Below are 144,179 nucleotides of genomic sequence, written 5' to 3' on the forward strand. Positions count from 1 at the left end.
GCGCTGGTCTAGGCAGGAAGGTGTCTGTGACTCGAAAAGTGATATGCAGGACTCGATTGGCTTCTGGGGCTGAGCCTCTTCGCACTGTGTGCCGAACTCGAAGGGTGAGATGTCTGCAGATGAAAGAATATATGGGGTTAAAGATCTGGGCAATTGAGTGTCCTTCTCTCTCTCTCTCTCTCTCTTCTAAGCTTCTCCGTAGAGCCCCCAGGTCAACGTGCTCACCTTAGATAGGTGAATGCTGGGCTCTCCATCTGCGTCTGGTGCAGGGTGCCGTTGCCAGTTCCTTCACTGGGTGAAACGTATGCCTCTTAACATCAGAGGATCGCAACCGCCGTTAACAGCACGAGCGGTGAGTTTCCGGACACCTTTTAGTCCATATAGTCTTTAGGTGCGTGGACACGTAAGTATTGAACAGGGCTCGGAATAATGCTTTGTTCTATTTGTTTTGCAGGGCTCTTGCGTTAGAAGATGGAATGAAGAGAGCCAAAGCTGGAGCCAGAGCCTTGGAAAGAAGCGCTTGGAAATGCGTAAGTAAATGCAAGCGCTTTAACTGTCTCTTTCCTTCACAGCTGTGAGTTCTTGCTGAAGAGGTGCTGGAAAACGCCGGAGTAGTTGCAGGCGCTCTATTGTGGCGAGCGCGATGGGCGTAAGTAAATACCTGTCTAATGTCTCTTCTTTTGTCTTTCAGATGCTGGGTTGCAGCGTTGAAAACATCCGGAATTCGCGGATTGCCGGTAAGTAATAACTATGCTTTTGTCTCCACAGGCGGAGGTGCAGCGTGAAGAAATGGTCGCTGCCGATGGGCCAGGTAAGGAATGCGTTGCATGTGCAGTCGCCGTGCTAACCTGTTGTTTCTTGTCTTTTACAGGCGCTGCTGAAGACTGGATACTGGAATGGTAAGTATTGTTCTTGCAGGTACAGGATCGGAAGAAGAAAAGCTGGAACAGACTCGGTGAGCGTTCTGCTGCAGATGCAGAATAACGCGAAGCACGCTTCATCAATCGGGTGTGGTTTAAATAGCCTAGGAGTGATGAGGCGTCTTCCTCCACGGCCCCGCCTAGGTAAGGAAAGAGTTCCTGTTCCAGAAGAGTTCCAGTGTTGTATCCAGGGCGTGGAGCTTGCCCCACCCAGGTAAGAAAATAGTTCCGGCTTACAGAGGATTCCTATGTAGCTGGTAAGTAAGCAGCATGGTCTGCTGCAGGTAAGTCCACCCAAGCATCTTCACACATATTATGAGCCCGGCGCTTCCAGTGCCGGGACCGATGGCTTTGATGAGCCTGGTGCCACCGGCGCCAGGACAAGGTCCAAAAGGTCCCAGTGGGGACTGGCTGGTGCCTAGGCTTAGGATTAGGGGCCTGGTTCCAAGGACGTTGGGCTGGTCCTGGCTCCTTGGAAGCAGTGATCATGACAGCACCCCCCCTCAAGGCCCCTCCTAAGCGTGTCTTCTCCGGGGGTTTTGGCTTGTCGGGGTGATTCAGATGGAATTTCTTGACCAGACGAGGTGCGTGGACATATTCTGAGGGTTCCCAAGACCTTTCCTGGGGGCCGTATCCTTTCCAATCAATCAGGTAAAATAATTTAGATTTGGAGATTTTGGAGTCTAGGATGTTCTTTACTTCGAATTCAAGTTCTCCTTCTACCAAAACAGGTTCTGGGAGTTTAGTCAATCGGGTTTCTGGTTGTACTGGTTTTAATAAGGAGACATGAAATACTGGATGTATTTTCATATGCGCAGGTAATTCCAATTTGACAGCCACCGGATTAACTATGGCAGAGATGAGATAGGGTCCAAGGTATCTTGGGATGAAGGTGCGGGGTCCTTTTAGAGGCAGGTGCTTAGTGGATAACCAGACCTGGTCTCCTACTGCGTAGTAAGGGGCCTCTTTACGGTGTCGATCTGCTCCTTTTTTGAATTGAGCTTTAGCTCTTTGCAGATGGGCAGTGGCTTCCTTAAAAGCACGAGTGATCTCCGAGTGCAAGTGATCCACAGCAGGTGTTTCGAATTCTTGGGGAGGATCCAGGTTAGAGGTTCTAGGATGGTGTCCGTATAATAGGAAGAAGGGAGTCTTCCCGGTTCCAGAATGAGTCAAATTGTTGTAAGCGTATTCAGCGATCCAAAGAATATCCTTCCAAGGGTTTTCAGTTTGTTGGAGCATGCAACGTAGATATTGCTCTAGAGTCTGATTTGTCCTCTCGGTTTGTCCGTCAGTTTGGGGATGGTGACTGGTTGAAAGTCTTACATCAATTTGGGCTAGACGACAGCAACTTCGCCAAAAGTGGGAGATGAATTGACTTCCCCTATCGGAGACCAAAACCGAGGGAAAACCGTGTAACCGAACGATGTTTTCTATGAATTCTCGGGCCAATACTGAAGCTGAAGGTAGGCCCTTCAGGGGAATGAAGTGAGCCATCTTGGAGAATAGATCCACGACTACTAAAATGGTATTATACCCTGAGCATGGAGGTAAGTCCGTGATGAAATCCATGGACAGGGAGGGATGTCTAATGGGTGTAATAGGCCGGCTGGTTTCTCCTTCTGACTTTTATTCTGGGCACACACACCGCAGGAGATTACAAAGTCTCTAATATCCTTCTTCCATGATGGCCACCAGAAATGTCTTTTGATCTTTTCCATGGTTTTGGTAATGCCAGGGTGACCCTCCATTAGAGAGTCGTGATAACAGGAGATTACTTGTTTTTGTATTTTCTCACAGGGCAAGTACAATCGTCCTCGGAAATATGGTAGGTCTTGATCCACTGAGAATTCTTTTCCCTTTAATTGCCAGTCCTGCAAATCGGCCGGGTTTAGGAGTGATTTGACTGTAGTCTTGATGTCTTCAAAGGATTGAGCGCTGACCAAACCCAAAATCCTTTGTTCTGGGATTATGGGTATTGGTTCTGGATTGGTCAAATGTTCATCTACTCCCATCCGGGAGAGAGCATCTGCCTTTCCGTTTTTACTGCCTGGTCGATAAGTAATTATAAAGTCAAACTCAGCCAGAAACAGAGCCCAGCGAAGCTGTCTGGAAGACTCAGCTTTGGCCGTCTTCAGATATTGTAAATTGCGGTGATCAGTCATTACGGTGACTGTGTCTGGCTCCCAAAAGATAATGCCGCCAGGCTTTAAAGGCCGATCTGATAGCTAAAAGTTCCTTGTCTGCAATTGAATAGTTGATCTCGGGAGCCGAGAATTTGCGGGACCAAAAGGCTACAGGATGTAATTGGTGTGTGACCGGATCTCTTTGTGATAAAACTGCCCCCATAGCAAGACTAGAAGCATCCGTTTCCACGATGTAGGGGAGTTCTGGGCGAGGATGTTTTAGAACAGGTGCAGAAATGAATTTAGCTTTTAAGTCCTGAAAAGCTTGTTCTGCTTCAGTAGACCACTCAAAACGTTTGTTCTTCTTTAACAGAGCGGTGATGGGCTGGACTATCCGAGAGAATTCAGGAATGAATCTGCGGTAAAAGTTAGCGAAGCCTAACATGCTTTGAACTCCTTTTACAGAGGTTGGTGATGGCCACTTAATGATTGCATCGACTTTCTTTGAATCCATATGGACTCCGTCAGGTGACAATATGAATCCCAGGAACTCAACTTCAGTTACGTTGAAAACGCATTTTTCAAGCTTAGCAAAAAGGTTATGTTGACGCAATCTCTCGAGAACCTCTTTGACGTGTCTCTGGTGTTCCTCTTCAGATGATGAATAGACGAGGATGTCATCAATGTAGACAACAACACACACATCTATGAGTTCTCTAAGGACATCGTTCATAAAATACTGGAAAGCGGCAGGAGCGTTACAAAGTCCAAAGGGCATCACTTGATATTCGAACAGCCCATACTTGGTGCGGAATGCCGTCTTCCATTCATCGCCCTCTTTTATTCGTACCAAGTGGTAGGCTCCTCTGAGATCCAACTTTGTATAAATACATGCGTCTTTGACTTGGTCCAGGAGTTCAGGGATCAAAGGTAACGGGTATCTGTTTTTAACGGTGATTTGATTCAGGGCGCGGTAATCTATGCAAGTCCTAAGGTCTCCTTCCTTTTTCGGAACGAAGAACAAAGCCGAGGAAGCTGGAGATTTTGAAGGACGGATAAACCCGTTAGCTAGGTATTGGTCCAGATATTGTCTGAGGTGAAGATTCTCTGGCTCGGTGAGGGCATAAATCCTACTGCAAGGAGGAGTTGTTCCGGGTATCAGGTCTATTTGACAGTCGTAGGACCTATGAGGAGGCAGGGTGTTAGCTTGGTCCTTCCGAAAGACGTCTTGGAATTCCTGGTATTCGGGAGGTAATTTGGGAACCTCGGAAGAGATCGCTGCCAGTGAAACATCAGGCCGAGGATAACAAGTGGTAAAACATTCTGGAAACTGAACCGTCTTTGCTCGCCAATCGATCTGAGGATTGTGCTTCTCTAACCAAGGAATTCCCAGAATGATCTGGAACTGAGGGGCCTTGATCACATCGAACACGATTTTCTCCCGGTGTCCATCTTGCCTCACTAACGTCACTTCTTGGGTGGCATGCGTTACTGGTCCGGAGGCTATCTCCGTGCCATCCACTGTAGTAATGACGTCTTTTACTGCCTTAGGGACAAGAGGTAGATTCATCCTTGATACCATTTCACGGTCCACATAATTACCGATTGCTCCGCTGTCGATGTAAGCTTCAATTGCATGCAAACGATCCGGACATTCTGGGCTAATGAGGACCATAGGCACCACGAAATGCGAGGTCACGGGACAGATTTTAACGCTCGGCAAGAGGACCTCTACACTTGTCGGGCTAGGTCGTTTCCCTGCTCAGAATTTTGGGTACAGGTATCTGCGGCTCCTACAGCCTTCTTAGCTGGTTTCACTGGGCAGTCTCGAAGAAAGTGCCCCGAGTTTCCGCAATAGAGGCATAATTGCAGCTGTCTTCTTCTTTCCCGCTCCTTTTGAGTTAAAGGTCCTTTCATGCCCCCTAGTTGCATGGGTTCCACGGTGTCAGCTCCCCTAGTAGAGGTCTGTGGTTTAGAAAATACTCGGGTATCAAATTTGGAACGATCAGCCTTCCTGTTCTGTAATCTGTGGTCCAATTGGACAACTAAGTCAATATAGTCTGAGCATTCTTGTGGAGGATTCACAATTTGAGCTAACACATCCTTGAGCTCTCCACGCAGGCCTCTGTAGAAAAGCGTTATTCTTTTATCCTCCGGCCATTGAGTTTCCACTATAAGTCTGTTGAATGAGGCAATATAAGTCAAGAGGTCTTGATTACCCTGTCGTAACGAAAGGAGTTCATTGTCCAAGGCCTGCCCTTGGGCATGTCTTGCGAACAGTTTCTCCATGCTGGACTGGAAGGCCTGAAAATCGTGAAGGACCGGATCATCCTGAGTGACCAAAGGGATCGACCAATCTGCGGCACTGCCACTGAGATAAGAAAGCACGAAAGCCACCTTGGTCTGGTCTGTTGGAAAGGCAGCTGGGCGACATAAGAAGTGTAGGCGGCACTGGTTGATAAACACTGCAAATTTCTTTGGGTCACCAGAAAAGCGTTCGGGTGGAGCCAAAGGCACTTTACCGGGTAGATTGATTTGCACTGGATTTGAGGATGCTGAAGGGTAACTTACTCCTGGAGCGGGCAAAGGAGTCTGTCCTGCCTGCGTTTGTAGTAATTGCCTAGCGAGGTCCTCCGTTCGCTCCTTGGATATTATCAGCTCTCTTCTCAAAGAGTTTGTTTCCTGACGAGCTGCATGTACCTCTGCTCTTAGTTCCCCAAGCAATCGGGCAAGTTGGTCTGTGTCCGAGGTTTCCATTGCGCCTGGGTAGGAGTTTTGTGGTGGGCTTCGCGTTCTGTAACGCTCACCTGATTCCCACGGAGGCGCTGGTCTAGGCAGGAAGGTGTCTGTGACTCGAAAAGTGATATGCAGGACTCGATTGGCTTCTGGGGCTGAGCTTTTTCGCACTGTGTGTCGAACTCGAAGGGTGAGATGTCTGCAGATGAAAGAATATATGGGGTTAAAGATCTGGGCAATTGAGTGTCCTTCTCTCTCTCTCTCTCTCTCTCTTCTAAGCTTCTCCGTAGAGCCCCCAGGTCAAAGTGCTCACCTTAGATAGGTGAATGCTGGGCTCTCCATCTGCGTCTGGTGCAGGGTGCCGTTGCCAGTTCCTTCACTGGGTGAAACGTAGGCCTCTTAACATCAGAGGATCGCAACCGCCGTTAACAGCACGAGCGGTGAGTTTCCGGACACCTTTTAGTCCATATAGTCTTTAAGTGCGTGGACACGTAAGTATTGAACAGGGCTCGGAATAATGCTTTCTTCTATTTGTTTTGCAGGGCTCTTGCGTTAGAAGATGGAATGAAGAGAGCCAAAGCTGGAGCCAGAGCCTTGGAAAGAAGCGCTTGGAAATGCGTAAGTAAATGCAAGCGCTTTAACTGTCTCTTTCCTTCACAGCTGTGAGTTCTTGCTGAAGAGGTGCTGGAAAACGCCGGAGTAGTTGCAGGCGCTCTATTGTGGCGAGCGCGATGGGCGTAAGTAAATACCTGTCTAATGTCTCTTCTTTTGTCTTTCAGATGCTGGGTTGCAGCGTTGAAAACATCCGGAATTCGCGGATTGCCGGTAAGTAATAACTATGCTTTTGTCTCCACAGGCGGAGGTGCAGCGTGAAGAAATGGTCGCTGCCGATGGGCCAGGTAAGGAATGCGTTGCATGTGAAGTCGCCGTGCTAACCTGTTGTTTCTTGTCTTTTACAGGCGCTGCTGAAGACTGGATACTGGAATGGTAAGTATTGTTCTTGCAGGTACAGGATCGGACGAAGAAAAGCTGGAACAGACTCGGTGAGCGTTCTGCTGCAGATGCAGAATAACGCGAAGCACGCTTCATCAATCGGGTGTGGTTTAAATAGCCTAGGAGTGATGAGGCGTCTTCCTCCACGGCCCCGCCTAGGTAAGAAAAGAGTTCCTGTTCCAGAAGAGTTCCAGTGTTGTATCCAGGGCGTGGAGCTTGCCCCACCCAGGTAAGAAAATAGTTCCGGCTTACAGAGGATTCCTATGTAGCTGGTAAGTAAGCAGCATGGTCTGCTGCAGGTAAGTCCACACAAGCATCTTCACACATATTATGAGCCCGGCGCTTCCAGTGCCGGGACCGATGGCTTTGATGAGCCTGGTGCCACCGGCGCCAGGACAAGGTCCAAAAGGTCCCAGTGGGGACCGGCTGGTGCCTAGGCTTAGGATTAGGGGCCAGCTTCCAAGGATGTTGGGCTGGTCCTGGCTCCTTGGAAGCAGTGATCATGACACCGCCTTAATCGTCGTTGCTGCCGACGTGATGGCTCGTCGTCCCATCGCGTCGAGCTTCTTTCCGTCGCTGTCCGGCGGTGAAGTCGATGTCGATGCCCCCGCCTTCTTCCTGGCCGCCGCCGAGACGACGGAATCTGGGGTCGGCTGTGCTCTAAGGCATAGAGGGGCCGCGTCGGGGACCCGGTACTTCTTTTCGTATCGGTCCCTTTTTGCCGGCGTCATGGACGGGTTCTTGAGGAGGGAGAGCCCCTCGTCCCAGATGTCATCCAGTAGAGGTACCGTGAGGACCATCTTCCTCTTGGTCCCTCGATGTTGATAGAGGAACCCCTCCTTCTTCTTTTCTTCGGGGCAGAGCTGGAAAAGCTCAGATGCCCTGGAGATTATCGCATGGAAGGATCCAGTCTCATCGGGCGGGGAAGCCCGGGGAGGGGGTGACGATGGGAGGTCCACCCCACCGTCGCCGCCATCATCGTGGCCATGTCCGTGCCTGTGTCATCCCCGCGGACCGTGGACGGGGAGGAGGGTTGAGCAGGCCTCGAGGGCTGGAAGGGTACAGGAGGATGTGTTCTTCTCCTCTTGGGTGGTGGACTTTCCGACGGCCCTGCCCCTGGCTCCTCTGTCGGGCCTGGCTCCGGCTCCTCCGTCAGGGGTAAAGGAAATCTAGTCCTTATTTCAGAGCATAAGGATTGAATTGCCATCAAAATGGCCGCCGAGTTGTCCTGCGGCACTGGCTGCGACGGGTGCGACGGTTGGTCTGGGGTCCCATCGGCGCCGCCGTCGCTTCCGTCGTCCCCCTCGTTGGGGTGCCTCTCGACGGGCTGGCCCTCCTCCATGCCCGCGTCGTGGCTCTCAGGGACTTCAACAACTTCCTCCTCGGAGGTTGTGTGTGAATCCACGACGGCCACTGCCCCCCCCCCTCTTTCTCCGCCGGGGGCTTCGTGGGGGTTCTTTCGATGGGCTTGAAAGATGCCTCCCTCTGAGGTGGCAGGGAGACACTGGGCCCTGAGGCCGCTACCACAGGTGTAAACTCCACAGGCTGCACCAGGGTTGCTGCGACCTCCTCGATAGAGGCCTTGGCTGCGTGAATCAAGGCCTTAGTCACCGATTGCGTGCTCGTGGCCTTCACCTTGGGGGAGGGCTCCCCGCCTCACTCCCCCTCAGCCGAAATCTTCGAGATCGACCGGGGCCTCTCCAGAAGCTTGGCCGGGTTCTCGGATTTCCTCTTACCTGAGCCAGAGCATTGACTCGTGGTCGATGGCGCCGGGGAGGATGCGCCCTGCCTGGCAGCCGAGGAACCTGAACGTTCGGCGCTCCCGGTGCCCACGGACTCGCGGTGCTTAGCCTTCTGTTGGGCCCCCGTCGCCAGGGCGCCCTCACAGGACTTAGAAGACCGCTCGGATTTCTTCTTTTTCTTCTCACCTGACGGGCTCTTTCCCTCCAGCCAGTTGGCGAGACGAAGATGGCGGTCCCTCATGGTCCGCTCCGACATGTTCCTGCAAAACGCACACTCCTCCTCCACGTGCGTTTTGTCCTTGAACACGTTCTGCAGCTGGCATCCAGGGCAGGCCCTGAACAGCTTCCCGGGCGTCGAGCTCCCTTTCTCCTGGGCCATTTCCGGGGTAGGCCTCAGAAACTTCTAGAAACCTACAAAAGCGTTGTTCGATGAAATCTTCACCCTTGAGGGGCGTAGAAACTTCCGAAACGGGTCCCCGTTGATCGGATGTAAAGACGGTGGAGCTTGAGGCTCAATTTAACAGAAAAATGAGAAATTCTCCTTGAAAAAGAGCGAAAACGCAGCAAAAGCTTGAGAGCTATAGCACGAGGACTCCCAACACTTGAACGTGCAGTAAAAATCTGAGGATGGCTGCCGGAGGCGGGGCTTAGGGAGAGGGCAGTCATTGGCTGTGGGCAGTATGACCCAGAGATCAGTGATTGGTTACTACTAGGAAAGACAGATCAGAAACAAAACTGACACTGATTTTTTTCTGTACCGAGGATTCCCAGCCTGACGACGGGGAATATTCATGAGCATGTGAATCCATGCCAGACCCCATGCTGGAGAAAAAGAAAGGATACAAAAGAGGAGAACCAAGCTCCTTGAGTGGAGTAGAACTTTATTTTTGGAGCTTTGCTTTTTAATTAAATGGCTAGCCTACAGGAGGCCAGCCAAGAGACATTTTCCCTTTTTTTTCTTTCCTATTTTTGAGATTCGAGTCTGAGGATCAGATTAGGTTTTGGACAGAGGACGGAAAATCTTATTTTGAACATTCTGACAAAGACATTAGTTTGTTTTGTTGATGCAGGGAAATCCCTCCTAGTGTTAGGGATAGCAAGGCATTTCCCCTAAACCCCCCTTTTCTTTATTTTTACTTTAAAAGTGAACCAAGTAAACCAACATTCCTGTGTCTGTCTCCTACTTCTGCACCCTTACAGTACGTATCCACAAAGATGAATGTGGAAGCGAATTGGGGTCAAAGGGGATGCCAATGATACACCATGCACATATAGCACTCTGTATCCTGGGGCATGATCCACATGCATGGCCTCGCAAACACCCCATGCCATGTCCCTTCCACACTAAAGCAGTTGGGCTGAAGGACCACAAGTCCCATAACTAAAAATGCATTTCCGTCATAGAGCAGCCCCTCTCCTGCCCCTCAGATTTGATGAAGGCCCCAGGTGTCCACCCATGGAAGCAGAAAGGAAAGCACCCCACCATTCGCAGTAGCACACAACTGTCCGGAGACATACGATATGCTAATCAAACACACTGCCATAAGCACATATCAAATAAACCACAATGACCAGGAAAAAGGCAAAAGAAATTGCAATATGCCAAGCACCTATTGGGATGTGCAGGGTTGATTGGGGAATACAGACTATGGGGGTACAACTATATGCCTCAGAGCAGGAATGGCACGAGTCATTGTGCATTTACAAATGAAAGAGAAACGCACCCTAATGGCACTAGAGTGTACTTAAATGACTGCAAGGAAGTGATAAGCATGCACCACTTAGTCAAGATGGGGTAGTGCAACCATTATCTTATATGCAAGTGGCCCAGTCGCATTCCATTTGCAGGTGACTCTGGCAATTACCATGGCTCATGACCACAATAAGGAAACCTGGGGTACCACAGGGGATTGCCTAAAACAAGGCACACACAATGACCACGGTGTGCACAGAATGCACATTTGGACTCTTGAAAGGAAGGCTCCAGTTTCCCCACCAGACTAGAGGGGCACTTTTGTACAGTCCGGAGAAGGTTGGCAATATAGTCCTTGTGTTTGTGATGCGTATAATATATGAATCAAGAGGGATGTTCCATTGACTGCTGAGGTGGACGTGGCACTGGCAGACTCGGAGAAGGAGGATGACGAGACATGGGCTGGCAGAGAAGCATAAAATGACAGAAGGAAGGGATGGGCACTTGCGGCATCAGTTTTATGATATATAATATACACAGTGCACAATGTAAATAGACAAATCACTGTAGTAGGATCTATGACCCAAAAGACTAACAGATCTTTACTTCTAATGAAAACTCAATTCATTTATTTCCCATGTGGCCATCAAGGCATCTTGTGGCAGTTTCCGGTGGGTGGATAGGGGAGGGTGTGTCATCTAGGGAGTGCATTTGACTTATGACATACCCATCAGCTGCAGATTCGATGTCCTCTGTATACTCTCTGCCTATATGGAGCTGCCACAGTGGACCCCGAACAACAGGGGAACATAGAGCAGCAGATGCAGGGGGTTCAGTGTTGTGCAAGGGGTTCAGTGTTGTGAAGGGGGTCAGGTGCAGGGAGGCCGCCCTTCGGGGATGCATCCACCAGAGTGTTGGCAGGGACACTGGTGACCAGGGCATTATGATGAGCACCTGTGGCCTAATTGGCAGTGGAAGTGCTAGCTGATGTTGTGGGAACAAGAGTCATGGAGGATGCAGGTTTCTTGGCAGGTGTTTTTGTGCGGGTTGACAAACTTTACGCAGCATGGGTTGAGGAGCCATTATTCCTTGCAGTTGTTTGCTGAGCCTCAGTTGTGGCCTCAGCCTGTAAAGGTCCCGTTTCACTGCTGCTGATGTTATTTGCCTGGCTGCTTTGAGAGCCTGTTGTGGGAAAAGGAGCATTGCGTATTGACATGCTTGGTAGTGGTTATGGATGTGAATTTTATCACCCCCTACCTCCAGAGACTTCCCTCCACCCCCAGGGGAGTGTCCTAGAGCCCACAGCAGGGGCTGTGGTAGGAGTAGAGGTGGGGAAAATCATGTACCTGTTACTGTGCATAAATAAAGAGAGCAGGAAACAACCCCTGCAGCAGGCAGCTGCTCTCATTCGTCAACACAGGAGAGGCTTACCAATGTCACATTATATGTTATTGGTAGTCCACTGCTCACACCTTCCAGTAACCCTTCATATGTGTATTAAAGACATGTACCATATATAACACATCAATGCACAAAACTTTAAATAGATGCCCCACAATTAAAGTTTTTTATTTTATTGTATATTTGTAAGGAGCATATACAACAAATGGTGTTTCAATGCGTCACAGGGCCAAAAAAGGGTGGTGGGGGGACAGGGGAGAAAGATAACAATAACAGCCCTACTAGGCCTTGTGACAATCAGATTGTGCAAGTGCAGTAACAAGAAGTGCGAGGGAGAGGGGGGGAAGGGAAGTGCAGGTTAAAGAGGAGAGCGTGCAAGTGTAAGGGGATGGGGCATCAGGGGCTAGGCGAGTGCTAAGGGGAGGGAAGGAGGGCAAGTGCCAGGGAATGGCATGGGGTGCAGGTGGTGAGGGTCAACATGATAAGAGCAAGGAGGGGGGTGCCCTGTAGAACTTAGAGGGGACCAGGCAGCCATTTAGAGCGGCAGACAGGGGTAAGGGAAGGAAGAAGAGAAAAGGAGGGTTTTGAGGTGCTTCCAGAACTTAAGGAGATCCGTCTCAACCCTGAGAGTGGCAGGTAGACCATTCTAGAGGGAGGCTCCTGCAGAGGAGAGAGATCTACCCCCACTCTCTGCTTAGTGAAGCATCTGACCTGCAGAGAGTTGGAGCTAGAAGACAGAAGGTCTCTAGCAGGTAGGTATTTAGGGAGAGTTGGATGTAGCGAGATCACAGGCCCCAGAAAGTCTTGTAGATGATGCAGAGTCTTGAATTTGATCCTAGCAGCAACCAGGAGCCAGTGGAGAGATTTTAGGGCTAGAGAGATGCAGACCCTGGGCTTCAGGCCAAGGATAATAGTTGAAGGGGGCTAAAGGTGGATAAAGGAAGATTGAGGAAGAGGCTGTTGCAGTAGTCCTGCCTAGAGAGGACCAGCGCTCTGGAGATATTGAGTTTCCGGGGGAAGGCGAGGAAAGGAGAATGCCTCTGAGGAGGTGCAGCTGAGAGTGGGCCTTCTTTGCAAGGTCCACAATGAGAGGAGAGAAGGAGAGGAGTCCAAGATGACACCAAGGTTTTTTGCCTCACAAGAGGGTAGGGGGCATAAAGGGTGGCCAGAGGGTAGAAGGGAGCAGGGGTTCCAATGAGCAGGTTCTCACATTAAGGTAGAGATCATTGGCAGCCACACCATGCTGAAAAGCAGTCAGACAGTCCGGGATGAGAGAGGAGGAAGAGGAAGCAATAGAGGGAAGCTTGGAGGAGAGCTGTGTGTCATCGGCATAATGCTGGATGTGAGGTGAGAAGGAGGAGATCAGATGGGCGAGGTAGATGTTGAAGAGCCACGGCGAGAGGATGGAGCCTTGAGGGATGCTGCAGGTGGAGAGTGTGATAGGGGAGAGAAAAGGACCCAGTTGAACCTGGGAAGGATGGTCAGAGAGGAAGGAGGTCAACCAGTCAAGTGCCAGACCTGTGATGCCAAGGGTGTCAGAGAGCCGATTAGTCAGGGTGGCAAGATTGACTATGTCAAAGCCAGAGGAAAGATCCAGAAGGATAGGAACGGATGGAGAGTTGTAGTCGAGATGTGACAGCAAGTGTTCATGGGTGTTTATTTATTTTTTTTGCATTAACAAAGCGATAGGCAAGCCTGGGTTAGAGACAGGAGACCTTTCTTGAACTTTTTCCTTCCAGGCATTGAAAGAGGGATAGGATAGGTGATGGAGTAACAGTTACAGTAGATAGGTGAAATGGAGAGCACCATGGAGGGAGAGGACAGGGAGATGGGAGGGGGAGAGAGAGAGAGAGAGAGAGTGAAAGGAGACTGCACCAAGCACAATGAACTCACCAGATGGTCTAGCTGCAAGACAGGCAGCAGAATACTTCAAGCGTGTCCCAACTGCTGGAACCGTACTTCCATCAGAGTATTGTTCATTTGCAAACATCCAAAGCGGGATGTCTGGTACTGCTGCATCTGCTTCTGATTGTAGAGACCATTCCAGTTCATACATTTATAGTAGTTCTGGTTTATAGTGATATTTTAGGTCTTGTGCTGTCTGAGTTGTGGCCCACTAAACCCATCTGGAGTGTAGTACATTCACATTTACAATGCTATAGCGTGTAGCTGTCTTCAACTGCACTAACAGTGTTTTTATGTGGATGATTTTGTTTGCAGCTAGGGTGCGTTCCTTCTGCACTATCATTCGTACTCCAGCCAGAATCTTTTCTTCTGGAGCAAATGTTTGTTCTGGAATTGAATAGACATGTGGGTGGTATGCTATGGGTTCTGTTTCCCCATGGTTACACATACTACATATGTAAAAGCTTTTGGACCAGGAAATGGTGTCACCTCTAAATCCTTGTCTGTGTTTCTGTTCTGGAGAGGACTACTTTGAGTCATCTGTTGGTAGACATATTGCAGGATGCGTGTGTACTCTCGCTTGAAGTCTCTTGAAAGGAAGTTGGGTTTCACCAAGTCATATAGTGTTTTCACTAATGCTTCATAGTCTGCCACATATGATCGCCCAAAGTTTAAGAGGCCAAGTATGGCCTATAACTGCTTAAGTGTACGTGGGATTTGCAAATGTGCAAATTTCTCTAGGAATTGTGGAGCAGGTCCCCTTCCCTCCTCAGATAATGAAAACCGTGGAAATGTGATTTCTCTATGGTCTTTTTAGGTATCTTGAAATTGAAAATGTAGCCTTTAGCTGTTAGTGTCCTAATGATTAAGCCCACCTTCTCTAAGTGTTCACTCAAGTCATCATCTGTACAATATATGTCATCCACATGTGTCCAGCATATCTGTATGCCTTCTAAGAGGAATTGTATTCTACTAGAGAATACCAAGATGAAATTAAATTACGCAAAACGAGGACATTTTTCTGCAATGACCGTGATTGCAGAAAAACCTGTGACATGGTCTACACTTTCCAAACTAAATATGATCAAAAACCAACCTATGGCTCAAGGGAGCTCAACAGGAAGTTTGGACATAGAATCTGAACAAGAAGGACAGAGTAGTGAAGGAGGAGGTACGACGGCAGCAAACAGAGGCTATATGAATCAGACTTGTAGATTCAAAAAGTGAAACAAAAGCATTACTACAAAACAGGTCCGTTTTCAATTACTACAGCCTACAACCACGACAATTTTAACACTATAAGAAGAGGAAGGAGGGGGGAGGGGCAACAAGTCAACAGATCCAGACACCGTTCAAGATTGAAGCAAAAGTCTAACAAGGGCCAGCGCCAAAGTGGTGACCAACAAGCACACCTGAATGATCTAGTGATTCATCTATCCAATAGAAATCTAACTACAGAGGAACGCAATGTTTTGAACGGAGGGCTATCATTTGCACCATCTACAATTTTTGATCCAATTGACCTTCAAATAGATTTGTTTAAATTTATCTGTAAATTAAAACTAAAAACCAGTTACTAAGGACATCAATGAAGGACAATATACCTTAGGATCAAACAGCTCGCAATACAAGACGGGGGCAAACCTAACAGAAAAGAGCACTAGATAGTTTAAGAAAAGATGAAACAATCAAGGAAGCCGACAAAGGGGAGAGAAGTGACTACATAGATATGGATATGTGGCATCTGAATACCCCTGGAGGCTACATTACATTGAAAGAGAATCCTACAAAGAAAGTTTCAGACCAACTTAATGAATTAGGTTAAGGAACCAAGACTTCTGACAATGTATTTTCTTTTCTGAAAATACACAGAGAATTTGTAAGGGTACCACAAGCAAAACCCATCCTTAGTGGAATAGGGTGGGTCACGGAACATATATCTGAATTCATTGATGTCATGATAAGACCCTTTGTAGGATAAGACCCTTTGTAGATCAACTAGCATTGTACCTCAAGGACTCACGAGTGTACTCTCAATATTTTGAAAACAATACATACGATTACCTATTGGTCACACTAGACGTTTGGTCCTTATATACATCTAACAGACATTAGTTACACATTATATGGTTGCTCAAAGTATCGCTACTACTGAGGGAGATGCGGCACTGTTAACAGAATATAAGACCTGTTGTAAGCACCACGCAGGCAAATAGTATGCAGCATGGAAATCGGTAAAGGCCTAGAGACTGGTAACCAAGCAACGCTAATAGTGGCTTGAAGGTAAACCTTGCAGAATGCATTTTTTTTACATATTCTATGGGCGCACAAGGTATTGCTACTATTGAGGGAGATTGACATTCTTAATAGAACAATGGACTTGCAAGTACTACACAGGCAATTATCAGCAATAATGATTCAGTGAAACATGGCATTATTTATCTACATTAGGCAACAAGTAGGGAAATCATTTTGTCGATCTGTTATACATGAAAATGAAATAGACATTCTTGTTCATATTATAGAATAAAGCAGGGATTAACCCATGACTGGGAGCTGTGCAGAAGAGAGTTATGACCAAATGAAATACGTTAGCAAACCAACGGGGTGAGTCAATAATTACAATTCGATTTAAACTTTATGACTGAACTGATATGACATTATTATAGTATTGTTACTATAACTGAGTAATGACTTATATGATTTTCAATTTGTCCCACCCTTGAACCCTATCCTTCATCAATCCCCTTTTGTCTGTGTTCCCCACATACTTACATATGGGTGTTTTTTCTTTATTTAAAGAATGAGAAAACGAATGCCCCGTTTTGACAAAGGCCAGGGGCCGAAACACGTGTTAACCCAGAGGACACGTGTTACTTATTTAATTGATTGTATAGGTCTTACTTATCTAAAGACAATTAATAAACAACTATGTTCACTGTCCTGCTCACTAGTGGAAACACTGAATAACTTTCCATAATCTCATATTAGTTCCTGTCATTTAAAGGGGACCTCAATATTTCCCACTGCCAATTTGGTTTCTCTCTATTGGGCAATTTTCTGTTTTCAGTCAGAAGATTTCTCCTTGCAGCTAGTTGTTCCCATGTCAATCCCTTTCTCTTTCTGTTGGCTAATTAAACTCTCATACCTACCCTGTGCTGGGGTAACCATTGCAGCCTCCTTTTATTCACATAGCAAAACTCACTTCCTCTGGGTCAGTAAATTCTCTTGTGCGGTTGCCCTTACTAACATTCTTGCGGTTTCCAATAAGCCGTAATGCATTTGCCATTTCCGCAACTCTGGCCACAGCACTACAAATACTTTTCTGACATTTGTGGTTTTTCTGGAAGATTCTATAAACCTTTTTTTTGTCCTTTCCACATTATCAGATTGTAATTTTTGGCTGAGACCATGATCTGTTGGGCATGTTGATGTGGCAGAAACAATCCATTGTTGATCCACAGAGTCTTCGTATTGCTCTCTTCCTTCCTCTGAACTCTATGTGCCTGCGGAATTTCTAGAGGTTTATCAAAGAATATTTGTAATGCTTCCAGGATCCAGGTTTCCAAGAATGAGAGCAGATAATTTCCTTCTACGGTCAAGCCGATAACAAAGAATATTAGCATGGCTACTGCAGTCTCCTAAATCAATTCGGGCAGATTTAAAGTTTAACTTTAAGGAATAAACGTTATCTGCTGTTTCTTTGTCTTTCTTAATCCTGTGCTCCATTTCAACTAGGCAGTCTGTGAACGTATGCATTTCTGACTTTAATGTGATTATTTCCGCATGGGTTTCTTTTGTCCAGGCATCTATACCATTTATTGTAAGAGGTAAAGTAGCAATTGTTTTATTAACAGATCTATAGTAGAATTGTCCCCTTCCAAGGCCGGGTCTGTGGCTCAGTGGACTAATGCATCCACTACAGAGACCTGTGTTTGACCTCATGGTCACAGGTTCGAATCCTGGCAGGTCCATTCAACCCTTCATCCTTCCGAGGTCGATAAAATGAGTACCATTAAGTTGGGTAATAATAAACATCTGTTATTATTAGCACCAAGATGCCGCTTCGGGGGTGAACGTGCGTTTCACATGTGGCATCAAAGTGTTCAATTGCAGTATTCACACAAGATAAATATGTTAAGCAACTTAGAATCGCCTACATCAGAATACAAGCAAAGACAGACTGTGGGCCTCATTACAAGTATGTAAGTGGATAAAGTGGCGGTAACGGAATTACCATCAATTTTACTGCTTCACTGAAGAAATTACTGCTGGCGATATTACTGCTGTAGCCCAGCAGAAATTCTACCAGCTCCAATTCCAAAAGCAAAATAAGCACCAGAAATAAAAATACAAGTGGAAATACCATTGAAATAACAACAAAAATGAGCTGCAATTCCACCAAAAACAGTGCGCTTAACTCCACCTAAAAGGTGGAGCTAAATGCATACAGGTAATGGAAACAACGCCACTGGTGCACCCAATGGACTCAGAACGGGTATGTAAGGGCAACACCTTCCCCAAACACACTTCCCAACACCATGCTGCTCTAGCAGTTAAAAAATTGGAGTGCCACCACTTCCTGTTCTACTTTGATCTGCAGAGGCATACACAGCAGCATCCCACAGCACAATTAGCAGAAAGGCGGAGGAGACGCCATGCAAGGACAGCACCCACTCACTGGGTCAGGCCATCACTGTCAAGAAGGTATGAATATGCTCCTGAGAGGAGGCAGACTTCACAGCCTACAGAGAAGAGGAAGGCAGAAGAGCAGAGGCAGTCCTTGGAGGATCACTTCGAAGCTGCAAGAAAAACAAAAAAAAGAAAACATGAATGAAGGGTACAGAAAGCATTAATGGATGCACCACACTGCCACCTTCAGATCCACTCTCATCCATCTTTGTGATATCATGGGCCAGGGGACGGAAAACGAATCGAAACAGAAACAGGGAAGTAGTAAGAATCCATAAGGGCAGAGTACCAGGATACCAAAGAACAGGACCTCCTTAGAAATCCCACAAAAGAAAAGTCCACACAGGCGAAGGTCCAAATCCCAAGGGAAGTTCAAAAGGAACAGCCAAAACACCAAGAGCAAAAAGGTTCATCCAAAACCAATCCAGGAAGAAAAATCTGGGTCCAAAAGCCAGAGGAATGAACCTTTACCAGAAACACCAGAAACCAATGAAGGGGAAATCTGAGATGAAAGCCAGTAAACACCAGGGTTCCAAAAACCAAGGAAGAAGAGCAGGGATCTAAATGCAGAAGAAATGCTGCTCACAGGAGACAAGCTGCATTGAGTAGCAGCATCAGTAGCTGAACCACGCATATTTACTTCCGCAATGGGAGCGTGACGTTGCGATGTGAGAGTCGCAATAGTTTCTGGGGATTGAAGTACCGAGGCAGATCCCCGTATTCACCACGGAGTCTCCAGCTGCTCTTGCATTGCGGGAAGTGGCGCCATCCGAACCATAACAATCACCATGAGCATCGGCTGTGTATTCAATAACACCATACTGTCTCAACAGGGAGACCATAGCAGAGCTACACACCCTGATACAGGATGATCTACAAAGCAGGATCAACATCCGAACAGCAATACAACCACTGCTAAAGCCAAGCACACTTTGGGCATGTAGAATGGCATGTTGCAGCCCACATTGCCGATTTTGCTCACCCAGGTGCTGAATGCACTCATGCAACATACACCTCAGCACATCTCCTTCCCCACTACCCTGCTACAAGGAAACACAGGGCTTGCTTTGACGCAGCTTCCCATTTCCCTAACGTCATCGCAAATCTAGACTGCATGCATGTGATATTGGTGGCCTCCCCACACCCCAGCATTGGAAGAGGTTTTCAGGAAACACCATTCCCTTAATGAACATGTGACCCAGACCTCACCCTGACACACTGCTGCACCCACTTCCCAGTTTCCATTTATGATATTTGTATTTATTGTTTTATATAGCGCCATGGTCCTGTGAAACAATACACTGCCTGCATTTAGGAGACACACAGGAGGGCAACAGACCTGGATCCTTTGTAAGTACAATTGCCAGCATACAACACACATGATCCACAAGTTACAATGGTCCCGACAACAGGGGCACCGATTTGCAGTCAATGCAGTGTATGCCCTGGGCATTGAGGACCTGCTCTCCGACACAACAGATTAGAAGCCACAGCACAAGGCCCTGCTGGACAACGCCCCAACATGACAGCAATGCTAGATCCCCAATTCACTAAGAAATGCACTAAGAGTAAACTACAAGTACAACAATGCAAAGGAAACTGTACCTAGACGGCCAAAGCAGTATTTCCCTGTGCATGATGATAGCGCAACACTGACATGCTGTGATGGTATGAATGCTGCAAACCTTGAAGGTAAGTTCCAAAGAGCAGGAACGATAACAGAAAGTGCACAAGATTATCAGTACACTCATCAGAGGTCATGCATGAGAACAAAGTACAGGAGTCTGCAGACATTTTCATTGCAAATCCTGTTACAGTGTAGGACTGTCAAGCCTGGTGGTTCAGTGATGTGTGAAGTGGGGGATTCACAAAGTGACATTACCCATCCTCCCACCCCGTAGTACATGAGGCATCATGTAATGAGGCAAATGGAAGGACCAGGCTCTGCATAGAGAGTACCGTTGGCCTACTGAAGGGACAGGTCTGGTATCTCCAGCAGACAGGAGGCGCCCTAAAATACAAGCGAGACAAGGTGGGCAAAATAGTTCTGTGTGGGCTATGCTGCACATGTCCCCAGATGTCGACATGCCCTAGAGGATGACAACACACATGCCGGGTACAACTCACCGCTATGCAGCGACTGTGAAGGCAGGGAAGGACATCTTGTTTACCTAGGACCGATTAACAAATTCTTCCGAGTACATTTCATTACACATACCTCACAGAACTGTTTATACTCCCATATTAAATTTGTTGCACCCACTCAAATAAGACTATCCTCACATTGGTTCAAGTTTAAATGTGATTTAATATGTATAAAAAAGAAAAAAAAAACATTCCAACCCACCTCCCTCAATCGCCAACACCCTTACACTCCCAAGTATCTCAATCCCGACTCCCACGCACTCCTTCAATCCCCATGTTGATCATCAGTCTTCATTTCCATGGGTGTTTGCCACGTCCATGCGGAGCTGTTGGGGACTGCACAGTGCTCGCGGAGAATGCCTTAAAGGAGTGCTGGAGCCTGATCCCTCTGCAGAAGTGGTTGATAAAAAGCTGGCCAAGTCCACTCCCCGGATGTGCCTGCATATGAGCGTGGTGGCTCTCATCGCAGTCTCATTGGATGCAGACATGGCCTCTGCCAACTCACAAACCCTCTGTGCAACAAGAGTAACGCCATTTGTCCCATCGCCAATCCTCCTGCTCATACTATCCATGGCATTGGAGACCTGCCTTGATGCCCCCTAAAAAGCTTCCCTCATTGGCTGAGAGTGTGCTAGGTTCTCCTGTTTAATTCTTATGTGCTCCTGGCGTGCCTCAATCAGATTAAGCCTTTCCCAAATGACAGTAAAACCTAGTTGCAATACAGGGGATGCTTGCTCACCGGGCCGATTCCTCCCTGATGGACACTGCTGTGTCATATTAGCTTGTGCCATTGGTATCCTGCAGATGACGATCCTGCTGTACATGGCCAGTGGATAAGTGGAAGGGAGTAGTTGGGAAATGGTGGGAAGGGGAGAGGAGTCCAGCAGGTGAATATCCAGACTTGGACGTACTAGAGTGCGTACACTGGAGAGGTAAACAGGTGCAAGCAGGGGAAGTGATGAGGTGACAATCTACTAAGCAGTGATTGGAGCTGTCTCCTCATGACTGCTAGAAGGTTAATGGTGGTGGTAATGATGATGGAAGGGGGTGGAGCCTTGGTGCCTCTGATGGTTATGGTGGGCATGACAGCGGTGGTTGGTGTAGCCACAGACTCTGTGGCAGCTGATGTGGTGGCTACAGGCAAGGAGGGGCCAGTACCCGACTTTCCTCTTTTTTTGCAGCTGTATATCCCTTGCATCTCCGTATTGTTCGGTTCTGTGGGGTTGTTATGGCAGATCTGGTGCAGATGCGCTGGCATGTTTTGCATCTCCTGATGTTGCAGGTAGCGGAAGAAACACTGAATAATATGAAAAATAATGTTGAGAACTGCCAAAAGATGTTGGCACATATTTTGTCAGTACTTGGTCAGTCTAAAAAGACGGCATGGCTGATATGCTCGTATGCATTAATACCATACAGGTGAATCCATTATTCGCACATGCCATCATGAAATCCTGAACAAAAAGCATGCTTGTGTCAAAGCACCCCTGCACTGGTTATTGAATTTGACTGCAACCTTAAGTCATTAACATGCAGGAATTGAGGCCCATTTTCCTAGATTTCCATGTGTTGCCATCTGCATGCCACTCCCTCCTATGTGTGGGCATAACTTACACTTGAAATCAGTATTTATAAAGAGATCCGGTAGAACTTGAAATCCTTGCAAGTTACATCTAATTCACAAAGAAAATGAGCACTTCTTCCCAAAACAAGTTGTCCAAAATTGCACTCAAAATATTTTCTATTACATCGCTTGTTACTCCTCAGATCCTATACAAGATACACTTTCACACCTTCAAACCTCACATTCAACACGTACTCCTAAAATGTTTCGATGCAAGTGAAGCGTGTTCATGAAGGTGTCAGACACAGTAAACGTGTTGTCTACATTACACAAAATCACACTGCGCATGGGCGTGTACATCTTCCCCACTGAGACATGCCATTATTACTCTTCGGAATGCTCCCTGGTTTTATTTATTTTTTTTTTTTGGTAAGGTGCACAGGTGCACGTCACCCAACCCTGAGGCACTTACGTCAACACAAATCACAAATACCAGTTACCCTTATGAGAATCACTTGATAGTCCTTTTGTGAATTAGTCTCAAGTACTCATAAGAAGGTCAAACATATTGCTAGAAAAGACTTAGTGAGCCAGCATCGGCTGTTTTAATTTATTTTTTTACTTCACGAATGTGCGAGGAATTAAACTAAAGAGAATACATTTAAAAATATTTTATTGCTCTGCTACATTTAAAGTATATGAATTGTTCATAAATACTAAAAAAAACGAATACATTAAAAATAATTATATATGCATTTCAAAAGGTATATAGGCACAATTTAAAAATATTCCACATCTTTTAATATATAAAATAATTATGCATGTCATGTATAAGAAACACTATGTTCATAATAGGAACCCAGACATCATGGCGTCGGTGCTCATAACAGTGCCAGGACTCCATTGGAACAGAACATTCAAGTTAGGATGTGGAGAGTTCACATACAAGTAATTCATTTCTTAGTGAATAACCGGGGTTCTTAATAACCCGATTCAGGGGCCAATTCACTGGAACTCTGACATACTCCAGACTTATTCTCCTCTTTGCAGGAGTAGGTCAGTTACCACTGTTGACTTTTGTGAATCAAACAGTCAGACCTGATGCCCACTCCCTAAAAACTACGTTTCTTTATTTAAGTAACGAGCTAAATTGAAGTGTATCTTCATCTCATGACAGCAGTAAAGAAAAAAGAAAAAGAAACACAAAAAAAAGCACAGTGCAAAACACCCGATTTACCATCACACTTGAAATACAGCATGGGGACCACATACTCGAGGACTTGCCAAGACTATTATTAAGACATATGTAAAATAGGTTACACGTTTTGCATTAACTCCTGCCAATATACAAGAGATAAACAGAATACAGAGATTTTAAAATAATAGGTTCTTCGATATGACTCATGAACTAATCAGGTGAATGTTGTCTTTTGTTTTCTTCAGAACGTCACATTTACATTAAGCAGTCATGCAAGGGGTGAAAAGAACGCACTGGAGTACCGGATTCCAGAACGTGGCTGTGTTGGCATCACTTCCTGCCAGGACAAGAGACAGTAGACACGGGCCATTTTGATTTTTGTATATCCATACACATTCTTCACAATGATTGAACACCATAGAACCTTTTTTTCAATTTCTTTGGAGTGTAAAGAGTCTTCCTATTTAATAAAATTTCACTTGCCGGCATCGATTTTGTTAACAAAATTTGATCTATGTTTTGTCAGGGATTTTCAAAAATTGAAGGAAATATCATTTTGCTCGACATTTTATAATATAAGAACTTAATATTGTGTGCCCAAATTTACAAAGAAGTTACCAGGAGTAAGTCTGACACCTAAATAAGACTATTGTATTCACAAAAGTTACTTTGAGAAACTGACTTACACCTACCTGACTTACTAGGAGCAAGTTATTCAGAGTAGGAGTATGTCAGATGTAAGTCAGGGTTACTTGTAATAACTTTCTTTGTGAATGGAATAACCCTTTGCACGTGTAAGTCAAGAGCAAGTCTGAATTACTTGCGTCAGTTTCTTTGTGAATCGGGCCCATGTGGCTTTAATGGCTGGATTGCACTTTCCCTTCAAGGTCACGCACACCTGTGTCACAAGAAACATTGACATGCCATGCCAACCTTTGCTCTGACTATTGTGATGAGCTTCCTCCTCCCTTCCCTGTAGCCATTAACCCCACTTTTTCACAGTTGGTTTTTATTATTTTAACAGGGACCACTACCAGCCCAGCTGTAGCCATAAAACCCATTACTCCCATTTTGAAGGCCCCTTTTTTTCCCCCTTCTATTTTTTTAATACATGTTTTATCAACTTTAAAATTGTATACACATTTGGGGTTTTAAAACTAAAATATTTACAGGTTTTTGCGGATCTAGCACCAGATGACATTCTTATCCCAACTGCCCTAGTAGGTCACACTCCGGACAAGAATGTGGTAGGTCACATTTAACAAAGTTTTGTGGCCTTGGTTTTGTGAACAAGGTTAATGCGACAGGTATTTCATGACAATTAGTGTACTGTTATCATAGGCTCCAAGGTGTTTAGCATGCAAGGCATCGAAAGAGTCTTCCTCAAGCGGTTTACGATTCATTTTCATCCACTTCCTCTGCCGTTTCAGCCCGGGAAAAATGCCAGCTCGAGTTCAGGCTTGGGCTTGGGCTTAGGCTTAGTCTTGGGCTTGTGATGCCTTGTTCTGGAATGGGCTGCAGTGAAGGCGCAATGAGAATCTCCTGCAATGGCGATGTCGGCGTCAATTCAAAGTAGGTCTCAAAATATTCCAGGGACTCTCCAGCTTCCCGCTCGACCAAGAACTGAAAGTCGCCAAAGCGGAGCATGCACTTGCTTGGCAGCTCCATTTTGTTGAGGTAGCTCAGCTCCATATTATCTAGTATCAGTTTTGTCTTTCTGCTCATGTTCTTTATTTCAAAGCTCAGCTCTGAGCTGTTAAACTGCCTGAACGCCTGCAGAGCAAACTGCACTCGGGAGGCACGTGCGTCCCACAGGACATACGTACAGGTCTTGATGTCTCGCCCAAATGAAACCACCTCATCAGTTTTGTGCTTCTGTCTTTTGAAAAGGGAAATGGAGCGAAAGACTTGCTTGTCATTATGATGTGGATGGTATACCTTCATCCTGATGCACGCCAACATCTCCTCGGTCTCGGTTTCGTCAAAGGTAGCCATGATGACATGTAAATCTGGTCCTAAAAAGGAAAGGATTCACAACATATTATTCGGTAGCCTTGCTTGGTGCCTAGCATTTCAAGTTGTCCAATAATAACCACACAAAAATAGATTGGGCGTTAATCGAGGACATTCAGCATACTGAGTTCATTTGAGCAAAAACGATGGAGTTGAATGTACGTGTGACCAAACTAAAGCATCCAAAATGAAATCACGACTGTCCTTTTTGGTGATGGGGCTAATCAGTACAGACTCAATAGATTAAGTACAAGACAAACATTACTTACCCAGTAACTGTCTTTCTGCAGCTTGTATCTGCTTAGCATCACATGCCGCTATCTAGTAGTTAGCTCAGAGTATTACATCTAGGTTTTTTTAGATTCGAAAAAAGGGGGCATCCACATGGGCTTTCCTGTCACACTAGCCTTATCCTACATGTACAGGAACCCATGATCCTTCACACATTGATGTCTTCAGTTTTTTTGACATAAAATGTATTTACTGCACAAGCGCAGCAGTGCTTTTTACAGAGCCGTCCCTTCCTTCCATGCAGGGGTTGGCAGGCGCATGCGATTTTAAGCAGATACAAGCCAGAGAAAGATGATTACTGGTTAGTAATGTTTGCCTTTTGTGGCTGGTGAATCTGCTTAGACTAGCATGCACAATACCTTAAGGTTGCGGGTGAGCTGAAGGACCAGTTGAGAACAAATGATGTAGAACTGCATTTCACACCTAGGAATCTGCTCTTCAATAATGTTGTGTAAATGTATGCACAGAACTCCATGCTGCTGCCTTACAAATTTCCTCTAATGGTACTTTTGCCACAAAAACCATTGCTGCTCTAGAGGAGCGTGCTCTAGGGTGGGCAATATGTGCCAGTACATAGCATAGTTGTATACACCCAACAATCCACCTCACAAGGGTGGCTTAAATCATTATCACCCCTCCTCCCCCCTCCTCTTTCAAAGCAAATAAAGCATAGACTGCAGGTTGGGGAAGAAAGCTGCCAATTCGACCAGGGGGGTGACATGGAATTTTGGACAATTATTTTAGTGAAAAACCTGGATGTGTTTTTCCAACCACTTTACGCTTGAGAATAGTGACAAAGGGTGCAGTGACAGAGCTTGAAGCTCATGTATTCTTACAATAGAGGCGACTGCAAAAAGGAAGTCAACTCCTTTAAAAAGGAGATGTATGCTTTGGTTGGAAAAGAGGGCCCATCAATCTTTGAAAGTCCATATTTAGATTCCAGACAGGCATGGGCTGCACGACTGGTGGGTAAATGGGTTTTACTCCTTTCATCAACTCCTTTGACCACAGGCTCTTTCTATCACAATACTTTTTTGTTTGATGCTTGTGTTGTCAAGTGGACCTTTAGAGAATTGCAAACTAATCCTTAATCAAGGAGAAAAAATAATAATAAAAAAAACAGGCAGGTAACAATATCTGCTGATAAGCAGACAATTGGGGCGATTGGTTTCTTTGAACATCAAATGACAAGATTCCACTTTTTAAAGAAGTAGTGTCTATTATTGCGTTTTCTTGCCCCATGCAATGTCCATGGATCGTTCTGGCAAGTATACATGACCAAACTAGGTCTTCTGGAGCTATGGGGCCAATTTCATAGTCTAGGCCTAGGGACTTGGGTGTGCCATCTGCTGTCGTGTCAGTAGGTTGTGGACTGGAGATTGGTGGGCATGGTGAAACGCTCAAGAGGGTAACAGGACTGTCTCGTCCACAATGGTGCAAAAAGAACCAGGGTTAGCTGTTCCTGAAGTAACGTGTACTACTTTGCATATGCTTTTTCTATGACCCCATTACTACACAAATATCCCTAACCAGTTCCTCCATAGCGCGATAGTGCGCCGACTAGTGACCCTCCACCCCCTTTCCCCCTGTGGTGGGCACCCAGACGTGCAGGCAGGGCATTTTGCGTTCTTTGGTTGTGGCAAAAAGATCTACTGATGGAGAGCCCTCCCTCCCCGCAGTCTGGGAACATCTATTTGAATATGTTTGTGCCGAGTTCCATTCGCGTTCTTGCACATGAACTGTGCTCAAGCTCTGCGAGGCAATTGTGCTTTCCTGGCACAGGCTGGGCCTGGATTAATGTTTCTCTTGATGCAAGTCTGCCATGTTTGCTGCGTGAGAAGAGGCCGTGGTCTTGAATGCGTGCCGTCCTGTTTATGTCAAATATGACTGTGGTATTGTCGGCTTTGATAAGCACACTTTTGTTTGGGAGTGGCACCACGGGGCCTTTTTGATTGCTAAGACTTCCAGCACAATTATGTGCCAGTTGCCCATTTTTGTCCATCTGCCCTGCACAGTGAGCTCTCGACAGTGCGCCCTTGAGCCCCCCCCCTCCTCAAACAGACCCTTGAGGCTTCAAATGTAATGGTAATCTGATTGACAAAATGTCTGCCAACACATTTGACTCTGTCCACCACAGAACGGCATTAACCCCCTTTTGCGAAAGCACCACTAGCACGTCCCATCTTCCAGACACCTGTGACCATTGGTTCGCAAGACATTATTGCAAAGGGCGTGCATGTGGAATGATAAATATGCGTGATGCCTTAATTGCACTGTTTTTGGATGACCGAACTTGTAACAAGGGAGCTCGACTAATAATGCGTGCATTCTTGCTTGAGAGGGATAAGTTATGGCGGCCTTTGCTCCTAGAAATTGTTTGGTTTGCTTGGAACAGGGCACGATTTCTAGTCACGGATTGAAACCCCGAGTTGGTGTGGTAGATATAGGGTCTTCTGGGTATTTTTCTAGCATATTGCTGCATTCGCCAGAGTAATTATGCCCAGATAATGGTACACCGGTATGAGGCTGGTTGTACACAGTTCACATTCACAGGAGTGCATCATAAGCGTGGTCGAAGTGTACGAAAAGTAGTGGAACTATGTTCCCTAATGGCCTGCACCGCTCCCCACAAACCCCATTGTCACGCCCTCTCCCAAGCAAAATACAAACCCCCAAACACATGCGCCTGCTGTTTAGGGGAAAGCTGAGTGCAGTGCAATGAAAGTGAAAGTTTCAACTTCTTCCCACACTTTTATTTTAAAATGAAACCATTCCGGAACGCTTTCTTTTAAAAATAAAAGTATAGGAGCTGTAAAACTTAATTAAAAGAAGTAGAGGAGCACCGCTCCCGCCCACTTCGATCGCTGCTCATAAAGCACTGCTAAGGTAGTCAAGTCATATGGCGTCACCATCGTCAGCGTTTAACTTTCGCATATGCACCAGAAACCCCTCCCAAATATTCTTCAGACGTCTACGAAGAGCTATAGTTAAAAGGTACGTCTCATCCCTCTCATTCGTATGCGTCAGTTCCGTCAACCACATCTGCCGAGTAGCGGCAAAGTGGGATTTCCAGAACCTCAGGATACATTTGTTGGCAACGAGACACGCTAAATTAAACAATCTACGCTGCTTAACATTTACTTTACCAATGTCACCCAGGAAATATTGCACCAGGGCCAGCATGGACGGTACACCCGTCATTTCCGCCAACACCGACCAGAGTTCCAGTATTAAATGACACTACCAGAACATATGCAAGAAATCAACCAGCGACTTGTGGCATTTGGGGCAAGCATCAGAGGTGCCCCACGAAAACCTAGCAGTTGGGGCAGGGGTGTAAATGCAGCCGATTAAGACCCTTAAACTGTATCAGTCGATATCTGGCATTTATCGACGCCTCCTCCGTGAGGAGACGTGCCCATGTGATGTATTTTATTCTTCAAAGGAGAGGGGATTACCTCCTGGAGAGTTGCCATTCTGAACTTTTGCAGCTTTACATAGATGTGTTTGCTGTAATACCTGCGCTTTCCTGGTTGGCTAGTTCAGGCTTGATTGCCTTTTTTTGACAAAGCGCCATGCCTTTTTTGTAGAGGTAAAAGAGGATCCTGGGGCATTTTACTGGATTTTAGTGGCAGGTCGTGAGGTTTCGCCAGCATTTCCATGTAATAGCCTTCCTTTTTAATGGTTTTTTAATTGTTTTTTTTATAACACGCTTAATACCAGAGTTCAGTTTCTAAGCGTGGATCCGGGTTTCAAACCTCTGTTGCTCTGCGTGGTCTTGCTTCCAAGACCAGCACGTTGCCTCGGTGCTATCCTCCGATCACTTCTGCGTGTTGAATAACCACTTGTCTGATGTATCCCCTCCCACGCATGGAAAAACCATAATCTTTCACCCACCAGGGGGACCTGAACCGTGAGTCATTGCTTGGCGGCGGGCCGCCCTTCTTGGGGTTTAGACTATGTCTCACATGACCATAGTGCTGTGTAGGGGTGTAGGTATAGAGCTGCATTCCTGTGGTAGTGAACTACCCACTGGTTGGCTAAACTGCCCTGAAGATTGCCCGCACTAGCGGGCACGAAAGAAATGTTGATTGGAGGCTGCTCCACACTGTTTGTGTGGCCTCCCTGTAATGTGTCCTAAAGTCTTTAGGGTGTTGCAGGCTTTCAGTTCTCTGCTTGCAATTGGTCATTTATAACCAGCAATTCCATGTAATACCCTTCCTTTTTATGTTTTATTGGTTTTTTATAACGCGCTTAATACCAGAGTTCGGTTTCTAAGCGCGGATCCGAGATTCAAACCTCTGCTGCTCTGCGTGGTCTTGCTTCCAAGACCAGCACGTGGCTGGTCATTGCTGATTTTATTTCTCTGCTACAATGCCAAACTAGAGTCTTTGACAAGTTTGCCCAATAAATGTCTTAGGCTTGAAACCTAGGACGCACATCCAATCATAGCCCTGGATAACAGTGGCCCCTGCAGCTTGGCAAGCTCTGGATTCCACTGTGGCAAGGGGGTTTGTGATGACTGCGTTTGCAGTTGGCTTACTTTCAGGAAGAATCTTTTGGAAGACTGGTTGTAGTGGGTCAGGTAGGCCTTTGGCAAGGCCTCCATCTTGTCCCAGTAGGCCCGATTTGAATGTGCAATTAACACTGGCGTTGGAGATGCAGACCACTTTAGCCACGATCTTTCTGCCAGAAGAATAAATCCTGTTCCTTTACCTGTATGGAGGATGCTCAGTTGTCTAGAGTGGGACTTTGTTCGGCAGTAGTAACCGCCACGGAACCTGGTCTCAGATGGGTGGGGTGAACACATACATATAGGATCTGCAGGAGCAGCTTTTATTTTCTCCCTTCCTTAGGGTCTTAGCCTTTGTGGCTACAGGCTTATGGAGGGCGGGAACAATCCCCGTTCTTGCAGGATCTTAAAGCAATGTCTCCCGGGTCCCCTGAAAGGGGGTCTTCCTGTGTTCCAGCCTTCTTGTGTGGATGTACATCAACCAGTGCTCCAGATAAGATTTTGAGGTGGGAGTATTTTACGCATGCTTTTTCAAATTAGAGAGTGGGTGTAATCTCATGAGAGTAAAAATGTTTCCAGTTTCGGGGAGGGGCTTCCCTCAACTCTCTGCCTAACAAAATGCAAGTGTGCATCCAGGGGTGCACCTAGGCTAAAATTTAGGCAGGGGCTAACCCTAGCCCTAACCCTTCAAATGTTGAGAGAGGCACCAACTTCAGAGACGGTGGAGGAGTGGCAAACTTACTTGTGTAGGGGCATATAACCTCATTACTCATTGTAATGAGACTATTCTAGTGCAGCTTCAATGTTACAATCAGTTCGCTCTGTCCTTTATGTCTGAAACACCTACTTCTTGCAGATCCTGAAGGTCCTAGAAAGTGTGAAAATGGCAGATGGTGTGCAATGAATGATTTACCATCATAGCACAACAGGACATTACAGAATGTGGGGCAGTTCTCCGGGCGGCCCAAGCAACTTCAGTGTCTGGGAGCAACAGGGTAGAAAATGTAAGGTTGGTTCTACCACAGTCCGTTATAATAGGATCTCTGGTGTACTGACTGGCTGGCTGGTGAGACTATGTCTGCCTGTCAAATCCAGTGTTACGAGACTGGGGGAGGGCCAGTGCAGCAATAATGCAATTCTATGCTGCAGTATTGGAGCCACTAGCAGAGCAGCACCAGAGTACACCAATGTGTCCCTACACTTAAAACTGTCCTATTGTAACGGAGTAAACATAATCATTTATAAGCACTCCAATTTTTGCAGTTGAAGTCAGGGTGAGATTACATTATTTGCGCAGGATCACATAATTGCGCTAAACAGCGAAGCAGGGATTTTAACCCACTCTTTCAATTTGGGCACGGCCATCTTCTTCGATGCTTTAATTCGAACAAATATTGAAGTTTTGGGTGTCAAGACCTACACAAATACTGTCCTATAGAGTTTACTTGCAAAATGCACAAATTGCATAGTAAAGCATCATGACAACATGTAAATCCTTAGAGCAGCATGTTGGGCCAAAATAAAGCACTGTAGCTTTATTTTCCACATCCTGAATGGAAAATGCTAAAATGCAAAGCAAAAAATATTAGGATTTATTCACTTTATTTTCAGCGTAAAACACACAAAAAAAGGTTGTGCCATAAACTCACTTAGGTTTGGAGCTTCCTCACAAACCACACGTGTTATGTATGGTTTAAGAACATTCAACTAAGGACATACAGGCAAACTTTACTTTTTAGCATATCAAGCTGTTAGACGTTATGGGTATGAACAGATTTTCAAAGGGTGTGTGTTTTATTGTGTTGCTCGCTTTAACAGTCACAGATTTGCAAGGGGACTCGTGGTCATTCAGTTGGCAAATCACCATCACGCATAGGACGGTCTACGCGGCTGATGACAAAAGAAACGTGTTTCTCAAGAGTCACAGCCCCCGAGACACACAGGCTGCGTTGACAACAGTGTGTTGTCGAGTTCATCAGGGACGCAACGCAGTCTGTGTGTCTCAGGGGGGCTGTGACTCTGGGAAACAGGCAGTTGCTTGATCATCCGACCCGAGCAGATAGTAGATTTGCTTCGTGAGAAACAAAATGCACACAGAAGCATGTTCCTGATCCTTTCAACCGTTTTAAATTACGTTTTTGTTTTCTCTCTGACAGCCTGGACCATACGAGATCAGATCAGATAGCAGTCTGGGCTGTCAGAGAGAAAATAAAAATGCAATTTAAAAGTGCCGGCAAGCAGAAGGGCGGGATTCTTACCTGGCTAGTGGCTCCTGGTGCCACCACGTTTGTGGCCTCCTCGCTCAGCTTACTCTTCAAATGAAAAAACGCAGCAGAAGGACAAGTGCATTTCTGGAAATGTATTCCTGGGCCGAGGGGGTGGGTTGAGCCCTGGATACATGTCTCGGAGAGAGACTGGCAAAGGTAGGGTATGCCTTCCTCAGGGCAGGAGCTTGCTTGCTACAGTGCCATGTAGTGGTGTAAAGTATGGTTTTTTTAATTAATAAACATAGCGTACATTGTACGCAGTAGAAAATGAAATCACCGCAATAGTTGACGAATAAGGAGAATTTGCACTGAAAGCTTGATTTGTCACAACACATTGACTGCCTTGGACAGTCTCGCTCCAGGTTCCTTCCTTATTATTCAGGTCTGCCACTAACTTGCCTGTACCACATCCTCCTACTTTTTCGTGATCTGCTTATCTCTTTGGTTTACTGCCCAAATGTCTCCATCGCTTGCCTCTTTCCACTATTCCTGGACCACTTTGGGGTATGCATCGTCATCTTCACCAGCATCTCTGCAAGCCTTAAATAAGTGGGGCTGTTTTGTCAAAATTCTTGTGCTTTAAAACCTCCCCCAGAATAATGTTTTTTGGGGCGGGGGTGTTGGGGAAGGGTAATGTTGTGGCCACTGTACCACTAGTTTTCTCGACTCTTGCACTAGGGTACATTTAATGTGTGTTAAACTGTTGAAATGCAGTCTAAAATGTCAAATGAGGGTCGACAATTAAAGAAAAATCTAAAATGCCCACAATCACCTCCCTGAAATTATTCTGATTTTTACAGGAGGAAAAGCTCTTCTACCAGCCTTCCCAACCTTGACACATGGGTTGAAGAATGCCAATCGCACTGATTCCCCCCCCCCACCCGCCACAGGGTCACAGTTTGACAACATGCGGGCATCTATCAGTGCTTGCATCAGAGTTCAAATCAGGGCAGCACTTATATATTTTGTACGCTATGTTCTCCCAATTCTGTGACATTGGATGTCTTTCAGAACTGTGAAAAGTCCATCTAGATGCCAATATTTCAGCCCTTCACAGGTAGGCTAACTTCTTGTCGCATGTGTAAAGCAATGAGTGGCAAGATGGCTGCCACCATTAACCAAGTTATGCATACTGTAGGTCTCCACCATGGCAACATGTATGACAGCAATTGGCTACATTTATCGAGCACATGAATCTGAAGGACACACAAATTGCAGCTCCTCTGAACCTTCAAAGAATTGTTCAAACAATACATATAATCTCACACATCACAATTGGGAGGGGAGTGGGTTTTGGCGCATGAGGTTGGAGGATGACCAAGAGAACAGCAGGAGGGAATCGCCAGCTTGTGAAGGGCATTCGTGGAGCAGGTGAGTTATTGGCTTAGGGGTGGAAGTGGTTCTGCAGTGCGAGTGTGCGTGTTTGTGTAGCAAGTGAGTACAGAAGTTAGTGTAAATGAATTGAATGGTACACAATTAAAGGAGGAAGTTTGAGTAGTAGTAGTAGAAGTGTAAAGGAGGGGAGTAACCATAGTCACTGAGGGAGCAGGAGAAGAGTGAAGGAGGGAATAGGAGGAAGAAGTAATAACATGGAAGGGTGGAGGGCGGGAACTAATTAGGAACTTACATCGGAGGGACAGAGGATTGTTGGCAGGAGTAAGGAGAGGGGTGCAGTAGTATAAGTAGAAGGAAAGAAGTGAGTGCTGTCATGATAGACCCGGCCTTAATCCAAAAGTAAGTGCAAGGCACGGTCTCAATTCCCGTTAGAACATGAGCCTTAGAGAGAGTAAGGGAGTCCCTGAGGGAGTTTAGATAGCCTGCACTTGGGTAAGCAGCTCAAGAACAAGCCAGTATTTAGATAGTAAAGGTCAACATTCTGTAGCATTAATCAGGGGGGGGGGGTTACGGACACCTAGGCTAGGGAGTTGGGTCAAAACCAATGAGGCGGGGGGCGTAGGGAGTAGGGGAATAAACGTCAATAACATAGGTAAACCAAGATATGTTATAAAAATAGTTTGCCTTCTATATTTGTGATTGGTTTAAGGTTTTAGAAGGTTAGCTTTATCATCCCTTCTCAAGATGCTTTTTCTTTTTTTATTGCAGCAGTATCAGCAAACTTTGTATGCCTCACGATTCAGAAACTTTCAGAGGCTTCTCCTGCCTCTGGACTATCAAGTTTGACCAACGTTTTCACAGAAGCTTCTTCTGTCTCTTAGCTTCTGAGTTATCTCAGAGTCAGTGCCCGCTTCTTGGCTTGGGCGAGATTTAGAGCAGTGTCTTAAATTCGTTGCTTGGGTTGTTACTCATCCATGTGGCCATCCCAGACAGTAACGTGAAAGTAATGGGCACAAGCAAACTGGTTGCAACAGAGGAACAACGTGGCAGTAGTGGTGGAAATCTATGAAACTTGATTTGTGTGGGGACATGAAGGGCAGCGTTTTGATGATAAACCGCGAAGAAGAATACAAAACTCTCAAAATGCCATTGAGTGTTCAAGGTGTGGGTTTGGATCTCATGGCAAACTCGGGCTCACCACATGCACTATAATACCCTTGGATATGGAAAAGGAGATGCCAGCTCAAATTAAGTGGTGCAGTATGTTCGTGTGCTGCACAGATGCGTGTGGTAGCTGAATCTGGTCCAATGTAGTTCTTAGACAAACATTCCCTACAACACTTTCAAAGAAACCGATATGTTTTAAATCGATTGTGTACGGCCACAGCACACTGAATGTGTCTGATCTCGGAAGCTAAGCAGTGTCAGGCTTAGTTAGTACCTGGGTAGGCTAAAAAAAAAATTTGATTGGTTAAGGCCAATATTTTGATGTTAATCCAAATGGCAATTTCGCAAAGCCTTCTTCCCGCCTTAATTTGTTTTTTTAAACACTAACATGTAGATGGTACGTTTGGATAAGGTATATGGTAAGTAGTTGAGTGCTCAAACCAAAGTCACTATTCAATGGCATTCTGTGTTCTACATTAGCAGATACTCCAAGAACACTGGCAACACTTACTTTTAAGCAACACTGACCCAATAGCGGACCATTTGCCATACAGAAAAAGTGAGTATCTGTGCGATTGAGTTAGTGAGTGAATTCAAGTGCGATTAACGTTATATTGTAGGGCAAACAGCCCAACCTGTCTTTAGGCACTGTTGTCAAATCTGTTGGCGACCCCCCATAAAAAAAAACATCTGCGATTTTAAGTGTGCACGATACGAATGATACGAGGGACACGACCACAAAGAGTTCCTCTTTACAGGGAGGGCCTCGCTGTGCACACCAGGTTGTCACGTGCACAGGAACGTTGGACAAGCAAACCATACAGTTCCTCAAATGAGACGGGGGAGGGGAATAAGTGGAAGTGTGAAGTGTGCATCTTCTCTGCAGTCTTGTCATTGGATTGCATCAGCACTGAACGGAAGTTCTTGGGAGGCCAGGCCACTAGGAAGGGGAACACAATTCACCAAGAGTCGGGCTGGAATAATTAACTTATTTTTCGCAACAACTCAGAGGAAACAACATTTGGTTTCTTAGATCATCCATGGAGAAGCCTTGTTAAAAGGGACAGTGTGAAATATGAGGTCAGAAAGAAACCAGGGTAGGGAGACTGACAGGGAATCGCGAGTTCCTTTGATCCCTGAAGATGTAACGTCTTTGTTGAAAATACGGCTTATAATGAACCCCAAAACCTCATAATGGCAGTACATTCGGTCGCTACTGAGAATCGAAAGCAACATTCTGCCCGGAGAGAAAAGTCAGCCTGGTTTTACTTGGCAGCTTTCAGTGACTTCCCACCAGCTCCCAACTATCTGTCTCCTTTCCAGCGGCTGGGAAGTTTCGTCCAATCTTTAAATGATAAACGCTTGCAGGGTGTCAAGTAATGTTGGGAGAGGGACTGCTCTGTCAGGCAGTGGAGAAGACATTTGTGAACACAAGCAGCAGAGCTTTGTGAAGGCTCCCGAAAGACTAGGTCGGGTTGAGAGTCTGCATTTTACAGCTTCCATCTTCCAGCCAGGCCAAGTTTAATTTAACGCCCCTTTATCAGCATGCCGCGAGGTTTTTCAAGCTTTGGGCAGGATGTTTATGGTGTATATTTTTCTTATTTAAAATGGTCATTCATACATCATATTTAGTCTTAACAGAGTAGAGTCATTGTGATGTCATGAAATTCTATTGAGAATGTTTTGTTCCCACTGTATGTTCTAGTCTGGTCATTTGTTGAAGCATGGCCGAGGAGCTGACCAACATCAGTGCTCCACTCTTGTTATTTGTTCCCTATCAGTAAGCTCACTCCAGCCAGTCCTGAAAAGATGTGGCGGTTGCAATAGCATTTGCATCTTATTGAATTACTGAAGCTAAGAAGAAGTGTTATGTTATCGAATGAGAAGCGCTACCATGCGCATGTAGGGCGGAGCACTTCAACCAATGTCTATGGGGGACAGATTTCATCCACGCGAGACTGCAAGGCCTCGACTAACCTTCTAAAAAGGCAGGCATGGCTGCCAAGATCGCACCAAGAATAAGGATCTCGTCCAAGTCAATGGAGATTAGGTATAATATGGAGTTTCAGGCAGACATACGTGTGTGGTATTAAGGTGCATCTCAAGAATTATGTTGCAAACAAGGTGCACAAGGCAGGAACAGCAGGGGAATGCAGGAGAACAATTAACAGGGTGCACGCATGTCAGAGGCTGCGCCTTGTCCCAGGAACAATGGGATCTGGTTCTTAAGGCGGTTGCAAAGGGTTGGTCGCCTATCAAGAGATTTGATGAGACCGAGAACATAAGCCCAAGTGGCAGTAGAACTTAGTAGGGAGGCAAGTATATTGAACAAAAGAAAAATGTGTATATCCCTGGAGGACGCAGCGGTCAGAATATTCCAAAACAGCCATGTAGGGCATCCTAGGATGTCAGGCACTAAAGAGGAAGACAAGTGTACGTGGGCCAACCATAAGCCACAATTGAATGCCTCACAGTTCGCTTCTGCAGTTACTTTGCAATATTGTACTTCCTAAAGTAATTCCGACTGTCATGCCTATTAAGTTGCTAGCAGCTTTGTTCTAGACTACAACCCAGCTGCATGTCCTGCTCCTGTACATGTTCTGGTAAGCACTGCGTTGCAATTAACAACCTGTATTTTGCCTGCATACCGGGACACTTGGACCATGATATTACCTGTCTGCAAGGCCCATCCTCCCCTTGCTACAATGCTGTAAGGCTTACTCACCATGACACTGTTTACTATGCCGTTATAACTGTCTGCATGTCTGAAGTAGCCTCCATTCCATGAGGCGAGGGTTTGCCAGTCTGTATACATATACCTATTATGCCTTCTATGCGGTCTGCATGTCTGAAGTAGCCCCGTGCCATGAGGTGAGGCTTTACCAGTTGATGTACCCACACTGACTTTGTCTAATATGCTTGATTACCTGCGGGTACCAACCACCATCACTAAACTACATGATCATTCTTGCACGTTATGAACTGTACTATGCACTTTCTGTAACTAGTGCCCAGATGCCTGAGGGTTAGGTGCGCTGAAACAGATTCAAATATAAATAAGGAACACTTTTGATGGCTAAGGATGCTGACCGGTATGTAAGGGTGAGCAGAGAATGCCACGGTAACAACGAAGGGCTATGCATCAACTACAGAAGCCTCATATTGGTGGAGTTCCTTGACAAGCTGTGGGACAAGGTTGCTTTGGATGTCATGGGACAATTATACATTCTCCAGGAGGAGCCTAAGCTTCTGCATGGTTACAACTGACTACTTTTCACACTGGCCAGAGCCTAATTTTTTAAGTGAAATCCCCACTGACAAAGTGGTTGGTTTCAGGTCTGCAGTCTGCGTAGGTTTGGGGGCACTCCAGCTCCTAATGACGAACAATTGGACCCAATTAACTTCACAAGACATGAAAGAGTTTTTAAGACAAAAAAGGCATTGGCCAACCCACCAAGCACTTTACAACTCATAATGAAAAGAGGTTGTGGATGGATTCAACAGAGTAATCAAGGGCCATGTACAACTGTTGCTAAGGGACACCCGTAAGTAATGAAAATGATGCCCATGTACAGAAAACACGAACAGCCAACTCTGGGGGTGCACCCCCTGTGAGTTGATGAGACGTGGGGTGGGGGGGTGGGGGGGAGATTTCAGATGGCAATCTTAGCTGGGGCAACAGTACAAACAGAAGGGAGTAAGGGCGAATGAAGGAAAGGGTAGATAAACACACCAACAACAGGTATACAAGAGTAAATATTACTGGAATTTACCGGAAAAAAAGACCACAACATTGTGATAAGCGAAAGGGTGGGAATCAGGCATCCCATTTGGTGCTTCAGGATACATCCAAGTTTAGTGAGCCCATCATGGCGATGGTCTCCAATTTGTCAATCAAAATGCTGGTAAAGGATTGAATATAGGCACTGGCCAGGGCCTCTGGTATCTTAGCTGAGCATCTTTTTACACCATCAAGGTAGTCGATTGTAGTGTTGGGGGAGGGCGTGAAGGAGAACAGTTGTGTGATACGGTCATTGAAGCATGAATTAAGAACAGGCTCAGTGTTACCCAGACAAAGATTGGCATCCCTCTGCTTATGATCTAGTAACAAGGGTAGTCTTATCAAGGGTCAAGTCCTAAAAAAGGGGGGGGCAGTGGGGGACTTATTAACACACCAATTGAATGCAGTGTCAAATTAGCATATCAAGGTGCCCTCTGAAAAAAGTGGGTGGGGGGGGGGACTCTGTCCAACTGAGTGTACTCTCGACTTGAGCCCTGATTCTTAAATGTTTCAGAGTCAAGTAGAGAACATTTTAGGCTCACGTTTGCACTGCTCTACACAAGGAACTAGGTTTGACCTTAGAGTTTGTGTTTTACATGCAAACAGAAAACATTACTGTTCTAGGTGCTCCCTTTCTCTGGCCGTTTTATTTCCAGTGATTGGTTGCTTGTGTGGTTGTAGTGCTAAACATACGACAACAAAAAGACTCAATTTGATTTTCCTTTGCCACTCACTAGCTGCCTCTACTTAGCTCAGAGTCCCCTTGCCCTCTGCTAGGTCTGTTCTTTGCCCTGTGCCAGCCCTTGGTGTGATAACTGTACAGCACTCTGCAGCTACTCTTACAGAACAGCCCTTGACACTGTCTCACATACCTAAACACATACCTAAACACTGATCCATCAAATCAATCTGTCTCCTGCCCCACCACACGGTCTCATGTCCCACCTTAGCGCATACACACACCCATAATCAGGGACGTCATTTCACCGGCAGGGGTAGCGCAATGACATCACATGACCCTTGACCCCTAATGACATCACAGGAAGTGATGTAATTTGACCCCACCCCGTCATGGCATCATGGGAAGCGATGGAACACGACTGTTTCCCCTTTGACAAAACAGGAAGTGGGATCACATAGCATTGTTTCACTATGAAAAATATGGTTACAATTTCACTGTAACGTGATATACATTTCATACAAGAATGGATCACCATATATATTGGCAGAAAAAACATGCTATAACTGCAACATGCGATAAGCAAAATACATAGTCCGAAATGGATGCTTATGCTACCCTAAATGCCTTTTGGAGGATTCTGTCTGCATTGTGAATTTGAGGTGTTTAAGAGGGATTCAACCTCATGAAGTGTGTCTGAAATAAACCTTTAATGAGTCTAGCAATTATTGTTTAGAATTCCAGAAAGACAAATTATTTTGTTATTCCTATTCTTTCTTATTTAGGGTCACTACTCAAAGTGTTACACTTGTGGTACCCCCTATTTTTTTGAGAAGCCTGAACAAGAAAGCCAGCCACTCTAGAAACAAAGAGGCACATGGCATTGGCCACAGCCCAGGAACTTCAATTTGTTAAAAAACAAAAAACCTTTTTATTTTTTAGGGTTAGCAAGGGAGACCTCAGGGGTCGCAAGTGCGACCACTGGCGTCCCCTAAATGACGTCCCAGCCCACAACTCTTTGGCACTGCCTCTCTTGTCATTTACATTTCCTCACACTGCCTAAAAATATCCTAACAAGCTGCCTCACATTGTGGACAGTCACCAATTCGAAAATTCAATTTGGAATCTACCATTTAAACCCCACTATTGAGAAAAAAGAATTTTAGCATAGCAAATAAACACGCAATTCGGGATGGGGCAAAGAAAAAGTCAAAAATGGGGAGGGGACCTGAAGGGGTGAGGATATGGGGGTGAACCCCTTCTAAAAAAAGAAGAAAAAAAAACAAATGAAGGGCAACTATAGCCCGTTCTCATTAAAAGGCTTTTTGGATTGATGACAAACCCTCACATCACCCTGGCACGGCTTCATAACCCTTCACACTGCCCCATAATAACACTATATTGTACTTTAAAGTATGCTACAAAGGCTAAAGAACTTTAAATCACTGGTGGTCTCCATGGATTCCTATTTTCCCCCATCCCCGCAGAAAGTGACAAACATTGTAAAACAATCTTCACACTCAGCCCTACAGATAAGGGGTGTATCAGCCACTTTTACTCCCTAAAAATTGGCAAATACTCCCAAAAAATAAAAACAGGAGTCAAAATACCCCCAACAAAAAATAGGAAACTTAGTGCAAAGAAATAATTACTGCTAAAACATTTCCGTTTTCCAGTTAAAACATATTTTTTCCCCGCTTATAAAATACACTTTGGGAACCGGAGTTACATTTTTACTCCCTAAAAAAGCATTTTACTCTCAACTTTAAAAAATAGGGATAAAATACTCCCACTTCCAAATCTTATCTGGAACACTGCCCAATGAGAGTATTTTATAAGCGAGTAAAAATAAATAGGTTTTAACTGGAAAACAGAAATGTTTTCGTAGTAAATATTTGTTTGCACCAAGTTATTCATACACATTAAAAGATACAGGTTTACTTCTTCCCATCAGGCAGTAATAACAGTAGTTTCTTCCTGTGGTACTACGTGCACTACTGGCCCAAACATATCCAAGGAGCTGTGCGGGTAAAAGCAGGCACACAAGGTTCTACGTTTCTGTTTCCTATTTTTTGATGGGAGTATTGTTACTCCCTATTTTAATTTTTTTGCCAGTATTTGCCTATTTTTAGGGAGTAAAAGTGGCTGATACACCCCTTATCTATTGGGATGGTTATGGGACTGCAAATATGAACAGTCATTATTTGTGAAAGCACCTTTCTAGCACACTCTGTCAATGGCTATCTAAGCGCATATTACCCCTAAAATTTACAAAGAGGATTTTACAAATGAAGAATATATGCACAGCCATGTATTTAATTCTACTCACCCTCTAATTAATATGACAAGTTTGGGGGGAAGAATAGGAAGCTACTACTTGACATACTGGCTAAGGTAGGCTTCGACATTCCTGAGACATTGGACTAAACATTTACTCAATACATGCCTATAAATATAAAATGCATTAAAGTACACACACGCCGAAACTATTGATTTTGTCAATGGATATATTTAAACCAACCACGACAAGTCCACCAGGGATTGGTAACTGGGTTGTCGAGCTACTGCTTCCAGCATTAAGCACTGCATATATAGGACACTCATTTAGATCAGCCAATCCATGTGCCCAATCCACTAGGCACTCACGCAGCACACAAGGAGAGATAGGATGACATGCATAGAGTTCTATACATTACAGATCACTGATGCTTAGAGACAAGTCTTCCCACAACCTTCATTAAGAGTTAAGCTCAAGGACCAGGAACATGTCCCCTTGTTCCCGGAGTCTAACATGTGCCTGGTGCACGAGGGGAGCGTTCACACAGGGTCTGACGTCTATACCACTCTACCCTCTAAAGTGCTGAAGAGAAGGGACACGCACTTCCTGCTATTGCAACAGTTTATACTGTTGTGGTGAGGGTGGTGGGGTGGCAGGGCATCAATTTTTAACCAGATGATGAAACAACTTCCTCACAGCATCACAGGTTGCTCGTGAAATTTGTCGAAAATTGTGTAAACGGTTTTGGAAAATGATTAGCAAAGGTGTCTTTTATGAGCCCAAGCAAGTGCAAATTCCCAAAAGGTTAAACAAATTATTTTCACTTATGACGTTCAGAATGTACATCTTTGTGTAAATCACAAACATTTGCATATGTTTGGCGCACTAACAAAGGTACAATGATAAATAATGTGATTCACAGTGTTGACCGCAGTCTATTGTCAGATACAGATCCTGAAGAAGTGCACATACAAACAAGATTTTTTTATTTTATTTTTATCAGCTACAAAAGGTACACAAATGTTAACACGTCAAAGCAATGTAATAAAGGGTTGCTAAGCAAGAGCTAAAAGTAGCTCCTAGGAGCCACTTCTAAAGAACAAGCCGCTAGTAGGAAGTATACAGCATGCAACAATCTCAACTTCAACAAGAGATTCAATCAATGCCACTTTTTCCATCAAGTACAGTAACAAATTCATTAGGAGTCTGAGTACAGACTGGAAGATTCCAAGCGAGTAATGTAAACATGAAGAGGAACAGAACCCATCCTTCTATTTCAGTTACCGAGTTTGAGCCATTGAAAAAAAGTCCAGTTTGTGCATAGCTTAAGAGTGCAAAAAGCAAATGCAGATACTCGTTTATGTCAAGCTAGCCTAAACTACAAGCAGGAGCCAAATTGCTCCCAGTTTTGATCCTTGCAACTATACACATGCAGTACGCATGCAGATGTCCCGTTTGCGCATACCCACACCGCAACATGAACTGTAAATCGTGTGCAGTTTGCAGAGAAAGCTGGGATACATTCCCAAGTGTTTATGTCTCATTAGTGCCTGGAAAGGGCTTCGCTAGTTAGCCTCTGTAGTATTCTAGGTACTAGGTGCTTTGTGACAGGCATTACATGTCAGTGCTAATGTGATGTTATATCTTACGCCAATACATATAAAGTGTGCTGCCTGCATGCGCAGGCCTGGAATGTTTGTGTTAGAAAGAAGTGTGAGGTCCGTTTGGAACGGGGTGACTTGAAGCAGTTGAACAGAGAAGCTGGATGGCGGTGGATGCAGGCAGAGCACCGGGTTTATAAATGAATAAACTTTACCCGTGTTTGTACCCATTGGAGTCACGAGAATACTTCATTTGGCGACAAGCATAACCCAGTGCTGAGTACCCACAATGCGGGAGAGAGCTGATGCTCCGAATTAAAATATTCATCTGTGCTGACTGACAGAAGAAAATATACGTCGAACAGATCAACGTGATTGTGGTGTTCGTGGCAGGGTAAGAGTAACCTTCGCTTCGGAAGCACCATTGCGCATACTCGGAAAAAAAAAAAAGAGAGAAAGGGAGCCAATAGATATTGGAAAAAATGGACGCAGCCGTGTGTGATCATAGACATTAGAGGAAAGGACATACAAACATTGCGCAACGTGACGCCATCTTGTCAGGATTAAGGAAGTCAGGTGGGAATTAGCACAGCACGCTTCTTCCTCGTCTCAGAAAAAGAAAAAAATGTTTTTCCTTTCCTCGCTTAATTTTGAATATACCACATATATCAGCCACGGAGTAAGTTCTGAGAAGTGTCATACACAAGCAAATTGAGAGTTTTGGTTGTGTCTATTGCATGATAGGCAGCAAGTGGTAAAACATGCAAGGCCTCAGCATTCAGCCACCAGCAAGTTTCTTACCGGCTTCAGGCCAGCCAATCGTGGCATGGTCCGAATGGAAATAGTTTTGGATTAATTATATCCAAACCGTTGAACAAGAAGGTTTAACACTTCACAAGTTGTTACTTCATGCTTTAGGTTTGGAAGGTCAGAGGAAGTATAGGGAGCTTCCGCAGCTGACAGTAGATGAAGCTGGAGACAATGACGAACATGAAAAGCCACTGAGACAACTAGATAGTTATTATACACGAGAGACAAATGTAGCAATCAACAGGTACAATTTTTACACGAGGGTTCAGAAGGAACAAGAAAGCATAAAGGAGTATGTGTTGGCTTTAAGATTGTTGGCCCGCACATGCCGCTTTGGACATGGAATTACCTTGCATGAACTCATTAGCGATCAAATAATAATTAATACGAGGGACTCTTTAATACAAGACAGGTTATGGATGGTGGGAAATCCATCCTTACCAGGAACAATTGCGATAGCGAAAAGGATTGAACACAGCCAGTTGTGTTCAAAGGAGGTAAAGAATAAAAAACAAGAAGCTACTCAAAACATGTTACAACATAACAACAAAAATGCACAAGAAGTGGAAGAAAACGGGCTAGTGAATGCTGTACGCAACAAGGAACGACTTGAAGAGGTCATAAACAGGAGCAACAGAACCAGAGGATCAGAATATAGAGAAGTGAAAGGAAACTACAAGAAATCTTGGACAAAAAATGACTCTAAGATGCATCCTCCACAAACGAAAGAACGAGATAGGTGTTTCAATTGTGGCAGATTAGGCCATTATGCATACTCCGGAAATTGCCCAACAATTGGTCAAAAATGTGGAAATTGTGGGGTAAAAGGACATTTTACAGTTACCTGCAAACTTAAGAAGAGAGTGTCCGCAATACAAGAGGAAGACGAATCTGATGAAGAAAGAATTTGTGATTCAGGAAACGCCTGGAGGAGAATTTAAGTGTCCAAGGTGTGAAGTTATCTTAGACAACTGGAAGTGACAACTGGAAGTTAATTGTTAAAGTGGATAGTTGCTCACCTTACACTATCATCACGAAGAAGACATGGCAGAAGCTTATTGCAGAAGGTCTCAGATGCAATCTGAAGACACCGGACATAAAGAATCCAGGTGGGTTCGAGGGCTCAAAGATACAAATCAAGGGTTGGTTCTACAGCATCATTCAGTTCAAGAATAGACGAGCGCAAGTAAAGGTTTACGTGGCAGAAAAGGGAGTAAACATAATAGGTTGGAGGGATCAAGCGGCTCTGAGAATAAGACTGGATCCGTGTGAGGAAGAGCAAGTGATGATAGTAAACAGCAGCACTGAACAAGTGAAGAATACAGAGTCGAATCCGGATAATGTTTTTCAAGCAAAGCTAGGGTTACTAAAAAACTGTGCCCACAGAATAAGACTAAAATGAGAAGCAATGCCTGTGACTCATCATAAAGCCAGACCAATACCATTTGCTTTAATCAATAAAGTAGAACAAGAACTGCAAAGACTCGAAATGGAGGATGTGATTGAGAAGAAAGAATCATCACAGTGGGTGAGCCCCATTGTTGTGGCTATAAAGAGGAATGGAAAGCCAAGGATATGTGTAGATTTGAGAGATGTAAAACAAGAACATTATCGTAGACATATTTCCTTTACCGAAAATTTCAGAGATGTTGAATTGTATTGAAAGAGCAGATATTTTTACCACTTTAGACTTGTCAAGTGCATACCACCAAATATCTGTCACGGAAGATTGCAGAGACATTACAGCTTTTGTTATACCTTTCGGCTTATATCGATACAAAGGTATGCCCTTCGGTTTGGCCTCTGCAGCAGCAGTGTTCCAGAGGGTCATGACACAGGTGTTGAGAGTATTGGCTGGAACTTTAGTATATCAAGATGATATAATTGTTTATGGCAGAGGTGCTGAGGAGCATGACAAGAGATTGAATGAGGTGTTGTCCAGATTGGATGCTAATGGTTTGAAAGTGGAGCGAAGCAAGTGCAGGTTCAAGGTAAACGAAGTTGAATACTTGGGGCACATTGTGAATGGGAAAGGGTACAAACCCAAAGTAGAAGCCATGAAGGCAATCAAAGATTCCCCTGATCCCACCACAAAAGACAAACTCAGATCATTCCTTGGGTGATGTGAATACTACAATAAGTTTGTGGAGAACTTTGCTAGTGTTACTGAACCGTTGAGAAAACTATTAAAAAAGGACGTGAAATTAATTTGGGCTAATGAATGTAAGGCTGTAGCCGAAAATGTCAAAGAGGGGATTTGTGGAGGTGTAGAGTTGGGGGTTTCATATTTGGAAGACAGACTAAACTCACTGTAGATACCAGTGGAAGTGGATTAGGAGCTGTGTTATCCCCAGTCACTGAAGATGGTCAAGAAAAGACTATAAATCATGCGTCCAGTGCAATTAGTGATACTGAAAGAAGATATTCAGTTATAGAAAGAGAAATGTTAGCCTGTGTTTGGGCAATTAATTATTTTAGGAAATACTTATGGGGTAATAGGTTTGTGGTGCAGACTGATCACAAGCCATTGGTAGAAGTGCTTACAGTATGTGGTATGTGCAGAGCTACTCCCAGGTTGGCCAGATTAAGTCTTAGACTACAAGATTATCATTTTGTGGTGAAGTATGTTCCGGGAAAGAAAAATCTGATAGCAGACTTTCTGTCTAAACTGCCTCTAGTTGATTGCGACGCTAATATTACTGAAGATATTGAAGTGGTGGCGACTGTGTTTGAAGTGACTTCAAAGGAAATGTGGTTGTGTGAACTAGTTAAGGATAACATTTTGCTCAAGGTCATGGATTTTACTAAGTCAGGGTGGCCTGACAAGAAGTTATTGGAGGATGAGTGCATGAAATTCTGGGAGGTCATAGATGAATTCTCCGTGGAAGATGATCTATTACTGAGAGGGGACAAATGAGTTCCTCCACAGGTATTACAAATGGGTCTGATTGAAAAAGGTCATCAAGGGCACCCAGGCATTACAGGCACAAAGAACAATGTAAGGGCAAAGTATTGGTGGCCTGGTATAGATTTAATGGTTGAAGGATTTGTTAGAAATTGTTGGCTGTGCCAAAATTGTGATAAGAGCTGCAAGAGTTCTAAGATGGAGCCCATCAACATGTCAAAGGTCGAAGCGCCTTGGGATCGGATAGGCATTGACATTATAGGACTGTATGGCAATATAATGCAGGAAAATAGATTCATGATTGTATTGGTGGATTATTATTCCGGGTGGATGGAGGTTAAATTAGTTAAAGTTGATACCAGTGAGATAATAATATTTTTGCTGCAAATCTTTAGGAGAGAGGGATACCCCAAAGTTGTGATAAGTGACAATGGAGTACAGTTCAAAAGCAAAGAAATGAAGGAGTTTGCCGAGCATTTAGGGATTGAGTGGAGATTTTCAGCATATTATCATCCTCAAACCAATGGTTTGGTAGAGAGATGCAAAAGAGTTTTAGTAGAGACGATTGAACAAGCGGTAAGGAATAACATGCCCATAGAAGAGACACTCAAGGAAAAGTTGTGGAGCAGCAGGGTTTCTGTTAGGAGGGACACAGGAAAATCTCCATTTGAAATGAGAGGCAGAGTACCCAATACATTGCTCAATCCCGCTTGGGTTAACTATAGAAAGAAGAAAGAGGCTGACAAGAATGGAGATGTTGAGGAGAACAAGTTGAGAATTGTCCCGGGTGACTTTGTTAGAATCAAGAAGAGACGTGCTGTAAGAAAAGGTGAATCTAAATACTCTGACCACGTGAAAGTAATAGAAGTATTCAAGAGAGCTGTTACAGTCTGAGGTGGGTCAGTTTGGAAAATGGATAGGATGAGTAAATGGAATTGGGTGAGTGGTGTTGGTATAGGTGAACGGTTGAGAAGGAAGGACAACAGAAGAGCATTGGAGTTAATTGAGGATGATCTACACATGAATTCAAGTGAAGTGAATGAGCAGCAAAGTAATGATGTTAGTGATGCTGATGTGCACCGAGGAGATGATGTTGGTGGTGGAAATGGTGGGAGAGTGCAAGATACAAGAGTGAGGAAACGTCCTGTGTGGGCCAAGGACTATGTTATGGATTAACAGATCTTTACATTCCAAAGAGATTTGTGTTATATTTTTAAATTTTGCATTTTGTAATATGTTTCGATGTGTTATCCTAAATTCCTTTTCTATCTTTATCTTTTCTCTCATTTTCTCAAATTTGTTTTCAGTTTGGTTTCGAAGGGGGGGGGGTGTAGTATTCTAGGTACTAGGTGCTATGTGACAGGCATTACATGTCAGTGCTAATGTGATGTTATATCTTATGCCAATTGTAATACATATGAAGTATGCTGCCTGCATCCGCATGCCTGGAATGTTTGGGTTAGAAAGAATTGTGAGGATCGTTTGGAACAGGGTCACTTGAAGCAGTTGAACAAAGAGGCTGGATGGCGGTGGATGCAGGCGGAGCACCGGGTTTATAAATGAATAAAGTTTACCCGTGTTTGTACCCATTGGAGTCACGAGAATACTTCAGCCTCCTTTTGTTTTTTGCCCATTTCTTTCAATTAGTTCTTTAAACGAGATCTTCTGAAAACTGGATATCCCGAAAAAGCCTTTGTAGACATATTGCCGAATTGGGAGAATTGGGCAGTTTCTGCAAAGTCAACCACAACTATGTGAACACCTTTGAGCAATTGATACATTTTAATGATACAGCCTAGGACGTTACAAAATAGAACTCCCATTTTTCAACTAAAAGCGTATTTATGAGTTTTACAATGCGCGGATGCCATTGCCTAGAAGACACTTTGAGAGCGCTAGATCGTCGCAAGTCTGGGTTTCTGAGCAAGTTATATAGACCAACTCCAGTGCGTGCTCGCCGGCCAACTATATGCCAAAGCAGTACTGGGCACCTTTTTCACATTACAAAGCACTTTACCACTTGGGCACAATGGGCCACCCTCAACTGACTACCAGTCTAACAGACTTGCAACTGTATGCCGCCAACACTGCACCTTGCAAGCTGCTGCACTTTAATCTCCCTATTACTATGACAATGCTGAATTTAGCCTAATGCTCCTCCCACTGAACCCATTTTAACTCAGCTTAACGAGTCTATGTTGTACTTGCTGTACTCTGCTGAAACTAGACCATTGAGCCTCCTGCCTGCCTTTTCTGCTTATTGACTTGTTAGCCTACATTGTTTACACTAGTTTGCCCAACTACCACCAACTTAAAGTATTATCATTAAACAGCGCAATTATTGGTTGCTGCATTATGGTCGCTCCCAGATCACACCGCAACTTGGTTGTGCCTTATGTCGCCTAGTAACCCTGCTGTACCTTATGGTCGCTTAGAGACCACATTGTAATTTTGTTGCACCTTTTGGTCGCCTAGTAATCCTGCTGTGCCTTATGGTCGCTTAGAGACCACATTGTAATTTTGTTGCACCTTTTGGTCGCCTAGTAATCCTGCTGTGCCTTATGGTCGCTTAGAGACCACATTGTAACTTTGTTGCACCTTCTGGTCGCCTAGTAATCCTGCTGTGCCTTATGGTCGCTTAGAGACCACATTGTAACTTTGTTGCACCTTCTGGTCGCCTAGTAATCCTGCTGTGCCTTATGGTCGCTTAGAGACCACATTGTAATTTTGTTGCACCTTTTGGTCGCCTAGTAATCCTGCTGTGCCTTATGGTCGCTTAGAGAACACATTGTAATTTTGTTGCACATTTTGGTCGCCTAGTAATCCTGCTGTGCCTCATGGTCGCTTAGAGGCCACATTGTAATTTTGTTGCACATTTTGGTCGCCTAGTAATCTTGCTGTGCCTTATGGTCGCTTAGAGACCACATTGTAATTTTGTTGCACCTTTTGGTCGCTCACCTGCACTTCTGCCTCCCGCTACTCGCCAGTTACATTGACATCCCCTAGGACCCTAAGATTCCTTCTAGCCCACTCAGAACATAACTGTTCCTGCCCTCCTCAGGCCAGGACCATCCTACCCAACCTGACTGTGCACCCCACCACTCACAACCCCTCCCAACATACAATCATGCTCCTAGCTTCCTGCAAGCTCGCGGCTACCACCACCACGCTACTCACTTTCCTTGCAACACTCACTGCACTCCAACTCTACATATCTATCCATCCCTTCGCACCCACGGCACTTAGCCCACTCCCCACACAACTCGCTGCCACACGAACTCACTCACCTCACGCAGACGCACCGCACCCTCTGCACTCAGGACTGCAACAATGTATAGACTGGATAGATTCAGAGCTCGCACACAGACCGCTAAATTCAGCACACAACCCCCTCCCATAGAATATAGAAACTATAGACTGAGCTCCCGCATCATGCCTAAACACATCCCGCACACCGAATACCCACTTTCACACAACCACCCACTAACCAAACCACCCCCATATTATCACCGCACACAACACAACAGACACATCCACCTCCCACGCATCCACAAACAAACTTCACACACCTCACATCAAATGTGCCCTCCTCAATGTCCGCTCCCTCACAGCTCATGCTTCTGATATTCATGACCTCATAGCCAACAACAACATTGACCTACTAGCCATCACAGAAACATGGTTACATGAAGCATCAGGCCCCGCCGTAGCACTTGCACTACCACCTGGCTACATCATACTCAGACAAGACAAACCCGAACGAATAGGAGGCGGAGTAGCCATCATCTACAAGGAGAACCTCCAGCTCCGACTTGTCAATCACTCCTCGACCAACAACTCCGACCTATTATCGGCCCAACTCACACTATCACCCAACAGCACCATTAACATTCACCTACTATACCGCCCCCCCCAGTCCTCAGCCCAGACCCTCAGGAAAACATCACCCACATCCTCAGCAATAACATCAAAAGCTCCACCAAAACCCTTCTACTAGGAGACCTCAATTTAGGATTCAATGATACTAAAGACAAATCTGCAGTCACCCTCACCAAAGAACTTAGTGACCTAGGTTTCACCCAAAAAGTAGAGAGTCCTACTCATGCCAAAGGCCGCATTCTAGATTGGATCGCTGACCACAATTGTCTCTCCACGATCACCTCTAACTCCCCACTACCCTGGACCAACCACAACTACATCGAATTCTCTATTCCCATCACTAAAAAACACAAAACTCTGACCCCAGCGATCGCTGCACAAGTCAGAAGCTCAAAAAAAACTCAAAGAGGATAACTTGCGCCCCTACCTCAACATCCCCGAACTAGCACCCCCATTCGCTAATGACCCCAATATTCTAGCTGACATCTACAAAGATGTCGTTACTAAAGCCATCAATGAAAGAGCACCACTCGAATGGAAAAAAGAAAAGAAATCACTACATTCCAACTCATGGTTCACTGAAGAACTGCACTCAATACGCTCCCAAAAAAGAGCCGCTCTAAAAAACTGGAAATCCAACCCCTGCAGTAGCTCCAAAAACATATTCAACTCAATCTCTCACCAATACAAAACAGCCATCACCACTGCCAAAGCCAATGCCTTCAATACACGTATCTCTAATGCCAAATCACATTCTAAAGAGATCTTCACCATTTTCAATAAGCTCATCTTGCCCCCCTAATAAACCGGAGGAAATAACCAAAGATGAAGCCTGGTGTGCCAGCATTCAAGCTGCCATGCTACACAAAATTGACCTTCTCCAAAAGAAAATCAAAGACCATTGCAAAGCATTACCCCAACAGACAGGAACCAAGCCTACCAACACCCCACCCACCTCGTCTAAGCCCACCATACCGACTTCTCCTTCAGGGCCATCACCGAACCTGAAGTCATCAATCTACTAAACAAAATCTCAAACCATCCCCCTGCAAAGGCGATATCTGCCCACCAAAACTCGTCAAAGACTGCGCAGACTGCTTTGCGCCGCTCTTTACAGCATTCATCAATGCGTCTTTTAAAACAGGCATCATCCCAGCGAGTCTCAAAGAGGCCTGGGTCCGGCCCCTCCTAAAAAAAAACTACACTCGACCCTCTACAACCCAACAACTACAGACCAATAACCACAGTGCCATTCCTCCTGAAACTACTGGACAAGGCCGCACACTGCCAAATCCAACACTTTCTTGAAACCCACTCCATCCTCGGGACCAGGCAATCAGGTTTCCGGAAAGGACACGGCACAGAAACAGCCCTGGTGGATCTAAAGAATCAGATCACTCAAATCATGGACAAGGGCAAGCCAGCCCTTCTGCTCCTTCTAGATCTCTCAGCCGCTTTCGATCTGGTTGACCACAAGACCCTCACATCACACCTCACTCACTCTGCCAACTTCGAGAGAATCAGCCCTCTGGGTCTCTTCCTTCCTAGAGGGAAGAGCCATGAACGTTTTTTCGGACATTGCCAACGCCACCCACACGACAATCCACTGCGTGGTCCCTCAAGGATCTTGCACTGCACCCACACTCTACAACTTGTTCACTAAGCCTCTTTTTGACAAACTCGACTCATATGGTATCACATACAAGAACAACACACAGGTACTTCTACCCCTCTCAGGCTCAAACCACGCCAAGGCACTCCACACGATCTACTCCATCATCCAGGCCTGGATGGCAGTTAATGGCCTCTGCCTAAATGGAGACAAGACTGAAATCATGATATTAGGTCAACAGAGCACTCTGGACAAACTGTATGCTAACTTCTCCATTGACAACTCCACCATCCCCGTATCCTCAGCTGTAAAGACACTGGGAGTATACCTAGACTCCTCACTATCTATGACCAGGCAAGTCAGGCCAATCACCTCCTCTTCGGCGCATACCACCAAACTCTTAAACGCCATCAAGCCATACCTCTCTAAACCCAACTGCCTCTCCATAGCTAGAGCAACCATTGGAGCCAAACCGGACTATTGCAATGCCCTTCTAGCAGGCCCATCAACATAAGACCTAAACAGACTTCAAGTCACTCAGAACAATGCTCTCCGGGCCGCTCTCAGCATCCCAAGAAGAGAGCACATCTCCCATGCCAGACACTCAGCCCAATGGCTCCCGGTCAAAGAGTGGATCACGCTCAAAATCCTCCCTCTTACACACAAATGCCTCTCTCTCCGCCCCGTCCTATCTATCAGAGACTATCTCTAAACCCTCCTCTTCCCGTCCCACCAGAATGCAATACACACAACTTACTCTATATCCCACGCATCAAAAAAGCCAAAGCCAGTGGCCTAAGCATCCCCTACATTGCCGCCAAGACCTGGAATGCCCTTCCTGCAGACATTAGAGCGGAAACCTATGTAAATACACTTCATCGCAAATTTGTACAAATTTCATATCTACCACTGCAAATAACTTATTGTGTGTGAACTATGTATTCTATATAACTAAGACATGTGTGTATCAAGCGCCACGATGCCCCCGGGCTGACGCGCGCTCTACAAATCTGAATAAATAATAATAATAATGTCAGTTCAGCAGCAGGGTGTAGAGAAGAATAGGCTCCAATGGCGTCTCTTGCCCCATCGTTTACAGGAAACCAGATCTGGTCTCACACCAGGTGTCTGCGGCACTGGGGAGAATTTTGCTCTAGGCCTGGCCTAGTACTGAGAGCTATTATGGACGGCTCTCATTCCAAATGGGTGGAGCCTCTGCTCAGACGCAGTCGGACCATTATTTTCAAAAAGCAGCGGTCTTAAATCAAATTTGCGTTTGTCGATGGCTACATATTTTCCGTGCTGCAATATGAGAATAAGCAAGCTGCAAAATATATTTTGGTAGACTTCAAATAATTAAAACAATTTCATAATTTTTAAGATTATTAATTTCTGAAGGCCTGGACTGATGCGATTTTCAATTTCAGTAACTTTTTTTATTTTGGAAGTTCGCAAATCCTTGTCTTGCAAGTCTGCCATTTCAGGTGAAAAACATTTTTAAAAAGAAAAAAAGCAGTAGCATTGGGCCTGCTGATGAGAACCACATTGTCTTTTTTGTGTATAATTCTTGACATTGCCATATGAACGCTCTGCAACAACCGCAATGACAGTCACAACTACACCAGTGAGTGTCTCAATAAAGACCGATTTTGCTCTAGTAAGGGGACGTCTTCAAAAAGCTGAATTAAGGCACGCCTAGTTGGTTCCCTAGAAAGTGGCAAGCAGCAGGAGGCAATTTCTGAAGCCACAGAGGATGATCTGACAGCCCAGCACATTCAAAGCCCTTTAAGAAGCAGAAACAAAACCTTAAACTTCTATATCGGATGACAACCGCAACAACTCTTTGCGCCTGGACAGTCACTGCCCGTGGTTATGCCAGACAAGATGAAGAATGAAAAAGCTACAAAATGGTAAATGAGGAACAGCTTGGCATTTCTCCTCACTTCTATACCAGGCTAAAGATCCTCCTGACATAATGCAGTGAATTGAGATTATATCCCGAGGTATTGCTTTTTGAATATTGAAATCCATGCGTACCCGCTTCATACCCGGTGCACCATCAGAAACAGTAGAAATTATTCAGTAGATCAATTTTTTTCCAAGCGTTTGGTGAAAGCAGACGCAAGATCACCAATCCCTCCAGAGATTGAATTGTTGCCACTGAGAGGACAATGAACTGAGAGGTCCCTCAGAATTTAGACAGACAAATGCAATATCATCAATATCACAAGACACGGAGCCCTGGGACAGACAGAATGGGGCTACCCTGCTGGCTGGATTCACCTGCAGCCACATTCAGGGGCTCATTACAAGTTTGCCAGTATCCCGGTGGTAAATCCGCCAGAATACTGGCAAATGGATTTGATTTACTGATACCGCCACTCGGCCTGGTGGAATGTCCACCGGATTGCGAGTGGTGGTACCTGGTGTAACTCCCCATTTCATGCCGTTCCACTGCACTCTGTTGGGGGGCATGAAGGCTGAGAAGTGTTATTGACCCATGTCCTAAAGTGAACATTTGTAACAGTGAATAGCAATAATGAATACATCGATCTACTCAACACCTGTAGGGCACAATTGTGGGGCCATTACCAGTATTTCCCATGGCAGTACTGTGCATGCTTTTCAATGCTAAAAATAATATGGAAAACTGGTCGACACTGCAGGAAATAAAGAGTTTTGTTTTGTTGATATGGTATCTGCGCAACCCTGGTCACAAATAGCACTTTCTTCAGGCTACAAGGGAAAAGCCACAGGTTTTCACAATAGTAGCAGGAAGTTGTATTTTGCAATCTGTCAATGAAAGCGAGTGATTTATCGTGCCAGTAAAATGCCCCTGCACGTCTAGCGCTTCCCCCAGACATCTGTGGGCAACCTGCAGTCGCAAGTGCGAATTCTGGCGGGTTCCACTCCGCCCACCATCCGCGCGAGCACGATACATTCTATGCGCTTATAGTAGTAACAACGCTTGCATGTGGCATAAAGAACTATTCAACACATAGATGTTTAGATTCATTTGTTAATAAATACGCCTCTCTATTAGAAACTAAAAGCAGAACTTAAGATCCGAAATGGCGCTATGGTAAAGGAGACCAGAAGACCGGATTGTTAAACAAACACTGGTTTGTATTCGCAGAAAAGTACTGCGCCTGACACACAATACCTATCAAGGCTTTGTGCCAGACTCTATAGTTCCCACACTACCAGTCAAACAGGTTAGCCAAATACCTACTGGACACCCGCCAGCACAGATTGAAAAGGTTTTGGTATTCCCCGCATTGTCCAGGCGCCTGAGGCTCGGTACTATAGAGCTTCACATAAACAGACACATTCCTTAGTGGCATGACAAGTATTGCCAGAGCTTTGCCGATTTACTAGCGTTATATCGCAATATTTGTAATTACATGCAAGTCCCTGAGTTTCTAATGATGCTGCAGGTGCAAGGTATTCCGATTCCTTTCCAGGAGTCCCTGGGTGGTCTCCAGGCAGGATTTGAATCGTCTGTCCCTCTTCAAGCTCAGTGAAAGTGATCTTGTTCCTGCATTCTTTGTATGGAAAGGGTACTTGCGTGGCAAACTGCATTCAAATCCACGTTCGTCGATTAATGGAATCGAATGTGACGTACTCAGCACATCTCTGCAAGCAGTCGATGGCCTTGCGCGAGACTCCATGCAGAGCATGGGCATGGCTTGCGCAGAGGGCTGGGAAGGGGGCGGAACAGCAGAAATGGGGAAGGACTTGCGAAAAAGTGGGCATTCCGAGGGACGGCTTGCAAGCAGTCCCTCGCACACCCACAATTGCGCGCCACTCAATGTATTCATGGATTTGAACGTGCAACCTCTCGACCGGGAAATTTCCACGCAAGTCCTTCATGCTATCTGCCACCAGAAGGCAGGCGAAAGTACACTTGCGCGTAAGATTTGCAGCACAGAAGTGGGTTTGCATGTCGGATTTCAGAGTGTGTGTGTACGCAACCGCAGTTCCGATCCAACGTGGGGGGCGTGTGCGAAGTGTAGCGGGACTCATGGACGGTTTACGGCATTTGCATACACTCCTTCTGGTTAGAACGTTCCTGGCACACCTATTCTTTTGTAGAAATAAAACGCGTTATCCTTGCAATAGTTTCTTGGGCCTTTTTCCCTAGTCGGTTGTATTTTTTCTGGTGTGAGCGTTTAGGGGCGTGCCTTCAACTCCCAATATTTTCGTGCACATTTTGGTCCCGGGTTAGTTGGCCCACTGCAGCGTGTGCAAAGTATTAATGGTCGACCTGTTCGATGAACATCCGATGAAGAACTAAAAGTTAATTGACATGTTCTGCCCAAGCCCCCACTTCTGGTTTTTGTGAGCGTGAACATGTTACGCCCCCCCATGCCCCAAGACAGAGTGGCTAGAAATTAGTTCTTGTAATATAGCCAGTTTAAGCAGTAAGCTCAACATGAAGACTGGTGCTTCTTCTGCAAACACATTACATGTTTTCCAGAGACTTGGGCCATGGACCCTACTTTTAAGACAGGATATAGCAATTTTAACAGTTGCTACCAAGAAGGGCGTAAGAGGGTGTCCAAGCAGGGGCTTTGGTACTCGGAATGCAATGATAATCTCTAGCTGCGGATCAAGTACGACTTCACTCCTTTGTACTGCCTTTATTTTTAGGTCACTGTCCATTTTGTGACTATTTTAGAATATTTGATTGCGGATGGTGGTGACTGCGAAGGAGTAGCATTTAAATCGGTGATGGGTGGTTTTAATGTTCATTTTGACTCTTACAAATGCTGATGTCACTGATAAGGAGTTGACCTGGGGCATCTCCGAATTATGTCTTGACCGCCCCGGTCCCTCCATCTACCCACCCTAAGTGCCATCATAATGCTGTTTCACTGGCAACTCGTTCTGGTAGACAAGGGTTGATAGTATGCAATGGCCACCTTCCAGGTGACAACTCCCCTACGCCCAACATTTACATCAGGATTAGGACAGCGCCATCTTGATTATATATGGTAGTGTTGTGTGGCTGGAGCAGAGCAGAGCAGTATGTGGTGGTCCGTATCGGCACAGAAAGGGAGGATGATCCCATTTTACACATGGCAGACAAGCTTGTCTCATTACCCGATGCCCTTCTCCCCAAAACCACTTTAAATATGTCTAACAACTAGAGGAAGGTTGAGGGGGAGGATGTTGATAAAGAGAAGAAGCAGACTGAATTATATAGCTCTATCCGTCCTCTTCTGTCGGGTGCATTGATGGAATTTCTACCTAGCGACCCCGATGTGGCTGGCACTCATGATATGTCGGCACATCTCGTTGGCTTATTTGTTGCCCAGGCCATCTCTCTTACTTAAAGTCAGCTAAGAAAGGGAAAAATCTTGATTTGCCAAAGATTGCAGCAGGGCTAAAAATTGCCCCAGGCATAGAAAAACACATTTTATCATTTACAATTAAGGCGCGGAAATATGGGGTCTGACAACCACTCCACTAAATGCTGAAATAGATCCTAGGCAAGTTCTGCCTTGCATGTTGACGGACGTCCTCGAAGAAGAGCATGCAAGAGATCTGGCAAAAAAGGGGGCAAAAGCCATATGAAGAGGAACAGGACAATACAAAAATAAAAAATGAAATAATGCATAGTTGTATTTAAGGAGATCCTGTGCAGCTCTTGAATATCCTCTTTCCACACATTTTGGCAAAGCAAAGTGGAAACTCATAGAAGGAATAATGAAAAACAAGAAGCAACGGTGTTGGGAAGGTAAGCGGAATCGAAATTGATGAGTACCAAGTGACTCCCGCTTGTACCCTTGAAGAAAAAATGTGGGGGCTTATTTCACTGTGGACACTTAAAATGCTCATAACCACTTCCAAAGATTATTATTCTCATCAGAGTCATCATCACTGTTCAGCCAAACCAACCGCAATAAAACGAAACTTCAAACATAGTTAGCATACACTCGTAAATATGAAAAACAAATCCGTCAGAGGAGTTCCGTGAGCAGGAGGCTGCAGAACGTGTCGTAAGTGGCTGTTCGTTTCTCAGGAAACCAATAGGCAGCTTGACACGTCGCTACACCTCTCTACGCTTCTGGGTGTCTGTGCCAAGCTACGGTACTAGGCCCTTTACCTCTAACAATTTTTGCTGATGCTCGGTTCCGCGTTCGGCGCTCGACAACAGAGCTGAGCAAAGAAAAGCTGTGGTGAAAAGCGTGTCTCAAGGGAGCAGCAAGTCTTGCTGCTAGTCTGTGAGTCCCGACAGCCTTGTGGGTCCCATCTGCGCAATGGTAAGAGCACCAATACTATATGTGAACGTGAGCGCCGCATTGGAGGCTCATTATAGGCACTAAAGTGGCAGAGTACAGCAGTGGTCTTCAAACTTTTTAGGCCTGGGGCCGCCCCCCGAGCAAAATGCAGGCAGGCCGGGACCCCCTCAAAAATGCCAAATGGACAGACAGTAAGTGCAAATGACTATGAACTATCGCGTGCCATCACCGCACCCTACTCCCAGTATAGTCCCTGGGCTCCCCCTCCTGCTCCCATCAGTCTATAGGCTCCTTCATCCCACTCCTACCCAGTCCCTGGGCTCTCCCCACCCCACCCCACCAGAGCCTGGGCTCTCCCCACCCTGCTCCCACCACTGTCCCCTGGCTCCCACCCACCCTGCTCCCAGCACTGTCCCTCGTCTCCCCCACCCTGCTCCCAGCACAGTCCTAGGACCAGTGGCGGCTGCTGAATTTTTTTAAGTGGATAGGTATTAATATTTTTCCCAGATATACCATAGCGACCGACCGTAGCGAGAGAGCCCGAATCAATCAAGAGGGGGTTGGGGGGGGAGGGGGGCTCGGGAAGTTTTCCCACCAGGATGTTTTTTTAAATAATGGGTAAAATGTTGCATTTTAGAGCATACTTGATTCTGTAAAATGCCAAACAGTTTGCAATTGGCGCGGGGGGGGCCCAGGGGGCAGGCATAATTTTTTTTTAATGGGCATCTATTATAAATGTCCAGTAAAAAGATACCATCCCTGTCCCCTGGGCCCCAGAGTGCCTAACACAATCAACATGATTATGTGTGTATGTAAGGCGCTGGGGGACTAGGGGTAAAGCATGGTATTATTGACTGGACATCTATGATAGATGTCCAGTAAAAATAAATACCATCCCTGTTCCCAGGGCTCCACAGCGCCTCAGAAGCAGAGCCGATTTTGGCACGTGGGTAAGGAGATTGTGCAACAAAGGCATTTTTAAAATGCCTTTGTTGTACAACCCTCCTTCCTCCCTAACCCCCCAAACAAATGAACATAAACTTACCTTCTGCCCCGGTGCTGAGGTTTCCTCCCCAGCACTCCAACTCCTGCATCATGCACAGGAATCGGGACGCAAGAGCTTCCTGGTTCCTGCATATGTGTGCATGGGCCTGCGCATGGGTGCGGAAACACCCCGCTCCAGCCTGCTCTGTCCGTATGCGCGAGGAGACGCAGGAGCTCCCCATCACACATACTGACATGCAGTTCCCCAGCCAGTATTTCCAATGAGATATGCAGGTCTGGCAAAGCGAAACGCTGAACTATCAAAGGGAAACAGTTTTTCCCTTTGACAGTACAGCCAGCCCCAGAGCACTCCCTCAGCTGGAAAAATCAGCTGATGGAGTGCTCAGTGTTTCACTGGGCTGGCTCCTCGGCTCCTGCATAATGGGTGAGGGGGCCACTGGGTCGACGCCCCCTCGCACATTATGGATGAGCCGCCAGGCAGACTGGCCTATAGCACTACGCATCTAATAGTTTTGACCATTGTTGCTGAATAAATATTCTTTAAATATCACAATTTGATTACATTTTAACAAAAAACACCCCCAGGTACTGTCACTAAAGGAATGAATTGCCATTTGCAACTGTGGGCCACTTTTTCATTGGTGCCCGAGACAGTTGTATGCTCCATTCCGACCCTGTTAGCCACCCCTGCCCATTTCCTCCATTTAATACATTTTTTTTTTAAATATATATTTTTTTTATTTCCGGCTGGGGTCTCGTGCAACACCCCTCTCCCCATCCCCAGGAATGCGGCTGTGCACCCCTGGGGGGCCGCACCCCACAGTTTGAAGACCTCTGCAATAGAGGCATAACAGACATAACTAGATTTATGAGCGATCCTCTGTGCAATTTTTCTCTATAAAAAGTGATTCTAATAAACGGGAGCTATGGTAACTGTGGGGACAGGATCTTTGAACCGCACTCCCCTAGTGAAGGGTTGGAAGGTTGTCTAAGGCAGTCGAGGACGCTGTGGAGATAGCACCCTCCTGCCTTTTAAAGACTCCTAATCTTCACTTAAGACTTGTTACACATCTACGCTTGTCAATGAAGCCGGGGAATACAACAAACCTGGTCTTGAGAAGGAGCCAGTGCAACAATAAAATGCTCAAGACTCAGGCCACTGGGCAGGCAGCTGGTGAAGTAACAAAACCCAGTGAACATACATCCAAAGGGGCTCACACTGAAATCAACTTGGCAACAGAAGCCAGATAACTGGGTTCTTTACCCCCAATTCCACAAATAAGTATTTTCGGATCTTAGATGAAGGATTGGCAACTACATCATTGCCTGGCTCTAGTAACCAATTAGCCTCCTCTCCTTGCTCCATAGCTACAGATAACGTCAACTCATTACTGAACTTATGTCTGAACCTACTAAGAGACTCAATAGGAGTATTGAAACTGCAACTTGAGTCTCTTCAGAGGTGTTCGATAATACAATTGGGACTAATCTTTCTGCTACACTTGACTTGTCAAGATTAGGAGACTCCAGCAAATCGGAATTAGATACAAAATAATACTACCAACAGCGACAAGGGTATTTCTCCCATGCATTTCTCGCGCCGTGACAGTAGATGCTATCTTTGCTTTATGTTCCTCCATGGCAAAAGAACAAAGAGATCTCAAGTTAGTAGTTATTATTTTAGCCCAGATCGATCCTCGTGGGAACGCTACTCTGTCCACACTTCTACTCCGTGCTCTACACAAAACTTGAAATGGGGGGGGGGGGGGGTACTGTACCTCACATAAGACTGACGAGGATGTTTCACCTGTAAACTTCGAGGAAGTCCCATATAGGCGAAACATCTGAGCCTTTTAGCACAAGGCCTAAGTCAACTGAAGCTATAGCTACTACCAATCCGGCACAAGAACCAGAGGAAAATGGAAACTCTCCCGAAGTTGCTACCTCTAACTTGTGAAAAAGAAAAATAGGGAAAGGGAAGAAATTAACTAACACTTATAATATACAGAAAACTATTTGTAAAGCTGCGGAAACATGACGGTCAGAAAATTCCATCGAAGAGGCGCTTGGATTGGGGTTGAAAGACTGAGTTACAAATGTTCGAGGTAGAAAATACTGAAGATAATTTTTTCTAAATGACCTTCGATCTTATCTCCCCTGAACATTTCTGACTTGGCCAAACCCTGGAAATTGGGCTCTAGTGGAATTTTTATCTCCCATAGTGGTGGAAATTCTATGTGCAAACTTTGATTTACTACAAATATTCGGATTTCATTCAATTATTAGCGAAAAGCATAGCTTATTTGCTACTCTGACTGAAATTATCTTACCTGTTCTAAATAAGACTTCAGATACTGAACCTGGTCACGTAACTGTAAGAGCAAGCCTTCTATCTTGCATTGTAAAGACTAAAGTAGTCAATCAAGCACAGGGGTCAGTGGAACGCTGGATTCATGAAATGATGGGGGAAGTATCCCCATGATTCGCCTTGACAAATCATTGTACATTTTTAGCCTGGAATGCCAGGGGCTTTCGCTCATTCCTGTGTTCCAGATGGGGTCTTGAAATTTGGCTAGTGACCTCTTTGTGTTAGAAGAAACATTCTCTACTAGTGAATTCCTGGTAGATGTATTTAAAATCGTCCACTCATTTGTGATTGCCTCTAGGAGCAGTAGACCTATAGGAGGCCTTGGCATTGGTGCAGAGACACATCTCTGTCTACTCTAGAGGTGGGCCATCTGAATTTCTTTGTAATGAGCACCATATTAGGGGTCCTCTCTCCACCTTTAAAGGGGATATTGGTAATTAACCTATACAATCCTCTGGGGGGGGGGATACAGATGCTTAACATCCAACGCAAAATAACACATTATACATAATTGGAATGCCATGATACAGGAGAGAAATGTGGTAAGTTAGGTGACTTCAATGATAGAAATATCAAACAATTTAATGAGGGAGAAAATATAGAACATACTCCTCACTTTGCATCTAACGAATTGCAGGAAGCTGCATGGAATTGACAAAGGGGTAATAAGGCGATAGATTGGGTGGAATTCCTAAATGAATTAGACATGGGGTATATGAATATGTCTCAGGGGAAAGGAGATGCCAAGAACTATACCTGGTCTAATGGCAAGATGAACTCACATCTGGATTACATCTTTGCAACGCCCTCCATTAGAAACACCTCCACTGTCATTGAAGTCAATTATGACGGCCTTAGTGACCATGCTGCCCTTGCGTGGAATCTAAGTTATGAATAAGCAGACATCTCCTGCAGAGTGGTCTTTCATGTAGAATCTAATATCGGAGGAAATAGGCTGATCTGGAATGCTGAGAACATCAATAAATTTAATTCTGAGTTAAAGAGGAATAATAACGCAATAGAGCACTTAATGAGAAAACATGATTGGAATACAAGATAACATTGCCCGTATATGAATTAAAAAAAAGGGTGGATACACCTGTAGGATAATGGGGTTGGAACTTTTTGATGCTAAAATTGCAAAAAGGAAAGAGGAGTTTCGTAGAGATGTTAGAGCAACACAGCAATAAATCTGTCACGTGAGAGAGAGATTGTGTTAATTTAAAAACCCACTACAAGAACTGGCTTTGACACCATCAAAACAGCATGACTAACACCAACTGGCTTTTCCTCCTTAAATTGATGGACTCCTGCTATAGAATCTTTGCTGGGCTAATTTTGGAAATCTTGAACATATGGGTATAAGAAAATGGGATTGCTGCCTCCATTTCAGACAGGATTTAGACAGGGCTGCAGCACATCCCAGAACATCTGGGCTCTAAACTACATAATGATGAGACTAAACGACCTACAGGTAGGAGGCTCCATCTATGCTTCATAGATTACTCAGGTGCATTCAATAGAGTCTCCAGATCTATTCTCTGGGATAAACTGGAATCCTGGGAATTGATCCCAGCGTCCTCCACTTTATAAAATCCTTATACATGGATGACACGATTTCTGTGCACCAGGATTCGGAGGGCACCCTTTCATCTTCTCTTAAAATAAATACAGGCCTAAGGCAGGGATGTGTTCTCTCTCCACTATTATTTAACCTTTATATAGCAGACCTAGACAAGGCCATAAAAAGAGCGAGAAATGTTCTTCCTCACATAGGTAAAACTGCAATAACATGCAATAACATGGATGGCATATGCTGACGATACCATCCTGTTCGATTATATGCCTATAGCACTGGCCACCTATGCTTCTCGTAACAATATGAACATTAAAACCTCTAAAAATAAGGTTATGATATTCAGCAAAAGACATCAAGACACTACATTTTGCTTGAAGTAGGAAATGGAGATTCTGGAAGTTGTCAAATCTTATATGTATCGGTGTATCCCAGTCACATCTTCCATGAACATCCCTAGCATCAGTAATTATGTCACCTGTAAGGTAATGAAACGATGCACAATAATTAAGAGTGATATAACCAAAAAAGGGGGCCAGAACATAGAAGGCAGCATTGAACTCTACGGAACGGGTATTGTACCTTGCATTATATACTCCCTGGAGATTCTCCACACAAACATGGTAAATTGGAGGGTGAAAAACCTTGTTCTATTTTGGGAGTCCCTCAGTCAGTACCGGTGGAAGCATTACGCTGTAAACTAGGCACCACATCCTTGTGTATCATGTGGCTGATATGTAGAACAGAATTCTACATCACCCTTAGGAGGGCACGTACAGACGATGTATCCCTCCTGCAAATGTTTACTAAGGATAGTGTACAATACACTCAGAATGTATTACATGAAGACCTGGAAAGAATGGTGAATAGCTTCCAGGAAGCAATTGATTTGTCCCTACCGACTGAGAATTCTTATCTGTTTTTCTCTGCAGATCTGAAAAAGAAAGCTCTAATATAGGACCGCTCCCAAAACGTTAACAGATTAGGATTTAGGAAGAGGTACAAGGAATTTTCCCCCCAAGGCTTTTGCCCCGGTTTACCTTGTCCACACTTAACTAAGTCATGTACTAATAAAATGAAATGATATTTTATTTATGTCGCGCTCGTACACAAGTGTTTCAGAGCGCGACCAGGCAAAGGGAGGGGAACAGGGGAGAATAAAAACAACGATCTTACTAGGCCCAGTGACATTGAGAACGTGCAAGTGCATGGGAAAGGGAAAAGGGGGAAAATGCATGGAAGGGGGAAGAAGTTGAAAGTGCAGAACAGAGGAGAGAACAGAATAAATAATAATAAGTCAAATAAATAAAGGCTATAAAGAGTGGTAGTGCAGCCAGCAAGTGGCAAGTGCTAGGTTAGTCAGATAGGGTATATCTGATAAGTGCAGAAGAAAAGTGGGTGGGGGCTGTATGGGTACAGATACAGACCACAGTGCAAGGCGTGGCCCGGAGGCAGTGCAGGAAGGTGGCAGGATGAGCAGGTACCTGGGACTGAAGGACAAAGGGTGGCCATGTGCACAGTGCCAAGAGAGAAAACAGATCAGCGGGGGAGAAGAGGGGCAAAGGCAGAAGTGAAGAGAAAGGTCTAGAGGTGCTTCCGGAACCAGAGATGGTTCTCCTCAAGTTTCAAGGTGGCAGGGAGGCTGTTCCAAAGGGAGGCTCCAGCCGAAGACAGATCTAGCCCCAGCTCGTATCTTTGAAAAACGACTGACCCTGAGGGAGTTAGAAGTAGAGGAGCGAAGGGCTCGAGAGGGGAGGTATTTACGGAGGGATAGTTGAAGGTATTTTGGACCCAGGCCCCAGAAAGCCTGGGTCCTAGAGATGAAAGACGCTTTATCAGTAACATGCACCTTAACATCCTCCCCACACTGGACTATATTGGAGCATGGAAGGGCATGAAAATTGAAGACAGAATGCCGTCTCTGTGGACATGAAATGGAGACAAGTAGACACATATTGACTCGTTATAATGAGTTGCATGGAATATATAGGACGAGCTACGAGAGATCTGCCAGCACCTAGCTAGAACATAAATCGGACCAGTTTTGGAGCACTTTGTTTGGAGCCGAGTCTTTGGTTATCAGTGTAGCAGTTTTCCATGTTTGGAAGGAGTGTATTAGAATTATTGAGAATGCGAGATGAGACTATCGTGGATCTTCTTTTGGATGTATTTTTGGGATTGAAGCTGGCTCTCCCTTTTCCTTTTTTTCTTAATTTGAGAAGTTGTATGCAATCTGTTAAATGAAATTAGAAAATGTGCTTTTAACTTTATAGTCTGATTAATAAATAGTTATGAATTTTATATTTTTTTTAGATATCAAATAGTGTCATGTTTATTTTTCAATACTGTATAGTGTTTAAGGTAAGAAATGTCTAACCAATATAACACTTAATAAAAAAAAAAAACAAATTCACATAAAGACATTTTTACCAAGAATACTTAGGAAAAATAAAGAAGTTAGTGACACACTATTGAGAACTTGCACTGATACCGTTTTGGTTTCCTGCCATCGCATCGCAATAAAGCCAGCTGAACGTAATCTAGTGACAAACCACACGATCCTATTGGTTTCCGTAAAGGTTGTTTTCCCACCCAGCCACGTAACTGGTTGGGAATTATTAAATAGAAAGGGTTGCATGGATGTCGAGCTTCCTTTGTATCGGGTTGAGCAGTTACAATTAAAATAAATCAAACGCCCACTGGAATTGCTGCACGTCATTCACTTGAAAACAAATGTACAACATGGTATTTTTAGTTTCCCGTCTTCTAGTATGGCAACAACTAGTGCCATAGCCACTTACGCTGGTTATGTCCGTGTGTTTGGGAATGTGTAATAGGACACATCTACAAGACATTTAAATAGAATGGGTCATCGGAGAAAAGCTTATATTTTTCTTCTAGTAATGGCGCTTGATGTGTGTCATGCAATGCACTAGCTGGTTCCCCAGAGAAGGTGTATATTAACTTTTTTCTTTTTTTTTTACAAAAACGCACTTTGACAGCCAATAAAAGCCAAATTCAAGTTCGGTGGCATTTATTTTGGCTGAACTGTATCTGAAACAGTGTCACCGTGCGTTGCATGGCCGCCACTGCCCTGCCCCTCTGCAAGAGGAGACAGAGGCTCGACGCACGGGTGTGGTCGAACATCGAGGATTCACAGAGCCCGCAGGCAACAACCGATAGTGTAGGCGGAAGGAATGAATCCTCTGCAGCACCGAGGCCCTGCCACACGTGGTGCGACAACGTAAACGGGGTAAGGCTAGGGGTGTGTAACTTCAAACGTTCGTAGGCATTTGTGTGCTGTAGAACGAACAGAGAACCATTATTTTCATTAAAAAGCCAAGGGAGGCGCCATGCACATTACAGGTGTCCGACTTGCCTTACATATCTCTGTTGAATGCACAGAAAAATAAAAAAAAATTCGTTTAAGGCTAGATCATGCGGAGGAAATGTCTGACTCATGTAGAGACACCCCCCAAAAAAGGTTGCTCAACTTCACACAACTACACCCTCCAAATTGCAGGCAGATCGTGGTACACCAACATGCAAGGGACTTCTTTAAAAATGCCATATCATTTGTACCGGGTGTCCTACAGCCATTTCGCCATTTAAGTACCGAGACTTTACTGGTATGAATTTGGTGGCCCCCGACTATTTCACTAAAGGGTTGTGGCCTAAGAAACAAGGGGCAGCGTTTAGTGAAAACAAATTGCGTATTTTGTTAAGCCTCATGATACGCGCGAAAACAATGACACCAAAAGTCCAGATTACAAATCACGCTCTTTGTTCTTCATTTACTTTTAGGCTCTTACAGAGTGGCCGAGTTTCTTTATGCTTATGTGAAGCACTTGGTTGGCAACCTTTTGGGAAAACACAAGATTGACCACTATACGAACTAAGTGCAAAGAGACCCAAAGAGATAAGATGATGTACCCTGGGTCAAACAACTTTCTAAGGCGAGTCCTGGGTTATGGGGGAGAATGAGGGAGGCATTCAAGCTACAGCCAGGTGGGGGAAGCATGCCGCTTGTTATATGGTCATATGATCGCCACAACAGCATGACAATGTGACCGAGCAGTTCGGCTGGACTGAACCTTTTGGGGTGGGACCAAGCTTGATTCGCATATGGCTCCCCACCCCCTTCTGTAATGCTTGTCAGACTGAAGAACAATGGTCTGGAGGGTTGCCCAGAGCAATGCCAGAGGTTAGGATTACCTCCAAACCTTCTAGCCATCACTTCTGTTTTGCACAGAGAAGAAGCATGCCCAGTACTACGATTCACTTGCCACAAATGTGGAAAGCTCAATCATTTCGCATCAGTGTGTCTTAGCTCCAGCCCCCGCAGCCAACCTGACCACAGGACTGCCAGGGTACCGGCACAGCGACTTCCGCCATGAGAACAAGCATGAAAGTGCTCATGACAGCAGAAACCACGCAAAGCCATACCAACGGAGAGACAGAGGACGAGCGCGAGCAGTGGACGAAGACAACGAAGACAGCTGCGAAGAGAAAAAAAAAAAACTCAGTGAATCGTCTCCAGACAGAACACCACGATACTGGAAATCAAGGAGAGAACGAGTACACAGGATATTGCCTGTGCAACCACGCTACAGCAAGACAAAACGGGGAAAGAACACCCATCTAACATGCATGATCCTGGCTGATGGCACACATACAAAAATGATTGACATTCGGGCCACCGTCAATGTGATGCCCGCAGTTCGCTATGGGAAGCTCTGTCCACGTCCGCCACTACAACACAAGTCAGTACAGCTGTACGCCTATGGGTGCAAGAAACCTTTGCCAGTGAAGGGCTCCTTCAACACAGAACTTGCATGCGAAGGAGAAATCACACATTTACGTGGTTGACACAGGTTTCGAAACACTTCTCAGCTGTAAGACAGCGGAAAGACTAAAGTTGATCCGTTTTCCATTTGAAGTATGCACCAGAGCGATTGAGCACCTCCTAGAAAAACATGCCAAACTATTTCAGGGCATTGGGAGCCTGAAAAACCACAGTCAAGCTAAACATTGACCCCACGGTTGAACCTCAGGCCGTCCAGAACAGGAGGGCCTGTTCCACATGAGGGCTGTGGTGGAAGCTGAACTCAAGAACCTCGAAGGCCTCAGCATGCTAGAGAAAACCACTGGGCCGATGCTGTGCGTGTCACCTATTGTGGAGACCGCGAAACCCAAGCAACCCCTAGCTGTATGGCTATGCATAGATATGCGGCTGCTGAAAATAGCAATCGGGAGAGAACGACATATCACCCCCAACATAGATGAACTTATTGCAGACTTAGCTGGGGCAACCACATTCAGCAAGCTGGACCTACGTTCAGGATCCTACGCGATCAAATTAGGCAAGGAATCGAGGTATATTACAACCTTCTTATCGGCCTGCAGTGATATCAGCGCCTCACTTTGGGTTCTCCTCCGCAGCCGAGGCCTTCCAACACGAGATCAGAAAGGTACTGTAAGACCACCCAGGCGTGACCAACAACAGCAATGTTATCCTGGTCTATGCAAAAACCAACGGTGAACAGGACTCCTGACTCACGGCGATGCTCCAACGTCTGGAGGACTCTGGGCTGACACTACACACAGAGAAATGTGAGTTTGAGAAGAAAACGCTCAGCTTCTTCGGATAGGTGTGTTCAATGAAAAAGGTGCATCACCAGACCCGAACAAGGTAACGGGTATCAAAAACGCTGAGGTAGCCAACCTCACTGAGGTTTACAGTTTCCTCAGGATGGCCACCTACTGCGGGAGGTTTATCCCAGACCTGGCCACGATGGCGACGCAACTGAGAGAACTCATCAAAGCCCATGTCACCTGGGAGTGGGGAGAAGCACATGATGAGCATTCCAAGGCATCAAAGACTCCCAGTTAGAGGATGCCATTATGGCCTTCTTCGACACTGCCCGGGAAACGGAACTGCTTGCTGATGCCAGCCAGCTAGGACTAGGCACTGTCCTAACACAGAAAGACCAAGAAGGGATCGGGATCCGTAGCATTCGCAAGTAGACCACTGACACCCACTAAGAAAAACTGCCCACATCGCAAAGGAAGCCCTAGCAATCCTGTGGGGGTGCTGGCATTTCCATGTGTACATCTGGGGAAACCCTGTTAAAGTCTTTACGGACCACAAGCCACGGGTACCAATATTAAAAGGCTCCGTCCCACACCCTCCGGCACGTATCGAGCGCTGGATGCTATAGCTACAACAGTTCGACGTTGAAGCCCAGTACCATGCAGGGGCTGACAATCCAGCAGACGTCTTATCGCTGCACCCTCGACCAGCGACCCCAAAGGAGTGCAAAGCGGCATTGGAAGCAGAAGAGCACCTCAGCCACGTCAGCGCGTGTGCCCGGCTGAAAACGATGCGGCTACGAGACATTGTTGAGGAAACAGCCAAAGACACCTGTCTGTAGATTACCAAAGAAGCAATCCTTATGGGGGAATGGAAGAGCTACCTAATGTCGATCTCACACCACATGGTGAAGGCCCAAGCAATGTTGCAGAGCCCATTTGGCATCCACCACGAACTGTCTGGCTCTCCGGAAGGACTGGTGCTAAAAGGACACCGGATTGTTATCCTGGCGAGCTTGGAGGAAAGGGCGCTACTCCTGACCTAGCACATGAAGGACATCAAGGGGTAGTTAAGACACAAGCTGTTCTGAAATCACGAATATGGATGCAGCACATTCAACGAAAAGTATTAGAAGTGGTGGAGGCGTGTGCTGCATGTCAAGCCTCCCGCAGCCTAAGCCCACCAGAACCGATCGCTAGAGTCAACAGCCCTCCCCGCAGAGGTGGAACCCGATCAATAGTGACTTCTGCACCATCGCGAATTAGACATACCTCTAGTAGCGGTGGACAAAGTCACCCGGTACCCAGAAGTGGAGCCAGTGTGCTCCACCGATGCAGAATCAGTGACAACGACACTGGAAAAGATGTTAATCGTCATGGCACCCCTACTACAGTCAAGAGCGACAACGGACCGCCCTTCAAGAGTCGGCAGCTACAGAATTTGTTTGACAACTTAGCCATCCGTCATAGGATAACGCCGTACTGGCCACAAGCCAATGGAGATGCAGAAGAGTTTATGGCGGCAATAAACAAAGTGGTAAAAATTGCCAAAGACAAAAGTAAACCATGGCTCCCGGAACTATACAGTTTCTTTGCCCATACCGCCAAACCCCCCTCTCATAAAAACATAGGTGAGCCCAGCCACCCTCATGCTCGGAATCGCGATCCAAGTAGGGCTCCCTTTACATCATACCTGCCTCCTGTAGATGCGGAAAGAGTAGAACAACACCACAGAGTGCACAACAGGAATGAGAGCCAAGCACGGCAAGCCACCCCGAGCACACTTCAGGTGTGCGACATGGCGCTAGTGAAGAACTGGCGCCGCCGGGGAAATTAGCTCTCACATATGAATCACAACCACGGACCATTCTGGACAAGAATCATGGCATGAAGACACAGGCCTTGGAAATGATTAAAAATCCCTCTAGGCCTGCAGGGCGAGTTCCTTAGTTTACTTACTCGACCTAAGAGAAATGCGCTCACACAAGGGGAAGAGAAGAAAGGTAAGAATGGGGAGTTGGGAGAGGTAATGGGGAAGAAGTTGCCATATATGGGCATAACAAAACCTCTGGAGTTGCATGTGATCCAGAAAATAGAAGATAAGATATGGAGGGGCGTGTTTGTGGAAGCAGATAAGTTACCACACAGAGGTGAGGGGTAAGGAGGGGTTTAAAGAGGCAGGAGGAGGATAGGATACAGAGGGTCCCATTAACTATTCAGAATTGGACGTTAGCCGTTATCATAAATGTGAGCAGTATCCTGAAAAGGTGTTTGGTGCTATTTAAGTATATGGACGCGATTAGGAATGAGTTTGTGAACATGGTGGCTTGGCGTGGTTCAGGTATGAAGAATTTAGAGCATGGATGGAGGAAGATAACAGAGTTGTATGGGGGCTGGATATGGATCTTTGGCTACACTGGGTGGCAGTGATACACACTGCCCTCGCCACTCATAAAGTGGCTTGCCGTTACCTTACCGGCCCCTTCCTCGGCTGCCTCACACAGGGTGGAGACAGGAGGTAGAGGACCACAGACCATGGCATGCTGGGCCTTTAATAAAAGGTGTGTGCTTTAGAGCCGTCTACAAGTTCAGGGACGAGTGCAGCAGGTGTGAGGGACAGCACCCAGCTACACAATGCTTCAAGGCCATCGATAAGGGGGCTGGGGGCTACCAACAGAGGGCAGAACACTGGAAGAGGCATTGTGGGAAAAGGCTATACGCCAGTTAAGGTGGGCCCGTTGCTGGAATTGTATCCGGCTAGGGATAGTGCACAGGTTTTGGGTAAGGGTTTACAGTGGGGTTTTGGTTGTGTTACCAGGGCTCAAGTTGCAGAGAATTAGGGGTCGGCTAGGGAGAGGCTGGAGGTTGTGGAAGAGAAACTTGCAAAGGAGGTTGCAGCGGTAAGAGTTGTGAGCCCATTTAAGGTTTGGCCGGAGAAGGATATGGTTACACTCAGGGTTTCGCCAAAGAAGGTGGAGGGGGAATTCAGGATCACACACCATTTATCCTGGCTGGAAAGGATGTTGGTCAATTATTTAATTGTGGACCAAGACTGTACTGTAGTGAAGTGTGATATTAAGTTGGCATTGCTGCTGGTGCATCTGTAGGGTTGTTGCCTGCTTGGGATTTCATTCCAGGACGAGATATAGGTTGACACGGTACTGCAAATGGGGTGTCCAATATCGTGCACATTATTTAAGCGTTTCAGCACATTTTTGCAGTGGTGCTTCTCTTTTGAGCAGATTTTACATTATCTGGATGATTTTCTGTTAGTTGGGAAGGCGGTGGTGCTGGGTAAGCGTGGAATACTGTTAATTGAGTTTATGGTTCTAATAGAGGAACTGGGGGTGCCCCTGGTGGCCTAGAAGATGGAGGGCCCGGCGACAGTCTTGATCTTCTTGGGCACGGAGGTGGACTCTGTTGTTATGATGGCAAGGTTTCCAGCAGAGAAGGTGGGAAAGTTGTCCAACATGGTGTCAGCTACTGCAGCAACATGGAAGATGGAGCTCAGGGAAGCACAAACGTTGATAAGTCACCTACATTTTGTATGCAAGCGGATAGCTTTGGGGCAGACTTTTTCTAGGAACATGGTCAATGTCAGGGGCCAAGATGCCGCACTACAGAGTGAGGTTGTCAGGAGTGGTGATGGAAGATTTTACGGTCTGGCTGGCATTTTTAGAATGGTACAATGGAGTGCCTATGTGGCTTCGAGGGGAACCGGAGCGCTGGAAGGTGCAAATATTTCCAGATGCTTCAGGAGTGGGAACGTTTTGAACAGGATTGGAAGTGAAGGTGGTGTGTAGTGATGTGGCCATAGCAGTGAAAGGGTGAAGGGCCCAGCACAGTGTTTCTGGTGTTTTCCCCATTGGTGGAGAACCTGACCCTCTGGAGGTGGGCAGAGCAATCAGACAAGTAGGTTAATTTCAAAGTGGAGTGGTTGAGGTCATTAACAGTCAGTCAGCAAGGGACGACAAGTTTTTGCATAGGGGTGTTTGCACAACAACATTATGTTAAGAGCAAGGCATGTGCATGGGAAGAATGACAGTATAGTGGAAGCCATGTTTCATTTCCAGTAGGAGGGGTTCTGTGGGTTGCCTCCGGAGGTGCATTAGAACGGATTTAAGATTCCGGAAGGTGTATGGCAACTGGGAGATTGAGGGCCCTGAAGCTGGTGGAGAAGTTGCTGTCAGCAAGTTCTTGGTCGACATATCAGAGAGCGTGGTTGGAGTTTATAAAAAGGGGGGGCAAGGGGCAGGGCAGGTAAGGAGGATGTAGAAGAAAGGAGGGACGACATGGTAGCATGCATGCGAACGTTGATGTAAAATAATATGTAGAGGGTAATAATTTCAGTTAAGTTAGCTGGTATTTCCTTTTATGGTAAGTGGTTCAGGGTTTTGTGGCAAGACAGGGTGAAATGGTGAAGAGAATGTTGGAGGTAAAGGGTGGTAGAGAGAGGGGGCAGAATGTCTATGTGTCACTGGGGAAGGGATGCTGGCCGAGTTGCTGGTAAGGTTGCTGTGGTAGATGGGGAGAGTTTGTTTGTCAACCTGGGAGGCAGTTATGTATAGGGTATGCTTCGCGTGGATGTTTTTAGGGGGATTTCAGGGTGTCAAGAGTTGGCTTTGACGAAAAGTAGCTGGGGTTTAACTTGGGAGGAGGCGAGTCTTGCGGGTGTAGGGCAATGCATTTTGTCGAGGAGGCCAAAAGGGAGACCAGTGAGCAAAAGTGGAGTGGATTTTAGGCCAGCTTAATTGTAACACACACAATCTGGTGTCCCTCTCCCTGGCTATACGTTTTCCTGCAGCAACTCTGAGGAAATTCAACCAGCTCCAAGATGGGTGTCAGGCGGCTTACTTTGGAGTTGATTGGTCCCAACATCTCAAACGGAGAAGTCGTCCTTGCAGGGGCTTCTCTGTCGATGCGAACTTGGCGTTTCGGCACTGCAGCAGGGCTTCACCGGGCAAATCAACGGTCCAGGAGGTGCAGCAGGTGTCCTCTTCAAGCTCTTCTTGGGTTCCTTCGTCCAGTGGTCGACTCTGCCTTCCAAGCCAAAAGACTCACCTTTTATTCAGTTCTCTCCCATTCAATCCAGCCTAGCTGTCACTCACCCAGCAGGGTGGCTGTTCTTGCCGGACAGTCAGCCAGCCAATCACCAAAGAGTGCATTTGGGTCTCCTAGGAGACTAAGCACAGGGAGTTTCTGGCACCTCCCTCACTTCCTGCCAACCCCAGACACTCTGGAGCCAGAGGCGGGTTTCACTCAGAAATCCTGCCAAAAGGCAAAATGAACAAAGAGACCAAACCTGGTTTGGCGCGCAGAGAAACTCTCTAGAATGACCTTTCCAAAAAGACATGGCGAAAAACAAAGACCGGGGACCATTTTGTCAAAGATGGCTTTGCGCCATTTTGAAAAAGATGGCTCCCATGGTTAGCATTACCGGAGCTGCGAACAGCCGCAGTAAATGCAAACCATGGTAGTTTGGAACGAAACCACTGCCACCAGCCATTCTGTGAGGAAAGGGTAACATGAAAATGATACATGAGCAGTTAGACACAGGGGATACTAAGTAACCCCTCCAGCACTGTATTGTAAGATATTATTATTTATTTTTATGTCTTGAATAGTGCCCAAACCCTGGGGTGCCAAGGTGCTTTAACTTGAAAGGTTACAGTGATAGAAACAAAAGTGCTTATGGTTACAACATTAATTCAAAATGCACAGTCATAGTTAGTGGTCAGATATATGGTGCCAGCCACATATTGCATGGCGGCAACTACATATATATGCAAGGTCAAAGTCAGATGGCACGTATATGGTGCCAGTCACATGTTGCGTGGCGGCAGCAGGACATATATATGCAGGGTCATAGTCAATGAGCAAAACATGGTGCCAGTCACATGTTACATGGCGGCAAATGTAAGCTGGTCATAATTAGGTAAAGTACATGGAGACTGCTGTTATTACATGTTATCGACCCAGGTTGTGCTGGGTCTAGCAAGTACACTGCTAAGGAAAAAAAATCTCACTTTACTGTTTGGGGAAACAGTAGTTTATCCCAGAGAGGTATTTAAACCTTGGGTAATCTAAAAGACTTCCCTGTGTCACTGCACTGAAGGGGCTGTGTGACACAATGTTAAAGATGATGCCTATGGAGTTTGTTAGACTCCATAGCCAAAAGAAACACAGAGGTAAAATTCACATAAAATACATGAGAGAGTGGGAAAAAAGGGTCTCACTCTCTCTAGGTAAAAAAAATAAAGTCCTCAAACTCCAGCAAAGTTGCTGGGGGGTCTTTAAGGTGTAGGTAATTAGCAAATGTTTGAGCATTCCCCCTAACAGTGACTGGCAGATCCAAGGAGCAGACCAGGTGCACCTAGAGCTTGGTTAACCAAGAAGGGGTCTGTTTTAACTGGAAAATGTCTCCCCTCCAGCCAGCCAAGGAGTTACAGTTAAAAGGTGCACAGTTTCTCACCTGTCTTAGACACAAAAGTCTCCCATCTGACAGGTCAAGACGGAGGTAAAAATGCTCTGCAAACTCCCCAAACAAGATAGTGGCTAAGGGTCCAGGAGTTGATAGCTGCTGGTGTCTTCGTTACCCCTTGCACTCAGCTTCACCTTCATTTCTTACTGTCCCATCTGCACCGCCATTGGTTGCCTTTGCCAATAGATTTCAAGGCACAGGTTTTAAATGACTCCAGTTGAGGCAGTTCCTTCAATGGTGGTTCGACCTTACGAATCTTCTCAGGGGGATGCCACCAGAGTCCTCCTTCTCCAGTGGTTCTCACCACGGATGTCAGCAGTCTAGTGTGAGCTCTCTCTTTGAGGTATGCCACCTCAAGGGAGGTAAGGACTGCAAGAACATCCCAGGCTTGCCAACTATAAAGAGTCAAGGCAGTCCAGGAGCGCCTGAGGTTTTTCTCTGCCCAGATCAAAAGGTTTCCCAGGTTTGGTTTGGTCGAGCAATACCATGCCTGTGGCATACATCAGTCAGCAAGAAGGGACTTATTCGGTCTCCTTTGAGAGTGCGCTTGCAGCAAGGGGGAATGGGCAAAAATAAATCTGCTCCATCTCTCTCAGCATCCTACATGAAAGGGGTGAAGAACGCAAGGGTGCATACACTGTGTCCGAAATTCCTGTATCTCCTCCTGAGCCCAGGCGAATTTGCCCAATAACTCTTATGCTAGGACATCCAACCGTGGAAGCGTTTGCATCCATAGACAATTCTTTGGTAGTCCACTTCATATCCAGGTTCCCGGATCCAAAGGCTTTGGGACAGAGGTCCTCTCAACTCCCTGGCCACAGGTATTCCTGTAAGCCTATACTCCAATTCCCCTCCTCTCGAGGGTCGTGTGCAGAATAAGGAATTCTCTTTGCAGTGTTGCACTGAAACTCCCTCCTAGCCCAAGAGAACCTTTTCCGTCTGCCACCTTAGACTGGCAGCAGCTCCTCCTAAGGGTTCCCTCATCTGTGTTGTTTACTGATCTATGCCTGCAGAACAACTGATGCTGGGCAAGATGGTCATGAAAAGGAAGGGGCTTGTCAGACAGGGCTCCACAATGGCTGCGGGTTGGAGGGAAAGAGGGTCTCTTCTATCCATGGGGCCAGACAGCAGTCCACTGTATGGGCATACGACAGACATTGGGTGAACGTCTCAATCTGGTGCAGATCCAAAGGGATCCTAACCATCGAATGTGGGGTTCACATTATCGCACAGTACCTTCAGGATAGGAGCACGGCAATTATGGTGGTAGCGCGCCCCTGGGAGAGCCTGGAGCAGAAGGTTTCCTTGGTGGCCAGGATGCTTAAAGGTTTTTCTTGCTACATCTAGAATTAGATTTCTAGTTCACCTCTGAGGCCTGCCCTGGGTATCCAGGTTGCTCCAGGGCACATCATAGGAGCCTTTGGACTGTGCTGACCGCACGCTGATCAGGCTTAAATCAGTTTTCGTGAAGGCCATAACATCTGCCAGAAGGATCGGGTTAGATTCTGGTTCTCCTGTATTCCACTCTGGATTTTCCAGTTTCGGTCTATGGTTCAGCAGGCAGAGGGCGCAAGGCGTCTCAATTGGTCCATTAGCAAATGGCTGAAGGAAGTGATCTGCTTCAAACATTATTTGGTGGGGAGCCCTCCCCCGGGTGGCGTTCAGCGATGCTCCACAAAGTGTAGGTCTACCTCATGGCCTAATAGGGCTAGTGCTCAGGACATCTCTAAGACAACGACTTGGGAGTCTCCATTTATGGTCGACCAAAGGCTTCATCTTCCCGGACAGCCAGATCAGGTCTTTGCACTTGCCGTCCTGCAGGCTGATCAGCCACACTAATCTTTGGGCAAAAGCTTTCACTGGCTGTTAAGCATACTGGTGTGTTTTATCATTGACTAAGGTTGGCTTGATCTAGTATTTGGTACACTTCAAATTAATGAGTACTGGGACGAGGAAGAAGGGTGTGGGGGTAATAGCTTTATCACTTATGGTAATCTTCCTTACCCCTAGTTCTGCTCTTCATCACAGTACTTATGTGCAGAGATAATCCCTCGTGGCAGGCATTTGTTTCAAACGTCTTAGTATCGGCAGTATGCTATGGTAATGTTGGAGGCGCCAGGTGTGTCGGGGGAGGGGGGGATGCTGGCGAGTTACAGGAAACTTAAGAGGTTTACAATGGCGTATTTTTAGCATCTTCCATACTAATCATTCCTCCGTTCTCAAGGAGTCTTTGGGTTCACTGACGCACACCTACTCATCCTTAAATTCAAGGTACTGGGAAATGTAGCCAACAGTGGGCAACCCAAGACATTGGTGAACAGTTATGCAACTCCGATCGTGCACTCCTCTAGGAGAACAAGACAACCCTGTGCACATGGCACATTCTTTGGAGATCTGTCAACATTGATTTATGCACATGCAAGACAGTGTATGGACCCCAGGGCAAACCACTGATGGCTGGCTCCATGGTCATGTCCCATCTTACAAACTTAAAATGAATAATTTGCAAACAGCAAATTTGGAAAAGTGTAGTGGATTGGTAACATGCAGCAGCACTTCTTTCTGGATTTGGGGGAGGTGGGGCCTGTCCTATAAAACAGACTGTAAAAGGATGCTTGTGATGCAAAATTAAAACAGGGAATGGGAAGCACTGACCAAAGATGTTTGCCAGATCGGCTGGGCACGACGAGAAACCTGCCAATCTCTGTGAGGGGGGCAGGGAGGTTTGCTTTCTCGTTTTGGGATTGTGCTTACACCCATTTGACTAACCCATCCATACAGTAAAGGTCTGGTATGCGAATAGCCCCAAAAAGTGTCCCTACCTAAGATAATGGAAAATGGGGTGTTCTTCTGAGTGCTTTTGTTTACGTCAAAATCAAAGAATGTGCCACAGGGCCACATATGCATGTATTTTCCAAAGTTCTGCAAAATGCTGCTCCTTGCAACAGTTAACACTGCAGCTGGGGAACAATAGGGGGGTAAACGTCTGTTCTGATCTAGCACGGACGAGCCAGCCTGACACTCTTCCCTGCAAGGAGAGTTTAGGGAGCAGTTTCTCTACTCTAGAACGGGCTTTAAATGTGTAGTGTCTTGTCCTAATCTGCCGGAAGATTGAATGTGGTATATGTGATGTCAGCTGTGTGGCTGAGAGTGTTCCAAGAGTGGCAGTCGAGGGATGGGAGATGGAAGAACCGGTAAGTCAGCAACAGTGTAGTCTCCTACGTGTACCTTCTTACCTATAACTGCTGCCACCTGCATACTTGCCCCAGGGTGGATACTACCTTTTGGCGAAGACTGGTACTCGGAGGCTGTGTGGGGGGAGGAGGGTGTGGCAGCCAGTGTGCTGCCGTCCGCCCCAGGACTGACGCACCATCTCTACAATGCTTTACTTCACTTACCTCTCTAGAGTGAAGCTTCCTGCTCTGGAGTTAAGCGGGATCCTGTTGGCCATGAAGTGTCGATCATGCAGAGGCGGGCCCTTCAGTATTATGAAAGTGAGCCCAGTCGAGAAGGAGCTGCAGGACTAAGTGGCAGTGCTTATACAGGGATCGAACTGGTGAAGATGATCCATGCATTGAAGCAAATGTAACATCAAGGGCGCTGCATCCGTCTTGCTCTATCAAGTTGAGGAGAAAAATATATGCTGGCGAGGTACAATAGAAACTGATTTAGCAGGGGTGAGTCGAGGGAATAGGGTGCTGATGGAGTGTCTGAGGTTAAAGAAATAGTGGTGGTCTCCATTGTGGTAGGGGCAGTGGCACCAGGATGCCAGGCATTGGAGCCCTGCCACAGGCCAGCTGGCAGATCTGTCAGCTCGACAGTCGTACTCAAAATAAGGGCGCCAGAGCGGCACATGTGGTACACATAACATGGTTGCATGTGACACCACTGCTCTGACATGAAACGGGAAGTCGCACGGAAGATGATCCTCCACGTGAGAGGAACATATGGAACATATCCTGGATTCTGTGGTGTAACTGTGAATCGCAGCCTCTGCAAACTCAGAAAAGTTCAGGAAATGTGTGGTCTTAAAATAAATTGCTTCTGTTCCGGTTCCAAGTAGATCTCCCTGCTCCCCATGGTGACAAACAAAATCAGTCAGTCCAGACCATCCCCACACCCCACCCTCTTCATCCGTACACTAACTCCTCACTAGTAAAGTCTTGCATCCTTAGACCTCCCACACCCCTACTGACTTCCTCGCAGGTCCAGTGTAGTTAACATCTTTAGACCCTATCCATTTTCTATCAACAAACATGCTGTTAATTCTTGCACGTCACAATCCGGGGGATGCCCATATGGCTAACCTGCCCAGTCGGTACCAACCACAAACAACTTAGATATTTTCATATCGACACACAGGTAACAGGTACTTCCGACCTGCATCCATCAACACCAAAGGTTTCTGCATCTACCTTCCCACCATCAGACTAACACATCCTGCCCGCCATGCAAAGCAAGGCTAACATTAATGGCAGAAGAGAGCTATATAAGACCCCTTTACATTACATTTACTATTACCGTCTGATCCATGCTGGCAAGTTTAAACTTGAAAAAGGTACAATTATTCCAAGAAATGCTACAGCTTTGGAAAGTTAGACTGATTTTGCCCAAGTTCCAGAACCAGTTGAGTATATGGTCCTAGAAAGATTCATCATGTGTCCCAGAATGTTTAGTAGAGTGGTGTAGTCAATGGAGTCGAAGCCTGCAGAGAGGTTGAGGAGTACGAGCAGTGCTGTGTGTCCTGTGACTGTGATGCTGTGGAGGTCATAAAGAATGTGCAGAATAGCCGTCTCGGGGCTCTGTGCAAGCCGAAACCCAGATTGAAATGGGTGGAGTAGGTTGTTTGGGGGTGATGGGTTTGTTGCAGTTGGGTAGTTACAAAGTGTAACTGTGACAATGGTAGTAGGTAACATTGTATGGGTTGTGGGCAACACAAAGAACGCTGTGCCATTTTTGAAACATTTCAACTGCTGACTGATAAATATCTAGGGGGTGCGGGGGGGGGGTGATTTTCTCCAAGAACACATTGAAGAGGAGATTGGCAATTAAACTGGAAGGTACAAGTCGAATGTAACTCCTCCAATGGAACAAACCCTAGAAGAAAGAGGGAAGTGATGCGGTTACAGATCCCACCACCAAATGTATAGAGAAGGCAATGATATCAACAAATTAAATATACACAGGCGGATTTTGGACAAAGAACATATGGATTTTGAATTATAAATGTACATGTTATTGATTAATATAGAGTCATGGATGCCTAGATAAAGCCCAGAGTGGGCGAAACATTGGCACGTGCACCAATGAGTTGATGACAAGGATTTTTGGAGCAAAGATTGTAATTTAACATTAGTGGTAGTGAAGATCCGCAGCAGAAGGGCTTTAGCCACAGATGTCAGAATTGTATCTTAATGATTTCAGAGCTTTAGGTGAATGAACCAAATGTATTGTTACATATACTAGGCCGTTTTGTGAAAATATCAGAACTCAATGTTCGAGATTAAATTTGTGATGTTTGCATATATTTTCTGATTCAGCATTTATGATTGACCGAGCACACCAACACCCTGGCTTTCTTTTGCATTTGAGTTGTACCTAAACTAATTGTAGAGTTACAGCCTCCAGGATATGGATGCTGCCAGTTTACAGATATTATTTACGCGTTGTTTATTAACAATGACCACGAAAGATATTGATCAAACGTAGGAGGGCGCTGTGTCATCAGAAACGCTGTTCTTATATTATCATACGATACAAAATAATTTGCTGGTTTAGACCTGTTCTACCTGGCTGAACCCGGTTAAGGTCGTCCAATGGGTTTTCAAGGGGGAATCAGCATGAGTAAGACACTAGGCTAGTCAATGCTTCTCAGGGGTACAAGACCCAGGGATGCAACGCAATGCTTTGGGTGGTGGCAGGGGGGCCTGGGACTCCTTCCAGTCATGGATGGGTGGGAAATTAAACAGAAGTATCTAGGTGAAGAAGGGACCAAAACCTCAAAGTGAAAGTTGAAACAGAAATGTGATGTTTAAGTGGCATAAATAAGGTGATGTATAGAGGGGTGGGTAGGGAGTTTTAGATTGGGGAGAGCCCTGGAATATGAATTTAGTCCTTACTCTGGCAGGAAGGGGGGGTGGAGGAGGCAGCTAGAACACCCGCGCAACAAAGAAAACCTGAAGCTGTTACTTTGTTGTGTACAGGTTCGAACTGAATCCCGGGTTTGCGCTTCGGTCTTAAGTGCATTATAAATAACCAATTATAATTATGGATCGCCTGTTAGAATTCCTGCCCAACAAAGAAGCTGTGACCTATGTTTTACCCACTAAGGTACATTGTGTGCCTGTTATTTCACTGCGGCAGGAGGGTTGGGCAGAGTTGTATGTATTCTTGTAGTGAAGTGTTGCCCAAATTACCAAGAATGTTGGTGCTGCTGAAGGGGCAAGTGTAGGCTGTCGCTGCTATGGGGGTAAACACACCGCCCTTAGACGGCTTCGGTGGTCGCCGCTATTAGCAGTAACGCTCCATCTCGACCAGAAGCTATGGGGCTTCAATTGCGAAAGAGAGCAGGAAGGGCTAGGTGGTGCTCCAGGAAAGCAGGCAGAATAGATTGGGGTTGTTTGGTAGGGACCAGAAGTGTGCTGGCGGAGGGCCGGCTGAAAGGCCCCTTTAAAAAGAGGCGGATAGATTCAATCCTCCTTTTCAGGTCCTGTTGCATCTTTGTTTCCCACCCCCAAAAATCAGGCTCAGTCAATTGCAATGTGGTAGCTTTGTTTTCATACACTACTTGTAACTATGTGTTTCGCTTTGGTATCTAGGGGTGGTTGCAGCGGAGTTACAGGGTACATCCAATAAAAAAGTGCTGGCAAGAGCCACAAAGGGGAAGCACATGCAGCCACTAGCTCAGTGAGCAGCGCTCTGGGGGACACGATCAAGGGATGCCATGAAACGCTGAGGGTAGAGCGGCCCGGATTCGTGGGTGGGAAATTAAGCACAAGCATTTAAGTAAAGAAGTGACGAAAGTGAAAGTTGAAAAAGAAGTGGCATAATGTGATGTAGCGATTGGAATTTGGTCCTTACTCAGGGTGCAGCTAGTAAGACAGCTCAGCATACAAACCCTGAAGCTCTGGCGCCGTTTATGTCTCGCCTGCAAGAAATCCCGCCTAATAATGCGGTTGCAGCCAAGTTTTACTCACGGAGATTCACTGTGTGTTCTTTTGCTGGGCTTGAGGAGGGAGCTGGGGAATCAAATGCTGGTATGTATTCTTGTGGTAAAAATGTTAGCCAAATTACCTGGGGTGTTGGTGCTCCCAAAGGGGCACACGTGGCCGGCCTGTGGCTGCTATGTGCCGTAGTGAATGTTGGCATGACAGATATATGCTTGTTGGGGCTGAGGGGGGTTGTGATGGATGAGATTGCTGGCTGGTGACATGGGTTTTGTTCGCAATGGGAGTCTGAGGGTGAGAATGTTGCAGAGGTTTGGTTGAGTGCGCGGATGCAAGTTTGCCTTTGTGTGGATTGTGGTTTCTAAAAGAAGGAGGTGCAGAGTATGTTGGTCTATTCTGCTTTCTGATTGAATGTGGAATGTGTGTGTGATGTCAGCTGTCCGGGTGAGTGTTTGAACAGTGGCATGTGGGGGATCTGAGAGATGAATAAAGTATTGGGTCGAGCCTGGCAATCTCCTATGTGTAACTCCTTACCCGTAACTTCTGCAACTATGAAACACTCCTTTTATACAACGATGGTATTCCGCCCGCTTCCTGGGCCACCTGCATACTGACTGCAGGATGGATAATACGAAATGGGATTGATGAAAATGGTGTATTTGTGAAGTGCAGTTTTCGAGAAATGTAATAAAATCCATAGGATTCACAGGCAGTTCTGAAAGATCGTTGCAACAGCCTGCCAACCTGCTGTGCTGTTTTTTGCATCTTGCCCTGCGCCTCCCAACTCACTCTATTTTTTAAAGCGTTCGACTTGTTGTGTAACAATGATATCAACAATAGGCACTCAATATTAGGATGTATTGTTGTGGTACTGGACTCATTTACTCAACTTAATATTTCAAAATTTCATATGGATCTCCTAAATTGTCAATATCACTGCATATTTCACAGCGCGGTTCCTGTAAATGACTTAAGGGAAAGCAAACGGTTTTGGGCAATGCTGCATGGGCATCCCACAAGCGAGGCAGGGTAACTGCTGTTACCATCGGCAGCTGGGAGGGGGCAGCCCCAAACCCACATGCCTGCTCCTCTCCCCCCCCCAGTTTCGGAGATAAGCAGTCTCCCCAGCACAAAAGCCAAGGAAGGGTAAGGTGCGAACAGTCATCACACCCTTCCTCCAAACAGCAAGGTGCTAAGCACCATAAGGAAAACAACCATCAGGCAGGGCACCCAGGTTCAAAGATCTGCCCCCACCAGGGGGTCTGGGCTGCGAAACACATACACAACAAAGACCCAGGGCCTCCCTGGGTCCTATAAATGAGAGCAGCATGCTCAGAGTAAACACAATCTGTTTGTGGACCCTGAATGGGGACCCAAGCAAACAAGAGGTTCACTGTTTACTCAGTGTCTTCCAAATCTTCTTGCTTCTTTACCACAGAACACACCCACCCTACAAAAAGGGGAGAAGAGAAAAAAGAAGTACAAGGCACTGTACGGTGCCCACAAGTCGTGGGACACAAGAAGGCGGCACAGGTCCGAGGGGGTAACCTCAGGACCCGGTGCTCAAAAGTATGATACCATCATGATATGAAATATTGTTATTGTCATAACCCATATCTGTACAATAAAATCCTACGGCCTTTTATTGCCAACACTTGAAACCAGTTGTGAGCCTATCATTATGGGTGAGGGTTTGGGGTTCGGCCATTACTAATGCATGCATATGGGTTCAGCAGTTATCAGCACGTGACAGACAGTGCACCTTTACAGTACTATGAACATATCTGCCCTCCTGTAGTCGGCGCCTGAACGTGCAAGGCAGCAATACCGTTTGAATTGACTAACTGAAAAGGTTGCAGATGCAGTCCAGACAAAGCAAGCGCCGTTGTTCTTATTACACTGCATCTCTGTACACAGCAAAACCGCTGTATATGCTGGAAAGGACAATCTAATCTAATCCGACCTGATCCAAGCCGCTCGTTGTTTAGTTACTGCCGTGGCTGGCAGATAACTGGCGCGCGGTCTGCAGTCGGCGGGTGGCTGCCGCCTGGTCAGGTACACATAGACGGCGAAGCAGATATGCGCCGGGCAGTCTGCTTACTGAACGTGTCCGACGTATTGGGAAAACCCCACGTTGCCACCGCCCTGACACAAAATACATGGATGACATCATTCCCCGTCCGTCCCTCCCGGCTGGTGCTGTGACTGTCACTGCGGGAAATCCCGCGCAGCTCCCCTTGCTGTAATGGCTTTTTGCGAAGCTGTCTTTAAAACAAACTGAAAAAAGTTAAATTACGGTAGAATTTTTTAGCGCGCCGCTCCTTACCTCGATCGAAAAAACCGGAGCACACCAGAGGCGGTACTGCTGACCAGGGAGCCCCCAGTCCGATACTTCCGGAAGCTGCTCCCTCTTCCTCCCCTGGAGTTACTCAGATAGCGATCAGCTGCTCTTCTTGTCGCTGTCCTAAACTATAACTGTGCGGTGCGCAGGGCCTCAAATGTAGCTACCCTCGGGCCCCTCCCAGCCACATCCTCCCTCGTCCCGACTCCTCCTCCACTGTTATTGCAGGATCCTGCTCACTGATCCCATCCCCCACCCCCTCGCCCTGCAGCACCACCACAAAAAATGTTTCGGTTTCAGCATAGGTGTGAGAAGTTTTCTATTGGAAAGCTTTTTGTGTGTTGAGGCGCATAAAACACGGCTTAAGTCGAGTGTCCACGTGGACGGAGACCCCCCCACACTTTTTTCAGAAGTCCCACACTTTTTTTCCAGATGGCACCTTAATTTGATATGCTAATTTCTGGTGACACCACAGTCAATTGGTATTTTAATGAGCCCCCCATTTTTTAATGACTTGACCCCTGTTTTGTATAGCATAGTGTGAGCGAAGTGGAGTAGTGCACTTGCTTTGAATGTGTTTAGCTTCCAGCAAGGTAGTGTAAGGGCCGGCCCTAGGATTTTCTGGGCCCTGGTGCAGCAAAAGATGTCTGGGGCTCCTTTATTTGCATTGCTGAAAATAATGTCACAAAATTAGTCATTAATATCCATGACGTTCAATATTACAATTTTAACTATAATTATTCTGGTTCTAGCAATATCAGGAGTGAGACTTATTTTGGAGTAGCTGACTGAGTGAGCTGAATAATTTGTAGAGATTGGTATCTCAAAAGAAAGTACTGTGACAAGGAAGAGCAAGTCAAAGCGTAATGAAGATCACAGGTAAGTAATCTAAACATACTTAATGTACAGCACATTCCAAGGATGTAAGGCCACGGATTGGCCCTGAGCCAGACAGGGCAAAGTACATTTGCTGCAGAATAGTGCAATCGTAACAAAGCCTGTTTACTGAGGCAGTCAGAGAAAGCATTTCCCGCAAGTCTTCAAATGTCATCACTAGGGCTCAAGTCCAGAAAAAAGTGTGGGGGATCATTAACATAGGCACAGGGACTGAACCTATCCTAAAGTGAAATACACAATTTAATTAAAAAAAGCCTTTCCTAATAGATGAAAATTCAAAATAGAAAAATTCAAAATAGAAATGAGCGTTGTCTTTCACAAAATGAAAACAGCTAGAGGAGATTTTCCTATAACACTGCCAGCAAAGTATAAAAGATGTGGACCCTTCTAACCCAAAAATCTATATTGAAATATTCTATGAAAAGCAAAATACTAATTCATGTGCTTTGGAGACACTTTCATGTGGTTTTGTGGTTTTGTGATTTTGTGGGTTCACTTTCTGGTGGGTGAAAACTTGAGCAAAGAAGCTTTTTTCATGCTGGCGTCGAAAACACCAAAGGGGATGGAGCCGGCTGTGAGGATCCTGGAATGAGACTCGGAAACCAGGGATTCATGGTATAGGTCAAAGACTTTTATTAAAAGAAAAGGTAGTGGGGAAATGCCTCTCTGTCCCTGTACTTGTGGTGTTTCCCTACCTAAAACCAAAACTAAGAGTCTGCCAATGTCAGAATGTCCAAAACAAAACCGTCCCATGTCCAAAGTACTATTCTGACCCTCACACTCTAACAAAATAAACTCTAAGGTGAAATGGGTAATGTCTTTGGCCTTCAGTGATTGATAAATGTTCAAAAGGAAAATGCACAACTCCAACGCAAAAGTTCCAGAAGGATAGAGTTCCTTGTTCCAGAGGGTGATTCCCTTCTGCTGGATTTCTCTTCCCTATGTTGTTTATTCAAAAGATATCAGTTCCTTGAGTTTCTCTTCCTTCACAACACAACTGATATTCAAAACAACTTGGTCCTTTATCTTTTATCTTGCTAGGATACCTGGTGTACTCTCCATCCAGGTTTTCCTTCCTCTTTTCTCTGGTTTTAAACATCCTTTGGCTCGTCCTGATATATCCTTCGCAGGACCCTTTTTTGTGGTGATGTATTTTTTATGCACTGTTCAATTTGTGCTTGTCTGGTGTGTTTCCCTATCAGGGCTTTCTTATTCACACTTGTAACTACATGCTAAACTCTCCTGCCAGGGCTTTCTTGAACACACTTGCAACTGCCTGGCATACTCTCCTGCCAGGACTTCTCATAAACACACTTACAGCTTTACTTTGTCTGATTTACCCTCCTGTCAGGGCTTTTCTCGCATGGGCTTTGCACACACTTCCAACCGTGGTGTCATCCTGACTTTGCGGTATCTAGTACTGAATTTGCCTGGTATACTATCCTGCCAGGGCTTTTCTTAGGTGTGTATTGTATACACTCCCAGACTGCTAAATCTTTAACTTCTCTTCGGTTTTCCATTTAACAAAATGCCCACTGACTTGGTCACTTTTCAGTACTTTATTTGCTTTTTTAATGTTTATTTGCATGCGGCATGGCTGCCATACACCCCAGTGTCCTTGTTTCCCTTTCGGGGACCTCCCGGCTCTTGCTGGCGTGTTTCCTTCTTTCTGTGGCAAACTGGAACAGGCGATCAGCGTCTCTTCTTGTCTCATCGTCTTCGTTCTTTGGTTTCTCTGCCTGCTGCGGTCCACTCTGGGCTCTTCTGCTCTGCATCAGGCTTCCATCCGGTAAGCAGTGTTGCTCAACATCTGCGAAAGCCCAGGAGCCCTGGGTTGGCTTCTGGTGTTCCTGCAGCCAGTTTTCTTTCACCGATGACCTTCCTCTTCTGCCTCTTTGAGCTGTATGGCTCCACAGCATTTCCTTTAGCGCCACAGTCTCCCGGGTCCAACCAAGAGAGACAGCCTACTCCTTCCAGCAACAACGCACCACAGTCAGCTGTGGCCGCTGATTAAATTTCACGGCTACAGGTATGCATGCCGAACAACTAGAGCACAGCCTGTACTCTTGGTCTTTTCCGCTCTGCATTATTCGGCTCCTCTTCCTCGTCCCAGTATCCTTGTAGTTATGCGAATGGTAGTCCATTCTTGATGCTTTACATACAAAGTCTGGGTAAGCGTTATTTAAGGGCAATTCAACTCTGAGTGACTTGCAGGTAGAGCTTGGAAAAGTATTTTCATGAGACCTCCATACAGTTTTTGAGGAAAGACTTTCAATATTCTTCCTAAATGGATATGGGGAGGTGTAACAATATGCCATTAAGACATTGGGTATGAATGGGATATCCTCAAGAGAGGAAGGGGAATACCATGCCTTGCCCCATGGTGCCCTGTCACTTCCCCGGAGGTTGTCTCCACCATGTAATCTTCCCTCATATAGCCGCCCCCAGGGTCAGGATCAGGTAGTGGCTGCTGTCCCCTGGCCACATGGGGAGAGGTCACTGCTGGGAAAGGAGTGATGACACCATCAAATTCATCACACAGCACTGTGAAAAAAGTGGGCGGACGCTGTCAACCCATATGTAATCTCAACTTGTTCCCTGAAAATCAGCACACGGCCGGTATAACATCTTCAGTCCAGCAGCCTCTCTTCCCGCATCAATGGACCTGGCAAATCGCCACAACAAATTGGCCCTATGACCCTTTCCCCCTCACCAAAATGTTTGGCTTTCAACAATTCTCTGTTTATAAATCTGACTTGAAAAGTACACACATCATAATTAAAGTACTCCAGCAATATAGGAATCCTTATCGAAATATGTTAAACAAAAGCAGTACAAATATTGCGTTATTTTGTCCCCATCGTGAAGACTACAAATACCAGAATTCTATTTCACAAAACTATAAAAAATGGCTTGTAGACTGTCTTTCAAGACTTAATCATAACAAAAGATAATGTGAAATGGTAACCTTTTGCATCATTCGACAAAGACATGCTTTATACGATGCAAGTGAAATGTGATATTTTTGCCTAAACACTTTTTTATTTAACACACCAAATGCAGACATATAAATACTACATTTTTTGTCAACATATTTTAATTGCCTTCAAAGAAGATAGATTTGGGAGGCAACTCGTTTTTCTATATGTGCTTTCAGAATAAAATGCCCCTTTCGAACCCCTTGTCCATAACAAAGGTTCTTAAATGGACCATTACTTTAAACAAAGAGCATGATAAACCCTAACTGCGTGGCCCCACGGGTCGGATGGGTTGCTGCGGAGGTGGGCGCAAGGTATTTGTCTCTAAAAGCACGTTGCAGTGGTTGGGGGCTGACAGCACGGCCTCGCTAAAAAGGGCACAAAGAAAAACCCTGTGGCTGGAAGCAGCCAGCTCTGGGTAGTGTAATGCAGTTTATTTGATTGTGTTATTTGGGTAGATGACAACATTAGGGAATCAATACGTGAGAGGGAGTATGAAATACAGAAAGGGAGAGGAGGATAATATTTGCTTATTGACTTGCATTGGAATGAGGGGTGGTGTATGAGGGAGAAATCTAGGGTGGACAACTTTGCGAAATGTCTTCATGGGTGGCCAATCGGTAGCAGCTTGTGGTGTGTGCACTTCTGTAAGGCTCTGTTCGTGTCTCTTTTCCCCCAATTAAGTTTTATGGCAACGTTTGTGGCAAAAGGCATTTTAACACATACACAGAATAAAATAGTACTGTATTACTGATATGCATACAGCAAAAACAAAGGGGTGATGGCTGGAAGGTTTAGACTGAATCTTAACCACTGGCATTGCTCGGGGCAACCCTCCAGACCATTGTTCTTCGCCTGCCAAGCCATTACAGAAGGGCAAAGACCATATGCAAATCAGGCATGGCCCACCCCAAAAGGGGCAGTCCAGCCCGAACTGCTAGGTCACATCCCTTCTGCACGAGACCACAAGCCAGGGACATCATTTGGGGGTCACCAGAGGTCGCAACTGCGACCTCTGAGGTCTCCCTTGCGACCTCTAGAAAAATTGTTAAAGAAAATACTTTTTTTTTTTTTTGCAAAGCAAGCTCCTGGGCTGTTGCCAGCATAATGTGGCTCTTTACTTCTGGAGTGTCTGGCTTTCTTGTTCAGGCCCCTTAAAAAAGAAGTAAAATAAGAATAGGAGTGCCACAAGTCTAACACTTTCAGCACTGACCCTAAATAAGAAAGAATAGGAATACCAAATAATGTGTCTTTCTGGAATTCTATACAATAATTGCTATACTCATTAAAGGTTATTTCAGGCACACTTCAGGTGGTGTCACTGATTTAGCCTGTTATTAAATGCCTCAATTTAGCCTTTCATCCTTCTAAGGTCGATAAATGAGTACCAACACAGGTTGGATGATATTGGGTGAATATTATTTCTATATAAAGTGCTTAAGCGTAAGTGCTATATAATAACACATCATTATTATTTGGCCATGGACGTCTGCTTGCATTCACAGTAATTTGGTAATATGGGCCTATACACACTGATCTTAACGATACATATGGCGTTCCATTCTTGTATGAAATGTACATCACATTATAGTGATATCGTAACCATATTTTTCGTAGTGTACAATGCTATGTGATGCCATTTCTTGTTTTGTCAACGGGTGAAAGGTCATGTTCCATTGCTTCCCGCAATATCACTTTGGGGTGGGGTCAAATGACATCACTTCCTGTGATGTCATCAGGGAGTCAAGGGTAGTGTGATGTCACTTCCGCTACCCCTGGGATTTTGGTGAAATGACGTCCCTGCCACAAGCATCCCCAAACATGTTTCGCCCTTGTTGGGGCTCATCAGTCAGGAGTAGCTTGGGTCTCTAGGCCCAGCAGGCATGGGACCCACGTCTGGGCATACCCGTCCCACTCGGGGTGACAAAGCAAAAACAAAGGGGTGATGGCTGGAAGGTTTAGACTGAATCTTAACCACTGGCATTGCTCCGGGCAACCCTCCAGACCATCGTTCTTCGCCTGCCAAGCCATTACAGAAGGGGAAAGACCATATGCAAATCAGGCATGGCCCACCCCAAAAGGGGCAGTCCAGCCCGAACTGCTAGGTCACACCCCTTCTGCACGAGACCACAAGCATCCCCAAACATGTTTCGCCCTTGTTGGGGCTCATCAGTGAGGAGTAGCTTGGGTCTCTAGGCCCAGCAGGCACGGGACCCATGTCTGGGCATACCCGTCCCACTCGGGTTGACAAAGCAAAAACAAAGGGGTGATGGCTGGAAGGTTTAGACTGAATCTTAACCACTGGCATTGCTCGGGGCAACCCTCCAGACCTTCGTTCTTCGCCTGCCAAGCCATTACAGAAGGGGAAAGACCATATGCAAATCAGGCATGGCCCACCCCAAAAGGGGCAGTCCAGCCCGAACTGCTAGGTCACATCCCTTCTGCACGAGACCACAAGCATCCCCAAACATGTTTCGCCCTTGTTGGGGCTCATCAGTGAGGAGTAGCTTGGGTCTCTAGGCCCAGCAGGCATGGGACCCACGTCTGGGCATATCCGTCCCACTCGGGGTGACAAAGCAAAAACAAAGGGGTGATGGCTGGAAGGTTTAGACTGAATCTTAACCACTGGCATTGCTCGGGGCAACCCTCCAGACCATCGTTCTTCACCTGCCAAGCCATTACAGAAGGGGAAAGACCATATGCAAATCAGGCATGGCCCACCCCAAAAGGGGCAGTCCAGCCCGAACTGCTAGGTCACATCCCTTCTGCACGAGACCACAAGCATCCCCAAACATGTTTCGCCCTTGTTGGGGCTCATCAGTGAGGAGTAGCTTGGGTCTCTAGGCCCAGCAGGCACGGGACCCACGTCTGGACATAACCGTCCCACTCGGGGTGACAAAGCAAAAACAAAGGGGTGATGGCTGGAAGGTTTAGACTGAATCTTAACCACTGGCATTGCTCGTGGCAACCCTCCAGACCATCGTTCTTCGCCTGCCAAGCCATTACTGCGCCACAGGGAACCAGGCTGCACCTCACTGAGGAGGTCCAACAAGGCCGAAACATGTCTGGGGTTGCTTGGTTTTCTGTGCAGAGGGGACCTGGCCTAGCAGTTTGGGCTGGGCTGCTACCTTCGGTGGCGGCAGCTGCTGACTGATTTGCACATGGCTGGTCCCCTTTTGCAATGGTGCAGACGGGCTAAAAAACAGTGGTGTGGAAGGTTGCCCAGAGCAATTGCCAGTGGTTTAGATTCATTCAAAACCTTCCACCCATCACTTTTGTGGTCAGTTTGTTGCTCCTTGTGAGAGAGGGTATGCCCAGACGTGGGTCTCTTGCTCGCTGCACCACAGGGAACCAGGCTGCACCTCACTGAGGTGGTCCAACAAGGCCGAAACATGTCTGGGGTTGCTTGGTTTTCTGTGCAGAGGGGACCTGGCATAGCAGTTCGGGCTGGGCTGCTACCTTCGATGGCGGCAGCTGCTGACTGATTTGCACATGGCTGGTCCCCTTTTGCAATGGCGCAGACGGGCTAAAAAACGGTGGTGTGGAAGGTTGCCCAGAGCAATTGCCAGTGGTTTAGATTCTTTCGAAACCTTCCACCCATCACTTTTGTGGTCAGTTTGTTTCTCCTTGTGAGAGAGGGTATGCCCAGACGTGGGTCCCTTGCTCGCTGCGCCACAGGGAACCAGGCTGCACCTCACTGAGGAGGTCCAACAAGGCCGAAACATGTCTGGGGTTGCTTGGTTTTCTGTGCAGAGGGGACCTGGCCTAGCAGTTCGGGCTGGGCTGCTACCTTCGGTGGCGGCAGCTGCTGACTGATTTGCACATGGCTGGTCCCCTTTTGCAATGGCGCAGACGGGCTAAAAAACGGTGGTGTGGAAGGTTGCCCAGAGCAATTGCCAGTGGTTTAGATTCATTCGCAACCTTCCACCCATCACTTTTGTGGTCAGTTTGATATGCATACAGGCCACTGGCCTGTTGGATTTCTCTTCAGGGTTTGCCCTGGGAGTTGAGGCCCAGTGCAGCAAATGACAGGCAAACCCCCCCAATTTGTTTATTTTTGTATCGTTGCGTTATACTTTGCAAGAAACTTTTCATATCTTTAATAAAATTACACCATTACAAAAAGGACAATTACATATATCCAATTAATATCCTCTTGCAAGTTCCCCGTATTCATAATAATTCATAATCTTAAAATCTCTAAATCGTTAACAAACTCTCCATATAGTGACAAGATGACTTATAAAGTGCTCAATTATTACCAGAAAATTCCTATGTCTCATCACAACTTAATCGAGTTGCAGTTCATCACAATCTTTTCCCACACATTTACCACTGCTAAAATCAGTGATATCTGTTTCCTTAACTTAATATTTTCCCAGAACTCCTCTGTGTGGATGCTTCTTAGACTACATACAAATCATCCAAAAGATTCTTCCCTCATCGACCTTGAACCTCCACTCCACAAAAGATAAAAAGATGTTTTAATGTTTCTCTTTCTTTAGGACAAAGACCACACATGTAACTTTGCATGCTCCTTACCTGCAGGCAGAGTCATAACCTCTAATATCTCCTACCTGCAGGTAGCGTCATAACCTCTAATATCTCCAGGCAATTTGCTCTTAAATTCATAAATGTCTGTCTATCCTTCCGAGCAGGGAATTTTATTAGATACTGTTGGCTTCTCCTTTGCCCAGGGAACATTTTCAAGCAATCTTTATGCAATTTTGTATTCTTTAAATGTTCCTAATTCTCTATAATATCACATCTAACAGCTTTATTTTGTATATCTCTTATAACCCTTGCATAATCATTTCTGTTTAGAATTTCCTCCCAAATATACCCAATCCCAGTCAAGAATGTTTTGAACTCTTCCATAAATTGTCCTAAAAGAGTGTCATATTAATTCATCAGGCATTCTTTTAATACCCACCAGATAGATTTCTTTTCCGCCAGCCAGATCTTAAGCCAAAATGCTGTTTTCCGTACCTTCAATAGACAGTTTAGCTAACGTAAACCCAATTATAGCCTTATACATTCTATGGGGACCGAATTGGGTATCTCCAATGCCGTTCTCCAAAGACATCCTTCTAGCCTCTTCATACAGATTTGACATATTTTGTGAAATGTCTCTAAATTATACAATATGATCGGGGTGATTTTCATTTTATATATATCGCTATCAATAGAGCTACCGTGAAACCCCCATGTTTCTTATAGAAACCACAAAATATAGTCATAAGAGATTGAGCCCATGTTTTCAGTTTTTGTAAGCATTTTACTTTGGAGGTTGATGTATGTAATAGCACATCCAAATATGTAAATATTTCAATTCCATAACTGCTTCCAACTTCCTATTTTTTTATCATCTAATTGCCTTTGTGGCTCTTTTGCCAAATTTATAGTCAATGCATTCTCATTTGCGTATTTCCTTATGCCCTACAGGCTTCTTTGAAATCCCACTTTAGCGCGGTCACAGATGACTATGTCATCTTATAATTTTTGGCCGTCCTAGCTTGGCGGTGGGGGGTTCTATATATATATATATATGTTCATTTTATCATCTCTTCCACATCCGCTAGCTATAGATTGAACAAACACAGCGCCCAAGCATATCCTTGTTTCCATCTGCACGTAATCTGATCCTTACATATGTGTTAGCACGCAGACTAATATTCAGTTGTAACAGTCCACCGTCCCCCATTTTCTGTATTTTTGCCACAACCTGAATCAGGGCACACCATTTTCACTCGCCACTAAACATCAACTAGTGATATTTGACGCTTAGTGAGTTAGAAATGCTGTGCTTGGTGCATATGTAGAATTGAGGTGGCAAGGTACTTTTTTAAGGCTGACTAGTAACTTGCAACTTGAATGTTTACCCCTGACGTAGATCTTTCAACAGTGTCATACGTCATCGACAGATCTAGTAAGGCAGTATAGAGGTGGCCTCTACCCCTTATTTCATATTTTTTTTACGCGTTTACTGTCATTAAATTCACATTAGTTCCACACCCAAATCTGAAGCCAGTTTGAAACCTAAACAGCATTTGATTACTTTCTATCCATTTATTGACCCCTTTCAACAAAACGTCCTGCAAAACATTGCTGGGTACGTCTAAGAGGGCTATCAGTCTATAAAATGTTGGATCTTCCTTTTCTCCTTTTTTAAATATAGGAATTATTAATGCTTATGGCCAGAGTTTCCAATACATGGGACCAGAGTTCACTGCAGCCTTTTATCACCATATTACCTAGCCCATCCGGGCCTGTGGCATTAGATCTTTTTAACCTATTGCTTTTATCTAATATGTCTTCATATGAAAAAGTCCTTTACCATATCTTGGGCTTCATCACGAGTTCGGTGGTAAACCCTAAAAGTGGCGTTAACGGAATTAACGCAGCCAATACCGCTCTGCCGAATCACGAGCTAGTGCAAATTCTGCCAGCGCTATTACAGCAGCGCTATTACAGCGGGCGGAATCTGTACCGATAAAATGAACCGCAATAACCACTGTATCACAAGTCCGCGTACAGCGGTATTAGCACCGAAAACATGGCACAATTAGCCCGAGGCTCCAGGTGGAGGTAAATGAACACAGGTGGCAGTAATGAAGCCACATGTGATACCAATCCACTCAAGAGGGCTACATAAGGCACACGCCTTCCCTAAACACAGTTTCCAACTCCATGCTTCCACTAGCCATTGTGAGCTGGGACATGCAAGACAACCAACCCAGGGCACAGGGAGCACAGGGCGGGGGAGTACATAGCTGTGCCTCTCTCCATGCAGGTGACTCCAGATACCCACAGCTGCCCTGGCTAATGACACCTGTGCATGATCCACAAACACCGCAGGATATTGCCAATAAATCATGCTCACAGCAGGACCTGTGTGTGCAAAGAGCATACCCATGGCATCCTCAAGGCCTGTTTCCGCTGATTTACACACCTAAAAAAGTGGGTAGAATTGTGCATGTGTGTGCCATGCTGCACAATATCTGCCTACAGAGAAACGTTCTGCTATCCCCTGACGTGGACATGCCACTCCCAGATGATGAGGATGCAGTGCCTGTGGCAGAGGCGACAGCACGCATTGTCAGAGACAATGTCAGGGATGGCAGACTGGCTCGCCAGGGACTGATAGACAATTTATTTTAATACATTCACATAGCACATGCCATACACCACTGTGAGACACTCACGTCAATCAATAAACACGACAATGACAGAATTAGGAATGTCCATACATTGATGATGTTCAACTGTTTTACTGGATTAATGTGCCCTAACTATCCCTCCTACCCTCTCCCACCACCAACACCCCCACACCCTATCCCCCTGCCCACTCCCCCCTTGAACACACCAGCATGTCCAATTGGGTAAAATGTGTGTCAATGTCACTTCCGTGGCCTCTTTCCCCTCCATGCCTGACCCTAGTGATCTGGGACCCAATTGGCGCTCAGCCCAGCGCCTCTGTGTGCTTGGCTGTGACCCCTCAGTGGGTTTTGTGGAATGTGAGGGTATTGACCCTGGCCCCGGATGTGCTGAAGAGTCAGTTGGATGCTTTGCTGCATAGACTTCGCAAATGAAGAAATACCGTCAGTCAGCCCCTGACTCGCTGCCCATACAGCGTCATGGCGGCAGTATTGGCGGCTGCCGGTGCCCTATTCCTATTCATTGCCCTCAAAATCCTGCAGATGGCCCCTTATATGCAGTCGTGGATGGCTTGTAGGTGCATGGAATGTGTGTGCCCAATGGCCTCCATCTCCCGTTGCCGCCTCTTCATTTCATCAATCCTCCGGAGGATGGATCGGCTCGGTAGTGTGTGCTGAATGGCAGAGGGGCTATGCACAGGATCAGGGTTGTAGGCTGGTGAGCCATATGATGGCGTGTCCATATCTGGCTCAGGTGTCTGGGCACGCTGCCGGCTGAGAAGGCTCTCTGGAGTGTGTGTACCTGCATCAGGCTGTGGCACTGGGCTTCTATCCCCCTGCTACTCAAAGATGGCCCTGCTAGCAGCTGTGGCCTCAATGTCTGCAGCTGCAGGAGTGGGTGCAGTGTGTGTGGAGGTGGTCCTGGTGGCAGGTGGAGTTGGTGCAGACCCTGCACTGCCACCTGCAGGCTTGGACTTGCCGGGTGCAGGTGTTGCATGGCGGTCCTTGCGCCTTGGCGTGGCTTGTCTGTGCCCTTGAAGGGTGATGGTGGCAGACTTTGAGGGCCTGGAGGCGCCTCTTCCTGACAGGCCTGCCCCCTCATCCTGCTCAGGTTATTGTGGTGATGCGTGAGTACCTGTAGGGGACATATGAAATGTTGTCACATATGGGTCTTTCACGTGGGTTGGCATGCAAGTCACATTAGCTATGGTACAGAGTAGCACACCACACATTTGGGCAGATGGGCATGGTTATTCATGGGACATTGCATGTGGGCACAGCGTTGTGGAGATGGTTGCAGCCATGTGTGTTTGACACATGGACAGGTGGCCTTTGGCCTCCGTGTGGGAAAGGCAGGATATCCATGCTGGGGCAGCAGATGTATTACATGCATGCTTGTGGTCCCGCTTACTCCCACATTCCCTCCCCGGGTGATGCACGCCTTGTGGGAGTGGGTGTGGTGGCTACCTCTATGGCACTGCCATGGCTCTATGGTGCGCTGCTGTGCAGCCAGCAGTGTTGCGCTGTGGTGTTGTGTGTTTGATTTGCTGCACCCATATCAGTGTAGGGGGACATGTACTTCCATGGGGCTTGTCTGCCATGCCAACGTGGGGCAGGCCGACTGGGCCTGCAACATGTTGGTGTGACTGCTGTGTGGTGTCATGGTTACTCACACACCACAATCATGCTGGCACAGGATGCACCAGCAGGGCTGTCGTGTGCTTTGCACTTGGATTGGTCGCTTGCCACCCCTTCACACTGCAGTACTGCTCAGGGGTGCACTTGGTGCCCTGCCCCTGGCTGCTGTGGAGGGTGGCTGATGTGGCACCCTGTCACCTCACCCTGATTGGCCGGCCCAGCTGCTGGGTCTGCCGGTATTGTGTACCTGTCCACTACGGCATCTTGTGCTGGGCTGGCATTATGCATGGACATTTGCTGTGTGCTGGGGGCATGACTCACCTGCCTCCCGGCTGTTGGCACCTGCCTCCCTCCCTCCCGGCTCCCTCGATACCCTCCATACCGAAGATGGTGCTGTATTTTTCCTCCCGTGCCATCAGGTCCAGTGGCTTGATGATTCCCCCTTCAGTTGCCATGGACTCCTGGCAGTGTTGGAAGAGGAGTCGCCGCACCCTGACTGTGAAGTTGTTCCACCTCTTACGGCTGTCCTCGGCATCCCGAGGATGCTGCCCACCACAGTCACCTTCTGGCTGATGACAAGCCAGATGGCAGTCTTTCGCTAGCCAGTAGTCTTTCTTTGCCTGCTGCCATAGAGTTCATCGCATTGGGCCACTACCTCATCAGTGAGGACCACCAGTTTTACCTCACTGAATTTGGGCTTTCTCAGCCGGTTCTTAGGCACCTTCCCTCGGGTCCTCTCCTGAGACATGTTTGCACTGTCTTTCAGGTCTGGATGGCTGCAGGAAGTGGGTGATTCTGGTTGGATTGAGTTTTTGAAGATGGCCGCCGCCATGCTGCCTGGTCCGGCAATTACGCTATTTCCACGATTGGTAGCAATATTGCCGCACATATTTCGGCAGTGCCTTGTTTCGGCCAGGCAGTATTAGCGTTACCGCCTAAGTATGGCACACATTCACGCCAGGTTGTGATTCGGCGCTCGTACCACCACACGCCCCAGCAGTAACGTTAATTCCGCCTGGCGGAAATTGTGCCGGAATTCCGGACAACTCGTGATGAGGTCCTGTGTGGTCTTCACTTCTAGGAGTTTATATTACTTCCCCATGCCATATAATGAAAAATGTGTTGAGCCCATCTATGGGCCCTTGTGGGCTTAATTTTCTGTAGGGATTTAATAGTCAGGAATTCTTTGATGTGTCTCCATAGATCCTTAGTATCACCAGTTTTTGAATGATGTTCAAAATCTTTTTCCATGCCGCACCTATATCTTTTATCTTATAAGATGTAACCCAATGTTTGTATCTTTTTTTACATTTTTTTTAACTAAGATATTATTGTTTGTTTGTCTGTTTGGTTGTTTATTTGATAATGCGCTCCAAGCCCTTGGGCAGCTGGGCGCAACAATACAAGTAGACTCGAAACTTAGTTACAGTGCCTGACACAGGCTAATACAAAACAGAGGTAACTTACAACAAATGATACAAGTGAAACAGTAAATATAGGATCAAGATGGGTAAGCGTAGAAGAATACCGTCTTAACATATGTATAGGATGATCAGCTAGATAAGGGTGAATATCGTTACATATCATTGTTGTGCAGCCATTTGAGAGCCTTACATCTAAATCTAGTGTAGGGTAATGGTCCGGTGGGAGTATGTTCCATGATTGTGCAGCTCTAACAGGGAAGCTAGATCCACCCGCTGTGGTAAGTTTGAATCTCGGGACCTCAAGTAAGAAGGTGTTGGCAGATCTCGTCAGTCGGTTTGAGGGTCTCCAGTTGATTCTTTCAGCTAGGTAGGGGGGTGCTTGATTGTTGAGGCATGTGGATGTGAGAGAAATAGTTTTAAGGAGGATTCTGTCCTTTATCTTTAGCCAGTGGGCCTCAGTCCGGTATTTGGGGATATGCTCTCTACGTGGGATATTCAAAGCTGCTCTTAGGGCATTATTTTGTAATCTTTGGAGTTTGTCAATGACCGACTTATTTGCACCTGAGTATAGGGCGTTGCAATAGTCCAGTCTGGACATGACAAGGGCATTGGCCAAGGAGAGGCAGCTGGCACTGGACAGGAATGGTCTGGCAGCACGGATGAGTTTACACGTGTAAGTGGTTGTAGAGGCGAGGGAGTTCACTTGCTTTTTAAGGGTGAGAGCTGAGTCGAGGTAAAAACCTAGAGTTTTAACCTCTCGCATAACCTTAATAGTATTATTGTCGATGTTAAATGAGGCATAGTCCGGGGTGAGTTTAGTTAGGTTATGGTCTGATCCGAGGAGCAGGATTTCAGTTTTATCGTCGTTCAGGCAGAGACCATGGGTGGCCATCAATGCCTGAATGAGGATGTATATTTTATTCACCAAAGCCAGGTCCACTTCATAGTTGCCCGAAAGGGGTATGAGGATCTGGGTGTCATCTGCATAATTTGTGTAGATGACACCCAGTCTGTCCAACTTGTCGAACAATGGCTTGGTGAAAATGTTGTACATAGTGGGTGAGACACAGGAGCCCTGTGGGACTCCACATGTAATTTGGATGGGATCGGCACAGGTAGAGGGGGAAAAGACTCTCATGGTCCGGTTGGCTAGAAAGGATTGGGCCCATGCTATAGCTTCCCCTGTGAAATTGGCAGCGAGCTTGAGGTGGTTGCATAAAACTGCATGATCCACCAAATCAAAAGCTGCTGACAGTTCCAGTAGGAGTAGCAGCGCTGTTTTCCCACTATCCTTGAATTCCTCAATTTTAATTTTACGATCTATCATGGCTGTTTCAATGCCATGGAGAGGGCGGAAGCCCGATTGGCGCGAGCCTAGTAGATGGTTAGCTTCTAAGTAATCTTGAATTTGGAGATAGGCTACTCTATCAATGATTTTTAGTAGAAAAGGTACAGTGGTGATAGGCCTATAATTAGTTGGATGGATGGATCAAGGGTTTGTTTCTTAAGAAGGGGGAGGACCCAGTATTCTTTTAGGTTAGCTGGCACTGTGTTGGATTTGAAAGAGGAGTTAATGGGGGGCGTGGCCAGCATACGAGCTCGGAAGACGTGAGTCCCATGAGCTCCTCTTGCCGCCGACAGCATCCTGACAACATCATCCTGTCTGGAGGGTCGTAGCGACCTGAATTTTGAAATATATTTGGGTAACTGTGAGAAGCAGCTCTGTGCGAAGTTTCGGCCCGCAAAACCTATGCCTTGTGGTTTTAAGGCGAGTAATAGTTTAAGTGCGTGAAGCGCGAAAAGTGCCTCCAAGATGGCCGCCTCGGCGCGTCTATGCTAACGGACAGAACCCCTTGGCGCCTCCGGGGGGAGAAACTGCCTGTGCCGTGTCGCGGTGAAACGAGACGAGCAGCAACTGCTACCTGTGAACAGCGGCTAATACGCGGCGTGCGGAGCCGACTCCCCGTGCCTGCCCGCTGGGGGAGAAGCGCGCTGTTGCTACGACCGGAGCCTCCCTGGACCCGGAGAGCGGGGACCTCCAGTGGCGGCCTGTGGGACCGGAGGAGCTGTGTACCCGAGGAGTGGAGGTGAAGTCATCCTCGCCGGCTGGGAACCGGTGCTGCCTTTCGCACCGCGGGTGCCGGTGTTGGTAGCTGTGGAGTGCAGCGTCGGCTGGGATCGTTGTGGACTGCAACCCTGGTGGCTGGAGGGGCGGAGGTGGAGACCGGAGGAGAGAAGGGTCCTCCTGTCGGACTTCAACTGTGGCGGTTGGTGCTTTCTCGCTTCCCTGCACGGGGGATCCTCGCATGGAGGCCGACCCAGGCAACAAACCCACCCGCTGACACTTGCGGGACCCACAAGCTATATGCAAAGCAATTGGCACCATTGACTGACTGAGCACTTATAACACGCCGTGGGAACAGAAGGCGCGGAGAAGCACACGGTGTGAGCCGCTCGCCCACGATCTGTATACGGGTTGGCATCCAAGGCCTGGTGGCGAGCCCTACCCTCCTCCCTGCGCTACCACGTGGAGACCGGTTTGTGGAGAGTGATCGGCGATTAAGCTGGAAACAACCCAGAGGCACAGCAAGTAAGTGGGACCTCCTCCCCCCCTTAGACCCTCTCGAACCTCCTGAAAGATCAATACCCAGAGAAAGGGGGTGTTCTCTCCCTACGCAGTAGGAGGTGTGGGGAACGGAGGGGCCCTACAGCGCAGTAGTAAGGGCTGGGCCCGGCTGAAGACTGGTGACACACCGCGCCGTCTCGTGTGGGTGTGGATGTCGGACCCATTACGGAGGATACTTATAATCCCAGATGTGTGGTGTTCTATAACACAATCCCCACCTACCGGCTACCCCCGGTGAGAGACAAGCCACAAACACACTACATAACAAAAAAGAGGCCACGTGGTAGAGGCGCCAGTGTGGACACCGACCCCAGCTGGAAGCCAGCGACTGCGCTGCGACTGTCCATGCGGTATTGATCCCTCCACCGCAACGCCAAAAGCACACTGAGATGGGAAAAGACAGACAAAAGAAAACATCAACCCAAAGCAGCATGGACCAATTTGCGGTCGCTGCCACACCGTCTCAAACGGGAGTGGTTGCACAACCGACGGCCCTGCTGGATGAAGCACCCCTCTCTTTACGAGACATCATGGCTGCCATCGCTAGCTCCCGCTCTGCCATGGAAATCAAGATGGATAGCATCGCAGCGGATGTCTCCTTCCTGCGGCATGACTTACAGAAACTAACATCAAGAACCGTTGAAGCCGAGCACCGTATTTCAGAAGCGGAAGACAACATCAGTGGGATAAACACACAACTGTCCCAAGCCATGTCCCGCTTGAAAACCCTGGAAACCAGAGTGGAGGAAGGAGAAGGAAGGTCTCGTCGCAACAACGTCCGCATTTTGGGCCTGCCGGAGGGGGAGGAGGGACCGTGCCTAGAGTTGTTCCTTGAACAGTGGTTGACTGACATTTTTGACCCCCACTCTTTCTCAAAATTTTTCTCTGTAGAGAGGGCCCACAGAATACCATCAGGCAAACCGGCCCCCAGGTACTCCACCTCGGACAATAATAGCTAGATTTCTAAACTACCGCGACAGAGACGCTCTCCTGCAAATGTCGCGCTCACATGGGTCAGTCACACACAATGGATCACGAATAGCCTTTTTCCCAGACTATACCCGGGAGGTGCAACGCGCAAGACAATCCTTTGAGCCATTGAAGAAGCAATTGGTGCAGATGAAAGTGAAATACGGCCTGCTTTTCCCAGCCCAACTCAAGATCTATCACAAGGGATCGACAGTTCATTTTACAGACCCGCAGGAGGCATGGAGATGGGCCGAGGCTCACATCGAAGGAGATTGGTCCACAAGACCAGGAACAAGAAGAGGAAGACCCAGGCCTGGACCACAACGGGCCTCCCAAAGGAGAAATCCGGAACAAAACGAACAACGGGCTCCAGAACCCGCTCCGGAACCGGTAGTGCACTGAACAAAGTAACAACCTGCAGTGAAGAAACGGAATGCCCCACTAAACCATATGAACGCACTGTTGCTACACCACCAGCTGTAGCATGTGAACCACCCCACTATGCAAAACACTAACATTCGGCACAAGCAAGAGGGGCCACCCCCCCTGAAAAGGACCCTCTTTTAAAACTTATTTAGAAACTAGTTTGAGTTTGAGTTACTATTGGGCGACAGATGCTTCAGTTGGGGGTGAAGTATAGGGAGGGGGGAGTTGGGTATCTGTTTTCATGTTTAAAGGATGGACAAAATAGATGGAACATCAAAATACTCAGGACACAGAATGTAGAACGAAATGGACTGTTGTTCTACGCCACGGCACGCATGCACACAATGATCAGTATCAGCGGAACACCGTCGCCACTTATCCACGAACGCTTAAATGAACTCACAAGCTACTAAAACTTGGACTTTAAAACTCCTCACCTGCAACGTAAATGGTCTGGGAAGCAGTCTGAAAAGACGATTAGTGCGGCAACTTCTCAACAGACACAGCCCAGACATAGCTTTCTTAACTGAAACCCACCTAGCTGGCACAACCAATGCTCTATTTAAACGATCCAATTACCATACGGCAATACAGGCAGGATTCACGATGGGAGCCAGAGGGGTAATAATCCTGATTCACAAAAGACTTCCTTTCATACTCACGAGCACGAATCAAGACACTGGTGGCAGGTACACGTATGTCACGGGCACGCTATGGAACAAAACGATTTTCCTACTGGCGATCTATGCCGCACCCGCACTACAAGCCATGCTGATAGCAGACATAACGCCGCTGCTTACGATGGACACAGCAGACATCCTGATCATCGGAGGAGATTTCAACGACGTAATGGATAATGTTCAAGATCGGACACACCTGCGCAGTAGAGATCCGAATCGCCAGACTAACCTAGCCAGCTTTGTAGAAGCCTTTGGAATCAGAGACGTGTGGCGGGATCTCCACCCGGAAGGCAGGGAATTCTCCTACCACTCTGGGGTACATGCGTCCTTGTCACGCCTGGACTATTTTTTCATACCGGCATCAATAATCCATACAGCGACACAGGCAGAATACCTCCCAAGAGGCATCTCGGATCACTCCCCCCTGCTCATGTCCATTGCAACATACAAACCACTCCCACCTCCAGTATGGAGATTGAACAATTACCATCTGGGATCCCCGGAACTGGTAGAGCGACTACAGGACGCTAGCACAACATACTTCGAATTGAATGAAGGTACTGTGGACTCCCCCATCACTCTGTGGGAAGCTTACAAAACTGTGATTCGTGGAGAAATTATCTCCTGGACCTCGGCACAAAAGAAAGCACACATGCAATCGACAAGGGAAGCAGAAGCAACTGTCAGATCAGCGGAGGAAACGCATCTAATCCAGGACAACCCTGGCACGAATAGAGCCCTGATCCTAGCTCAGAAAAAACTGCAGAATATCGCTCTGGACCATTGTGCTAAAGAGGCACACGGAGCGATGAGAGCCAGAATTTACGAAACAGGAGATAAAGCTGGGAAGATGCTAGCGTGGCTTGAGCGAAGGGACGAGGGCCACAATCAAGTGAGAGCGATCATAACACAAAACGCTGAAATAAAATCAACAGATGCAGACATCGCAGAGGAATTTGCTAAATATTATGAGAAGTTATACAGCGCACCTCAGCTCCCCACCGAAACTTCTGTGCTGGAAAGGATCGTCCTTCCTTCTCTCACTGCAGAACAAACAGCCATGCTGGAAGTGGAAATCACAGAGGACGAGATAGTGGCAGCTATGATGCACCTACAATCTGGAAAGACACCTGGTCCAAACGGCTTCCCCATTGAAACTTGGAAGAAGATAGGCGGAACTGAAGTGGCCCCACATTTACTTAAATTGTATTTACGTGCCCGAGACGAAGGTAGCTTGCCAGCAGACTTAAGGAAGGCGACAATAATTGTCTTACCCAAAGCAGACAAACCTCCGGACGACTGCGGCTCCTATCGGCCAATATCTCTGATTAACAGCGAAACAAAGGTACTGGCGAAGCTGTTGGCCACACGTCTACAACAGGTCATAACATCCCTAATACACCCAGATCAATGTGGCTTTATGCCTGGTAGATCCACGAGAATGAACATACGCAGGCTGCACCTGGCCATTGAGCGTGCCCGGACACTGGATGCCCCTGTGGGAGTACTCGCAGTGGACTTTGAGAAGGCCTTCGACTCGGTCCACTGGGAGGCGCTCTGGGCGATCATGCGCAAAATGGGGATTGGCGAACGTTTTATCACCTGGGTCCAACTGCTTTATGAGGCACCGATGGCAGAGGTGAAGGTGAATGGATGGACATCGCGATCCTTTCCACTAGGGAAGGGGACGTGACAAGGCTGTCCACTATCAGCCCTCCTTTTCGCTCTGGCCATGGAACCACTGGCCCAGTGGCTACGAGAGACGCGAACTTGGGATGGCATCCCTGGAGGAACAGAATGGGAAGACAGAGTCTCCCTATATGCGGACGACCTACTGATATACTTCCAGCACCCTAAAACAGCATGCCCAGTAGTAACAAAACTACTACAGGAATACGGAACATTCAGTGGACTGAGGGTGAACCAATCTAAATCTACATTGTTCGCTTTGAATCATCTTGGAAACGAGACCCCTGAGGCCTGCCCATACAAAGTCGCGCATGAACAGTTCCAATATCTGGGTGTCCAGATCACAAGAAATCTCGACGACTACACATTGAACAACCTACAACCTATTACGGACAGGTTCACAAGGGATGTGCAACATTGGAAGTCCCTACCCTTGACCCTTCCAGGGCGCGCTGCACTGTTCAAGATGCTAACACTTCCACGGTACTTGTACGTACTACAGGCTGCTCCACTGCACATACCGACCAGAACGTTCCAGGAGATAGATCGTGTGCTCAGGCAACTACTGTGGGGAGGCGGACCTCGAGAATAGCCCTTCAAACATTACAAAGGTCAATTTGGGAAGGAGGCATCGGTCTACCAAGATTGCAGACGTACTATTGGGCCAGCCAGATGGCGATAATAAATAATGCTTTACACGCCGACCCAACACTACCACATGTGAGAACGTCCCGCCCCATGGAACTGTACGCAGGAACACGTAGAGCAGCCCCTAGAGACATGACCTCACATATACCACGCATCTGGGCAGAAGCACATACCTTTATAGGCTGGGGGGACAAAATCACTCCGCTACAGCCATTGTGGAATAATAGGAACCTCTCTGAAGTAACTAAACTACCGAAATGGCCAGCATGGAAGAGCCACGGTATAGAAAAAGTACAGGACATTCTGGAGGAGGGAGTCGTAACACCTTTTGATGAATTAATCTCGACCTTCGGCCTTCCGGAAACGGAGAGATACCACTACACACAGCTTCGACATGCTCTACAGCAGTACCTCCCCGCCCTCTCCGACATGGCAGACTCTAACCCACTGGAGAGGAACATTGTGGTAGACCATATTCCAGCCAAAGCCACTACTGTCATGTATAGTGTCATCACCTCCTTTGCCACGCCAGAACTGGAGCGCCTAAAGTTGAGATGGGAGACTGACGTAGGAGAAATTATGCCTGAAGACTGGGTCCAGATCCTGATGTACCCCAGGGAAGTCACCATATCAACCAGATTACGCCTAGTACAACTGAAGATACTACACAGGATTTATTATCCGAGAGTAGCCCTGTACCAATGGGGCAAAATAACTGAGCCCAACTGTCTGCGATGCCGGGAGGAGGGAGGAACCTTCTTTCACATACTGTGGGAATGCCCGGTGATCTGTCAATACTGGCAGCAATGCTGCGATGTGCTGTCGAGGGTACTGCACCAGACGATCCCCAGAGAACCCAAACTCCTGATACTGAGAGTAGACAGCGAGATAGACTTGTCAAAATATGAGAAACTCTGTCTCATGACTACAACAGCAATATGCAAAAGGAACATAGCACGCCTATGGGGTGCTGCGGAACCCCCGCAAGTGGAGCAGTGGATAAATGACGTAGAAATTTGCATCGCGATAGAAAGGAGAGTTTACAGAGCAAGGGGCTGCCCTGAAAAGGCAGATAAAGTATGGCAGCGTTGGGAAGACACGATGTGACCCACTGAACCGCTAATATCATGATATCAGGTATCAGGAGTTGTGGACATTACGGCAAGTAACTTGTTACTGTGCCAAAACCCATTACGCCGTGTAGCGGAGATTAAATGTTAGCATGTAGTATGTGTCCCATATGAATGTTCTTCTTTTTCCATCCAATGTTAATTTTATTTCTATTATCGTTAGCATTGTCATTGTCTAAAGGCTGGCCACAGGGAGCCCAGCGGTTGTATGTTATAAAATCAATAAAAATGTGTTATTAAAAAAAAGAAAGAGGAGTTAATGAGCTTCGAGATAAACGGGGCTAAATCTCTGGCTGCGTCCTTTATTATTTGAGCTGGGCAACTGTCGCCCTTACAGTTGGAAGGCTTCAGTGAGAGGATAACCTTTTCAGTGTCGATGATGGAGATAGGTTTGAAGCTAAAAGGGGGATAGTATTAGGTTCAGTCACTAGAGGTGCTTGTTGATCAGTAGGAGAGAGGGCGTCCTTTTTATTAGTTATTTTAAGCTGGAGGGTGGGAATTTTATTCAAGAGGGCGTTCTGTATGTTAGTGCACCATATCTTGTCCTTGGGGACTGTGTCAGTTGGTTGGATGGGGGATTCCATTTCCCGGAGGATGGCAAAAACTTCCTTGGTATTAGATTTGGCATTAGTAATTCTGTCATTTAATACATTTTTTTTTGTATTGATAATTTCTGTCTTGTAATATTTGGTGAATTGGGTTAAGTTAACTTTGTTGTCGTCAGTAGGCGAATTGCGCCAGATAGTTTGGAGTTTGTTTCTGCTTTATAAGGTCCTTAAGTTGGGGCGTGAACCAAGCATTAAGGTGGGCTTCTTGTTTAGCTTTGCGTAGTTTGGGTGGTGCAATACTATCTAGTGCATGAGACATAGCTTTATTAAAGGTGTCTACTAGGGTGTCTGGGTCAGTATTGTTCTCCAGGCCCTTGATAGTAGGCAGGAGGAGGGGGATGAGTTTTTCTGTAGTAATGTCTTTTTTACTTCTGGTGGGTGTGGTGGTATCATTTTGATAATTCTAGGGCTGAGGAGGTCAAGTGTGGCAGTGAAATTTATTAGATAGTGGTCGGTCCATGGTTGAGGGATGATGTCAGTAATGACTATGTTGCAGTTAAGTTCAGATACCCAGTCAAGGGTTCAGCCTTTAACATTTGTGGGGGTGAGGACTTTTTGGGTAAGGCCGTGGTCGATTAGGATAGCTGTTATAGAGAGGGCATTTTTATTATCTGGCTCATTGAAGCCAATGTTAAAGTCGCCCAGCAACAGCGTTTGCGAGTGATTTTGGGTATTGTTAGCTATGAGGGTGGTAAGGTCATCTTCGAAGGCTCCCAAGGGACCTGGGGGCCTATAGATCAAGTGAATAGTTAGCGTGCGGTTATTAGAGAGTTGCAAGTTTGCTGAGAGTACTTCGCATGAAGCACAGGGAGGTGAGGTGGTGAGTCTGATAGGCAAAGTAGTTTTAGCGATGATGGCTAGGCCACCGCCTTTAGCATTGGGTCTATCTACTCTGTGGATCTGGTAATTGTCAGGTACTGCTAGCATCAGGGAGGGTCCTGCTGCCTCGTGGAGCCAAGTTTCTTTTACGGCAAGGAGGTCGATGCTGCTGTTGTTTAGTATGTCAGCAATTTCAGTTGCATGGGCTACCATGGATCTGGCGTTCATAAGGGATCCAGTAAGTGATAAAGTATTCTTAGGAATAGGATAGCTTGCAGATTTATCTGTGTGCTTGTTTCGACTTGGGTGTTTCTTTTTATGAAAGTGAGTGGGATTCGGGGTCGGAGTTGAGGGTTTCGCGGCTTGAATTTGCTTATACAAGTGCGTCTGTATAGTTGGGGATCTAACAGTATTGTTTGCGCTATTTCTTTTGGGTTCATAAATGCAAGGTAGTCTTGCCCTAAGTCTCAGGTTTCTGTCTGTGGGGGGGCTAGTGCTGTAGGTAGCAAAGGCCATGATTGTAGTTAGGAGGGTCAGGGAGGTCAGGTTTCTACACATGGTAGTTAGAGTAGTTAAAAGGTTCAAGTTGCTTCCCTTACTTCGCTAGGATGTCTGGCTAGGGTGTCGCAATATAGATTGCGGGTGGCAAGTTGTAGCCAGGGGTTCATCTAGTGATATGGATCATGATATTCAAGAATCACAACATGAACTAAAATGCATGACTTAGAGTAGTTAGCAACGTGCAAGGCAGGCGACCCAAGGGTCTTAAATAGGTAACAGGATGCAGTGGCAAGCTACCAAGGGGTCTCGGATAGGTCACAGGGTGCAATGGTAGGCGACCAAAAAGGTCTCGGATAGGTCACAGGGTGCAATGGTAGGCGACCAAAAGGGTCTTGGATAGGTCACAGGGTGTCATGGTAGGTTACCAAAAGGGTCTCAAAAAGGTCACAGGGTACAGTTGTAGCAATGCGGCAGTCTAGGCAGTACTGGGTGAATGAGTGGGCACATTCATAGCAGAGGTACAAAAGGCAAAGCAGATACTCAACTTCCTCCCTTTCTTTCAGTTATTACCTTCTGTGTGTCTTAGCAAGGTTATCTTTTCCTTCTGGCTATATGAATGTGATATGTAGTCAGCTTGCCCTCCTTTTTCCTCATAAGATGTTCGCCCTTAACTACAGCACTTCATTGTGTCCACATTTTCACTTTTTGGGAACAAGTTTCTGGTTTCATATTTTTTTTTAATCCCAAATTCAAAATTACAGAGATCTTCTTTACACTGTAAATGTTTTATTGCTGTTTGTGTGTTCCGTTCTGACCGCATCACCTGTTTTGTGTCCATTCCCTCTCCCGTGTGGTGAGTTAATTTTCTCCCACGCCATGGTGGTATTCTAAAGGGTGTAATGCAGGGTCACTGTAATAATTTTTGGATATCACAAAACCTTCCGTAATCTCAGAGGTCTGGAGTTAAAAAGAAATAGTCCACTAAATATCCCCTATTATTTCTATTGCCCTGGAGTATCTCCTTTGGGGCTACCATTTATCAACTACAGTTTGCATTCATTTAGAAAATGTTGCTATGTTTGTTACAAGCCACCCCCTCTCGTTTACAAAGGTTTCAGTGCAGGAAGGCTATTTCCTTCATCACTTCTGTCCTTCCTATTCCCTTCTTGTTTTTCCTGAGCGTTTAGAATTTAGGTCACCAGCAAAAACCACCCTCCCAAAATTGCAGCGCGTAGTCCACGTTTCCAAAATCTGTTCAACATCCTCCGAAATACCTCTCTGAACCCCTCCCACCAATCTGTGAGCTTGTGGGTAGGGGCCCGTGGCAAATCCCTAACAGTTTGCGGTCTGGGCATCTGTGGATGGTTGCGTGGAGCTGTTTTATCAATATAGGGGCCAGTACATTGCAACTGCTGACCCATTTCCTGTCTTCAGGTCCATACCTTTTCTAATCGACTAGGTGCTAAAACCCTTTATGATAGTGATGGGAATCTGGGATCGAGGCTATTTGGTACTCTTCTTGTGACCCCGCTGCAGCTGGGTGGGTTGCATGCAAACATGAGGATTTAGTTTAGGGTGTGATTTGTTTAAGTAGAGACACGTAGAGCATGGCATGGATCCTGCAATGTGAAGGTAACGCTAAACTCATGGCAACCAGGTTCAAGAACTGCTTGATGCTAAAAAGGGCCTATCTATTTCGGTATCATATATTATAGATAGGCAATGTTGACTGTGGACAGTAATGCCTGGCCGTGTCAGAAGTAGTCAGATGCGAGACACCTACTTGTTGGAGATGTTTCAGAGGTGTCTTGCACACTTCCTGTTAATTTTGGACCATCACTGTTACTGCCAAAAATGCAGTGGCCCCCGGGGCCCAGATTTTAGAGGGGTCTGACTGTGGGTCATCACCTGCGTATGATAAGAAAGGGACTGTCCTTCAGGTATGCATGTATGCAATTGTTATAGTCCATTCTTACCAATGGGAAGAATGAGACCCAGTTAAAATCCATGACGGTTGTGTGACATCGTAGTTCTTGATCAGCATTTTAGTTGGCTTTCTTGCTTTGGCCAGCACATTGGGGGGTGATAGGCTGAGCTGTGTTTCTAGGTAAAACGTATTCTGTGGAAGACATCTTTACAGAAACAGAACATGAACTTTGAACCTCTGTCGGTGTGGATGTCTCCTGGAATGCCATGTAGCCCAAACAACTGTGGTATGAAGGCCTTGGATAGGGAGCAGGCCATGGGAATGCTTGGTTGGGGCACGACATGTGCAGTCTTGGTGATTGAGTACACTATGTTCCAAATGGGTGTATGACATATGGGGAAAGGTTGGTAATGAATTCCATGGAAAAGGAGTGCTGGGTTTGTGTGGGAATGAGAACAGTGTCTAAGTAAGAAATCATTTGATGGCCTCAATGGGTTTTGGACCTTGCACAGGTACAGTATTTAAAATTGAGAGTAGCTGGGAGCTATTTTTGGCTCCCCGGCCAACTGATGCCAAACCAACAAACCTATGTGAATTTAACTCTTTGCATAGATAAAACCTTTAACATAACATCTATATGACATTTAAAAAATAAGCGGTCATAAATAATCGACAAAATTATATGTTTCCATCTTCTATGGAAGTTCAGTTTGCGGAACGATTCGTACTATTTCCTTGTTCCCCAGTGGTATCTCCTGCTCAGTAGCTAATGCTGGATACTGGAAGGGTGCAGAAGTAAGACTCTGACACGGAGAAGGCATCGTTTTGGCTATAAACCTTTATTAGGAGATAAAAAATGAAAGGAAATCTCTTTCTACCCCTAACTTAAGAGGGGTTTCCCTGCCTCAACTGAAGTAACTAGTGTCAGAATCTCCACAGTAAAAGTCCCAATGTCCAGTGTCAACATCCTAAATCTGTCCCTTACACTCTAAGCTAACTGAATCAAAATGATGTCTTCTTCGTCCAAAGGAACAACTCCCTTCCGCTGGACAAAAGACTGTTCTCAGCTTTGTAGTTTTCCTTATGTGGCCTCAACTACTTTCAGCTGTTGAGGGAATGTCTCCCTTCCTCAGGCTTACATACCTATTCAACAAACGAAGGCAGGGAATAGCTCCCTTCCCCCAGCCCTTCTCAGGCTTCTGGTTCAGTTGCACAATTGGCGGGGGAATTTCTGCCTTCCCCCAGCCCTTCACAGCCTTCTGGTTCAGTTCTCTGGGGTCCCAGACCCTGGTCGGCAGCGATGGTTCCCTCTCACCAGGTACATATGTATCCCCCTTTTTGACCAGTGACAACCACATCAGGAGAACGCCTCATTAAGAGTTTGGCGGGGTGGCCAAAAATGATGGCAATTAAGTGGTAAAAGAGTACCACTGCATTACCACTGCATTATCACACTGCTGAACTACTGGTTTGAAGGTAAGGCAGAGGAAATACCTCCAGCAGAAGGCTGGAGGTAATTCCTCCACTTTACCTCCAAAAAGGGAAAATCGGCAGAATTACAGCCAGCGATAATTCTGCCAAAATTCCCACGGAGTCCTATGCACTCCTATAAATGGGGGCTAACACCACCTACCACACTTGTAATCTGGTGGTGATTCTGCCAGACCAAGTGGTGGTAGCGGTAAATCTGTTTGGTGACATCTCAGTGAATTTACCACCGAGATACCACCTAATTTGTAATGAGGCCATAGCGCTATAGAAGGTGTAAGGTCTTCCGCACCCCAGAGTGGCTGACCCTGGGCAAATCTTGGAACCAGTAAAGAAGGAGTTGTTGGCCTTTGAAAATAGGGATCTACAGGAAGCAATCCTTGAAGAATAGACCCTGCTGTTGTCGATGCTTATCTCTTTCTGCTAGAATATCCCTGGTCAATGACGGGGTGCAACAGGCTCACAACTGCACCTCGTAGTCATCTAAGGCGATCTGGAGTTAATAACACAGTGGTGGGTAGAAATGGAATGCACAAGCGTCGAAGAACAAGGACAAAAGGTGACTGTGAAGTTGAATCGTGAGTAGAAGTGTATCCAATGTGTCTGCCCTTGATTGGAGGCTCAGGCCATTCTCAGGAAACTCAAGTTTCTGCGGTCATTGTTAACTATAAATGAATGAATGGCCCCTTCCAGTATATGTCAGATCGTAACTGCATCCTTCGTGGCCAGCAGTTATGTCTCAAATATTCTATATTGTCTTCATGTGAGATTTAGTACATGGAAATTATAGGCTGCTGGGTTGGTCTCTTCCTTTCTGGAGCAGCAATACCGTGAAGGTATAGTCTGATGCGATGTATGGCGGTCCCGGCTCTGTGAGATGCAATATCTGTGCTGTGGTAAACTGCATTTTCAACAGCAGGAAAGCGGATTGTTTCTTGATTTCAGGTATAAGGTGTCCTCTTCTTGAGGAGCCTACTTAGTGTAAGCAAGCATGGTGAGGGAATAACCTTAGATGATACACATGTACAAATATGTGAACCCCAGTAACCTGGATATGCTTTGAGATTCCTAGGGCTTGGCCAATCCATCACCTCCTAGATTTTACGTGGGTCCATGTGAACATCACCGGACGACAGGATGTATTTTAGGCACAGCACTCTGTCCATGTGAACGCAATACTTCGAGGGTTTTGCATACAGTTGAAGGGTCTGGAGTGGATTCAAGTCTTGTCAAATGTGGGACACTTGTCAGTTGTTCATAAACACTAGAATATCAAGGTATACGACTATGTATCCATTGAGCAAGTCACGGAAACCTTTCTTGAGAAAGTGTGAAAAAGCATTTTAGGCATTAGACAATTTGAAGGGAAACACTAGGTATTCAAAATGGGTGAAGCAGGTACGAAATGCTGTCTTTTATTCATCATCCGAGTATGTGTGTACTAGGTTGTCGCCCCCTTTCGGTCTAGCTTTGTGTAGATGCAAGCATGTCTTGCTTGGCCAATCATGATTTGAATACAGGTTTATAGACAATGGTTCTTTACTGTCATTGGGCCTCATTACAACCCTGCCGATCCGGAAAGAACAGTGGCGGTAAAACCGCTGCCACCTTTGTTTCCGGACCGGCTGATTCAGAGTCCTGCAGGTGGGAGGTGTCACTCCCACCTGGTCTGACCTGGCAGGTTTAACACCACCCACCTGCAGGCACACATGGAAACACCGGCTATGTCATAGACGGAACCAGTGTTTCCATGATCCACATCCCCATGGAGTCCTATGGAGTCCTATGGGACCCCATGGGAATGGGGATTTACAGAATTCCGTCTCCGGAATTACCGGGTCACCAGGATTGTAATGCCTCAGTGATTCCGGCAATCACGGAGGCGGAGTGGTATTACGGGTCTGGCGGCAGCATGCCGGTTTTTCTGGCACGGCTACCGCCGGACTCGTAATGAGGCCCAGTGTGTTAAGCTGTGATAGACTATACAGGATCTACTTTGTGTCTCATATTTCTTTGGGATAAAAAAAGAGGCGTTCGGGCCAGAAGTGTAACAGAATGGCAATCTGGTGAGGGCAGCTCAGGCTTTGTTGATTTTTATTACATGTAGGCAATTCTTGCTGAAAGAGATGTCTGCTAATCAAACCTGCCCCTTTTCTTACTGCTCCGTGACAAAATTATAGTACACAGCAAACAAATGCCTTCAGGCCCAACTCTGAAGTGGCACCTAGTATGTTCAAAGGTCACATGTGCATCCCTAACAGCTGCTTTTACCCACAATACCTGCAGGCAGAGGTGGCTTTTCTATCTTCTACACCTCTGATCGAAATGTTAATAACTGCATGCCTTCGTCAGTCAGGCGGCAGGTAAATCTTTAATTATAATCCATGCCTAGTTATGGCATGGTGATTGATTGAAAGGGAACACACAATTATCCAGCCATTTGACATCACACTAGTGCCAGCTCTGTAAGCAGGGCCAACTATGACAGAACTGATGTTCAGTGGCATCTGGTCTGACTGTCTCCATCACAGCCAGGTGGAACAATAGCAAGGATGCTGCCTCATTCATTCTCCTGCGGGAAGGGTAATAGCCTTCTCTTAGGAAACAGAAACTGCCCTCAAGGAAGTCTTCCGGGAACTAAATGCAGGTACGGACATAACAAATGCCACCGTCACAACAGGATGCTGATCACTGGAGTCTGTTTAAAGTCAGCAGGCATGGAAAGGGAGCAGAGTGGCCAGGGAGAAGATATTGGCAAAGAAAGTGTTCCAATACGTGGTTTCTATTAGAGATCTCTTCCCTTTCCAGTTGCTTCAGTTTCCTGCAGTCATAGTATTCTGGGTGTGATGTCATAAGGCAAACAAGCACTTATTGCAACCACCTGTATTGGACCCATTACAGCAGGCTTGTTTTGGACCAATCACATGGGACAAGATGTTTTTATGAGGAGAGTTATTTGAGTCATCTTTGGACCATCAAAAGAAGAAGAAGGATAGACTTTTGGATCTCTGTTGGGAGTGCAGTCCATTCCAAAGTAATCTGCCATTGAGATGAAGACGGAAGGCAACCAAGGCAGAGAAGAGCTCTGTGCTGTTACCATCTCCAGGGAACATTGGGGGTGAACTGCTGATGGGCCTAGGCCTCTATATTGGTTGCAATGCAACCAGGCTCCTAATCACTATAGGTGAAGTATCACCTGTTGGTACCAGCCATGCTCCCGCGATTGGGAGTGCAGAACAGAAGGACCTACCTTGTCATCAAGTCCCTGGATTGGGCCTCCCTGAAACTCAGAATCCTAGAAGCAGCTGGAATCCTTATCTACCAGGTCAAGACATCTTCAAGCCACTTCAACCACATTCAACGCCCTTAGAGCTTACACAGAACCTGTGGTGCTGCTTTCGGTACTCCACAAACTTCTAACTTCAAGCTGCTTATCTTCTTCTTAGAGCTGTTTCGACATCACCTAGTTCTAGTGAAGAGCATTGCCACCGCAACTCAAGCACCGACCCACTGCTGTAAAAGCATCCCACTTGACGCATCCCGAGTGGAGTCTCAACCCAACAGGACATCTTCTTGAGTCGATCGGTCGACTCAACCCACTGGAAACTGTCATGTCGTACGCTGGCTCGATGCAGAAGAAGAATAGTTTCGACCTGACTCAACCGCTGACCTGAACCTGTTGGAGCCCATTAACTTGCATCGTCTTAAGCACTAATTGGATCCACACAGATCCCAGTCTCGATGTCGACTCGAAGCCGACTCTCTGCTGGATCAAAGCGACTTGCCCTGTCTCATTGCCAGCTCGACTGCAGGAAAGCATAGAGAAGCCTGGCTCAATGCTGTCAAGAACCCACGACAAAGAGATAAGGTACTGTGAAGAAGCCCTGCCCGCTGGTTCACATTTAGGACCATGGTGACTTCTAAGCCCACTTATCTGCCCTTTTATCAGACATTCTTGAATATTGACATTGTGGCAAATGAGTGTCTGATCTCCACTGCTTATCTACCCAGAGTGCCTTTCTATCAAAGTCTGTATTATCTGTGTCTCTTGATAGTGGTGGGTTTGTTCTAGTTTTTCTAGTTGTTTGATTGCATTATTATTGCTTAAATAAGTCTATATTTGTATAGACCCTACATTGGACATTCCTTTATTTTGGAGTCTTTGTACTATTACTGTTTGGGTTGCTACTGTTATCAGCTCACACCCCTCCCGACGAGTTTAGCCTGCTTTCAGCCCACATTACCAAAAGAGGCAAAGGAGGTATACCTCTTGGGCTGTGCTGTTTCACCTTTATGATTGGGGTCACTGCTGGTTTAGTAGTAGTGTAAGGCTGAGTGGGCAGTTTAGCCACTACTCGTTCCTGTACTCCTGCAGAGCAGTAGTCATTTCATCACAGAGAGATTGAATGCCTAATGAACCCCCGGACAAGATTTGTTTCAATGTATTGTTTCAGTAAGATGTTCTCCTCTTCTTCTGTGAAGGCAAAGGTACGCCCATAGGCGATCTGAGCTTGTTCAGTGTAACCTGAAAATTGTATGGACAAACACTGGGATCATTGCTGCATCTTTAGCACTGAAGGCATCATGGTAATCCAGATATTAAGCCAGTGCATTTTCCAATACAGCCACAATGGAGGTGGGTCTTTCCAGATTGTCTTCCTTTGCTTTAATGTCCACTTGAAGATTGTTTTCTGAGGTGTGCATCAGGCTGGTGGATTGACACTGGTCACCCTTCTGTTCTGCCAATCTAAGAAAGAGTTATGAAACCAGAGCCTCAGGATCTCCAAGATGACTTGGAAAGAAGTTGCAGATATGACTATGGACATCAGGAGTTCTTGTTATCTCTAAAAACATGTCATACATAGGGGAATGGTCTGATGTGGTATGGGGCCTGAGGTTAGTGCAGAAAGGTCCACATACAGGATGGGTTCCACTGTTCCACTCACTCGGTGGGGGTTAATGGAATCCCTTGTGGTTGAAAAAATCCTTAGACAATATAGTTCTCTGTAGCCCCACAATCTACAAGTGCTAACACCTGCTCGCAGTGCTTTGTTTGTTTACTTACGGAAACTGTGAATAACATATAGGCATTGTTTTTGGGGCATGTGTTAGGGGTTAATATCGTGCTGCTTTGGGCTCAAAACCCTCCACCTAGCTATTGCAGAGGCTTGTCATTTCCCATCCAGTTTAGGCCCTATTCATATGCGTAGGGAATGATCTGTCTCACCACAATAAAAACTTTCTTTAGACACTAAAACATGACTAACGCTGCCTAATTGCATGGGTTTCGGGCATGGGCGTAGGACATGGGAGGACAGGGGGGGACAAATCCCCCCCACAATGTTAAGTGGGGTGGATATAATCGCATTTATCCCCCCAGAATATGTTTGTGTTGTGCACAGTGCACTGTGTCTCTGCCACTGTCTGCAGTTGCATTCAGCATGTAAAAATACTTCAACACAAACCCTGATTCATGGAACTGTGTAAAGTGCATTTTTGGCGTGCAAAGTCGGTGCAAAGTCATTTTTGCAGTACAAAATGACTTTGCACTGCAAAAAGTCACATTTCAGCAGTGCAAACTTGCAAAGCCACTTTCAACCGTGCAAAATATTCCACGAGTCAGGCCCAAAAATGTGTCTTTACATGACATTGCTGATGAGTAGGGTTTGACCCTTCCCTGCTGACACAAAACTCTCTGATGACTATCAGTGCAAAATGGCACAACCCCACCGCCGTTTCTGCCACACCCAGGTAAACTAGCTATTCCTTGGAGCCCATGTTATGTTATGTTACTTGGCATTTATATAGCGCCTTATATATCATTGGTATGACCTCCAAGCTCTGGTAGGTTGAACGCCCTCGGGAACCATAGTTCAGGTCAGTAGAGATAGGTAGTGTCGAATGGTGCGTGGGTACACCGGATATGTGAGCAGCTGGTGTAGTAGTCAGATGATAGCTGCTTCCTAGCGATAGGTGTGGTGCTGAGGATATCAGTTGGATGTGTGCAGTCTGGTAGGTGGACACCCAGACTGGGTTCTGGCTGCGTTAGGCCTGAGGAACGCCTACGTGAGCAGCTAGGCTGGAATGTGCTCAGCTAGCTGCGTTTTATTAGGGTGATGAGGCGTTCATGTGGTCGTATATGTATGTGAACTGCTAGGCCGAATTATCAGGGGTATAGCTGTGTTCTAGTTGAATGATGATGTATAGTAGAGAGTATGCGTAATGGTGTGATATGGTGGTTATCTGTAAAGTGCCTGAGACCAGGCACGTGAACAGGACCGTGGAGACGTACATAGCGACATATGGATATATAGCGACACAGGTATACATGGGGATACATATATACAGGTATATAACATATAAAGGGGGATACAGATATTTGGCAGGAACACAGGGAACAGGTGCACAGTGATACAGACTTTTAGTGCAAATTTATATTCACTTTGCCATACTATCTAGGGGTGATACAGTTTTAAGATGCTGGATTCAACACAGTGAAGATTTAGGGGACAATCAATAGCGTTTGACCATAGTCTCTAGATGCAGAATGCAATACAGTGAGACTTTGGAGGAAGCTCAATGTTGTTTGGCCACACTGTCTAGAGGCGGGAATCTAGACCATAAACCTTTAAGGCACACTCAATAGTGCTTGACCATACTATCTAGATGCAGAATTCAACGTAGTGAAACTTTTAGGGCACACTCGATATTGAAGATATGTCCAAGTAAGAGATGTCAGTGTCCAAGTGAGATAGGGGTATGGCCAAGTGAGAGATGGGAATGTCCAAGTGAGGGGTGGGAATGTCCAGGTGAGTGATGGCAATGTCCAGGTGAGAGATAGGTATGGCCAAGTGAGAGATGGGAATGTCCAAGTGAGATATGGGTATGGCCAAGTGAAAGAGGGAATGTCCAAGTGAGATACAGCATGTCTGGGTCTGGCATAGGCTAATGTTCACAGATCCAATCAAGTGCGGCACTGCCAGCATCCACAATGCCGTCCAGATGTGACGCAGGCCAATGTGTACAGTTCTAACCAAGTACAGCATTGCTAACATTCACAATCCTGTCTGTTTCCGGCACAGCCCAACATTCGCAATTCTAATCAAGTGTGGCACTGTCAGCATTTCACAATCCTGTCTGGGTCTGGCATAGGCTAAAATGTGCAATTCAAATCAAGTGTGGCATTGCTCATTCTCACAATCCTGTCTGAGTCTGGCATAGGCCAATATTCACAACTCTAATCAAGTCCGGCATTGCTAATTCTCACAATCCGGTCCGGGTCCGGCATAGGCTAATATTCACAATTCTAATCAAGTGCGGCATTGCTAATTCTCCCAATCCCGTCCGGGTCCTTCACCGGCTAATATTGACAATTCTAATTAGGTGTGGCATTGCTAATTTTCAAAATTCTGTCTGGGTCTGGCATAGGCTAATATTCACAATTCTAATCAAGTCTGGCATTGCTAGCCTTCACAATCCTGTCTGGGCTTGGCATAGGCTAATATTCACAATTCTAATCAAGTGTGGCATAGCTAATTTTCACAATCCAGTCTGAGCCTGGCATAGGCTAATATTCACAATTCTAATCAAGTGTGGCATAGCTAATTTTCTCAATCCAGTCTGGGTCTGGCATAAGCTAATATTCACAATTCTAATCAAGTGTGGCATTGCTAATTTTCCCAATCATGTCCGGGTTTGGCATAGGCTAATATTCACAATTCTAATCAATTGTGACATTGCTAATTTTCACAATTCTGTCCGGGTCTGGCATAGGCTAATATTCACAATTCTAATCAAGTGTGGCATTGCTAATTCTCACAATCCCGTCCAGGTCCGGCACAGGCTAATATGCACAATTCTAATTCAGTGTGGCATTGCTAATTTTCACAATTCTGTCTGGATCTGGCAAAGGCTAATATTCACAATTCTAATCAAGTGTGGCATTGCTAATTTTCACATTCCTGTCTGCGTCTGGCATGGGATAATATTCACAATTCTAATCAAGTGTGGCATAGCTAATTTTCACAATCCAGTCTGGGTCTGGCATAGGCTAATATTCACAATTCTAATCAAGTGTGGCATTGCTATTTCTCACAATCCCGTCCGGGCCCGCACAGGCTAATATTCACAATTCTAATCAAGTGTGGCATTGCTAATTCTCACAATCCCGTCCAGGTCCAGCACAGGCTAATATTCACAAATCTAATTCAGTGTGGCATTGCTAATTTTCACAATTCTGTCTGGATCTGGCATAGGCTAATATTCACAATTCTAATCAAGTGTGGCATTGCTAATTTTCACATTCCTGTCTGCGTCTGGCATGGGATAATATTCACAATTCTAATCAAGTGTGGCATAGCTAATTTTCACAATCCAGTCTGGGTCTGGCATAGGCTAATATTCACAATTCTAATCAAGTGTGGCATTGCTAATTTTCACAATTCTGTCCGGGTCTGGCATAGGCTAATATTCACAATTCTAATCAAGTGTGGCATTGCTAATTTTCACAATCCTGTCTGGGTCTGGCATAGGCTAACATTCACAGTTCTAACTAAGTGCAGCATTGGTGACATTTAGAGTTCTGCGGGAAGGTAGAGTTTATCAGCAGGGTTTTCCGAAGTAGAGTAATTGCTCTACTCCCCACACATGCCACACTTACTTTTTGGTTGCTGCTGGTTGACGGCTGGTCGCTGGCTCCACTGGCTTCCCCTGCGGACACCTTCTGACATGATCTTGAGCCGTCTCTGTGGGAGCCGCCCTTTGCCTCGGGCCCTTAGCCGCAGAGGCCACAAGGCACCGGGATGCCCTAGGGGATTCACTTATGACTCCGGTGGGAGCCAATCGAATCACGGGCAGTGCCTGGGTTGGGAGGTGGGAGGAAACAGGGAGGGCCTCGGCGAGGATGCATGCGCGGAGGGCTGGGAGGAGCAGTTTTTAAAAATGTCAACCATCACTATGGGCCAAAATGGAAGGAAGGGGGTACAGCACTCACCTGCCTGGGATCTTCGGAGGCGGTGAGGGAATACGGCATGGGTCATAGGACCCAAACAGGGAAACAAGCTCAGCGAATCACGGGCGGTGGGCGGGTTGGGTTAGGAGGCGAGAGGAAGCAGGGAGGTACTCGGCGAGGATGCGTGCGTGGATGGCTGGGGGAGCAATTGTTTTAAATTTCAACCAACACTATGGGCCAAAAAGGAGGGAAGGGGGCACACCACTCACCTGCCTGGGATCTTCGGAGGGTATAGCTGTGAGAAACTACATAGTTTGGTATGGCATTTAAACCCAAAGACTGCTAGATTGCACACCACCAATCCCTGCTCAAGATCAGGATGTATTTCAGTATATGCTAAAGCCATTAACATGATAGAAAAGTGATTTGGGAACAACCAAAGCATGCTGGGGCAGAGGACATGCTGCACACAGGCAGGTTTTCTGAGTGCAGAGGGCAGGAGTGGCAACGTGTACTATTGTTCCGCCGCAGTGTCAGCATGAAAACCAGATCAAATCATCACTTTATCATTTTTAGATATTCTCTGATTACATGAAGTAATCATCAGAAACTTTTGCCACAATATTTCGACTTTGTATTTATTGAAAGGTGCCACAAGACAAAAAAGAGGGCGGGGAACAGGGAAGAAAACACCAATGACAGTTCTCCTAGGCCTTGCTGTTAACCATATAGCAGCTAGAAGCTGCTGTCTGTCAGACGTCAGTGAGATAATAACTCAGTAGCTCCTGGCCCTTATTCACATATCCTGATTCCTTCTCTTAAAATATCTCAGTGAAGCAACTGCACATGCATGTGATTGGGCAACCAGTAAGGCTCGAAATAGAGAAGTATCCAAAGCGACCTTAATTATAAATTCCACTCAGCCTCATGGAGCCTCACCAGTCCAGAACCCAGGGACTTTAGGTCCTTTAATCACTGCTTACTCAGTTGAAGTTCTGTCCCATTCAGCCGCAGCACGTCCCAGAATGCTGCCAAAACACGCAAGCCTACGCCAGCTCCCATAGATTCTAGGCACACAGCGGAGAAATATATGGCGCGGCTGCCAATGCTCTATTAGTGTGATCAGCCACTTGATCTATAAGCACTATGTGTGTCCTTCACTAAAGTCCTGGTAAAAAAAACATTGGCAAAGCCAGCAGTTTTGGCTTGTGAGCAAGTATTAGGCATTTGCCAAGCACTGCTGTTAGATGCCCAAGTACTGGCGCCACAAGTGACTTTGCCGACACAAAAGCCCAAACTGTTGGCATTACCAATGCTTGTTCTTTTTCAAATCAATTGGGATAAAATCAATAGAAGAAGATATTGTGTGAGTACATGTACCCTATTGGTGAAAGTAAGATGCAAGCACTTAGACGCGGGACTTCAAAAATAAGTTATTGACGGTAGAATAAACATCAGCAAAAAACAAGCTCTATATATTGTGGGATAGGGGATGCAGGTATAGGGGAACCTGAGGCTGAACAGGGCAGTTCCTGTATATGGGGAGACCTCGCAGCCCTACTTTACGTGATGCTAATGCAGGTTTTGGCTAGTGGGTGGGCTGGTGCATTGTGGGCAACAAGAGGCCTGCAATGAGGGAAATTGCATTATCCTGGACCATGTGTTTTGGTTGGATTGCGTCAACTAGCGCAGGAGCTGAGATTGAAACTGCTGCATTGGTTCAACCACTGCGGTTTGATGGTGCTCAGGCACCTAAAAGAGGAAGGGAACTTTTATTTTTGTGTGGGAACATAGCCTTTATAATTTTGTGGATATAGAATACCCTATAAGGTCGTGACTCTGCATTTGACACCCTTCTAGGAAGGACTTGGAATGAGGGAGCCATATGAGCTCAAGCAATGACAAAAACACACACCTCCTCTTTGTACACATATTTGAGTGATGTCTCACATGCACTTTGACCACTGAAGGTTCCACACCGTATACATCCAAAAAGCCCCTGTATGGCAAGCCTCAGCCTCCTCTCCCAGCAGCCCCAGACTCCCAGATTGGTGCAATCAACTCACTCTTTCATGGATTGCCTCCTTCTTGTCCACATCACTTGGACTCGCCATTTGCACTGCATTCATCAGGCAGCGATTAACACTTTCCACCACCCCATTACTTTGGGGAGGTACAGCGCTGTCCTCCTGTGTTTTACACAACATTGTCCATGATACCTTTATACCTCCTTAGTCACAATCTGTGGACTGTTGTCACACAGTGCACTGGCTGGCTGGATTGGGCTGTCACCGAAAGCACACAGATCTCTCACTCCAAGAGCCCGCTGCACGCCCTACTACACTATACAGGACAGATGGCTTTTTAACTTAATGCTTCTGCATGGCCTGGTGCCACAACCAATAGACACTGTGCCAGGTGAGGGGATGCCTTCAGTCCCAACCCAATAGTTTGATCCGAACTGCAGTACATGCTGTTAATGTCCTCTGGTATTCACTAAGCCATCCTTAGAGCACGGACGGCCTGATTTAAAAAATGTTGTAACATTGGGTGTCTGTCTTAAGCCAGCGCTCTAATATTCACATTACAAAATAGATTAGAGCACTCCTTTATGGGATATGGATTGTGTAACAAATGCTCATGATCATTACTCACTACAAAATAATTGGCAGATCATTTTACTCTTTGGTTTGTGTCTGCAGCAAAGTCCCTGTTAAGACGGTTATAACTTTTGTGAAATTTGTGGACAAGGAATGGTGGGTGGACACCCAATCATTTTGGGACTAGCTATGCTCAGGCCCTGCAGCCTTTTGACCTGGGAAGTGGTAACATTGTTACGTGAACTGAGCCTTTGGAAATGAGACGCCAAATTGAAGGATTTTATACTCTGAACTGCTTTTCTCGCTTTAATTTTCTCCTGTTTTCTTTTTTTTCTTTTCTCTTGTTTCATACAGTGATGATATATATAATGTAATACTTACTGCTATTTCAATTTAAATTTTGGGAAAAGTCGAGTTCTTTGACTAAATAATAATAATAATAAATAGAATAAAAAAGGCAAAGTCCCCAACGTCCCCCCACCCCAGATTTTATGTGTCTCCTACCCCCCCCTGGTTTCGGGGGCCTCGGATAGGGACAGGGGTACCTTCTATGGTCAGTACGAGTCCAAAGGCCTTGTATTGTCTGTGTTCTCCACTCCTATCACCGATGCAGTCTTCCAGTTAGATGACTAGGGCACAGAGATCAGAAATGCTGTAAGGCTGAGACACCACTTGGCTTAAGGCATCCTTAAGATCACCATTGAGACCACTATAAAACACCATGGCATGGAAATCCTGTAGTCAATTTGTCATGTATAGCAAACCACTGAAATGGGTCACATATGACAATTGTCTTTAATGCCTAGTATGAGGTTCAGATGCTCGTTTTGCACCAATTGGTGTGTATACTGGTTGTTGAATATAACTTGAAAAGTAGTTACTAATGCAGTGTTAGATCCATCTCCCTCCTCAACAGGAATGTCAGGATTCCGGCCAAGGCATTGGGCAACAGGTTGCTTACAGTCCTGCCTCATTTGGTCCACAGGGACCAGAATGGTTTTATGCCAGGGAGATTGGTGTGCCTCAACCTATCTCGGCTGTTTGGGATAGACACCTCAGTGGGTGGGTTGCCTGGTAGAAATAATGCAATACTGTTCCTGGATTCCTACAAGGCCTTTGATATGATTGAATTTGTGCATCTGTGGGAGGTTTGGCAAAGATGTGCATTGGGCCAGAGTTTATTGAGCGGGTAAAGCTTCTCTATGAAGCCCCGGTGGCAAGGGTATGGGTGATGTGTGTCTTTCAGGTCCTTTTCTCTGCAACGTGGGAAAAGGCAGGCATGTCCTCTTTTTCCGCTCTTGTTCACTCTCCTAATTAAGCCCTTGGTGGTGGCAATAAGAGGGGACAGGCTATTCATAGATCTTGAATGGGCAGGTGGCCTCATGGATAAGGTATGCCTGTTCGCAGATATCGTGCTATACTAGAGTAACCCTGAGATCTCAGTACCAAGGGCAGGAGAGTTGCTCTGGGAGTTTGGCTCCTGCAGTGGACTGCAGGTCAAATAGGAAAAGTTGTCATACTATGTACTCACAGTGTAAATGGAGGACCATGCTCCATGGGGCAGGAGGGGAAGTTCGGGTCCCACCAGTTAGCCATTCCAATGCCTTGGGGTCAAGATTACAGACAATAGAAAAGAGATGTACCAGCTTAACTGTGACCCAGTGGTAGCAGCTTCCTCAGGGATGTCGAGAGGTGGGCTGATCTTCCATTACCACTCCTGTGTAGGGTAGCTCTTTTCAAGATGAAGGCCTTTCCCAAGGCCTTTCCCAAGTTCCAGAACATTATGCAAGCCACTCCATTCGAGATACCATCTGCAGACTTTGACAAGTTGGACAGAGGCTGTAGGAAGATGCTGTGGGGCTTGGCTAAGCCTATGGTAGCCATGGACACGTTAATGAATTTTAGTTGGAAGGGTGTGTTGAATCTGTTGAACCTAAAGTATTCTTGGGCAACGCAGCTAGTAGCAGTGAATGATTGGTGATCCTGTCATTAACCTTAAGATTTCGGGAATGGGCGGTTTACACGGACTAGGCCCTATACTGTCGAAGATGCCCCGGGGATATCCCCCAGATGGGGATGTTGGTGGCAAAGGTCTGGAATATTCTGATGGGGAAAACCAGGGAGGGCAACAAGTTGGCGGTAGATCAGCCACTATGGGGAAATAAGCTATTTCCCAGGCTCAGGGCATTTCAGGGTCAGTTGTGCTGGACTGATAAAGGGGTATGGATGGTGGGGGGATGTGATGAAAGCGAGGGCCATAAGACTGTTCAAGGAGCTGAGGGACACACATGGCATACCTTCCAACAGGCTTTTTCTATATATCCAGCTGAGACATGCTATTGGTCTGCGATTTAGGGATGGGCCTACTGAGGCTGATTGCTTACTGAAAAGTTGGAGACCAAGCCAATCTCCACGCCTTATAGATAGTAAACCAGCATGCAACAAAACCCCTTACGAGGCAGAGGCGTAGACAGAGTAGGGCCTGAGCGGGCAAGGCCCACCCAAAATCTGTAAATGCCCTCTCAGCAGCACTGTGTGGGCATTTACAGATATTAATGTCACTGCGGTGGGGCCAAATACATTAACTTCAGGATCCACTTGCTAGACAATCCTGGCTACGCCTCTGTTACGAGGTTGGGGAAAGATGCAAGATGGATTTGGGTCCCCTTGAGGAGGGAGATTGGGAGAGCGCCCAAGGGGCTACTAACGGGATAGACATCGACTCGAGGTTAAGGGCCATTCACTACACGATTTTGCATAGAGTCTGCTACACCCCACAATTATTACTAAAAATGTGTAGACGGGAGATTTATATGTGCCCCAAGCGCAAGATACAGGTGAGAACGTTCTATCACATGGTCTGGCTGTGCCCTGAGATATATCAGTCCTGGGGGCGGTGTTGAAAGAGATAAATGCATTAGTGGAGGAATACTTGACTTTGGATCCGGCACTGTATTTGTTGGGGATATGGAGGGACTCCACATTTTTGGCACAAAAAAGGAGTTTGGTGGGACTGGCACTGGCATTGGCCAAAAGGGGTATTGCAATAGGGGTTTAGACGGTCCTAATTTATGACCTTGGGAGGACGAGATGGCCAGTTCTATGGGCTTAGAGAAATTGGTTTATAAGAATAGAGGATGCCCGCAGAAACATGAGAAGGGGTGGGGAAATGGTTGCAGCCCAGTGATGAACGGTGAAGAACCTGGGGGTAAGATTTCAGGAGCTGAGGAGGTGGCCGGGTGGAAGAAGGGAAACCAGATAGCAAGGGTAAGGGCAGGGAGCAAAGAGAGGGGTGTGATAAGGGGGAATGTGGAGGGTGAGGGGCCATGGGGGAAAGGGAGTTGTTGGGGAATATGGGTATGTCTATTGTTTTGTGTAGCTGCTGTTTTCTTTCTGGTTCATCAAACTCAAAATGCGATAAAAGTTCTTTAAAGCAATAAAAAATATAAAAGCGAGTGCAGTGTAATCCTTTGAGAATGGGTCATCACTGTCTACTATGGGAGCTGCCCAGGCTAGGAATGTATGTTCCAGATCATCAATACAAAGGCTACCATGGCTTTATGTGTATTACAAACATGGGGTCTGCTACAGAAGTGTACCTTGCACTGGGTTATGAAGACTCTGTACTCCTTGGGATCCTTCTTACCTACTAGGGAAAAGAGTGGTGCCAATACCCATCTAGTAGAGTCCCTAGAGGCAGAATTAGGAATGTCGACTCTCAATCGCTGCCCACTTTCCCACTGGTTGCTAACTGTTGGACCTCTGGTGGCGTGCGCTTCTAGTCTGGTCTTCAAGGCCATAAATGATTGGAACAATACATCATTCTCTTGTCTGGAGGTAGTCACCTGAGTGTAGTTTTTAAATTGGAAGTGGCATGTCTTTACGTACAGCAACCATTGCTCAGAGGGACAGAGACATTTCTTCCTAATCCATTATGTACATGTATGGTTGTACCACATCCTCAGAAACAATACCGCATGCACACACAACCCTCTGAGCAACACCCACTCGCCTCCTTGGAAGAATGGCCACTAGGGGATCAATGGAGACGACTAGGCAGGGCTGTTACACAATGGGCCTCATTACGAGTCACCCAGTATGGAAATAACGGTGGCGGTAAACCCGCCGCCACCGTTGTTTCCATACCGGGTGATCTCGAGTCATGCAGGCGGAGGTGTCATTCCCGCCAGGTCTGACCTAGCGGGTTTAACACCGCCCGCCTGCAGGCGGACGTGGAAACACCGGCACCATCACAAGATGGTGCAGGTGTTTCCATGGTCCCCATTCCCATTGAGTCCTATTGGACTCAATGGGAATGGGAGTTTACCGAATTCTGCCTCCGGAATTCCCGGGTCACCGGGGTTGTAATGCCCTGGTAATTCCGGGAATCACAGAGACGGAATGGTAATTCGAGTCCGGCGGTAACCGAGCCGGAAAAAACGGCAGGTTACCGCCGGACTCTTAATGACGCCCAATGACTCCCCTGAAGGAGAAGACCCTTGTAGCTGCACAGTGGTCCAGGAGCTGGAAACAGGTACGGTGCAAAGCAATAGGTATGTTCAAATAGGTAAACAAAGTCCCTATTCAGAAAATTTCATCTTTCTCCACCAACAGGGAAGTCGATATACAAAATAGGATAAAGAGTAAAACGATTCTTTTTCTCCACTCACACCACCCCACCAAGATTTGGAACCTCTGTTGGATCTTCCGGCACTACAAGTCCTGAAAAAATGGACTTCGTGCTTAGATTAATTTACAAAATGTTTAATCAATGTGTTTCAACAAATATTAAAGCATAAATACAACCCTCACATGACACAGTGCAGTTCTAACAGTAGACACAACACATTCTGAAACATCAAACACAATTCATACCATTTTACAGGACACAGAAGATATCACATAACAAAATGCAAGAATCTCAATGTGTCATTAAAATATCGATCCCAACATGTTTCTGTTCTTCACTACCCATCTAGGGTGAACATTCTTCAGGGGATAATCTAAAACATCCAAAAATCTCCTCAACACCGTATTGACTGGGTTGTTTCTGGCAACTTCAATGGCCAAAACACCGGGGCTTGTGGAAGAAGGACAGAGGACACTATTAAACACCAGGGGGGACGGGATACTACAAAAAGTGGGGAGATGGATGGCCTTTAAATGGACCAACCTCTGAGAGTTCCAAGGGATGGAACACAAAGATTTACCTTTAAATGGTGAACCTTCTGGGAGCATCTAAGGGTGACAAATAGCCAGTCTCTCGCCAATGGGAAACCAATAAATCAATAGGCGTCACAGTCCGCCAAGGTATCGCAACACCTAAAGAGACAAACCACAGACAGAGACCACATTCTCTGTATCAGACCAGAAATAACATCACAATGGCATCACAACATTGAAACCAGAATGGTAAGGGAGCAATGGTCTTGTCAAAATTACCTCCACCAATGAAGGGACGGGTGCTACGAAGGAGAGTGCACCAGATGGACCAATTCGAAAAGACTCTATTGCCAAAAACAGTATCAATATGCAAAACAGGTACAGAAATCGTGGCATCAGCGACAAGCCAAACAACAAAATACAGTGCCCCCCCACGGTGCAAAGCAAGACAGGAGGTTAGTCTTCAGAGTATCAACCCTCCATATCCACTCCCTCAGGGCGTGGCCTACCCTTGGGGCAACAAGCTATGGCTTCTGGCAGGTTGCAGGGATTACCAAATGGGGGTCTGCAAGTCCAAAGGGGCAAAAGGATTATGGTTACTGAGGTGTCTGATCTATTCATTCACAGGTCTGTTCCCATGCCAGTGTCTTCTGCCATAGGCCTCGCATCAGTAAGATCAGCGCTATCATCTTTACCAGTGATCGTTCGGACAGCCTGAGCCATTAGGGAATTTTCTGCATTTTCACTCCTCAACACCAGAGGTTGAACCATGTTGAAATGCAGCTTTTCCATCCCCTGCCCCCCATATTCAGCCCCCACCCCACCCTTTGAACCTCTCTGTGGAATGCACATACAAAATTGACATATCTCCTGGTGACTTAACAGACAATTATTTGGATTACTTGATCACTCTGTGCACCTCACCCCGTTTGTGATGCTAGGACCCACCTGGGTCACATTGTTTTGGACTCTTTTTCTTATACGTTTAACCATAAACTCTATTGTTGGACTACTTTTATCTCTTTTCTTTTGTCTTGAATTTCCATTTTATGTACGTTGTTCATAATAATTCCAGTGTTGTGATACCTTTTTGGAGGTAAACGTGTGCACTCTTTACAACCAATGAATCAATCAGCCAAACAATCTGGAGCCTCTTGCTCCAAATTACGGGTAGTGTTTTGAGATGCAGAAAGCAAATAAAATAAAATAAAAACAGTCATCAGGTCCCTTCTCCTAGGACCCAGGTCCATAGTCCAGAATGCACACAATTGCAGAGTGTTCTTGGAGCTTCTAAATGTTGTGTTTGCGAAAACACAGGGACTCCAGCCCTACTGCTTTTTTATGATATGATATGGCATTGTCTAGCATCCCATTGGTACGGAAGGATCCCTGTGTCTGGCATGGGGACCGGGAGGTCTGCAAGAAGGGCTATCCGCTCTGGTGCTCCATTCCCACCTACATTGCTATGCACCTATTGGTGTCTTCGAGTCCATCGTGGCTGTCATAACCTCCCAGGAAGGAGGCGATAAAACATAGGGGACTCAAAGCCATGGATGGAGTGAATAGGTGAGAACGGTGGTTAGGAGCAGTGCCTTCACAGCGATAACACTTATGTTTCTGCACAACCTTCCCAGTTACACCTAAGGCAACTCTCTTGACCTTGTCTTCCTTTCTTCTCCCCTCACCCAATCAGATCTCACTTAGTATCGACCTCCCTATCTGACAACGAATGGACCAACTTAAATGTTTCAGTCCCTCCACCAATATCCATCCCCTCTAACACTCTCTTTCTGGTAATTTCAAACCTGGTTGCTTTTCCCCACTTTCTGGTAGATGTCTGATTCTACCCTCTAGCGTATCCCCCAGGCCTCATAGATTGTGCGCTCTGATGTCCAGCGCTTTATAAATAAACAAATACATTGAACAAGCATTCAGTAACTTCATTCTATCTCTTAGCTTTCCTTTTGAACACCACTACCATCTCGCTCCTTCTCACCCTGCACCTCAAGCTTACCCCGAAATCCACCTGCTGAAAACCACCATGTGACTTCAACTCTGCTGAAGGCATAACATATTGCACCCCTGCTGTTCTTACAGACTACAAAAAGGCTGTACTGGAACTCACTACTTCCTTCGACACAGCAAATTCTAACATCTTAGCCCACCTTATCTCCTCTCTCCATTCTCACACCTTTAAACTCTCCTTTGACATTCAGGCAATGCTATCCCCTCTCTGGCCTCAAACTATATCCTCTTCTCTCTCAGCTGATGACTTTGCCCTCTACTATGCTTCTAAAAAATGTGTGACAACTTATCTACCCTATCCTCTCCACTTTAGCCCCCACTGCCAATCTCCATTTCAACCCCTCTAGTCTTCCTTTTTTCCCCACTTCCTCTTTGGAATTTGTTCCATTCCTCAAGACTGTCAACCTTGTGTGTGCTCCAGTTGAGCTCCTAATGCAAGCTGGAAGGTTTAGCACATGCCTTATTGCCATTGTGAGGGGAGCCCTATGTTCTATTGCACATGTTTTAACCTTGACAGCTTCATCGCGTAGTGTGCAGCAGTGCTCACCTCCCTTTTCTAGTCAAGGCAGCTTTCGCGGATGAACGTTATCATATAGTAAACAAGCCTGCCTATCCGAACCATATGGGAACTGTAGAAGTAGCTTAGTTTGCATGAATTACTGTATCATTATGTCTTCCAGCCTGATTGTATTGTCCTGAGCGTGTGAACGCAGCCACTGCCCGACACTTGTATGCTGAAACACTGTCCTTCCACCTGGAACTTTGTTTCTGTCTTATGTCTACAATTACATCTCCATTGAAATGCATGTGTACCTTCCAGTATATAACCCAGCGGGCATTGAGGCGAGTGGGGGTTGCTTGTGCCGAGTCTCATACTGCTGTTGGTTTGTTATTGTCCTGTTACTTTGCTACTGCTAATAAAACCGCTCATCAGTCCACCGGAATAGTCTGTGGTTATTTTCCATGACACTACGCATCCTTAAGAAACCATCTATGGCGCCTAAATGCCCTGCTAACTATCTGCCTGACTCTCTCCTCCTCCACTACTCAAAGATTCTCGAGTGAGTGGTCTTTAACAGGATCACTAATGATCTTTGTGGCTCCCTCCCATCCAGTTTCTGCAGGCGTCAATTCACTGAGACACATTGGCCCACATCACTGACTTCTTCTCCTTTGCTAATCACTCCAAGCTCTCCTCCATCCTCGTTCTCTTGGACCTATCTGCTGCCTTTATCACAGTCGACCACCCTTCTCTCCTGCTAACCTTCTATAACGTTAAACCCCAGGTAGTCTTCTGACCTGGATTGCAAACCACCTGTGTGACTCTTCCTTCTCTATTTCCTGGAACACAGGCACCTCTGATACTAATACTGCCCCATTAGGTATCCCTCAAGGCTCAGTCATGGGCCCAATGTTTTCATGCTCCACATCCCATCCATTTACATACCTATCTCCTCTTGCAGGTACTGCTACAACCTCTTTGTGGACAATACCCACATAGTCTTCTTCTTCTTCCCCTTCTTCACCCCTGATCTCTTCTTGAGGATCTCCAACTAGCTCTCTCTCATCTGCCACTGTATGCCTCTTCACAGAGCAGCTGAACTCTTCTAAAACTTTGAGGTCCTCTTTGACAGTGATCCTAAGATACTGAGCGTTATCAACTTCATAGCCAATGCTGTCATGATCCATGTTGTGAAGGTCTTCAAGCTCCACCCTCTCCTAACCTAACCTCTCCTAACCTATCACTCTGCCAAAATCCTTACACCCACCCTGGTCTTCAGTCATCTTGACAGCTATCAAGGCTTCCGCTGCTACTTCTTTGCTCCCCTTGACAAAGACTTTAATTTTGATATACACTCTCTAAAATCGTTCCTGCTTCTCTCTCACCTCTACTCACTGTCTTCATGCTGGCCGACTAGCCATGCCCAACCAGATCCTCTATAAAATGAGTTTTCTTCTTGCCTTCAAAACCTTTCATAGCTTTTGCCTACCAACCCCCACAATTGGCATCATGCGACTCCTGCTGCACATCTTTCCAAACGTCAAGGTATTGCACCTTCTCAGTCTGTCTATCCCTCTGCCTCTGTGCACTCTCTCACTTCCATGCCTTCTCCTTTCTTGCCCAGCTTCGCTATAAATCCCTTCCCAATGATATTAAAAGTAATGGCAATATTCATACATTCAAATGAGCAGTCAAGCTCCACCCATTCCCAATAATTACTCCAACTTTAGGCCATTACCAATGCACTGTTTCTTTGAGGATCTTGGACAAAGTGGCCACTCTGCAGCTCCAAGAGTTTTTGTAAAAATCTGGAGCCTTTCATTCTAGACAATCGGGCTTACGGACCAATTATTGTACTGAAAGCGCATTGCTAGATATGAAACCAAAGATGCTTCAGGTCATGGATCAAGGCAAGGTCGGGCTGCTAATGTTGTTGGATTTAGCGGCAGCCTTTGACCTTGTCGACCATGACAAGCTGTTGGACAGGTTGAGGGTTTCGAACAGCATATCAGGTAATGCCCTGGCATGGATCAATTCCTTTCTGACAGATCGTGAGTCGCGGATTGTTTGAACTAACACACAGTCCCCTGAGAAGCTCCTAAATGTGGGGTGCCTCAGGGTGCGTGCATGTCCCCATGTCTTTTCAATGTGTACTGGCGCTCTCTGTGTGATTTGCTGGCCGGGCTGGGCTAGGTGTTCATTTGACCAGTTATGCTGATGACACCCAGCTTGTGTTCAAACTGAGTGGCAAGTATGCAGAAGACTCAGAAACTATAAATAAAGTGTATACTGACATCCAACAATGGATGACTACAAATGGCTTGTGCCTAAATGCCAAGAAAACTGAGATGATGATTTTTGGCTCGTCTGAGGCAAGATCCAAGCTGGACTCACAATATGCTACTTTTTGTGTGGAAGTCCATGTTATACCAACTACGGATAGAGTCAAGACATTGGGAGTTTTCTTTGAGTCTTCCCTGAATATTAATGCCAACAGAGCGAGTGTCGTAAACAAGGCACAGTATACACAGTGCCTCCTAAGGTTGGTCAATCCTTACGTTTCAGAGACAAACTGTGCCACTTTGGTACATGCCCTTGTGATGCCTCGGTTGGACTATTGTAATGTCCTGATGCTAGGATGCAGTAATAACAATCTCAGATGACTCCAAGTCCTTCTGAATGATGCAGTGTGGATCGTCAAGAATAAACCGAGACAAGCCTATTTCTGTCCACAGGAGAAGCCTTCATTGGCCCCTGGTAGAGGCGCGTATCCAGTTCAAGGCTTTGACACTGGTGTATAAATGCATAAATGGGCAAGCCCCTAGTTATCTCAAAGAAATTGTCAAAATTTGCACTCCGACTAGGTTCACCAGATCTAGTGAAGGAATCTGCATCTCAGCTCCACGGAACAAGGGGGCCAGAGGACTGGCCAGGTCTTTTCTCACCCAGGTGGCTTCCTTGTGGAATAAGCTTCCCCTGTCTCTACGTGCTGAAACCAACCTTCTGAAGTTTCGGAAGGGAGTTAAAACCGTTGTCTTCGGTTTATCTTTTTCTTGGGTGTCTTTGCGAATTCTACTCTTCTGCCCTTTTCCTTCTTTTCTGCGCCCTGATGCCTGCGGGCTTTCGGTGCATTATAAGTGCAAATAATAATAATAATAATAATAATAATAATAATAATAATAATAATAATAATAATAATAATAATAATAATGCACCTTGAAGAAGCACCCACCTTCTTGCACAAAATAACCCCTTAATCTTCCATACCTAATACCACTGCACTTACTGTCACCCACCGCTCATCCCTCCCCTAATGTTCGAGTAGATGACCTGCTCTGTATTTGTCCCCATTATACGTACTGCTCTAACTCCCATCACCACAAGGCCATGTGCTATCCGTTAAAATGCTTGTGCATTCTTTTATAAGGCACCAAACCACAGGCCTGTCAACCTAATATTCGATCTATTCGACAAAATGTGTTTCTGTTCGAGACATAGGTTCTCCAAATACAAATTATATAGTCTCACATTTGGGAAGCAACATATTTTTCTTGAAACATTTGGCCAACAATTTGAAATTATTGCGCCTGTGTGTGCTCGGATGTTGAGATCCCGCCCTAGCTGGTAAGATTGTTACTATGGGGTGGTGGCAAACCCATGTTTGGGAGAAATCATTATGTTTTTTCGGGTGGAGAGGTGTCCCCCAAACTCCTGGGGTTTTGCAGGGCTGGCCTTAGGCCAAGGTGCCCCAGGCCAATCGGGGACCTGCAGACAGGAGCTGCCCCTGCATAACTACTTTTTCTGGCCTCAAGAGCAGAGTGTGGAGGGGCTGCTTACAGCCAAGAATGCCTTTCTTCCTTACCCTTGAGCCCCCATATGAGGCCTTGGAACTTTATTTAAATGCCTTTCTGAAAACAAAGAAACGTGACACTAAAGTGCCTTGCGGGCAGCAGGGGAGTCACTCTGTCGCCTATCTAAGTAAAATGGTACCATTTCAATGTAAATGACCCACATAGCTACACTTAACTATTTAAATGTGTGCCATATTGCTAGAGAGTTAGTCTGAATGGTCACAAAATACCCCACCTGTAAACCATCTACTGTATTTCAATGGTGTTTGCGGCTTGCTGGCACCAGTGGTGTACTTTCTGCTGCCCTAGGCCCAAATAAGTGTACGTGCCTCCTTCCTCTCTGCCAGACTCTGCACCTTCACCAGATTCCACACTTTCAACAAACTCTGTCTGCATTGTCCAAACTACACCCCCTCGCCCCCATTTTATCTCAATAACATTACAAGGATGTTTTTAAGGTTGCAGGGATTAGAAAGTTATTGTTGCTTCTCTATTGATTCAAGCCTGTTATCTTCTATGTTATGTTAGTTGAAAGAGTGTTTTTAGATCTCTGCTGCCCCAGATTTGGAGAAGGCAGTGTGTTCTACAGTTGAGTGGACTAGAGATCCTTGTTAAACCCAATTGTTTACTTTCGGTTTGGTCAGAAAACAATATTTTAGAGGAAGCAATCAGAAAATAGGATGTCTGCCAACTGGACATAAGTGAGCAGGTTGGAACAGGAAAGTTTGGTTTCAATTCTAATATCTGGTTTCTCTCACACATTGCCTGCTGTCACTCTATGAGAAGCACTCAGACTGGTCTGTAATATTAATGCAATATAACTACATTTCTACATCTGATATTGTCAAAAAAAAGTAGACATATGAAATATAGGCAAGTGGTACAGGCACATCTTATTAAAATGTTGAATACAAATAACTCAACCCCCTTCTCATGGTTACAGCTCTGGTGTTAGCAGGGGGGAAATGGAAATAAGGCAAGTTACCTGCTGCAGGCATTGTACCTCTAGTCCCTTGGGCTGGAGCGCCATTAAAATATGGCAAAATTACAAGTGAAGTTTGTAAACTCTGCCTGGGCATAAACACGTCAGTAGCATAAAGACAGTTGGAGAAGCTTCTTGGAACCTTTGGTAACCATATCTCAATTTTTGGCATATTGTGTTAGTCAGACACATCTCTCATATTGATAGATTGTGTTAGTTTAGCCATATTCTCTACTCCTGCTATGTTGTGTTAGTCAGCCATATCTCATATATAGGTAGATTATGTTAGTCAGCCATATATGAATTCTGGACAGATTGTGTTAGTCAGCCATATCTCAATTCTAGCCTTATTGTGCTTAGTCAGCCTTATCTCACATCTATATAGATTGTGTTAGTCAACCATATCTCACAATAAATAGATTGTATTAGTCAGCCATACCTCACCTCCTGCCTTCCTGTGTTAGCCAACCATTTCTCGCAGTTGGGCATATTGTCTTGATGATCCACAATTTCTAGCCAGTACTGCATTTACTGGTGTGCCCCCATTTTAGGTCCGGGTAGCCCATAATCAGCATTTGACTAATGGGGACTCATTTTTAGGCCATCTCCCTCTATCCAGATGTGCCAAATCTGAACATCAGTCCATTCATGGCAGTTTCACCCGTTCTGGTCAAGCTATCCCAAGTCTATCCCTAGTTCATGCACCCTTCCTAGGCCCACTCCCTCTATCCAGGTGTCCCAGGTCTGAGCCCTGCTCATTTACTGTTGTGCACACATTTCATGCCCAGGCATCCCAATCTAAGGGTTAGTGCATCAACCGTGGTGACCCATTTTAGATCCAGGTATACCAATTCTAGAGGTCTCTGCATTACTGCTGTGCCCCCATCTTAGGTCCATGTATCCTTTACCTAGGGGTTATTAGCTTTACTATTGTGCACCCATCTTAGGCCCTTCTCCCTCCATCCAGATGTCCAAATCTAGACATCACTGCATCTGCAGCTGTGTCCCCCCTCTTAAGCACTCCCCATTCCAGACGCACTAGCCCCTGTTTGCCTCCACTTTAAGCAGGTCTAGCCCCCTCATCTAGAGTGGTATCTTAATCACAGCCACCCCAGTGTCTCCAACCTGTCCAACCAGCCTCACCCTTAAATGACCATGGCAAACAGCACACTCTGAGGCCAGACGCACGCACTTCCCAGATCTCCCTGCTCTCCGCCCTACATCACTGCCACACTCACCCAAATTGAATCATGCACACTTTGCCAACCACAGCACACCCCCACTCCCACTTACAAGAACTGCTGTCGGAGACTCCAGAATGGACCACTTCTGCCTGACACCACCCACCATTGCACACTCATCCCAAAACGCACCACCACACTGCCCCAGAATCATCCACCCCAGATCATACCTCACACTCCTTAAACCACCTAACCTCACTCCCTCATTCTCAAACCCATTACAACACTCACCCAGAAACATGCGCACACAAATCACCTACCACCACACCACCACCACTCACCTACACATGGAGATCTCAGATCCTCCAAAACACCCCCCCCGCATTTCATCCCTCATCCTTGCACCTTCTTTTCTAAACCCAGTACCTTACAGACCCAGAACCCCTCACATACACCCCCTGTCACCACACACTACGCCACTCCCATTCACTCTGAGCTCTCAGACACTCCCACTCACACCTCACCCGACCTACATCCTCCACCCTCGCACCCTCAGTCTCAAAGCCATTTCACACAACCTTGCTACCTCTTCCAATCCCACCTACCCACCGACCCTTCGCCACCACCACTAACCACGCACCCTCCAACGAACTGACCAGATGGCTCTCTGGCCCACCCGAGCTGCCCACGGCATACCCCTGCCAACCACCGGCACCGGCTCTCCTCCAACCCTGAAACCCTCTTGTTCACCCTCCCTCAATGAAAACCCACAACCTCTCTCATACTCGCAGCACCAACCCTCCAACTCTCAGACCAGAGGGGCACTGTGGCGCACCCAGAAACAACTGGACCATCCACTGTTCGTTTCCTCCCCAGCCCATTCCATACCTGCCCCCGCCTCCCCTCTCCACTTCCCGTGGCAATAGCCCCCCCCAGAGCATCCCACCACCCAGTATCCAACTCTCAGACCAGAGGAGCTCTCTGGCACTCCTTAAAACACGGTCTGCCCGCCAGCACAACCCTTGTGCCTTCTTTCAGGAACACACCCTGCTCAACCCTCGCCCCCTTCCTGTCCCTGGCCGCTTAAGCTACAAACCCAGAGACCACGAGACACCAGCCTCAGCTCATCTCACACAAGGGGAGGCAGTCCCCAGCACCCTCCAAACTGACACCCTCCCTCACACACACGCTTGACCTGCCACACTCTGTTGCCACAACCTTCTTAGGGGAATCCAGGGGGCACTGCAACAAGTTTAGCCCAGCACTACCTCCACCTCCCTTGCCCCGACTGCACCATCCTCAGCAAGCTGTGCCCACCCACCAACCATCATCTCCACCACGCATACCACCCCAAAATGGCCTACCCCGGCAAGCCCTCCCTCTCACTGACCAAGGCACGTCTTACCCTTTCCCAAACCATTGCCTCTACCCGCTTTCCTGCAGAACCCCCACCCTCTTGCACACTCCCTCAGCTCCCAAACGCCTAAGACTCTACTCTGCAAGCCTCACCAGCCCTGCACCTCTCGATCCACCTCCCCTCCACACCCTTACTACCACCGCCCCCCTCCGATCCCCATCCGTGTAGGTAGTCTCCCCCCTTGTCTCTCCTTCGACCCCCACCACCACCCTTTCTCAGGTCCCATGCATCTACCTGTAACAATGCCTAGCCACACATCCATGCACTACCAAGCTCCCCATACCACCTTGTCATAACCCCTCAAGCCTTTCGCCAACACCCAAACCGCCCATGCCACCACACCACTGAATCGAAGACCTGCAACCGCCCACCCTCTCTTCCCAGTGCCTAGCAACCATCAGCCCTTTACCCACCCAGTACAGCACCCCCTCCCCTGCCCACACCAGTCTGTCGTATCTCACTGCCCATCCCAACCGACTGTCTCCTAACCACCAACACCTTCCCTTGGACCACCTCGACTGCCCCAGCCCGGCCAACCCTAGTCACCCTGGTAAACACTGCTGCATCTACCTCTGACAAAGTCACCTGCCTCCTCTTTAATGCCTGCTCTGTAGCCAAGAACAAACACAGCATCTTTGATCTCCTAACCTGCGAGAACCCCGATCTTATCTTTATCGCTGAAATCGCTCATGAAGCATTCCCACCTGTCTACTCACTCATCACCCACAACAGACCTTCAAGAGGAGGCGGTGTAGCCATCCTACACAAACCTCACACATATATCACCTCAACAGAAACACAACCCAGCACAGCTAAATGCGAATCCCTCCTAGTCAAACTCTCTCTCCTATCTACTCTCTCACACAGCTTCCTACTGGTCTACAGACTCCCGGAATATGACAGACACTTGCCAACAGCCTATGCGACTCTGGTAGCCATTCTAGTTACCCACATGGCACTCATCTTGTTGAGAGACCTTAACATCTGGTTCATCCTCCCCAACAACCCCATGACTCTACGACTAGTCGACAGCTTGGAGGCACTCACCCTCACCCAGCACATCAGAGCACCAACACATACTGCTGGCCCCACCCTCAATGCCATTTTCAGCTCCTCTGACTTCATCTCCACATCCACCCCCAACCCCTCATCTGGACAGACCACTTTGCCACATCTTTCTCCGTCCTTTACCCCTACATCTCAGTTCAAGTGTTGGAACAAGGTCAAGGTACTACCGGACCTGGCAGAGGCATTACTAAGCGCCCCCCCCCATCACGCCTGACCACAAATCGACTGGTAGCCATAGAACTCTTCGACTTCTGGCTAAACGACTCCTTCATTCTCCTAACCCCTTCCAAGTCCGCTCCCTCCCATAAAGGACCCGCTCCCAAATGGTTCACCCCCCTCCTGAAGACATAGCATATCAGTACTCGTCCATCACCACAGAAACTACAAATCAGAGATCCAAAAAGGCCAAAAAAGCATAAAAGGATCCTGAACTGCCAGAGCAGGGGGCAGGGAGGCCGTTCCAGAGGTAGGAACCTGCCGAGGAAAGGGATCTACCTCCCACTCTCTGCTTGGAGAAATATCTGACCTGCAGAGAGTTGGCGCCAGAGGACAGAAACATCCTAGCAAGGAGGTATTTAGGCAGGGAAAGCTGGATGTAGAGAGGTCCAAGGCCCCAGACAGCCTTGTGGATGGTGCAAAGGGTCTTGAATTTGATCCTTGAGGTCACTAGGAGCCAGTGGAGGGATTTTAGTGCTAAAGGGATGCGGCCCCTGGGCTTGAGGCCAAGGATATGTTTTGCAGCCCTGTTCTGGATTAGTTGAAGGGGTCGAAGGGGCCAAGAGGCAGATTTTAGAAGAGGCTGTTGCAGTAGTCCAGCCTATAGAGAACCAGAGCTCTGGAGCCATTGAGCTTCTAGGGGAAGGTGAGAATTCAACAGCAAACTAGCCTTCTTGTCCACCCGCTCTACACCTGCTCTACCTGGCCCATCCGCCCTCACCCCCGAAAACCCTTCTTTCAGCTCCTTCATCCTCATTTCGAGCAGGGAATTTGTGAAACTGCTATCAGCCAGCCGACTCTCTGGCTCACCGCTTGATCCCTGCCCCGCCTTCCTCCTCAAAGAAATCTTCACCTCCACCTGTGCAGGAGAACTGGCGAGATCCATTCTCAACGACTCCCTCATCTCTGGCAATTTCCCAGATGCCTTCAAAACTGCACATGTCAAACCTCTGCTTACAAAAGCTTCCTTTGACTACCAATCCACTACAGGCCAATCTTCAACACCAGATTCCTGGCAAAACTCATTGATCGCACTGCTTACTCACATCTCAATGCTTTTGTGCAATCTAACAACCTCCTAGAACCTGAGCAATCAGGCTTCTGTCCACGCCACAGAACAGAAACCACACTGATCTCAATCTGGGATGACCTCAAAGTGACAGCAGACTCAGAAGGATGCGCAGCTTTTATTATTCTTGATCTCTCTGTAGCGTCTGACACCATCACCACACAATCCTCATTAACAGACAGCACTCCTTAGGAATACGTGATTCAGCTCTCTCCTGGATCGCCTCATTCGTCCTCTCCGCTGCATGCCCAGTAGACACTGGAGTACCCCAAGGCACCTGCCTCTCTCCCCTTCTCTTCAACCTTTACCTGATCCCCCTCCCCAAGATCATCCACTCATACAACCTTACTTGCTACAACTTTGCGGATAACATACAAACCATCCTGAGAATTCTGAAATCGACCTCAGACCCCAGCCCTGACCTAGTAGCTTGTCTCTCAGACATTGAGCACTGGATGACGACTAATCACCTCCTTCTGAACCCAGGTAAACCGGAGATCATGGTATGCATAAAATCTGCTCTATTCCACCATCCGACTCCCTGGCCACCCTCACTTGGCCTCCCACCACGACCACTACCACTGTAAAAAATCTTGACTGCACAATGGACTCTGACCTAATTTTATCTCACCATATCAACAATACATCAAAAGCCTGCCATTTCCAACTTGGGCTCCTGAAGCGTATATTCCCTTGCTTTGCCTACCCGAACAGACTGGTTGCAATTATGGCCATTGCAATGTCCAGACTTAACTATGCAAACTCCCTCTTCGTGGGTGCACCGGCCTATCAGTTAAACAAACTCCAAAGAGTACAGAACTTGGCTGCCAGACTACTTCTCGCATTGGTACGAAGGGACCACATCTCACCGGCCCTCCACACCGTACACTGGCTCTGAGTTGGATGCAGGGCCACCTTCAAATTCCTCTGTATTACCCACCGAACGGTGCGCAAAGCAGGCCCCAAATTGTTACCAGACAAGATCACACCCTGCCTGCCGACCGGCACCCTTAGGTCAACCATTGCCCTCCTCCTTGTGGTCCCCACCTCCAATTCGACCAGGATCGGAGGGTCAGTATAGTCAACACTGGCGCCAACTTTACGGAATTCTCTGCCTCCGCACATTAGACACAGCAAAGACTACATGGCGTTCCGGAACGCACTCAAAACTTGACTCTTTGCCTAACCACCCGACCTACCACCCAGACTGACACCTGGCGTGCTACCTTGCTGACTACGGTCCCTATCATAGACCATCAGGCCAAACAATCTCCAACTCCAATACCTCGAGCCTCTATCCAGACTTGAATCCCAAATTGTAGTGGCACCACGACAGAATTTCTGCACCTGACAGAATAGATTCACCACCTCATCCACAGGATCTCGGCACGTGCTAAGGCCTAATGCTAGCTATCGCCATTAATCAGGGACAATTGTGCTAAAGTCGTAACCCAAGCACCAACACTCTTGAGCTTGATCAAGGCCACGGAATTATGCACCACGCAATCAGCCCTAGAAGGCACCTGCCTGCTAACGCTACCCAGCTGGAAATCCCAGAACAGACTTGGATATCAGGGGGCCATCAGATAGTTACGCTGCTAATCACTCCGACCATTGAATGCATATAACAGAACTATCCTTCTGCTATGAGTCACTGACCGAGAAGAGCCTGCTATACAACCACATCGCCTATGTGCACGGTGTCCCGCTCTGCTGGACAATAACAACCCAAGCTCTGTTCAAGGTGCCTAACTCTAACTCTATCTGCACATCCATATCGTTCAAGAAATCCCCCCACCCACCACCTTCGTTCACTGCTCCCATTCCGCCTTCCAGACTGTCCCACTGTACTCTCTCCGGAATCACAAGTATGACTTTACGTTGCTTCTTGTGATCTATAACCTATGTCTATAACCTATGTTAATATTGCAATATAAGTGACAATAACAAACATGATAAGCTGCTTTCTTCTGTGTTCTTGAAGCATGTCACACGCATAGCTCTACTACTTCCTGCTGCATACCGACTTTTCATCTCACCATCAGACCCCCCTCCCTGCAAGTCTCCTTCTACCTCTGCTGTGTTACATCTTTTGTCTCATAAATGTTTCTCTTACGAATCTTCGATAATCAAAGTAGCTTTCGAACATTGCCTACCTAGCTTACTATGTCTTCATGCATTTCTGTTGTAGCTCCCTGCAACAACAGGTGAGCCCCAGTATGCATTTCAACACAAACTATGTGCTTATGCATCTCTGTTGTAACTCCCCGTAACAAGAGGTGAGCCCCAGAATGTATTTCAACGCCTACTATGTCCTTATACATGTCTGTTGGAGTTCCCTGTAGCAGGAGGAGAGCCCCAGTATGTATTTCAACACCTACTATGTGCTTATGCATGTCTGTTGTAGTTCCCCGTAACAAGAGGTGAGCCCCAGAATGTATTTCAACGCCTACAATGACCTTATGCATGTCTGTTGGAGTTCCCTGTAGCAGGAGGAGAGCCCCAGTATGTATTTCAACACCTACTATGT

The 144,179-nt window shown here is 46.3% G+C and overlaps 1 protein-coding gene across 2 annotated transcripts; it reads right to left on the reverse strand.

Annotated features, from left to right (window-relative positions):
- Positions 1 to 22,570: 22,570 nt before the first annotated feature.
- LOC138516121 (TRAF-interacting protein with FHA domain-containing protein A-like) lies at positions 22,571 to 85,202 on the reverse strand. Of its 2 annotated transcripts, none has more exons than XM_069630977.1 (2): positions 85,006 to 85,202; positions 22,571 to 25,127 (listed from the first exon to the last, which is right to left on the reverse strand). In XM_069630977.1, exon 2 carries the CDS (start codon positions 25,105 to 25,107, stop codon positions 24,505 to 24,507), a length of 603 nt encoding a protein of 200 aa, XP_069487078.1. In that variant the 5' UTR covers positions 25,108 to 25,127; positions 85,006 to 85,202; the 3' UTR covers positions 22,571 to 24,504. The 2 variants fall into 2 exon arrangements, with proteins under 2 accessions (XP_069487078.1, XP_069487079.1); XM_069630978.1 differs by lacking the exon at positions 85,006 to 85,202 and adding an exon at positions 84,643 to 84,724.
- Positions 85,203 to 144,179: the final 58,977 nt, after the last annotated feature.

The sequence above is a fragment of the Ambystoma mexicanum genome, chromosome 6q (assembly GCF_040938575.1).
Source record: "Ambystoma mexicanum isolate Mex_15411 chromosome 6q, UKY_AmexF1_1, whole genome shotgun sequence".
NCBI classification, from domain to species: Eukaryota; Metazoa; Chordata; class Amphibia; order Caudata; family Ambystomatidae; genus Ambystoma; species Ambystoma mexicanum.

Excerpts from the sequence above, each read along its gene's own strand:
- LOC138516121 (XM_069630977.1), bottom strand. The coding sequence starts at position 25,107 with ATGGCTACCTTTGACGAAACCGAGACCGAGGAGATGTTGGCGTGCATC.